We start from the raw sequence: 144,179 nt of genomic DNA, 5'->3' as shown, positions 1-144,179 counted from the left end.
AAATGACTTGGAGTCATAAGAGAGTCTTTCAGAGTCCCTGGACAGATCTGGGATTATGTCCCAGAAATGATAAGTTTTTATTATCTTCTTAGATCTTTTAAAAGCCGTACACACTCTAGACAGATTAGAATGGAAAGAGTTGAAAGCAAAGAGACAATAGGAGGGTTTTACAGTAATGCAGTGAGATCAGTGGACCTGAACTAGGGCTGTGAGGTAGAGATGGAGATTAGGAGACATTTAGGAAGTAAAACTGACATTACTTGGAGACTGTCTGTGAAGGTAAAAAGTGATTCTTTCTGGGAAGTGGTAGATGGTGTCAACATTCACTGAGTTAAGGGAGAAGACAATGATTTAATTGTAGACATTCTGAGTTTGAGGCACATATAGGCCCTCTGTTTAAACCCAGGAAAGATGTCTGGCATATAGATACAGTTTTGTGAGTCATTAACATGTAAACTGAATGTCCCCAAGTCCCCCAGCCTTCTTGTGACGTCCTTATCCTTAACATTCAAACGAAATGACCTGAATTTCAATCCCATGCATGCAAATGCAAGAAGTCTGGGCCCACCAAACATTCTTAGTACCCAGTGAGGAAAGAGGCTGGGACTCAGACCTCTGAGGGGAGGACATATCTGGCTGTGCTGATACCTCTGAGACGGAAAATGATGCTGATTCTGAGAGTGCTGGAAATCTGCAAGCTGGATTCAACCTCCACTATAGAAATGATAGAAATAAATGCTGCTGCCAGAGTGCTGTTGCCAGGGTGAAGGAGCATCATTGGTGTGATTCTCAAAAACAGGAAGCAAAACTGGAACAGAAAGGAACAAGTTCATTTTTATTCCTTCAACCTTGCTGTCACCCTCCACTGGCAGAGCCTAATGGCGGAATAGTTGGCAAAGGGGTAGAATGATTTGTAGAAACCCAGCATCACCAAGTAGAGTATAGAATGATGTGTTTGAAGTTGAGAGACAATTACATAATAACTGGCACACTCTGCCTGGGCAGAAGGGGTCATCTTATTGTTCTCTTCCTGTGGCTCTGATCAAGAATTGTTGTCCCAAGAAATGGTTGTGTTAAATTTTGCCTGGTGATCTTATGGAGCTGGTTGTGCTTTTGTAACCAAGCAGAACCCTATGGGGCCTTCCCGGGACAGACCCCCACCCCCATGTCCTCCGCCTGCCTTTTGTCTGTAGAAAAACTTTAGCCTCCTAGACTTTCCCCAGCTTCCAGAGTAAATGTAATCAGAGAAGTGAGAAAATGCAGAAAGAAAGGAAAACAGTCAAGCAAGACAAAATAATAATAAAGTCAAGGACCTCTAGTTCCTCCTCAAGGGCTATAGATAATATTCTGAGCCATGTCCTCTGAGCTGTTTTGCAGATACTGAAACCCCAGCAGGTGGAAAAAGTTAACTGTATGCTGCCCACAAGCACATAGACCTTAGACTAATTGGAACCAGACGGTTGATGTTGTTGACTACTAATTACCTCACCACCAACCAACCAGAAAAATGTCCATGAGCTGATCACATGCCCCACAATGCCCCTCCCTCACCATGTCTTTAAAAACCTTCCCCTGAAAGCCTTTGGGGAGTTAGGGCCTTTTAAGCACTAGCTACCTGGACTCCTTGTTTGGTGCCCTGCAATAAACACCCCACTTTCCTTCACCACCACCTTGTGTCAGTAGATTGGGCTTTACTGCACATGGGCAAGTGGACCCAGGTTTGGTTCAGTAAAACTTTCAGAAAAGAAGGCAGAATGTGACTTCTGTCATAGTGGCCCCTTCTCTTCTAGGGACAAGGTGAACTTTGTGCATTTGGGGATAGAAAGGGAGAGAGCACCCAAGCTAGGACAATTACTGAAAAGGTGTTGTCCAGTAAAAAATTTTAAGTGTGTTATTTAGCTCTTACATGTTTAAAATTAGCAAAATGAAACTCTTCATTCAGATATTATAGTCAGTCTGATGCATATTGAAATTCAGATGGTAGTCTCAGCATTGCATTTGTTTGCACCCATAGCAAGAAACACAGCCACAGGCTGCAGGGGACTTAGCAGCTCTGGCAATGTTAACCTGCAGAGTGAAGGCACCTGTTACAAGTTTGCCTCTTTGGAAAACAAAAGAGGGAAGCTCCTAACAAGGACAGAAGTGTAAGAAACAAGGCAGATGGAAGTAGAGAGTTGAGCACCTGCTCTTAAGGGGGTGGGGAGGCAGTTTTTACATGATAAGATATGCATGGTAACATGATAAGATATGCATGGTACGAAGCCATCAAAAACACTTGGGGGAAAATTCTTGGGAAAGAGAAAACCTTGACATGCTCTTGGAAAACAACTTGTTTATGAACTTACAGCTATGTGAAGGAAGGGGACTCAACAGTGCTGTCATTTTGAGCTACTTTTACAATTCTGCAGAACAGTAACAATACAGCACTTCTGTTGCTCTCTTCGTTGCTTCATCCTTACATTCTTTTTGCGCTTGACAAGACTAGAGTTTAAAACATTGCTTTCATCATGGAGCATCTCAGAATCGTAGGATGTCAGATCCAGATGGGACCTCAGAGCAAAAGAAATCATAAAGAGCCGAAAGGAATTCTGTAGCAATAAAAATTTTATAACTATAAACAAAGGCCTCTGGGGAGACAGAGTTATATGTAAGTGTCTGAAAACTAATATTAAGGAAGGAATGAGATTGTGTTATCGACTAGGGTTCTTGGCCTCCTTAATCAATAGAAATTGATAAGAAGCCAGACAAGAAATTCAGGCAAGGCTTTACTGAGGCCTCTGCTGCAGCACGAGGGAGTGAAAATAATTAACAGGTGCCCTTTCTCTCTCCCTGAGGGGATGTGAGTTGGTCCCTTATGTGGAGTGAGGGTAGAGGTGGGTCCAGGGGTCAGGCCAGAGGGGTGGCTTACGTGGTCTGCCCACCCCCTTGGTGGTGCTGTGTGCAGGGGGCATGTGCAGTACCCTGCTTTTGCTCCCAACACCCTGTTTTTGTTGGGCTTTTGGTCTTTTTGTATCTTGTTGTGCATAATTTGCCTCAACTGCACATGCACTCAGCTACTTTTAGTCCCTTATGGTTTCTTTGTATAGATATTCTGTTACTTGAGGAGATGTTTGTCCACGTGCAAGCCCTGCAGCAGGGGCTCCTGGGTCCCAGCCTGTCTTTTTCACCCCTGAGGGACTCTACACCCTTATTCTTAAGGGGTAAGGGGCTGAAGGTCTCTTCTGAAACTTCTTCCTGCTGGACAGGGGCCACAGACCTATCCTAGAGCCTATCCTAGAGGTGTAGAAGTCCCTCACCGGCTGTTCCAAGGACCTGTAGGGACCTGGGCCACCTTCTCTGGAATGGGTTGAATTCCTTGAGCCATCATGAGTCTTACCTGAAACTGTTGGAGCCTAGAAGACACAAACTTAACCAAAAGGTTAAACAAACAAGGGCCAAAAAGGAGAAAAACAGCAATAGCCACCAAAGGGCCTGGAAAGGAAAGGAACCAGGTTAACTTTGGGAGTGCTTCCTTAACTGTTGACCAGAAAGTAGAGGCAATATCGCCCCTGCCAAAATTGTTGCCAAAATTCTACCTGGGTGTATATTTCCTTAATATTAACCTCTACCTGTCCTGTTGCATTGATCCAGGTGCAGCAGGAAGTATTTGTTATTGCATGAACTCCACCTCGTTCTGCCAGAAAGTACTTAAGAGCTAGACGATTATCAAGAACTACATTAGCCAAAGAAACAAGGGAGGTCTTAAGTGCCATTAAGCCTTTTTCCGTCTGTTCCATCATAAACCAAGCTGTCTGGTGAGATTTCTCAGTGTTGCTTCATGATAGGTAAAGCCTCCCCATAGAGCGGCCAGCCCTGCCCCTGCTAAGATCATTCCTAGTGCTCTCCGGGTTTGGTGGTGAGCCTGAGTGGTGCTGTTACAGATGAAAATCGCCCTTATTCCTAGAGTCCCTAGAGTGCACACTTCTATGAAGTGGACATTATCAATGCATCTATAAGTCATAGCTTGGTTGGAAATAGAACAGGCCCTGACCATAATTCTGTAACATATGATGGTTTGGGTGTCTGTGGAGGAAAACAAAGCCTTCAGGGGTACAAACCTCATGTCTGTCTCACTGTTGTTAAGAGCAGACAGTCCTTGAAGGACATAACTGTTGTCAGTACTTAAACAATTAGGGGACAGCAGACCACTACGTTGATAATTAAACATATAAAGCTTTACAACATGTTTAACAAGATGCTTGTGTATGATCCTGCTGACCCCCTCAGACAGTCGTGCTCCATAGGCCAGATCACTGTTTGCCTGGAATCCCACAGGTGGCTTAAACTGGGTTGACCAGGTGAATGGGATGTTTCCTCCCCACTGCTCACATTCCGCTTCTGTGTTGTTTAAGGATATGGGACCATAATTTGAAACAGGGCATCAGTGGGTAAGGTTGTAGATATAGCTTATCCCTATATAAGAGGCAGGATATCTGGTGTAATTATGCCTCAGGGGGTTCTCGGGACATGTGAGACAAGTGCCATTAGTGCAGTTTAACATAGCATGCCCCATGCCTCGGGTCAAGTTGTATGGGGGAGTCAGATTAAAACATTGGATTAGCCCCCTGGAAGGTGCAAGTGTGACTACCAGTAGTCGAGGGAGTAGCAATTATTACCATTGGACCTGGCAGGTTCAGGGGAAATGCAAGAGCCAGTAGCCAGCTGGAGGTGTTGATGGCATATCCAGCATTCTTTTAAATGTTTCCCTTTGGATATGATTCTGGAAATGTTGATAATTGTATTTTTTTCCCATTGTCCCCTAGTTACAGGGACCAATAATGTGGACAGAGTCAATAGGAGGAGCATTTCTGTGGTGGAATGTTTCCCTTAAACCCTGCACAGACAAAGGAGCTCCTTCCCTGGCGGTGTGGCTGAGTAAACAGGTAGAATGCAGGCAAGCATACAATGGCAAGAATGGCACACAGGAGTCCAACCCACTGCATCATTTTACTTCTCTGTCGATGGGGCCTGTCTTCTGAATAGGTTTCTCAGATCTTCTGCTGGCTCACAGGTGTATTGTCCTTCTGTTGTGACCTGCAGGGTTTCTGGAGGTAAAAGCTTTAGTCTGCACAAATGTATCCAATTAGATACCCCTTGCAGTTTGACAGCAGTGGGGGTGCCTAAAATCACTCTATAGGGGCCCTTTCATTTTGGCAATAGTTGGTCTTCAGGAAACCCCTCTTTCCAGGTTTTGAGAAGAACTTGGTCCCCGGGGTTTATTTACGAAGGGAACTGCTCCTTCGTCTGTATTTTTACTGGGAGCTGGCAGTGCCTTGTGGGCCTAGTCCTGGATTGCCTTCTGAACTTGTCCTAGATTAATAATATATCTCAGGGCCTGGTTCACTTCCTCATCCAGTAGAATGTCAGTAGTAAGAAAAAGCCTCCCATAGGTCGTTACAAATGAGTCTCAGACCACTCCTTGGGGTACACGGACCCTGAGGAGTACAATAGAAAGCAAGCTGGTCCAGGGTTCGTGAGTTTCTTGGCAGAGTTTTGCTAAGGTTTTCTTTAAAGGATGGTTCATTTTCTCCACCTTCTTTGAAGACTGGGGGTGCCAAGATGTGTGTAGCTTGTAGTCTAGCCCTAGGGCCCTTGTGAGCCCCTGTGTGATTTTGGCTATAAAAGAGGGTCCATTATCGCTCTGGAGGGACTTTGGAAGAACAAACCGAGGAACTATTTCTTTTAAAAGGGACTTACAGACTTCATTATCCTTTTCAGATTGTGTGAGGAAGCCTTCAACCCATCCCGTGAAAGTATCAACAAACACAAGAAGGTATTTATATCCTGATGGTGGAGGCATTTGGGTGAAATCTAACTGCCAGTCTTCCCCGGGTAATGTCCCTCTGGCCTGAATAACAAAGGGGGGATTGGATGGGCCTGTGGGTTATTACAGGCACATAAATCACAGGCAAGCATTATTTGTTTTGCTGTTCTTTAAAGCCCCTTCCCTGAAAAAGCCTTTTGCATCAAGTCCCATAGTGTATCGCTCCCATAGTGGGTGGCATCATGTAAGCTCTTAGTGAGTTTCCATTGTTAGGCCTCAGGGATTAGAACCTTATCCTCCCTTTAATACCAACCTGTGCTTCCTTGCTCATAGCCCCATTTCTCAGCATTTTCTTGTTCCTGTGGGGAATACTGGAGGAGGCTAGGGGGTCCAGGGGGGCCAATCACTAGAGCCATAACTTGTTCAGGTTCCTGCAATCGAGCTGCCTATTTTGCAATTTGATCAGCTTTGCTGTTCCCTCGGCTCACAAAAGATCCCTCCCTCTGATGGCCCTACAGTGGATTACAGCTACCCGACTAGGGAGCTGCACTGTTTCTAAAAGAGCCAGAATCAAATCTTTGTTTTATGGGGGAATTTCTAGTGGATTCCTCTTTCTTTCCAAATGGCAGCATAAGCATGTAGCATGTGGAATCCATATTTAGAGTCTGTAAAAATATTTAATTTCTTATCCTTCCCTAATTATGAAGCTCTCATTAATGCGATTAGTTCAGCCTTCTGGACTGATGTCTGGGGTGTCAGGGTCTTGGCTTCTATGATGTCATCTAGACTAACTATGGCATACCCCAACTTTCGGGTTCCCATTTCTACAAAACTGCTCCCATCAGTAAACCATTCGACCTCAGGGCTGTCAAGAGGCTCATCAAGAAGATCAGGCCTGCTGGAGTAAGTTTGTTCTATGGTCTCTGTACACTGATGTAATAAGTCTCCACTCTCGACCGCCGGAAGCAGAGTTGCTGGGTTCAGGGTTTGGCACACCTTTAAGGTAATAGCAAGGGTGTCCATGAGAAGGGCCTGATATCTTGTCAACCTTCCTCCAGTCAACCAATGATGTCCTTTGACTTCCAGCACAGATTGTACCTGATGAGGGGTCGACACATCTAAGTGTTGTCCCAGGGTGAGCTTGGAAGCCTCATTAACCAACAAGGCTGTGGCTGCTACTGCCCGCAGGCAGCTTGGCCATCCCAGAGCCACTGAGTCCAGTTGTTTTCAAAAGTAAGCCACTGGTGTCTGATCTGGTCCCAGCTTTAGGGTCAGGACTCCTAGTGCTATGCCTGACATCTCGTGAATGTATAGGGTAAAAGGCTTGTCCAAACATGGAAGCCCCCATGCTGGTGCTCCACTCAACTCAGTCATTAGAGTCTCAAAGGCCTGCTGGTGGTCCTTATTGCATTGAAGGGGTTCCCTTTCCTCTCCCTTTAGAGCCTCATATAGGGGTTTTGTTATAAGGCTATAATTTGGAATCCAGATACAACAGAACACAGCCATCCCTCTTTGTGGTTGGAGATGGTAATGCACTAATTGCTGTTTTTTGATCTATGGCCAGGGCTTGTGCCCCTGGGGTCAAAACAAACCCTAAATATTGAACCCATTGCTGTGAGATCTGAGCCTTGGTTGGGAAAACTTTATATCCCCTTTTTACCAGAAAATTTAGGGCCCTAACAGTATTTTCATCTGAATTTTTTGGTCTCACTACTTATCAATAAATCATCAACATATTGTAGCAGAGTTCCCTTCTCAAGACTCAGTTCCTGGGACTTCCCTGGTTGCACAGTGGTTAAGAATCCACCTGCCAATGCAGGGGACACAGGTTCGAGCCCTGGCCCGTGAAGATCCCATATGCCGTGGAGCAACTAAGCCCATGCGCCACAATCACTGAGCCTGTGCTCTAGAGCCCGAGAGCCACAACTGCTGAGCCCGCGTGCCACAACTACTGAAGCCCGTGCACCTAGAGCCTGTGCTCCACAACAAGAGAAGCCATCTCAATGGGATGCCCACGCACCGCAAGGAAGAGTAGCCCCCACTTGCCACAAGTAGAAAAATCCCACACGTAGCAACGAAGACCCAATGCAGCCAATAAATAAATAAACAAATAAATAAAAAGACTCAGTTCTCTCTGTTCCCTTGCTAACACGTTTCCAAAATGATGGGGGCTGTTCTGAAAACCCTGCAGAAGCACTGTCCAGGTATATCGGGTAACCTCCAGGGTGTCAGGGTCCCTCCATTCAAAGGCAAAAAGGTATTGAGAGTCTGGATGGAGGGGAAGACAGAAAAATACATCTTTGAGGTCCAAAACAGAGAAATATTGAGTGCTTCCTGGCACTCGGGCAAGGAGGGCGTATGGGTTTGACACCAGTGGGTGAATAGGTATGACTGACTCATTCACTGCTCCTAAGTCTTGCATAAACCGATACTCCCCTTTAGGCTTCTGAACAGGGAGGATCGGGGTGTTGCAAGGGGATTGGCAGGGCCTAATGAGTCCATGTTTTAGGAATTTGGTGAGCAGCGGTTGGATCCCCCTCAGTGCCTCAGGCTTTAAAGGATATTGTCTTTTTCAGGGTATTTTTCCCCAGGCCTTAATCTTATTTCTATCGGGGGAACACGTTTTGCCCTTCCTGGCATTGAAGTATCCCAAACTGCAGGATCTACTTGTTCTTTCATTTCTTGGGGGATGTCTTGGGGAATATTTTAATGACCAGCAGGTGGGTCATCTGGGGCTACTAATAGATGCGTTCTCTGTTTGAATTCTCTACGTCCTTGGACTTCACACTGTCCTAAGAATATACTAGCTCCTAATTTATTTAGCAAATCTCTTCCAAGGAGGGGGACAGGGCGTTCTGGCATATACAAAAAGGAGTGAGAAATAATAATGGACCCGATTCCACAGGTAAATCGCCTTACCTTTGGCCATTGATCAGCTCCCGTCACGGTACAGTCTCGGTTGGAGAGGGGGCCAGCCGGCCAAGTCAGAGCAAAGCAGGTGGCTCCAGTGTCTACGAGAAATTCAGTTCTCCTACCTGCTACATCGAGGGTGACGTGAGGCTCCGCTGGAGTCATGAGGATGGATCAGGCGGGATCTGGAGCTGGGCAGGCACTCAAGCCTCTCAGTCGGTGTGTGGGAACCTCTCATCCAAGAGATTTGAGAGATTCGCAAGGAACTGGAGCGGGTCGGGGTTGCCCCTTGGGCGTCCCACAGGAGGGCGCTCAGGACATTCTCCCCCACTTCCAGTGCCCCCCTTTCCGACAAAAGGCACACTGGTTCGGGCCCAGGCAGCTTTTTGACTTTCTGTCCAGCCTTCTCAGCCCTCCAGGGTCCCCTTGAGGTGGTGGGTGAATCAGAGCAGCCAAAAGGTATTGGCCTCCTCTATTAAGTCTCGGTTGTTATAGACTTTGAAGGCCTCCTCTACCAAGGTCGACAGCAGGGTTTGGGGCCCAGCCTCAAGCTTTTGTAATTTTCTCCTGATAGCAGGAGTAGCTTGGGTGATAAAATGCATGGCTACTAATGTCCACCCCTCTGCAAGCTCAGGGTCTGTAATATTGGCGTACTTCCTGAATGCCTCTGCACCCGGTTCAGGAAGACAGCCGGTTTTCATCTTTTTCCTGCGTAACCTCTCTGACCTTATCATAATTTACAGGCTTCACCACACACCTTTCATTCCCTATGATAGACAAGTAATATAATGTCTCATCCTAGCCTGGCCTGCTTGATCTTCATAGTCCCAGTGTGGGTCATTTTCTGGGATTGTGTCCCCACCCACTTGGTAAATTTGGTGGTGCTGAGGTAGAAGATAGGCCCCTGGGCTGGACAGCTGGTGTTCGTCAAGTAGAGTAACACTGAAGCTTTGTTCTCACCTAGACACTCCAAGGACAAAGCTAGTGGCAGAAGCTCAGCTCTGCTGAAGTAAGGAGATAAGGTGCCCATTCCTGAGGTCAAGGAAAACTTCCCTGTCTGCACATGCACAGGAAGGCTCCTTGGGGGTCAAAAAGGGAGGGGGCCCCACCCCATAATAAGTGTGGACATGCACCCATAGACCTCTGCGGTGGAATCCATCTTAGCAAAAAGTTGCACATGCATGTTGGGGAGGGTCCTAGGACCAGTCAGGTGTGAAAAAAGAAACGAGATAGTTGGCCAAATGTAAACAAAGACCCGGAAGGACTGTCCTATATTAGTAATTTAAATCACCGCCTTACTGCTCTCCTCATTCAGGACGTCCGCACTTCCACTTCCCTCTGGGTGTGTATATCTGCCTAGTTTCTGACTTACTGCGCTCCTCCTCCTTAGAGAGGACGCCCATACACTTTTTCTCTGGGTATATATTTCTGCCTTCCTTCTGTCTTAAATAAATAAACTGTTTCTCTGTGTGCTCTCCCATACATTGTGCTGTGTCTCTAATAATAAACGTTGTACCTGTTTTTACAGTTTTTGCCTCATTGAAACATTCTTGCTTTCAAACGGGGGAAAGAGTTAGGGCCGCTTTGCTTCTAACCTCCAGCCCCTGGTGGACCAGCGGTTAGGATTCCTGGTTTTCATCCAGGCTGCCCAGGTCCAATTCCTGGTCAGGGAACTAAGATCTCTCCTTAGGACAGCTCACTGCTATCTCTCCGAGATCAGTGCAGATTGGTGGCCAATAGGCCATCTGCGTGTTCCCTGGCCTTTCTCAGTATACACCCCTTTTCATCCAGGGTGCAACAGTGGGCCAGAATAACCATGATGTCCTGCCAAGTGAGAGAAATGTCAACCCCAGCCTGATAAATTCATCCCTAACCTTGTCAGGGTTCTCTGAGAACCTGCCAAACCTCTTCTTAGATTCCTAAGTCTCCCACTGAGAAGGGTACGTGCACTCTAGTGATCCCTCTGTTCCCATCAGCTACTTCCTGGAGCAGGTAAAGGCCTTGTGGGGCAAAAGTGGGGGCTAACTTTGAACTTGATTGGAGCCCCATTGGGGAAAACACTGGGGCTCTGATTTGGGGGTTTCTGATTTGACAGGGTAAGGTGGGGATCTGGGAGCTGAAGAAGATGGTGAAGGGGAAGAAACGGGGGCCTGAGAAGGAGGCTTGGTGTGCCGATGACTAGTTGGCGGTTGAAAGAGGGGGTCTGTGAGAAGGTCTGGCTCCGAATCTTTTGGAGGCAGCACAGGAATAGAGCCTACACACATGACAGGAATCCCTCAGACTGGAGTCTTGATAAAATTTCATATAGACCTGCACATATGGGACCTCTCCCCAGTTTTGGGACTGCTTACAAAATAGATCTAGTTGTAAAATGCTGTTAAAGTTAAGGGATCCATTCTGTGGCCATTTCTCCTGGTCACCCAAGGCATACTGGGGCCAGGCTGTGTTGCAAAAGAAAATCAACTTATTTCTTTTTAAACTGTCTAATTTAAACTGTTTCCAGTTATTAAGAATGCAGCCCATAGGAGAATCTTGGGGGATTCTCTGGGCATTTCCCATGTTTACGTTAATCTGAAAGGTACTCTGGTGAGTTTCTTTTATATCTCTGAGAATGTATATAGTGCTCAATTTCCTTTAAGCCAATTAAATACAGCTCATTTACAAGTTAATTTTTACATAAAGACAGACAGAACCAGAGATTTCATAGTTTTCCTGCCTGAGTTTAAAAAGGCCTTTTTTTCTTTTTCCCTCAGTCTGGGGGACTACAGGCAGATCAGATAGTTCTGAGAACCCCGCAGAACAGTTATACTTTAAAGGCAGGGGAGAGAAATGCAAGCTCCTCTTTTTTTTTTCTTTCTGTTCTTCAAACTCATACTAAGAACCCAAGGCTGGAGTCTCAGGTAACGTGGGCCGTGTTTGCATTTCAAGGCTTCAGTGCTCCACCGTGCCCACAATTTCAGCAGAGACTTGCAGGAGCAGTTGGACAAACAAAGCTACATAAAACAAAGATCCTTTTAATTTCACTAAGACTCAACATGTACCAATAACAGAAACTTAAAGACACAAACAAGTAGTCTTCAGGAGAAGGGGATGGGAGTGTAGCGGTGAGGACCAAGGGAGAGGTAAAGGGAGGATGGACAGAAAAGACTGAAAAAGAGAAAGAGACAGAAAGAGATTGTCATTTCGACCTGTCCCCCGAGGGTGTCTATTCAGGCACCAACCTGTGTGCTTCCAGAAAGGCCAGTGAAAGAGGGAGCGCCCTGTCCACCGCCCACAGATCAAGCCTGGAAACGAGCCAGTTGTACATCGTCTGTGGGCCCCCAACCTACAGGTGGGACTCTCACCCACGCATACACCAGTATATAGAAATCTGCTGCTGTAGCCCGTTCCCAGTGGGACTTCTCTTGGCGGCAGGAAGATAAAGGTGAGAATATTGGATGTTTGGACTTCCAGCCACTACAGGATATGAGGTTTGAACCTCTATCACTCTCAGAAATCACCCATTAGGGAGAGCCCGCTAGACCAAGATCTGCACGGTATGAGGCAAGCCTCTCCCACCTCTTTGTCACCCGTCAAGGTGAGCCATTGCTGGCCAGAGGGAGCAGGTCTCACAAGCTGAGAGGAGTGATACTGTAGCTGCCCGACGTCCACTCTCTCGGAAGGATAGGACAGAGAGAGGAGAGGACAGAGAAGTAGAGAGATTTCAGGAGAGGGAAAGGGACAAAGGGGAAAGGGAAAGTGGTGAGGAAAAAAGGACAAATGGGAGGGGGAAAGTGTTGCCTGAATGAGGGTACTGAGGCCCCCAGGGGCCAGGAAGGCAGAACTACCAAACATGGTGACGCTGAAACAAGAGGTTCAGGTGCCTGCTTATCACCCACAGGGAAGCTACATTCGGTGACCCTGGAGGTGCCCAGGTCCTCTCCCAGGAAGGGGACAATGTCCCTTCATGGTCGCCACAAAGTATGTTACTGACCAGGGTTCTTGGCTTCCTTAATCCATAGAAATTGATAAGAGGCCAGACAAGAAATTCAAGCAAGGCTTTAAGAAATTCAAGCCAAGAGTTATGTTAAAGACCGGGAGTGCACAGACAGGAAAAGCACGAGGGAGCGAAAACAAGTAACAGGTGCCCTTTCTCACTCCCTGAGAAGATGTGAGTTGGTCCCTTATATGGGGTGAGTGTAGGGGTGGGTCCATGGGTCGGGCTGGAAGGGTGGCTTACATGGTCTGCCCACCCCCTTGGTGGTGCTGTGTGCAGGGTACATTGCAGTACCCTGCTTTTGCTCCCAACACCCTGTTTTTGTTGGGCTTTTGGTCTTTTTGTATCTTGTTGTCCATAATTTCCCCCAACTGTGCATGCACACAGCTATTTTTAGTCCCTTATAGTTTCTTTGTATTGATATTCTGTTACTTGAGGAGAGCTTTGTCCAGGTGAAAGCCCTGCAGCAGAGACTCCCAGGTCCCAACCCAGTCTCAATTGTTTGGGATAATTCAAGGAAATAACTCAAAAAAAAATTTTTTTTAAATAAAACAACTGTGAATGAGGATGAGAATTATATCAATATTTTAATGCTGAAGATAGAGAGTAATGGAGACTTTATTCATTTTGATTAAATTTTTTACACCATTAAGTAATACAGAGAACTTTCATCCAGGAAACTCAAGCATTATAAATAAACTCTGAGTAGGCAGTATTGTTCAGAACTTTATAGAGATGTGGGTCCTTACATGTAGGAAGATGAAACAGTTTAGGTAGAAACAGGCATTGTTCTGGTCATACTTCCTGAGCCCAAAAATGTGCTAAGATCTTCCAGGGCCTGTTTCCATCCTGAGGCAACTTGACCCATTGTTATAGACTGAATGTTTGTGTCCCCCCAAAATTCATACGTTGAAGGCCTAACCTCAAGATGTGGTCTCTAAGGAAGTAAATAAGTTTTGACAAGGTCAAAAAGGTGGGGCCCAAATCCAACAGGATTGGTGTCCTTTTAAGAAGAGACACAAGAGCACTCTCAATGTCTTTCCATCTTTGTGTGCACCCACGGAGGAAAGACCATGTGAGGACATAGTGAGAAGGTAGCTGTTTACAAGCCAGGAAGAATTTTTACCAGAAACCAGATTTGCTGTCACCTGGATCTTGGATTTCCCAGCCTGCAGATGTGTGAGTAACTTAATTTCTGTTGTTTAAACTACCCAGTCTGTGGTATTTTGTTATGGCAGCCCAAGCTGACTAAGATACACACCACATCATATACATTGTTATATAGTATACCGCTCATAGGTAAACCAGTGTATAAGTTCTCCAGTGATAATGGAGAATTATTGTTGGCTGACTATGTGCTAATATCTTTTGCAAAAGTTGTTTTATTTTTTATCTTTAAATGAGAACATTTTATGACATTGGCTTGATGTGCTGAGAAATGGAAGCATTAAGTAAACAGCTGTAATGGAGCTTGGTTTGAGCCAAGAGTTATGTTAAAGACCAGGAGTGCACAGACAGGAAAAGGTGACTGTCATTATTTGGAAGTACAGGCTCCATGTGTCATGGGGATAGAGAGGACCCTAGCCACATATCTGTTACTTTAACCACAGTAATCCAGACCTAAAATAGCTCACTAGTCACAGGACTTTAAACAAAAGGATGACAACATAAACATTGATTGGTGTGCTTTTCAGCTTAGTTCATTTTATAAGCACATATATTAGGACCTACTGTGCACCAGGCATTCTGCTTGGAGATGGAGGAGGATACAAAATAGCCAGGAAGGCAATACTGTGCAGTGGTTAAGAGTTTGGGATTTGGAGTGAAATAGAACTGTGTTGAAATTGTCAATTGGTCATTTACGTTCATGCTATGTTCCCTCAGGCAAGTAATTTTACTTCTTTGAGCCTTATTCCTACTTCAGGGTACTTATGAGATGGTGCAAGCAAAACTCACAACACAGTGTTTATGGCATAGTAAGTCATTAACAATCTGCTGTTAATAATGTCAAATATGAATAATTAATAATTTTAAATTTAATTATTTGACCTCTAGGAGCTTGCAATCTAGTTTGAAGCTAGAAGTTGACACACCTCTTTATAAAGGGAACATTGTTATAACAGAGGTTCAAATAAAATACAATGAGCTGGATTTGGCCCATACACCATGGTTTACTGAACTCTGTTTTACTTTAATGACAAGGCTTTTAATGTTTTGCCATTACTATGATTTTGGTTTTTGGTTTCTTTGTCATTTTAGGGAATACATCCTTCAATTATAAAAAAAAAAAAATACAATGAGAATGGACTTGAGGATATGGGGAGGGGGAAGGGTAAGATGGGACAAAGTGAGAGAGTGGCATGGACATATATACACTACCAAACGTAAAATAGATAGCTAGTGGGAAGCAACAGCATAGCACAGGGAGATCAGCTCTGTGCTTTGTGACCACCTAGAGGGGTGGGATAGGGAGGCTGGGAGGGAGGGAGATGCAAGAGGGAAGAGATATGGGAACATACGTATATGTATAACTGATTCACTTTGTTATAGCAGAAACTAACACACCATTGTAAAGCAATTATACTCCAATAAAGATGTTAAAAAAAAAAGAAACAAACAAAATACAATGGGAGATTATTTTTCTAGTAGGAGAAAGAAGAGATTGGGGAAAGTTTTATGAAGGATGTAACAACTAAACTATTAAGAAAAGTTAATTTCTAAGTAGAAGATTGTTTTCTAAGTACTCTATAAATCTGTACCTGTGATAATACAGAAATGGACAAATAGAGCATCTGAAAACAGATCCAAGTTATGGACTGAATTGTGTCCCCCTGCCTCACCCCCAGACCTGCCCAAATTCATATGTTAGAGTCCTAATCCCCTGTCCCTCAGAATGTGGCTGTACATGGAGATAAGTGCTTTGAAGTGGTAGTTAGGTTACAATGAGATCATTAGCACATGTACTAATCCAATAAAGACTGGGATCTTTATAAAAGAGGACATTTAGACACAGATCATGTATAGAGGGAAACCCATGTGAAGACAGGGTGAAGATGGCCATCTACAAGCCAAAGAGAAAGGGTTCAAAAAAACCAACCCTGCTGACATCTTGATCCCAAACTTCTAGCCTCCAGAGGTGTGAGAAAATACTTTTCTGTTAAGACACTCGGTCTGTGGTACTTTGTTATGGCAGACCTAGCAAACTAATACACAGGTATAAATTAGAACTGAATATAGTTGTCCCTCAGGATCCACAGGGGATATTTTCCAGGACCCTGCAGATACCAAAATCTGCAGATGCTCAAGTCCTTTATATAATATGGCATAGTATTTGCATATAACCTATGTATACCCTCCCATATACTTTAAATTATCTCTAGATTACTTATAATTCCTAATACAATATAAATGCTATGCAGATAGTTGCCAGTGCATGTCAAATTCAATTTTTGCTTTTTCAAACTTTCCAGAATTTTTTTTCCCAAATGTTTTCAATCCACGGTTGGTTGAATATGCAGGTGTGGAGTGCGTGGACACAGAGGGCTGACTATACTACACCATTGTATATAAGGGGCTTGGGCATCTACAAATTTTGGTATCTGGGAGGGATCCTGGAGCCAATCCCCCATGGATACCAAGGGACAAATGTACAAAAATAAAATTTAAATGGTATTAAGTATCTAAATGTAAAAAAAAATAAAACACATTAGAAAATATATAGAAATACTTTTACAACTTCAGGGCTAGGGAAGTCTTATTAAGCAAGTTAGAAAACCCAAAAGCCAAAATACTGACAGGTTTGACATGCATTAGAGGATGGTGGCAGGCCTGAGGTGGAGAGGATAACTTGAGCCAGGTGCTAAGGGCTTTGATGAATGGAGAACCATCAGGGGAAGATAAAGTTCTAAGCAACCACCTCGCCCAGAGAGAATGAGGACATCTCACAGCAGCACAGGCAAGAGAGAACTTTCCAGGCTTATTACTTCTCTTCCTACCCCCTGCCTTTGCACTGCAGATCCAGAAATCTCCGTTAGCAAGCTAGGGGATGAGGAGAAATGCTAGTCTGGGAAAGAGAGCAGGAGGACCACTCCTTGTTCTTCTATTGCAAGTGGTCAGAGCTTAGCAGGTCTCAGCTGGAGGGAAGGGAGAAGACTTACAGGTAAATCAGGTTAAAAACTTTTTTCTGAGACTAGGCAGTATCAAATTGAAACTGTGCTCATGAATTAAAGTTACTGTAGGATTTTCCAGTTCCTTTGAGCAACTAAAAAAGTCATGGGGAGTGCCCAAAAGTTTACTCCTATATAGAGGAAGGTGAGGGACACACACACACACACACACACACACACACACACACACACACACCATTTAAAGGGACAGTAAGCGTCTAAAATAATGCTTCTTTTTATGTCACCCTATGAGTTCCCTGTGTTCAATGAACCAGTTACACAAGAAAGGACTCAGCTAGCGAGAAAAAAAAGTCAGGGGGAACCTATTCTAGACAGAACCTATTTTAGATATTCTATGGAAACGCTCTCCAAGGAGGTGTTATTTAAGCTGAGACCTAAAGAATGAAAAAGGAGGCAGCTGCACACGGGGAGGATTCATCTTCGCTTCTGTGTCCTCTCAAATAAGAGTCAATGTATTTAAAAAAAAGGAGGAGGGGCACAAACCTAAAAGACCAAATGAACAAGAGAGAAGATAATCACCAATCTTCTGCAAGGACATTTTAGTCCCTTCCTTAATGGAGTCGGGAGGGATCTGGTCCAAATGCTTCTTAAAGCTTTTTAACTGACCTTCCTGTGTTCGCCCCCACTTCCAGAGTTACTTGCTCTGCCAATTCCTGAGCCTCTGGGGAATTCTGCAGGACACATTGGATTTCTTAGCTTTCTGTGCTGCTGCCTTAGGCCTCAGCTCCTCTGTTCTGCTGAGTCAGGTGCCACTTGTTCTCCTGTGCTCTGGCTTCCAATTCTGTTGCTGTTTGCTCTGGGTGTTAGGAATAAAATGATGAGTGATATGTGGGTGTGTTTCCTGTCCTCATGGAGCTTACATTCCAGGGGAGGAGACAATAGAAGAAACAAGTGAATAGAAAAATAGCAAATTGTGATGAACATTACGGGGGACACTCATGTGACAAGACATTAAAATTGAAGTTTCCACGGGAGCTCTGTGATACTGTTGATTTTGCATTCCAAAAGAGGTGCTGGACTCTTGCTAATCAGAGTGGAGTGCACGGAACATGAGCATTGCCCTGGAACTTGTCAGAAGTCTAGAACCTTGTGTCCACGCCAGACCTACCAGGTGATTTATAGGCACAAGAAAGACTGAGAAGCACTGTACTAGAATCATATAAGAAGGTTCAAAGGCGCTAACCTAAACATGTTTTACAGCCCTCTTGAGCCTCTTACCCATATTGTGTTAAAGAAAAAATTATTCATGACACTTGTTAAAGATGGTAAAGGAGACTTTATTCAAGAGGGACTACTTCAAGGGAGATCTGGCAGTGGGGGAGAGAGATTGTGCTGAACTCCGAAAATACCAAGGACAAGTGGAGATTGATCGCTGTATGGTAAGGCCACTGAAGATGGCTGTTCTCTTGCTCTCTGTACATGCCCTGCTTGACCAGTCCCTGCTTCACTCACATGACTATCCAATCCTCTTAATTATAGGGCTTATTAATCAGTAACTGCCTACATGCATGCCCCCTGCCCCAGCCTCTTGTTTCCCTGGTAACTGATGAGTCAACCTGACATCAATTGCCCCTACAAATGGTAGCCTCCTTCTCCCACAGGAGCAAAGATTGCTGTCATGTCTTGCCTCCCATCTGCCATAGACGGTGGGACATCACTCCAGGACCTTTTGTTTCAAACCTGTAAGATCCCCTATCCAATAAACTGTTGATGTCTCTGTCACTGTCTCTGAGCTGTTTCTTCAGTCTGGAGGCTGGGCAATTACAAGGCTTGTAGGCCTGTGGGGTGCAGCCCAACAACAGCCAAGGAGCAGGGTTGGGGGTCAATGGATGGAAAATTACTAAGAGGAAAGATCAAGGCTAGGGGAGTCTTACTAGACCAACTCCACAGGATTCTTGCTGAAGACAAGCCATGGTGATAAGATATCAAGGACGAAAGATTTAATCTAAACTGACCCAGCAGGACTTCTGCCAAAACTGGACTAAGCAGGCAAGGTTGGGACATAGTTAAAGTGAAAACTCAAAGGAGCTGACTCAAGTTTGGTCAAGGACTCAAGTCTTTGTCAATTGAGAAAAAGTCAAGCAAGTGGAAAAGCAGAGAAATTATTCTGTGAGATGTATTACTTTGCAGAGACCCTTATAGTGCTAATGGGTCTACACCTCAGCATGGGAGAAAGGGTCAGTGTGGCCCTCACTTTAAACTTTCATGGAAGCACTTGGAGATATTGACATGACTTGCACCTGAGAAAAAGGGAGGTGGTCCATGGCATCAAGCTGAAGACTATATCTAGCAAATAACTTGGTTCGCCTTTGGTGGCAGGTCATGGGTATTTAATTCCAGGACCCAGGTATGGAACCTGAGGTTGGAATATTGGTCTGGAGTCACTGTAAAGGGGATTCTGCCCAGAAGGGCTGTTGGTGAGGTGAGGAACCCACAGTAAGGGCTGTAAGCTGTGCTGAAGACAGAAGGGTGGGGAGGATTGAAAGGGGGTCCTGGGAGCTGCAGTTGAAGAGCCTTCCAAGAATGTATGAATAGGAGCACCCCTGGAAGGACAGCTCCTGACCGGCAATGTGCAGGGACAGAGAGCAGTGAGTTAAATGAGGAGACTGGAAGATGCTTTGGACGTCAAGAGCCTCAAGGCCTCACTGTGGGTACACAGGGACATACCAGGTGACAACAGCAGTGACATGTGAACAGGTTGGGGCACCAGAACAGGAACAGGGAACAGTGAATGCTACCTGGCAGCTGGCCAGGATTTGCCTGAAACTATATGAGAAACACATCCGAAAGCTCCCAGAAATAGTCGGGTGGCAGTTTGCAGCAACAGGAGGGCCTACGTGAACAGATGAAGACATGAGCCAGCGGGCTGTTACTCTTAACATAACCAGTCTGGATTCAGAGGCCAACAGGACCTGGGAAAACTCAAGGCAGCTCATACCCAAATGCTACATTACATGTACAATCAGTCATTCATCTTTAAACAAAACCCTATTGAGCCCTTGTGTTGTAACAATGGACAAGATACAGTCATTGGCCTGAAGGAGGTCAGTGAAGAAGTTCCCAGACAAGAGGCTACAGACAAGAAAGAGGCATCTTGGAGAGTTAAGTGGTGGAATCAAGTTATGTGTGGGGTGCAATGGACGTGCGTAGGAGTTCTGTGTTTATTCCTAGGTGGTGGTCTCAGACTTTCACATGCATACGAGTCACCTGGGGATCTTGTCAAAATTCAGATTCTGATTCAGGAGATCTAGGGTGGATCCTGAGATTCTGCATTCCTAACAAGCTTACAGGACCGGGTGATGCCAACAGTGCTGGTCTGTAGACCAAACAATTGGCAAATTTTTAAAAAACACTTAACAAGTCTCACAAAAATAAATAAATAAATAAATAATCCCATATACCTCCGACTTTGTTACCTAAGGTTTTAGCAATAAAGAAAAATTTACATTCTGGTCATAATCACCCGTTATACCCTATGTAGAGTCTGGGTTACACCAATATTAATGCTCTTTGGTGATCCGACTGAGGAAAGACACATATCATTTCCAGTGTGGAGGGTAATTGCCTTTTGTATTGATATTTTTAAAAATCAAGGGTAATAGTGTGGAAGAACAGGACTTTATATGCCTCACTGACAAGCAATTTCTCTACTCCAAATTGCATGCACATTATCTTTCTTTTAGAAGACATAGGCTGCCACCTCCTGAAGACCCCCTGACCAAATTGGGTGAGTTACCCAAACAAACACCTCAGGCCTGGGCCTTCCCACCAGAACCCAAGACAAGTTTGAGTACCATCTGAGATACCATGCTCTTCGGCCCCTTAGTTTTTTTCCCAGGCAATGGAGTCAGAGAAATGGGAAAACGGGGTTAGGCCCCTTCTTTATCCCAAGGGCCATCACCTGCCAACGGAGGCCTACCTCAATCATACATCTGCTTTCAGTTACATCCTTAATTTTCCAACCACCAGGCATTAGAGGGGAACACATTATCCTGCCCCACCCACCCATCCCTCCAGCCTCCTACTTAGCAGAACTATTTTACTTAAGGAAAACGTGTATTTTCCTTATTTCTAAAACCATATTATTAGCTTTATACACAATTATAAACTTATAATTGTGTATAAAACCACCAATTTGAAAGTTCCTCAGGGTTGACCCATCCCTGCTCTCCTCTTTCTTCTTCTCTTGGGTTGGTGCTCATCCTCTCAGAAGGAGCAAAGCATGGCGGCCAGGGGGAGGCTAGAAGGAAACCATGTCCTGAGGAGAAGGTGACACGGCCCCAGAGACCCGGCCCCAAACCCACCAGGAACAGTAAGCTTGCTGGGGATTTGTTATGTTTCTGACAAAAGAATGGTTTTCAGTTAAATCCTGAGAGAAAACTCAAGACTGGATGAGAGGAGACAGGGTTAGTGGAGGATCCATCCCCAAACAGAGTTGCACTGAAGACAGAGTTGGGGCGGGTTTGAGGAAGACTGAGATTTGGGAGGTTCTTGGTGGGATGGGCTCCTGATCCAAGTGAGATTCCTCCTTCCCCCGCTGTAATGGAACAAGGTGTCAGAGGCAGAAGAGGGAGGGAGGGAGTGTTGGGTAGAGCTGGCTGTGGTTTCTGGCCCTGGGCTTAGAGAGAGTTGATCTCTGAGCTGAGAATACTGTTAGTGCCCCCCGTGACTTGGTAAGAGGGTCTGAGAGAGAGTTTAAGAGAAACTGGACATCAAGTCAAGATATGACTGAGGAGACAGAACTTGGTGGGAGGCCCATTTGGAACTTGCCATGTGCAGGGGATCCCTCGTGGAAGAGTGGCTACAAGGAAAGAGATGGGTCCAGGGAAAACCACCACCACCAGGGGAGTGCATTGTAAGATGTGGATCTGATGGGAGCTCTCAAAGTGCTCCAGCAAACAGGGTATTTGTCCTTGAAACCACCTGAGAATCCCTCTGCAGCTGTGCCTACCTGACAGCACCCAAACCAATGGTTCTCAAGGTGAGGTCCCCAGACCAGCAGTATCAGCTTCACCAGGGAAGTTGTTACAGATGCAAACTCTTGCTCCTCACCCCAGACCTACCGTCTCAGAAACTCTGAGGGCGGGGCCAGCAATCTGGGCTTTCACATGCCCTCCAGGTGATTCTGAGGCATGTTCAAGTTTGTCCTAAACGATGCAGAAAAGAACTTTTTCTTTTTTTTTGGTGGAGGACAAGTGTCCCATGGGTGCTGTTATTGGTGTTTTTTTTTTGTTTGTTTTTTGGCTGAGCGCGTGGCGTGCAGGATCTTAGTTCCTCCGACCAGAGATTAAACCTGGGCCACAGCAGTGAAAGCATGGAGTCCTAACCACTGGACCACCAGGGGATTCCCAGTTATTGTTAAATCTGAGAAATCAATCCTTGAAACCGGGAAGCAGAAGGCATAAAAGTTGTGTAGCTCATAGAGCAGCTAGAAACATCAATGATGGTTGAACAGTGGTTATAATAGTAACATGGGTGGGGGGGTTGGACATGCATTCTGGGAAAGTAAAAATGCACCATACGCAAATATAGTTACCCTCTACATGGTGGGGGCACTGAGAAAATGTCATAGGAAGTAGCACAAGTGCTCTAATGGCACAAAAAAGCAGAATGTTGGTGCTGCGTGATCAGCGGTAAACGTCTCCCTCTCCTCTCTCCTGATTTCATTTAAAACTGTCCTTGGGGGATCAGGAGGCTGGGCCAGTTTCCACAGACCTAGTGGGAAGAGAATGATTTCTCAGTGAGATTCATAATGAAAAATGGTTTCTGTTTCCTGGGCTAGCTGCTTCTCCATCATCTTAATTGCCTGCCCTTCACTTGATATCTGGGCTGGATTAATTCTCGGAGAATGGAACCATTTTCTTGATGGAAACTCTCAGCTCTGGGAAAGAAAAAGAGAAGGGGATTAATGGGGTTTTAGTTTTTGTCCTGATGCAATTTGGAAACTCCGCCAACTTAAAGGTATCTTAGAGACAAGTTTTCTGTTTTCCTTTCCTTGTTCTCATCCTAAATTTGACACTTAGGTCCCATTCTTTCCTCTTTGCCTTTCCCCTTTAATAAATATACATTGGCATGCATTAATGAAATACCTACTGTGTGCAACGCATGGTGCTAGGTAGCTTCACAAGCCCACATTTTCATCCCATCTTCTCCAACATTTGCAAAGGAGTAAACTGTAAAATCTCTCTCTTCACCCCCTTGCAGCTATTTTTTCTGGCTTTGGTTTTGCCTCTTTATATTGCTCTTCAAGTGAAGAGATTGAGATTCGCTGTATTTTAAGCTACTTGTGAAAAAGCAGGTAATTCTTATATATCAAAGAGAACACATGAATATCCTTTCCCAGTGGGACCGCAGCCTCCATCAGTGGCTTTCCTGGGTTTGTGGTTTCTGCTGGTTATTTTTCTATTGAATAGAGGACAAGGGGTGGGAGGGAGTTGTACAAATAACAGGTCATCATTCCGTTCTTTACTGTGTACTTTGCAGGGGGCAGGATAAACCTCTTATTGCTTGAGGCAGCTACACTGAGCTCTTCTGGTCCTTGCAGACACACACTGTAGATACCAGCGCTCTGGCCGACTGCCTTTTGCCAAGGCAGCTGAGTCACAGTGGCAATCAACATGGCACCCCTCCAGGCGGGGGTGCAGAGGTGGCCACACTGTGAAAACAAAGGGATGATGACACTCGCCTGAGAAACCGGGTGTATAAAATCCCACATCATGTTTGTGTTAAATATTGAGAGAAATGGACCACTGCAACCTATGTCAAACAGAAACTGAGATTACAGCAGTTTTCCAAGTTTGGGAAGCAGAAAACCTATGTTTATGGATACAAACTCTTCAAGATCACTAGAATCATTTCATAAAGGAATCTTTAAGAGGTAAATAATGAGTATTAGCCTTATTTATAGAGAATCCAGGATAGGAAGTTGCATGATTTTTCGTGAAGATGCACCTGGCCTCTAACCTAATCATCTTGGTCTGTAAATTCCCATCATCAACATTTGTATTTTCTTTTAACAGGCCATATCCACACCTTTCCTTCTTCAGGTTAATCCTTAGCGGGGTCCTCAGGAATCCATTTCTGGATGTGGGCTGAGGGGCTGTGCATTGTACTGATCAGGAACCGAGACTCTGGGGTAGGGCTGTTTGGTTGGAATCCCTTCTCTGCTTTGTAGCTGTGTGACCTTGGCAAGTTGTTTACCCTCTCTGAGCCTCAGTTGCCCCAGAGGGTGCCATAGGATTACATGAGATAATACATGTAAGGAATCTAGCACAGTGCCTGGCCCAAAGGCCCAGTAAATATTAGATACGATTTGTATTTATTACCAACTAAACCCCGAAGGGAATTTTAGTTGCATTTGTTTCACCAGTTTTTCTTTTTATGCTTTTTATGCTAGTCAGGATAGAGTTTTTGGTTTAGGTTTTTTTTTTCCTCCCTTGTCATCTCTTTTCATCACTCTCCTCAACCCAGGAAAAGGTGACCGTGAAACAACGATTTGAAATGAGGTCTGCTTTGCACTGCTCCATTGGGAAGAGGCTTTGATCACCAGCTGTGCTGTTAGGGTTTGGCTCTGCCCATGATAACAGTCGGCTCTGAAGTTTTAGATATTTTCAAAAAGAGAATCAAAAGGGCAGCTTGTGGCTTCCTGGAGCGTGTGTATAAATGGATCTCTGCCTGTTCCCAATGCCCTGAGGACCACCCCTCTTCCCAGGGCCAGAGCCGGCAGGGAGGGCACAACACATGCCCTTAGCATTCTGGTGGCTTGAAAGCACGGTGCTTCTCTGGGACCCTCATTAGAGCTGGCTGTCCTCAGCCTACGGAGGAGCAAGCCTGCAAGGGCCTCTGTCAGTCAGCATGTGGCTGTGTGCCTGGAGAGGGGGCAGGAGGGCAGGGCCTCCTCTGAGGAGTCAGCCCCAGCAGCATTATGCAAAGTACTTCTCGGAATTTCCAGCCTGGCCCTGATGAGACTGGAAGATCACCTTGCAAGTGGGCTGACGCCAGCCTGACAGCTGGCCTGGGCTGCTCACAGCACAGCCCATGCTAGCTGATCAAGTGTGTTCCCTGAAGGCAAGTGGCCCAGCCAGGGTGTCAGGGAAGCTGTCCAGGCGGATGGCACAGGCTGCAACATTGGTTCCCCAAGCTCTGCTTGCCCCCTACACCCAAGCCTGCAGTGCTAGCTCTGAAGGGGAAAAGACCAGCTCCCCTTTTCCACTTGAAAGAAAATCTCTGGGCCTCATGATTTTTGGCTGATGTACACCTGGACTCTACATGACAGCCCCTCACAGAAGTGGCCAAATGTTTCATCAAATAAACCAGCTACTGCAAAGTTAAAAAGGGTAATAAAATAGCAAAGCCTACTTGGGGACTTTGTTCAGAAACCCTGTGACTTCTATGGAGTATTAAGAAAATATTGAACTTTCAAATTTTATGATTTCATGTCCTCTAAGACCACAGACCTCTTATCATGTTCTCTTTTTTAAGCATGAATCCTTTTTATAACAGTTAGAAAGTACACGTATAACATTTTTTCTTCCTTAAACTCAGAATAAAGCCTGGGGAAATTTAATATTCCTGGATTCAGCCTGTGACTTTGAGATAAGGATTCTTGGAGAGAAGCCTTTTAACTCAGAACAGAATCTGTTTGCAGCTATTGTTCAATTGACGTAAAGTATCTGGTTACTGGGCATGTTGCATAATGCATGACAGTGTAAACCGACCGTTTTAAGTGCTGACATTGAACTCCTTGGTAACAATGAAGAGTGAAGTAATTTGTTAATTTTTTTAGAAATCCCCTGAAACAATGCTTCTCAAGCCTGAATGATTCAACACTTTAGAGCTGAGATGCCGCTGAGGGTTGTCTGTGTGTGCTCATGCTGATAAGAATTCTGGAAGGAAACAGGAAAAAAACACATGTCATGTCCTCTTTAAGAGCTAGAAAAGCTGTCGGAAGAATTAGATTAAACCTCATGAGAGTCTGTGGGTGTGGAAAGTCACCAGCTACCTAATATTAACATAGCTTGCAACAGAATGCTGTTGCTAGAAATAGGACAGTCGCATCACTACCACTAAGCAATTTGCATTCGGCGGACCAGCCCCTGGATTCCTCCTGGCTCCTGCTGCCCTCTGGGCATTGCATTTCTGGATGCTTTTAGGGCGGCATTGGGACGTGGCTGTCTGCTTTCACCAAGAACTCTACCCAAAAGAGGAAGCAGCGCGGAGAAGGTCTGCTTTGTTTGCAGGAAAGTGGTCAAGCTACAAGCAAATCTCTAGGCATCTAAGGAATTGTGCAGCTTCTAGATTTCATGTGGTTTCTGACAGGGAGGGGCAAATAAGGCTCTTCGTGCTTTCCTCACCATGGATAATATGTTGCCTCAGTCAAGATTCTCTTATTTCAAAAAATATCCCCTCCATGCAATTAGAAAATATTTATCGATGCTGAGAAACCAAAGAGACGAAGAACAGGTACCATTTTGTTTACATTACCTTTAAGGTTAATGGGGGTTGGATTCTGGGTGTTGCCTTTATGTCACTTGGTGATTTATTTTCTGCTAGTGTACCTGTTTGTAGGCACAAGTCGGCACTTGCTTTCAGCTGTTCAGATTTGGCAGAGGAGCAAGCAGGCATGTGGGGGATTTATTTGAACTTGGAACATTTGGATCCTGAGATTAAGCTCAAATTCAGTTAAAAAAAAAAACAAGCCAAAAAAAACCAAAACAGCAACCTCTTGCTTTCCTTTCCTCTGAATAGCTGGACTAAACTATCAGAGTAAAACTGTGTGGATTCCTTGAAAATTTTCTCAGGCATCAAATACAAATTTTTAAACTATTAATATCTCGACAAAGAATAATAGCAGGCCCTAGAAATACACTTGTCTTTTTGTATATATTTATGGCTATGTTAATATCACCAGGATTTGCCAAACAAAAAAACATTGTGTAGACTGTAAGTGTGATAGCCTTAAACAGATCACTAATGAGCTGTGAAGATCTTTCAGAAGTAATTAGTCACTTTTTTTGGTGGAAGTTAGGGGATGGAGCACTGCTGATTTTAGTCTTTTTAGCCAATCAAAAGTTAGAATTTCTAGTAGTAGACTAGCAAGTGGGAGTTTAAATATTAAAAAACCTGCTAAAATGTTTGATCACTTCTTTTTAAAAACCATGCATTCATTTCATTGTTTTGAGATTTATATCATTCTATCCCTTACAATCTATGAAAAAAGCATTTCTAAAAACTGCTTTTCTGAATTGTACCAAATTGTAAGAAGAAGTAGCTGTATCTGATTCACTTAAATCTGGTGGTTCACTTAGGAAAAAGGATGGCAGTGGTAAAGGACAAATGTGTAGCTACATCGAAGACCCAAAGAGTCATAAATTGCGTGTGTATCATGCTTGTAACTAGAACTGCAAAACCTCATGGGAGACAGTAGCAGTGTCCTGTATTTGAACAAGATGCCCTACTTAATAAAACACTTATAAGATGTGAAAGCAAAGGTCAGCAGACAGAAAATCCTCTAATGAGAGGTTTCCCAAAAAGTTGATGCATAATTTGGAAAATGAGAATTAATATTACTGTTTGAGGGGAAACTGCTCTTACTCAGTGCTTTAATGATTTTACAAGTGATGGAAATTCAGACTGTGCTCACTAAGGGAGCTAGGCTGGTCCAGGTTATCTCTTACTTAGGCAAGGTGTCGAGATTACAAGGAGATCTCCTGGTTTCCAAGTCTCAGCGCGTGCTTGCTTTTGAGGTGGAAAGCCAGAGACCCAGGTGCTTGTTCTGGATTGGCCAGGCTGGCTAAGTCCATATCCACAGGCTCCTTCAGGCCTCATGATGGGGGGAGGGGAGGGAGTAACAGGGAGGGAGAAGAGGCTAAAATGATGGGGCTGGAACTGTGGAATATGGATTAAGTGATTTTTTCCCCCTTTTCTCGGTATTATAAATTTTCAGAGATGTGACTATATTGCCTGTACAGTTTATTTTTTTAAGTTTATTTTTTAAGTGTCACAAAATTCATACCAAAGACTATTAGAGTTTAACAGGATCCTCTGACTTGGACTGAATGGGTGGTCCCCTCCCCAGTTGACAACTAATGGACAAAATCAGAAAAATAACATATTCAATTCCTTTCTGAAACCGGTTAACAGCTCTGCAGCATAACGTCTCACAGAATTAGAGAAATGAGGTCAGAGTCAATCATGGCTAACCTTGGGAAGCTTGTTGGAAAGTTAGAAAGGAGGTTAGTAATGCCTATAGTTTTAGGACCTGCACTGGCTGTCTTTAATCCTTACATTCCCATGGGATGGATCCTCATTACAAAGGTACCGGGAAGGCAGACTTTGAGACTGTAAGAGGCCTTGCCCAAGGCCACCCAACCAGAAAGTACTGAAGGCAAATTTGAACTCCCGTCTGCCTGGCTTTAAACTGGACCCATTTTACCACGCTTGATCTCTTAACAATCTAGTGACAGCAACAGAGCTTATACTGCCCTGCTATGGCTTCATCAACTTAAATCTCTTCTTCCACGTGTCCCACAGATGAGGGATCAGAAAGTACAGGATGACTAATTAATAGACAAGAACTTGGGATGATCTGGTGCCTTGCTCTCTCTTGAATAGAAAACTTCTTTCTGAACAAGAAATAAGATCTAAGACCTGACCTGGCATGTCTTGCCTATTTAATGGTAAATCTGCTCAGAAGGAGGAGAGTGGTCTTGGGGGCCAGAGAGCACGTACAATAGCTATATATAAAGATATATTTTTGGAATTAGACCTTTGAACTAGTATAATGTCATCTTCCAACAAAATTAATACACATAATTTTTTTTACTATCTCTCCATATTCTTGTTATCTGAAAATGCAATCATGTCACCATTGATGTCCTTGTATATAAATATGGATACAAATGTTGACCTAGCTAGGACTGAATACTGCACTAACAGGGCTCTGCTTTGTCATCTTGTTTTGTGAAATTCCTTTGATGATTAAGCAAGTTTTTTGTGTGTATATTGTGTGTGGCGCATTTTTATAGGTGATGAAGATGTAAAAATGGATCAGGTGTAGTGTAACCCCTCTGTGATGCTTACAGTCTTAATTAGTAGAAAGAGCTGTACTCAAGTGTTTATAATATGAGGCAAAAACCATGCACTGCAGTCGTAGCAGGTATTTCTGGCTCAAGACCTGCCCTGATAGTTTAAAATGAGGAGAGTGGTCTTTGGGGGTCAGGGGTTATGTTTAGTAGCTATACTTTAATTAAGGATTAGAACCAGATTTTGTTTTGGAGGCTGTTCTAAAGTTTCCCTTCAATGGCTTAAGAAGAGTTTTCCAGTTCAAACAGGATCACTGAAGTTTTATTTCTTGCTTTGTTTCTTAGTGAATGCTAACCTCAGTGCTGGGTTGTTAAATACGTATTTGGATTTAATTTGAACCTTAGAAACTTAGTTCTTCATTTTGGCTCTTATACCTGCTCTGAATAAAAATTTAAAAGTTAAGGACTCCCCTCACACACCCCCAAAAAGCTATGTTGAGATTTGGAATATTGCATAGGGTGTTGGGTTGCTGTTGCAGGCTTTCCTCTTTAGGTAAAATGATAGAAATTTTACTACAGCTTGGTTAAAGAAATGTTGAGTTTTCAGCTCCTTAAAGTAAGTGTGTTGGTTATATCTTGAGAGTATACTGAAGTTATCCATTTTTAAAAGCCTCTAAAAAAAGTCATGAAATGCTCAAATGACATCTCAGGGGAAAACTAAAGGCCTTTGCCCTATGTGCTTGGGTAGAGAAAAAGCTTTATTTCTTTAGAAGCAGAAGGAAAAAGATGATCCTTGTATAATTTAAGATAGAAGAGATTCTACCCCATTTCTGTGGAGGAATTTGCGTGTTATATATAGGTAACACTGACAGTTAAATTGCTGTGGTAACACGAAGCTGAACCTTAATATTTGTGACCATTAAATATGATACAAAAGTTGAACTATTTTATCATGGTAAATGCAACGGTCTACTCTATCTGAAGGGAGAAATTAAAAAAACAAAAAAGCTATTTTTTCACCAAAAAAGGTCTCCAACAGCTTTCTTCATGCCTGAGTCTGTTCGGGCTGCTGTAACAAAATATCATAGACTGGGTGGCTTATAAACAACAGAAATTTATCTCTCACAGTTCTGGGGGCTGAAAGCCCAAGACCAAGGTGCCGGCAGATTTGATGCCTGGTGAGACCCACTTCCTGGTTTCAGATGCTGACTTCTAGGCTGTGTCCTCACATGGCAGAAGGGGAGGAGGGAGCTCTCCGGCTTCTCATTTACAAGGTCACTAATGCCACTCATGAGGGCTCTGTCCTCATGACCTGTCACCTACCAAAGGCCCCTCTCCTAATACCATCACACCGGGGATTAGGATATCAACATACGAACCTGGGGGACACAAACATTCAGTCTGCAGCACTCCATAGCCTGTAAATGCCCAAGGATTGTAACTGGTGGCTTTCATGAAGATGAATGGCTTTCTGGTCACAGCACCCACTCTTCATACTCATCCCCTCTCCCAAACCTCTTCTCTATCTGAGAAAGGGTTCAGATAGAACCCTTTTGCACCACCATCCATCCTGTAACTCGGGCAGAGAACTCGAGTCATCTTTGGCACTTTCTGCTCCCTCGGTCAATATCTAATTTATCAGCAAATCCTTTCAATTTTATCCCGAAATATGCCTCCAATCATTCAGTCTACTTCTCCCTCTTGCCACCCTAGCCCAATAGGCCATCTCCCTTCTTGTCCCAAGTACTGTGATAGCCTTCTCGTTGGTCTCTCTCCAGCCACTGCTGTCCTGTCTAATGGGTTCTTCACACTGCAGCCGGCGGGGCAGGGGGGTCTTCTAGAGACAAACCTGACCATGAAACTCCCCAGACCCAGGCTTCTGATCTTTCACTGGCTTCTACTTGTTTTTAGGATAAAGACAGAGTTCCCCATCACAAAGCGCTGTGCAGTGTGCAGTCCGGCCCGATGTGCTCTCCTGCTGCACACTTGCCTGGCCTCCCTCTGCTCTCTGCGCCCCAAATACAATACCCTTCTCCTCTCCCTGCTTCCCTGCCGCATCCTGGTCAGGGCCTTTGTCCCACTGCCCCCTCACTATCCTCCCCTAGTTAATACCTACTCTTCCTTCTGATCTTAATTCAGTATGAGGTCACTGAGGGCAGCCTTTTCTGACTTTCCCACCTTGGTCCTCTCTCTCAATGGTACTTTGGAGGCACCTTATGCCTCTCTGTTGCTGTACTTATCCCAGTAGCAATTGTGCACCTATTTGTGGGACTATTTGATTCCCAGAATGTCCTGGAGGATAAGCAAAGTACCTGTTGGATGGAAGGCACTGAGAACAAGTTTGTGGAGTTAGCTCTCAGGGGCCGGGTGCTGTAGGTGGCAGTGGCGAGGGGACTAGGGGGTAATGAATGTTATTCTGAGACAGAGGTGTTTGAAGGAATCCTGAATGTTAGGCTCTGTGAGGAAGAAATTTAAGGGGTGATTTTTTTGTGTATGCATTTGTTTTTTGTGTGTTTCACAAGACACACAGGGCTAATTTGTAGAGAAAAATGGAGGTGCATTTGGGAGGTTCCAGAGGAAATAACCATAACTAGTGGGCAGAACTGCAGGGGGAGGTTGTGATACAGTAATAAGGATGGACTTTCTAAAAAGGAGAGGTAAAGAGATGGGCCACCTTTTGCAGAGGGCGGGGTATGTGACCCTCCTCAGGGGATGTTGTAGTGACAGTTTCTGCGTCATGAAAGAGAAGACTGGATGACTCACAAGACCCCTTTCAGCCCCAAGATTCTGGTGCAGTGAGCAATAGAAAGATGGGCGATTCAGTCACCTTAGGAAAAAGAGCGGGCACAGTTGCAGCAGCAAGAGTTCACTTGTTTTATTCAGTTACTGGTAAATACTCCACAATCTGAGCATGTTGCTCTGGAATCTAAGGCCAAAGAAGACAGAATCAAACGTCTTTGGAGATTCAGGTAGCATATGTAATCCTCCATCAAGGAAGGGAAATACAGCTGCATCCAGAAAACACCTCAGGTGAAAAGCTTATGCACCAATGACTAGCTTTTCTGCTCCTGATCCACCACTGAACTACCTGTACCCATAGTTTTATAGGTTTTATAACCCTCTCCAGTATAAAGGTAAATAACTAAGTATACTTATGCAGTCATTGATGAACAGGTACACGGAGAAATTTCAGGTTATTTTGTGGCATTTTAATCGCTTTTTTCCCCTTAATATCAAAAACCTCTTTTACTTTCTTTTTTCCTGCATTTAGTGCTGACAACTAGTTGCTTATTACGGTCCCTTTTGAAGGTATTCCCCCGTTCTTGTCCATATTGTCACAGCTGTGAACTGTTAGACACTCCTGGGAGACACCTGGACCCTGAGTTAACTTCTGAGCTACCTCTAATCTTGTTATCTGCTTCTAAACTTTCCTAATCTACTGTGCTCAGATGTCTTTGAAACACAGGATGAATTGGATGAACACCAAAACCTTTGTCTCTGAAATAATTAACTACATTAACTCAAATGTAAAACCCTTTTTTGTGAACCATGGTGTAGCTTTTTATGCAGATTTCTAAATTTGCTATCCTATCCTATTTCTTACACAGTTTGTCTGTAACATTTTATTTGCTAACTTTTGTTCAGAATGGAAGATGACATATTTTCTCACCTTGTACAAATAGTTCCACGTCTTAACAGAAAAAGGAATGAACTTCCCACATATGTTGTGCTGCTCAAAATTTGCTGTGAAGAGAGCAGGAAAGATGCTGGAATTATCTCTTTCCTATTCATCCTAAAGGCAGCATATTAGTAAGGTTATTTCAAGTAATACAACTTGGATTATACATTCAAGAATAAGGAATTTAAAATTTTTACTAAATGTCTTGTATGTGCCAGGCACTTGGCAATGTCCTTTATATACATTGTCATTTAATCTTCATAATAACCTTACAAAATTGGTGGTATTATCTCCACTTCATGGATGAGAAAACTGAAGTCTCAAGATGTAAGGTAACTTGGTACATAGCTTATACGTGATGGCAGTAAGATTTTAGCTCCAGGTTTGCCTGTCTGACTCTACAGCCTGATTCATTGCCTCATACTGAGATATCTCCCATAGGTAGGGTCCCTTTCTCCCCTTCTTTCCCTTGCCTCCTCCCTTCTTTTCCTCCCTTTTTCCTTGGTGTGTTCTCATTAATTAAGGATAAAGGGGTTTTAAAAATAAAACCACCATAACTACTGTGCAGGAAAGACACCTTAAATCCTTTTAGGTGGAGATCCACGTTTTTGAAAGGTTTGAAGGTTATTCAATTTGGGGAAACTTCTTTTAAGAAAAAGAATGCAAAATTATAAATATTAAATTGGATACAAAGTGAAGACTTAGAATGAAATCACAATAAATTACAAATTTGGGTGACAAATACAATAAATATCACAAAATCTAAAAAAAAAATAAGCATTTTTACTAATTCACGGATGCATCCTAAGGTGTCTTGTTCCTACATTTTTGGACTTCAGAGTCTTTAATCACCACTTTATGTGAAAATGACTTTCTAATATTTTCTAAAGCGATAATTGAAAGATAATTCAGATACTCCTAGCATAGTTAATTTATACTGGGTTTTTATTAGCATCTAGAAAATTTCTATAGACTAGCTTCTGGCTGTTTCTCCTTTACCAGCCATACACTTCAGGTGCTGGGCACCACTGGACACATTTATATAAAGATTTCAGGCCTTGTGATTTAGTACAGTAGGTAGTGGGAATATTCCTGGATGTCCTTTCTCTACGAGGACAGCTAGCATTGACCTAACCATACACAGACATGACTACAAATCACCTTTATATATCACTAAATACAAATAAAATCTAAATGTATCCCCATCTCAACTTCCTTTAAGCCAGATCCAGAATTTTGCCCTTGGCTGTTCCAGTGCTACATAATAGGAGAAGTGTGAAGGGGGAAAAGTCAGCAAAAAAGAGTACTCTATAATCAACTGCAGTTAAAATATCTTTTGCAAATTTTACCAAACCATGAGACCATTGCTAGGGTCTCTTTTAGGACCTTAAAAGGGGCATCTGCAAGTGAGGGGCCCTGAAACTTAATTTTCCTTGGTTTCCAAGAAAATCCAGCTCTGGAAGAATGGTATAACAAACAAACAACAAACAAACAGAAAAGTGTTTTGCTACAATATGCAAGAGTCCATGCCATAGGGTGGCTTCCAAAGTAATGAATGAGATCCTGTTCTGAGCAGCTTGAGCTCCCAAACCCATTGAATGAAGCAGAGGATATTCTTTCAGTGTATTTTGTTCTATAGTAAATAGTACCATGGAGATGAAGATGTTCTGGTACTGCTAAAACTCAAAGGTCCGCCACCCCCATTCCCATTTATATTTACAAAAGACATTATTTGTAATGGGATTATTTGCAAATACAATAGATCTCAAAACTCCTATATTGGTCTAATTAATATTAAATACACCATTTACTATCCTTCCAAGCAGGCCAGTTAACACACAGAGAGAAAGAGCATGTTAATGCTGTTAAAGACTACACAGTAGAAAAATTATAGCAGCACTAAAGACTTTAAGATTTCATTGAGATGTAATCAAGCTTTTGTAAACTCATCTGTTATTAGCAATTATAACATAGTTACTATAACTTGTCTCTGGATAAAATCACCTTTATATTGGATTTCTTTACTGAATTGTTCTCACTGGTAATGTATTTGAATACCCAGATTTCTTGTGTACATTTTCCTTTTAGTGGAAACTCGTGATTCATCTTACTCGTCTTCCTTTGTTCTATGAGTAACTGTCCTTATAATTGTGTCCTGTACCGTTTACCCTACTATAATATTTACCACTAAACTGGACTATGGCCTATATGTACATCTCAAAATAAGTAAAGCATATTATAGAAGTATTTTGGTCTTATATAATGAGTGCGTAATCAAATTGTTTAAAGTGATTGATTAGTGTAAAATCCTATTTCACTAATGTTGAAATACTACCCTCTGCCCGACATATAATTTTTGTATAACGCACTTAAAATTTTTTTTATACCCTCTGAAACGTTACACAGCTTGTTGTTTTGTTTTTGAGGGATGAAACTGTTTCTCTGAGGAATACACTGTTTCAAGAGAATGGCAGTTTTTATTTATGAAGCTTCCCCCCCCCCCCCCTTCTTTCATCTAACTGGTGCTGCTAAAGCCTGATACACCTGGTCAAAGAAGCATTGTTCCAAAGGTCCTGAGCTGATATAGGAAAACAAAGGCTGACTTCATAGCTGGGAACATAACCATAGCTCCACTGCCACTGCACTGCACTTTTGTTCTCTTCTCTTCCAGCATGGCTATGTGGATGTGATGCTCAGAGTCACTTAAGAGGGGAGAAGTATGATCTCTTTATGGTCTTAATGCCCTTTCCCTGGGTCTTTTAAAATAACTGGTCTTAAGCCAACAGGTGACTACTCAAAGTTCAAAGCCCTTTATGATTTAAGAACGCTGGGAGCTTTAAAATTCTGATATACGTTCTCAGTCATTCTTCAGAATTGAGGACTATTAGCACAATCAAAATATTTTTACATGAAAGTTTTATGTTTCTTGTAGATCAGCGCTTAAACTTTAGCACCTGAAGTACGAAACTACAGAATGCAGGGCCCTACCCGCAGAGTTGCTAATTCAGTAGGTTTGAGGTGGAGCCCCAAATCTGCATTTCTAAAAAGTACCAAGGTGGCAGGGATCATAGTTTGAGAACTACTGATGAAGATCATTTGATGATGCATATTTTCAAAATCAAAGCTGACAGGGTTTGCTGTACCTTCTCAAGAATAGCGCATGTGCCCTTTAGAAGATGGAGAGTCGTTGCTAAAGCCAGGGGGATAGTGATGATGACTTACAGCTTCACAGGTCCTTATCGACCATTTCCTGCCCACAGCTGCCCCAGCCCTAGTAGCATGACACAATGCTTAGTAATGCAAGAAATCATTAAAGTGTCTTTGCTATAAGAATATAACTGAAAATGTTCTTATTTTTTTAGTTCTTTTGTAGCTGTTTACTGATTAAACTGATGCAGCAACTGACAATTTTAATTGTTGATTTAAATTATGGAATATAAAAAAGGTATAATAGTTGTTATGTCCTCCCTACTATCTAAAGCCATTATGAGGTCTTAACATTAAGACCTTAGTCGTCTTGTCTAAGAATTAAGAGTAGATGCCGTGGTCCCTAAGGAAATAAGTCAAGACTGTGCTGGGAATTACAGTTTTTGACTTTGTCAGGCATTGATATGCATGCTATCAAAATCCAAAGCACAAGCTCGGCTGAAATTTCCTACTTGCATAGAAGCAGCCACCTCAACATTGTTAACTTTTAATTTCAAATGGTTACCTGAGTTCAAAATCCAAGTCTGAAATTTCATCTGTTCTGGGCAGTGCTCAGTATTTAACACTTCTTGCAATGATTAGTACTTATTCCCGTTCAGATCGAGTTGTCCTAGCTAACCCCTTTGGAGATGTGAGTTCATTTTTAAACCTTTGAAAATCCCTTAATTTTTCTTTGCTTTATAGGAAAGTAGCAGCTCATATTTTAGTTTGATCATAGAAAGCAAGAAGCAAAGTTGGGATTATGTTTATTCATTCAACAACAGATTTTTTTTATGATGACCATTTTCCAGATTACACATTTATTCAATAGGTCTTATATATTTACTATAGACAAAATATTTTGGGACCAGAGATGAATTATGCCAATTTGGAAACTGGACAGAATAGCTTTTAAATGGGTTCATTTTTATCTCAAATCTTGGGGTATATGTAATATGGAATATTCTATGTCTATTTTCCATGGAAATAATGAAGTACAGAGTTGGCTCTTGGACATGAACTCACACTCACTTTTCCTCCTTCCCTTTCTTACCCTCGCTCACCTGAACCCCTGACCTGCCCACATCTCCAACCCAGAAGATTGGTAGTACTACATACCAAAGATCCCAAATATCACTGCATGCTCAGAACCCTTGAACGGGGAAACTGAGTCATACTTGGAATAAACTTCTTTAAAAATAAAAAGAATATACTTTAAATTTCCTAGTTTCTTCTGCTCATTTTTGAGCCCATCTGATTTTTATTCTTGCTTACAGTTTTTACTCTTCCACTACTGCTAAGACATAGAACCAAGAAGATGTATAGCAATTCTGGCAGGTGGTTGTTATGACACTCATTTCATAGGACACTTCTTGCAATAAGACTGTATTTCCCCAGACTTGACCCGTAGCAGGTCCCTTATCTTATAAGAAGAAAAATACTTTTGTTCTGTTGGAGTAGGTTGACTTACAAAATGAAGAATTGTCTTTATATGCTTTTAGAATATTCTACTTAAAATAGTCCACTTAAAATATGACAACTTTTTTTAGAATATTCCACTTAAAATATGACTTTTTTTCTTCTAGCAGCTATGTAAAATTCCTTAATTATTAACCTTTGGTACTTAAAACAATGTTAAAAGAGTCTTTAAGACATTGAGGAAAGATTTAAAATAACCTTTTCTAAGTTAATTTTTAAATCCTAAAGGCCACATATATCTTTATCATCCAGGTTTCTAAAAATGCCAGCTATCAAATTTGATATTAAAACAGGATGCCTCACAACTTTTGTGTAATAAGGCACAGTATAAATAAAATTAGAACATCACGTCTGTCCTTCCTTAATCTTCCCTATTTGTAATATTTCCCTAAGCAGAGATGCCTGACAAATTTCCCCTCTATTGCTCACGTGTGTCCACTTTTCGCATCAGATATATTTAATTTTGCAGGTTAAATATTCAGAACAAAATGGGAGTAAAGATTTTTAGAGCATTGATTTCTAAAGAATTAAGAGGAAACTTGAACATAATACATTTCGTTGCCATCAATCTCATTCTACCTCGTAATAGTCCATGCTTTTGCTTATTTCTCCGTATGATAATCTTACACTTTTATAGCACTTATAATTCACAACCTGTCTTCATTTTATCAGGTCCTCACAACGATCTTTTGAGGGAGAAAGGGTAGTTGTTATGCCCAGATCTATATATATTCTCATAATATATGTGTATGTATATATGTGAATGTGTGTACACACATATGTTTGTATGTGTATGTAATGCAGTGTACCTATATTTTAGTCCTCTTTCCCTGAGATGAGGAAGTGGAGATTGCTACACAAAAGTTTCATGGTGGGTCAGCTGGTCAGAGAAGGAAATGCTGGGAGAAGGAAGATTTCCGAAGCTTGTGGCCCAAGCATTCCTCACTGCTCTGGCTTGAATATTGTTAATAAATGCTGCCTTTCATATACATAGGAAGTCAAAGTTGGTGCTACTGATATTGGCTAGCTTGGTGGAGGAGCTAGCTTGGTACAGGCATAGAACAGAAGACCACTCTGCAGAGATATGTTGATGAAGCTTAAGGTTCAGCTAAGTGGTTGAAAGCTATCCTTTACGGGTTTTGCTGCTCCAGTGCCTTGGAATTTGTGAGATGACGCATGAAGTATGTAACAATTCTTCTTAACAAAGCTGGTGTTGTCCAGTTTCTTTTTTGGCTTGGCAATAGGAATAATGACTTTCACAATTTAGGCAACCAAAGAGTAAAATTCTAGTGTAAGTTACTTTAGATATAAGCAATGGAATGATAAATCTTGGGGGGTGGGTAATTAGGAATTCAGTGTCAATGCAGGAGTATTGCAGTTCACAACAGATAATTCTGAAAAGTTGCCAGAGATAAAATGTTTGAGCTCATTAAAGCAATCCAATAGAAAATTACCCTCTATTTTGTAAGATCATATGTTAATAACAAATAACGTCTATATCTATACATTTCCTACTTTAGATGCTTTCTTGTGTTTTTAATGTGATGCTGTGGTGGTGTCAAGGTCCAGTAAGTATAGTAATAATCATTACAAACTGATTACAACACTGAGCAAGAGATAGCACATTCACTGTTGTACCAATCATAGCCTTATGTGTGTCACCACTAAGTAGACAAAAATCATTAAGCATGAAAGCCAAAGGTGGTCATATACATAGTAACTCCGAGACTTGAAATGTTTCATCTTGATTTTTATGGTTTCACTTCTGAAATTTAAAAGTGACCTTGCCGAATAAAATCTCAATGTTTCTTCAATCAAGAAACCTGCCCAGGATTTTTGATCCTAGACTAGTTCCACTTAACCTGGGCCAAAGAGAACAGGTAACCCGGTCCGTTTGTTATCCTGTCCCCTGAGTTCTTTGCAGGATGCGCTGGAACTCAGCAGGTGTAGACCTGCCCTCTAGTGGATCTGGGTGCGCGACGACTTAGGTTCAACGACTGCTGTGTCTGGCTTGACAAGGATTATTAAACTCAATCGTCCATCAAAAGTGACCTGTTGGGGGTCTGGATTAGGTGCTGAGCAAGTGAAAAGTTCAAGTGGCAAAAGAGAACCTGCGGCTGAAGGTAATGCCCGTTCTTCAGCTTCCATCTGGGGACACGAGGCTTTCAATTGTTCCAGCCTCTCGGGTTGCACACTTGAACGGATGCGAAGCCCTCCCCTGAGCTCTCGGAGCTCTTGGCTCTCTTTGCACGCGGGCGCTGAGGCAAACCCCCATCGTGATGGAACTTTGGGAAGTGGCCCCGCGGGGCCCCGCCCCGCGGTCAGCGCAGAGCAGCCGTGACTGGCTTGCAAGTGAAGCCGCGGGGTCCCCGCGTCGCCTGCCCAGATTGTGACGGCCGCCCAGCGGGAGCGGCTTCCCACCGCATCGTCGGGGCGCTCAGACACCTCGGGGGCCCAGAACATGGCTGCGCCTGCCCGCTCGGTCCGGGCCAGCGGCTGCTTCCTGAGGGCGCGCGGCCGGCGCGGGGGAGCTGGCAGCTCTCCCACGCTTGCGCCCGGCGGGTGGGTAGAAACGCCGGTCACGTCTCCGGGGTGGCCAAGGGGCCGCCGTAAGGCAGGTGGGGCCGGGGCCAGCGCCCCCAGCCAGAGCACCTCGGGGCGGGTGGTCAGGTTCCGCTCATTTCCGCCGTCCGTGCCCGGGCGTGCATGTGCGCCTGCGCGCGCGCCCCTTGCGGCGGAAGTGGTGGCGACAAAGCTCGGTCCGCCTGGGCCCGGGAGTGCGGGGCGGGCCCGGGAGTGCGGGGCGGGCCCGGGAGTGCGGGGCGGGCCCGGGGTGCGGGGCGCGCCGGGGCGGCGGGCGGTGGGGAGGGCGGAGCCCAGGAGGCGGAGGCGGGAGCAGACCAGCACAGCCGCACCGAGCCGCCCGAGACCAGTCCCCTCACCTGCTGCCCTTCCCGCCCCGCCCGCCCTGCCCGCCCTCCCGGTTGCCGCCCCCACGCCGGGAGAGGCGCCCGTCTGGTGCCGCCGCTCGACGAGCCGCTCCCGCGAGCCCGCGGGTGAGTCCCCCGCAGCCCAGAAAATGGGTCTGGGGCTTTGGGGGGCGCCCGGATTACCTCTTGTCCCCCGTTTCTAGAAACTTCCAGGTCTTGGGGGCGTCCGGGATACCCGGCTGGGGGCGTCTCCGGGGCGCTGCCCCGCCCCACCGACGTGAGTCGGGGGATGCGGGCAGCCAGGGGGGCGGGCGCGGGGCCTGGGGGGCGGTGGGCGGCGGTCCTTCCCCGCACCCGTCAGCGCCGCTTCTCCGGTTTCTTTTGCAGATGCTGCTGCTAGGGGTGGTGGGCGCAGCCGCGGGTCGTGTGGCCGGGAGCGGGGGTGACGGCCTGGGATTCCGGGGGCCTCTCTTCTTGCCCTCCTCTCCTCTCTCTTCCCAGTGTGGCCGTGGCTGACACTAAAGACTTTGTAGCCATCAACCCAAGTGCAGTTTCGATGGAAGATGAAGGTAAAGGCCCCCGGCAGGCGGGTTGCAGCGCGGAGTTGAGGGTGTGGTGGTTGGCTTTTAAGTTGTCTGTCTTTCGCCACCTTTTTAATTCTCTGATTTTATTTTTTCCTTTGTGAAGTGTCCAAGGAATTGCTTTCCTAGGATATCTAGCTTTTATTTTGGTAACATAGGGCGTTTCGGAAATTAAGGTTCCGTAGGGTGACTGAGCTTGATTCTGCTTTCCCGAGGAACCTGCTTCGTTAGCTCGGGATGGAAGGGAAGTTTTCATTTCAGATGGCATCTCTGCGTGTTTCCATAGTCTCTGAGAGAGGAATCACTCCAGGGGAAGCGGAGATGGGGAGGGAAGGCTCTGCATTGCATCCCTGTATATTTGCATATCAAGCCTTGATTTGGTGTAACTGGATTCGTTTATAAGAAAGAAAACGATTTTTTATTAAATGCAGCTTTGGGGAAAAAAAATTCGTTGTTTTTCAGTTCACAAAAATCAATTCTGATTTTAACGAAATATTATGAGGTGATTTCCTTTCTTAAAGTTCCTCCTCATTTCAAAACATGCTTTGGGAGGTTGACAGTGGAACCTGTTTGTCCACTGTATGCTGCACGTGCACTGGATTATCATTCACATGTTACTTGATTCCTTTGGCCTTATCAAAAATTTAATGCTTTTCATACACTGATTATTTTTTAAAAGCATTGAACAACTCTGAATCAATGTTGTTGTTTTTCCCCTCCTGAAACAAGCACACTTATTCTTTGGACTGACTTCTGACTTGTGTGTGATAATCTTTTTTCATTTATTCTTTTTTTTTTTTTTTGAGTGGGGCTGTAAGTTGCTATGAAAGATATTTACAAATTACATTTTGTTTTCATGAATCTTTGGTTTTTAAAATCTATATCTGGTACAAAGGAGCTGCAGTTGGGCTTGCTGGCTGCTTTCTAATTTGTTTTTCTGTTGTTGAAAATGTAAGCTTGATTGTCCTAAGTAGGACTAGTTATTTTAAACTAGACTTTTCTTATATGCGATAATCTGTTTTGCTATCTGAGACCCCTGGGATATGAGGGAAATATGATGAGAGGCATGATTATCTTGCTTAATTTTACTCTGGATGGATAATTTGTGGAAGACATTTTCTGAAATACTCATGTATATAACTGCAGCGGACTTTTACTGTCTAACTGGATCTTTACAAACAGCATTCGAAAGCAATGATTTTTGTCTGGTGGTATGGAAAATCAGTTTTCTGAGGTTTTTTATACTTTGTCTTTTAGTTTATAGATTTAAGGAAGGCAGATCCTTTCTGTAAAAGAGACAAAGGATATTAAATGCCTTCATATACCTGTTTCTTGGTAGTTGAATCTTAAATAACATGTTAAACTTGAGCTTCGGATTTTAGAATGTTACCAGATTTAAGAGTGTAGCCTAAAGTCAGTGGATTGTTAGATGTTGCTTTTCTGTTTCTTGATCTTTTAGGAAAAGGAGCATGACTAATAAAGCTGACTGTCATTGTCTGTTCAGGTGGGAGGGAGTGGTTGTGAGATGGGAGCATGGTGCACGCTTATGTCTGAGTCTCTGTACTCTATGGCCAAATAATGATTTGGCCTCATAGTAAAAGATTATACAATTCTTAAAAACGAGTGGAGGTTTTCTGCCTCATAATGATCGAGGCCATTTTTGTCAGTTTCTCATTACCATAACACTTCTTTTTCTTTTCTTAAACATTTTTAAGAACTTGTATATAGCCTAGAAATTTTCAAAACCAATTGGCCATTTTGAAATACATAGATTACTGTCGCTTTCCTTTTTACAGTTAGTATTCTCTTTTATATGAGATATAGTAACATCTTAGGGGTGTGAAACAAAAACAGACTGGAATTACACCTTAACCACTAAAAGTTGTGTGATTTTAAGCAAATTAACCTTTCTAAGCCTCTGTTTCCTCATCTATAAATCGGGATTGATAATACTTAGCTTACATAGTTAGGAGGGTTAAATGAGAAACTGTATAAATTCTCTTGGGAGAGAAGATGGCTAGCATTTAAGAGCATGAACTGTGGAACCAGGCAACTTGATTTGAATGCTGGATCCCCACTTACCATCATTTGGCCTTGGGCACATTAGTAAAGCGTTTTGTGCTTCAGTTTCTTTATCTGTGAAATAAAGATACTGGTAGAACCCACCTTATTAGTAGCATTTAGGTTGTTAGCATTTAGAATAGTATCTGGCATATATAGTAGTGCTCAATAAATGTTAATTGTAAATAGCCTAGCCCAGTGTTTGCATACTAATATGCCACCTGCCATTAATGTTGTTATGACATTGAATGTTTTTTGTGGTTAATAAATTTATTTATTTATTTATTTAGGGCTGCATTGGGTCTTTGTTGCTGCGCGGGCTTTTCTCTAGTTGCAGTGAGTGGGGGCTGCTCTTCGTTGCGGTGCGTGGGCTTTCTAGTTGCAGTGAGTGGGGGCTGCTCTTCGTTGCGGTGCGTGGGCTTTTCGTTGCGGTGGCTTCTCTTGTTGCGGAGCACGGGCTCTAGGCGCACGGGCTTCAGTAGCTGTGGCTTGCGGGCTCTAGAGCGCAGGCTCACTAGTTGTGGTGCATGGGCTTAGTTGCTCCGTGGCATGTGGGATCTTCCCGGACCAGGGCTTGAAGCCATGTCTCCTGCATTGGGAGGTAGATTCTTAACCACTGCGCCACCAGGGAAGCCCATGACATTGAATGTTGAAAGGGGGTACAGTAGTGGCCAAAATGCTCTGTGTGAAGTTTTCATTATTAGTTAGGGAGTGGGTGGAGTTAAGTACAGAATTTTCTGTAGTGTAAGGCTTTAAGCCCATAGAGAAGTTGGGGCTCTACCAACAAACCAGAGGACAGTGTAGAAAGAGACAGGCTTGGATTTGAATCTGAATAGGTAATTTTTTTCCTCTCCTAAATATCTCATGAGTTACTATGTTTCTAAGCTTTTTTAGCTGCTGAGTTTTCCCATCTGGAAATGGGATAGTGGCCTCTTTTGGAGGGTGGGTGTGAGGAAAGAATGAAGCCTGGTATGTAAAGTGCTGAGAAGGATGGTTGATGCACAGTTAGCCTGCTGAGTGACTGAGTGATTGTTGCTGTTCCCCAGAAACAGAGACTCCTCCAGTAGGTGTGTAGGTAAGTTCCGCCTACCTCTAGGTGTGCATAGGATGGAATTGCTAGTGGCCCTGGGAGTGGGAGCCTGGAGGTCCTTAGGGAGTGTGCCGTGTCTACAACTTTGTCCATGTGGCTCCTTTCAGCCACGGTGCTTATTTCTTTTGGTGCTTCAGTTTCAGTTCTTCTGGACCTTTCTCCCATGGCCCATTTAAACTTTCTCGGCAAACCTTGATCAATTTTTAGCCTTAGCCTCCAGGATGCATCATGAATACTTAGAGTCAGTCACTAGAAGTATCTGAAGTATTAGTTTCCTGGAATTTCAGGGACTGGTTCTAGACTTCCATTCATGGGTTACGATTTTATCCACATCCTTTGGAACTCCTTTTTGCATGTTTATCACAGATCTAAACAGATACCATTTAGGAATTGGAGATGCACAAGTAAATGGCTCTTTTTCTGATTTTTAAAAAATTAATCATTTGTATGTTTAAAGGGATGGCTTATTAGAAAAGATATTTCTAGCTGGAGAAATTTGCAAATAATTTCTCCTTCCCAGTAATGGATTATTTTCTTTGGAATAAATTTGGTCTGTTTCATAGAAAAACCACTATAAATTTAATGTACATGAAACTATTTAACACAGCCTTAAATATAGAAATATAATAATCTTCAAGATTTTAGGACATGCTTAATTTAAGGTTAGAAGCATGGCTAATCCATCTAGAATAAATTCCCCTGATCTTTTTGGATAGCATTTGAAAATGATAGTATGTTTCTTTACACTTTACTTTTTAAAATAGTTTATTATTCAAGTTCAAATTGTTAGTCACTAGAAATATGTTAAGAAAAGATTATGTTAGGATAGTTGGAGAAACTGTAAGGAAAAAAGGATGGGAAACCATATTAATTGTATTTCTTTAACTAAGAATAAGAAACCCGGTTATAAAAATATTTTATATCTTTAGGTGTGGAAAATATTTATAATGTTTGCAGTTTTGTTGATAAAATAATATTCTTAATCAGTATTTCTGGAAAAGAGTTGAAACTAAAAGATTATGTGATAGCATTTGATAAACTGTAGTAATTTAACCCAGAGGAAGGATGCTGCAGAGAATATTTGTAAGTAGTAGTCTCCTGACAGTTGAGTCCTAAATACATGATTTGTCTTAATGTTTTTATTATTCATTTAATGTCAGTAGAACTCAACTCTGTTAACTGAAGCAGTATCAATCAGAATAGTCTCCTAGGGAACATTCCCCTTGGAGCTCAAGGCTGATTTTCTTTTGAGATCTTGGTTAACCTTAATCTGTTTATTAACAAGGTTAAATTTCATTTTAAAGCTGGAAAGAACACCTTAGCTTGATGGTAAAGTTAGCTGGGAAAATTTTAAATTACACCGTTGTTACATGTAACATCTTAAAGATCTCTTTGTAAGTTCAAAAGTTCCTCCCATGTTTACTTTGTTAAATAACAGGTTCTTTTTATAATGATTTCAGGCATCAGTTGTGACAAGATTATTTTTACAGTTTTCATATGGACAAGTGTTAGTAAAAGGCGGTAAAGTAAAAACTGGTTAGATGAACTCTGGGTTAATGCCATCATTTCATACAGGAAAGGATTTCTCAGAAAAAAAAAATGTCAGGCCATCAATGCAATTTCCTTTATATGGCTGGTATTTATATGCATTGGTTAATATGTTTTCAGTCTTCAAGGTTTTAAGTTAATATTGACAAAGGTATACATCTTAGAATTACAGTCATTCCTTAGTATCAGGGGATTGGTTCCAGGAACCCCACACATATCAAAATCTGAGGATGCTCAAGTCCCTTATACAGAATGGTGTAGTAATTTACATATGGCCTGTGCACATCCTCCCTTACACTTTAAATCATCCTTAGATTACTTATAATACCTAATGCAATCTAAATGCTATATAAATAGTTGTAAAAAACAATGTAAATAGTTGCTAGCATGCAACAAATTCAAGTTTTGCTTTTTGAAACTTTCTGGAATTTTCTTTTAGTGTTTTTGATCTGCAGTTGGTTGAATCTGCCACACAGAACCTGTGGATAAGGAGGGCCGAGTTACTCAAATTGTGATCAGTTAGATTAGTTTAGACTAAGCTTATTGGATACATTTAGAAAAAAATGGAATGAAATGTTACAAGGCTATCATAGGTTATGGACAGAGAAAGACAGTAATAGCAGGGGTCAGAAACATCATTTTAAGATGGTTGTAACTGGGCATCTAATTCAATTTCAATCTCTTTCTTCCTGCATCAGATGTTAGAGAATGTGTGAATTGGAATTATGTCTTTAATATTCCTGTTAATGATAATTTCTTGGTAAAGGGAGGTCTTTTGGCTTGACTTTTGATCATTTCATCAAGTTACTGACCTAAACTTGTGTCCCCCAAGAGGAAATAACAGAAATTTAGCACAACACATTCTTTTTTTAAAAATTATTTATTTATTTATTTATTTGACTGTGTTGGGTTTTCATTTCTGTGCGAGGGCTTTCTCTAGTTACGGCAAGCGGGGGCCACTCTTCATCGCGGTGCGCGGGCCTCTCACTATCGTGGCCTCTCTTGTTGCGGAGCACAGGCTCCAGACGTGCAGGCTCAGTAGTTGTGGCTCACGGGCCTAGTTGCTCCGCGGCATGTGGGATCTTCCCAGACCAGGGCTCGAACCTGTGTCCCCTGCATTGGCAGGCAGACTCCCAACCACTGCGCCACCAGGGAAGCCCGCACAACACATTCTTTATTCTTTCAGAAAACTCTGAGACGTTGAAGAATCCTTGTAGAAATTATTTTCATTTATTTATTTAGTTACATAAAACGAATAACCTGATAAAGTTGGAATAGCAGTAGGACCCTGACACTGAATATATTTGCTACTGTGTACTGGTGTTTGATTTCAGTTCTTTACAGGAAAACTCAGAAATAATAAGGTAGAAGTATTTAGGATGTTACCCATAATACTTTTCTTGATCATTATTTTTTTGAAACTGTGAAGTATAAATTAAAACTTTTGATTAGATTGTGAATTTCAGATAGTGGATTTACAGTTATTTTGATTGTGATGTCTTAAAGTCAAAAAGGACAAAGCATTTCCTAAGAACCATTAATATAATGAAGTTCTGTTCTCTGCCTAGGAGAGAGATCAACTTTATTTTTTTAAAAAAATATTTATTTATTTATTTGGCTGCGCTGGGATTTAGTTGCTGCACGTGTGATCTTCGTTGCTGTGTGCGGGATCTTTAGTTGTGGTGTGTGGGATTTTAGTTGCGGCATGCGGGATCTAATTCCTTGACCAGGGATTGAACCTGGGCCCCCTGCATTGGGAGTGTGTAGTCTTAACCTCTGGACCAGCAGGGAAGTCCCGAGAGATCAGTTTTAAAACAGATCCTGGATTTTTTTCTCATCTTAAAGCCTTTCATTTACAGTATAAATAAATTAACGTTTTTGTGCTGTATATTATGTTATGAATGTGTTGTATATATATGTAAATATATATGTTTGTGTGCAGTTATTTCACTAGATTTTGTTTGACCATCTGTTTTAGAGTTTCCCTAGTGGAATGTTTGCTGTACCTATCTCTGGGTCTAAACATTGGGAGGGGCAGAAATGCTAGTTGGTTCAAGCTTTCTTTGGGAATCTTACCTCACTTCCCTCTTGAGTGTCAGTTCTCCATTCCCTTGGAGCAGGCAAGAGTGGTGCATGGCACAAGTGCCAGAAATAGCATGTGAGCCACTTTTTAATGGCACGTGAACTAATCTCTCATGTGTCCTTTTCTTAATGCTTGTCAGGGCTGCTCCTTACTGCGAGTTAACATCTGAGTGAAAGTGTCTGCGATGGGACGGGAAATTTCAGTTTCCTTTCCCACTCCAGAAAAAGAGGATGTGGTCTTTGCCGACTACTCTTTGGTATCTGCCAGCCCCCTACCCTAGAGGTTGGTAGTTCAGTTATGATATCTTGATGTATTATTCATTATTAATTCATTTGAGGGACCAAGAGAGGTGAATTTCTTCTGATTTCTACGGGTAGTAGAAAAAAGGCAGGGAGTTGGCCTTGTGTCTACATTAGAATGATGGGAATGGAGGGTAAGGATGGATGAGAGAGACATTTTATGCCTAGGCAAAACTGGCGGAGCGTGGGCAGTATCTTGATGACAGGGAATGAAGGGGAGGGTTGAGTCAGAAGTGGCTGCAGGCTGTTGAGCCAGTGCAGACGGGTGAGTGGAGGTGCTGCTGACTGGCTGAAGGAGTGAGCTCACGTGGGCGCTGGCCAGAGGGAGGGTGTTGGAGGTCACACTGTCTGTGTGTGGAGAGAGGTTTGTTTTAAAATCAAACACCACTTGGGCTAGAAGACCAGGGTTCAAAGCAAGCTCTTGAGGACAGAGACCCTCAGTTGTCCCTAATTCAGTTTGAAAAGGGTCTGGCACGTAGCCCTTGTCCATTGAATGAAAATACTGCCTTCTTCACTCTAACTCAGTCGTTCTCAGCTGGGGACAGTTTTGCCCTCCATGAGGCATTTCCAGTGTCTAGAGAGGTTTTTGTTAATCACAACTGTGGGAGGATGCTTCTGCCATCCAGTGGGTAGGGGCCAGTGATTCTGGTAAACATCCTGTGATTGACAAGACAGTCCCCTGTCCTCACCAAAACAAAGAATTACCTGGCCAAATGTCAGTGGTGCTGAGATTGAGAAACATTGTTCTAGCCAAAGGCAAGGAAGTTAGCTCCTCTAAGCAATGATTTCCTCACTTATAAATAGATAATAATGACTCTACTTCAGGCTTTTTGGGATCAAATAGGGCAAGATGTGTAAGTGCCTGGCATGAAAAAGCTGCTCAGGAAATACTAATTTCCTTTACCTTGGTTGATGAATAGATTTGAGGAAATTATTTTTGTCATTGGTCTTTTAAACAACTTCTGATTTCAAGGCTTCACATATTTTTCTGAGATGCGTGGGACGCCTAGCAAAACTATAGTTGCGTTTATTATCTTAATGCTTTTCTCATGGTTTCATCAAATTATATTTTTGACTCTACTTTGGCTTGGGGTTTGAGTATTTCATGATTTGTTTCTATCAGTAGGCAAAAATGTTAAAATCTGGATTAAAAGTTTTTACCTACTAATCATGTAGGTTAAATTCATTATTTTACTCGCTTTCAGAACTTTTACTATTTGAAAGCAGTATTATTGTTCTTTGAAATTAAGACTGAAGTGTCCTGAGTTACTTGTTTTGGAAAATGCCAGACCTCGTATATCTGTGATGTCCTTTTCCTTTTTATCCATTTACAAAATTTCAAGTAGGCTCCTCTCAGAAGTCAGCACTTTCCTTCAGATTTACTTATTTAGGGTGTGGATAGGTGGCTTTCTTTTGCTTGTCAAGTACCTTTTTATTCTCTTTTGTGAAGTGTGGACATTACCACCGTCTGTTCCACTCATGTTAGGGACAGGACACATGTATTTTCAATTCTACTACAAGAGACCATTCCCTTGGAAATGCATTCTAATCATAGCCTCACTGTGTTTTAATGTTTATTTACATGTACGTAGTTGTGTGGCATTCTCATTTTTGAGGAGTCCTTTGCTGGTACTTTGAGGAGTCTTTCCTTTAGGAAAAAAATCAGTTCTGTCTCCCATGCATTAATTTTCCCATCTGTCACATGAGATTAATAAAGTAAAGCTGATTTTGTGGCAGCAAAGAAATTCTCATTCAACTTAAATCTATAGGATTCAAAGTGGTAGCTTTTGATGCCATTAAGTTGTATCTGACCACAAATTGCTGGAAGGGCTTACACAGCTCCCTGTTGTACCTGTAGCCCTCTAGGTCAGGTAAGTACAGGGTGTGAAGAAGGCCACAGTCATGTCTTTGATTTCATAAGGGGTTGGTTTGCCATAGCCTGTAAAGTTAAGTCCATCAGTTAACTGCTGCCTGAAATGAATGCCATTGGTGTAGGAGGTAGTAGGGGAAGGAATTAAGGAATCTACCATTTGTTTGTATGGTTGAATTACTGGCTAGTCCGTAGATTTCAAGGACAGTGATTCCTTTAACAAACGAGGACCACAGTCTTTTAAATTCTGGTATTACTGGTAAAATAATTGTTGCTAGCTGAAGGCTTTAAAAAACAGTAGTTGTATGTTTAATAATAAATGTAATTTTTCACTTGTAATAATTCATTTGTAATTAATACCTTCCTCTTGTGAGGAGGTACTTTGAAACTGCAAACATCCTGCACCTCATCATACTTTTTTTTTAAAAATAAATAAATAAATTAATTTATTTATCTTTGGCTGCGTTGGGTCCTCGTTGCTGTGCGCGGGCTTTCTCTAGTTGTGGCGAGTGGGGGCTATTCTTCGTTGTGTTGCGAGGGCTTCCCATCTTGGTGGCTTCTCTTGTCGCAGAGCACGGGCTCTAGGGCACGTGGACTTCAGTAGTTGTGGCATGCGGGCTTCAGTAGCCATGGCTCGTGGGCTCTAGAGCGCAGGCTCAGTAGTTGTGGTGCACAGGCTTAGTTGCTCCGTGGCATGTGGGATCTTCCCGGACCAGGGCTCAAACCTGTGTCACCTGCACTGGCAGGTGGATTCCTAACCACTGCACCACCAGGGAAGTCCCTCTATTGCCTTCAGCTTAAAATAATCCACATGCCAAAGTGGCACATCTTGGGGAGACCTGTTAGAACTCTTACACTCTCATTCCTTCTATATTTATTAATTGCAGTTCTACTGTTAAGGAAGAATTGTCCTTTTTCCTCCATTTACCAATGGTCCAATTATTTATTTACATGGATCTGTGGATATTTATTTTACCATATGGGTTAAAATCCAGTGCTTTGTTGCTCAAATTGTTCCAGCTTTGGTTATTGAGAACACATTCAAATTTGCCTGCTGTGTCCTTTCTACAGCGTACCCATCATTTTGTGAGAACTAATTCACTTCCTGGTACCACAGTGCGTTCCCCATGTGTCTCATGTTTTTCCTGTTTGCACCAGCCATGGAATCAACCATTTTTCCAAAGGAGGCAGATTCACTTTATTGGAGAATGGTATCTAGAAACCAAGATTTGGGTGCCAGGTGTGCTCACTACTGTTGGGGTGTTACTGTTTCTGAGTCTTCTTAGTAGACAGAACTAGCAAATACATGTATAGTAATACTCATTTGTAATTTACATAAAAATATATTTTTATTTCGTTATCTGTCCATCTACATGTAAATTAAAAACCATGAGTTCATACTGATGCTGCCAGTTCCAATCCCATACCTCAGGGTTCATTCCAGTTCCCCCCGCTCCAGCTTTTTCCCTTTCCTTTTCCTTTCTTCTCCAGAGGTAAGAAATCTGTTCTCATCCACAGTATATTTACTTATTTGTTCAATCTTTGTGCACACACACAAAAGTAGTTTCAGAATTGCTAACCTTTTCCCCTGTGAGAAACACATTAAAAACATTTTTTTTTCTAGTAAGATGAAGTAATTACCTATATAGTTTTCATCGTTTTTTTATGTGTTTTTGTTGTCTCAAATTAATTTTCCCTTTTTATGTTGAGTTTGTTACCAAATTGAAGTTGCTATAGTTATTTTTTCTACTTTTTTTCTCCCTTTAACCTTTATGCTATAATAAAGTGTTTAAGAACCTATTCTGGTAAAGAGTTGCAATTTTCTGAGTCTGTCACCTTACTGAAAGTTCTGTGTACTTCTGCCTTTTTGTTTCTGGTAGATGGCAGGTCTAGTGTTGATTAACTCCCTCAGCTTTTGTTTGTCTGGGAAAGTATTTGTCCTTCATATGTGAGTGATAAGTTTGCTGGCTAGAGTACTCTTGAGTGACAGTTTTTATCTTTCAGTGTTTTTTTTTTTTTTTAATTAATTAATTAATTAATTTATGGCTGTGTTGGGTCTTCGTTTCTGTGTGAGGGCTTTCTCCAGTTGCGGCGAGCGGGGGCCACTCTTCATCGCAGTGCGCGGGCCTCTCACTGTCGCAGACTCTCTTGTTGTGGAGCGCAGGCTCAGTAATTGTGGCTCACGGGCTTAGTTGCTCCGCGGCATGTGGGATCTTCCCAGACCAGGGCTCGAACCCGTGTCCCCTGCATTGGCAGGCAGATTCTCAACCACTGCGCCACCAGGGAAGCCCTCTTTCAGTGTTTTGAGAATGTCATTCCATTCCCTCCTGGTTGTAGAGTTTCTGTGGAGAAATCTGCTGGCAGCCTGAGTGGGGTCCCTTTCTAGGTTACCTTTAAAATTCTTTTTTTGTCATTGATTTTTGACAATTTTAGTATAATATGTCTTGGAGAAGGTCTTTTTGCATTGAGGTAATTAGGTGTTCTCTTAGCTTCATGGGCTTGTATATCTGGTTCCTTTCCCCAGGTCTGGGAATTTCTCAGTTATTATTTCTTTAAATAAACTCTCTATTTTCTTCTCCTTCTCTTCTCCTGGGATACCTGTTACCCTAATGTTGCCCTTCCTAAAAGAGTCTGATAGCTCTTGTAGAATTTCCTCATTTTTAAAGTATCTTATTTCTCTTTCCTCTTCTAGTTGTATCATTTCTAGATTTCTGTCTTTGAGACAGAAATTCTCTCTTCCATATGGTCTGCTCTATTTCCAGTGCTTTATAATTCATTCTTCATCTTGTTTGAGTTCTTCAGCTCCAGAATTTCTGTTTGGTTCCTTTTTAGAGTTTCAGTCTCTTTGGTAAAGTGTTCCTTCTGTTCATTAATTTTATTCCTGAGCTCATTGAAGTGCTTTGAGTTTTCCTGTAGCTCATTGAGTTTTTTCATGACAGCTATTTGGAATTCTCTACCAGATTGCAATATTCTGTGACTTTAATTTTGGTTTCTAGAGAATTGTCCTTTCCTTTTTTGTGGTACAGCGTTACTGTGGTTGTGCACGGTGCTTGATGAGTTGTTCCTCTGCCAGTGCATTTGAAGTGGTGACCGCCTTTCTGCTGGATTCTGAGCACTTTCCATCCTCCACCACCTCCATCGGAGGTGTGGCTCCAGTGCCCTCATTATTTCCTCCGGAGTTGTTGGTACCTTGCTTCTGCCAGTGTCACTGGTGTTACGGTGTTGCTACCTGGTGGTGTGCCCCAATGGTGGGCTCGTCGTTTGCATCCGGGATCCCCTGAGTTGCAGGCTACGCTGCTGTGGGAGGGGGAAGGAAGGGGGTGGGGGGAGTTAGGGTTGCACAGACGCCTCTGCTGTGTCGGGTGTTGTAAGGTGTGAGAGCTCAGCTACTGCAGGTAGGGTGTGGGGCGTGGAGATATGGGTGCTTCAGTGGCTGGAGGGGTGTCGTCTCAGGCCCCACAGCTGCTGCTGCCCAGTTAATCTGGGGACTGCTGAGGCTGGGAGGCTGGAATTGTATTGTGTGTACTGCCTCCCCTGCTACTACTGGCTTCTCTGGGGCTGAGGGCTCAGCTGCTGAGGTGGTAGAGAGGGCACTGCAGGCAGCACCTGCCCTGTGTGTTCCAGTCCACTCACCTTTATATGTACTAATGTGTGGAATTCTCTGGCGTCCTGCTGTGTTGGGCAGAGGCACCTTTTGTTGCGTTGTGGCTGTTTTACTGGTTGTAGATTGAAAGGGAGAGACAAAGGGAGCTTTTCACTCTGCCATGTTGCTGATGTCTGAGAAACATGTTTTTAAACTAGAATACAGTATTTGTCTTCAGCTTTACAGTACACAGTCTAAATCTGTTTTCCAAAGTTACTTAGGCTAGTTCTTTTCTTCCCGACCTACTTCTGTAAGGTTGTGTTACTCATTTGTAATAAAATTATGTTTATTAACTGTTTGTATTCTCTTTTAGTTTCTTTCCACATCCTGTTTGATTTTTAATTTTTTAAATCTTTTGAAGTAAATGGTGATCATATCCCTCCTCCATATCTGTAATGAATATACCTTCATAAAAGGGCTGGATTTGATTAAATTAGGTACAGCTGTAGTGTGCTTTGGCTCATAGCAGTTTACTTGAAAGGAACTGTACTCTGGGGATCATTCTCTTGGGCTTGCTCATCTGGTTCCTTAGTTACAGCTCTCATTTCTACATCTGCACTTGGAAAGTTGTTCTGTGTATGGTACCATGACTATAAGTGCTTGAAATCAGTCCCCCAATTAACCTTCTTTATTCTGGATGCATAGTTTTAGACCCAAAGTCACCTACAGACTGAATACTAATTCTTTTACTGCTGGGGTAAATCATGACTTAAATTATTTTGTGGATCCTGTCCTTTACTGTTTTTCTTTTTTAAGATACAATTCATGTACTGTAAAATCTGCATTTTAAAGTACACAGTTCAGTGTTTTTTAGTATATTCACAAGATTATGCATTCATCTAATTACAGAACATTCCCATCACCCCCGAAAGAAACCCCTTACCCATTAGCAATCACTTCCTGTTCTCTCCTTTCCCCAACCCTGGCAGCTACTAATCCACTTTTTGTTTCTGGATTTGCCTATTCTGAATATTTCATGTAAATGGATTCATACAATATGTGACCTTTTGTGTCTGACTCTTTTCATTTTAGCGTGTTTCCAATATTCAGCCATGTTATAGCATATATCATTTCATTCTATTTTTTTTTTTTTTTGGTTAAATAATATTCTATCGTATGGTTTATGCTACATTTTGTTTATACATTTATCAGTTGATGGACATTTGGGTTGTTTCTACTTTTTTGGCTAATATGAATAACAATGCTGTGAACATTCTTGTACAGGTTTTTGTGTGAATATGTTTTCAGTCTTTTGGGTGTATACTTGGGAGTGGAAGTGCTGGCTTATATGGTAATTCTATGTTTAATTTATCGAGGAACCCCTACAGAGGTTGTATCATTTTTTTCATTCCCACCAGCAGTGTGTTGAGGGCTCTGATTAATTTCTCCACATCCTCTCCAACACTTGTTATTTTCTTTCTTTTTTTAAAAAATTGCCATTCCATGGGGTATGAAATGGTATCATATTGTGGTTTTGATTTGTATTTCCTTAATGACTAATGGTATCAAGCATCCTTTCATGTGCTTTTTTGGCTATTTGCATACCTTTGGGGAAATGTTTATTCAAATCCTTTGCCCCTTTGATTTTGTTATTTGGTTTTTTATTGAGTTGTAAAGATTCTCTCTGTATTCTGGATCCTGCGTAACAGTATGTACTATACCTGGACTTGCACAGGCATACAAACAGGTTTGTGCAGAGGTGTTTACTGCAGCAGTTATAAGACCCTTATCAGACATAGGATTTGCAAATATTTCTCTCATTTTAGATTGTCTTTTCGCTTTCTTTTGTGTCTTGCAGCACAAACTTTTAAAATTTTGATGAAGTCCAATTTATCTATTTTCTTCTTTTGCTGTTTGTGCTTTAGATGTTACAGCTAAGAAACCACTGCCTGCTTCAAGGTGATAAAGATCTGTGTTTTCTTCTAGGAATTTTATAGTTTATAGCTTTCACTTGATTCATTTTGAGTTAATTTTCATGTATGGTGTTAGGTGAGGGTCCTACTTCATTCTTTTGCATGGAATATCCAGTTATCCCTGCACTATTTGTTGAAGACTGTTTTTTTCTCCATTGAATTGTCTTGGCACCCTTGTTAAAAATCAATTGACCATGAATGTATGGATCTATTTCTAGACTCTCAATCCTGTTGCATTGATCTATGTCTGTTTTGATGCCTGTACCACACTGTTTGGATTAGTGTAGCTTTTGTAGTAAGTTTTGAACGTAGGGATTATGAGTCTGCCAACTTTGTTCTTCTTTTTTAAAGATTGTTTTGTCTATTCTGAGCCCCTTGTATTTCCACATCAGTCGGCTTGTCCATTTCTATAAAAAAGGCAGTTGGAATTTTCATAGGCATTGCGCTGACTTACCCTTTACTTTAAAGATGTAATGTTCTTACATAGGTACAGACATGAGAAGATCTTCTTGAACATTTGGGTGTCATTTTATTCTAGGTAACTGTACAAAATGGCTTTAAAAGTTTGAGTTAGTAATGTTTTATTCCTCCGTTCTTTGCCCTCTTCTCCAGAGAATAACTTACTTAGTGGTTGGCAGGCAGGGTTGGGGGGAGCTGTATCAATCATTCAATAAGTGGTGGAGGAACAGTTAGCTAACTTCTGGTTAAAAAAAAAAAATGTAAAGCTGGAATGAGAAAGGCTTTTTATAAAAACTAAGCATGAGATGAAACCCCAAAACCATAATGCAAAACATTGATCTTATAAAATTTTAAAAAGAAAGAAAAAAAAATAAGTAGCTAAACTGTAAACCAGTGATAAAAACACTTGAAACAAATGACAAAAGTCTACTTCCTACAGAATGCTTTTTATATCTATAAGAAATAGCCAGTAACTTGTAGGGGCAGATGGCCCAAGGACATGAACAAATGTTTCACTGAAAAAGGTTGCAGAAGGCCAAAAGATATGAAAAGGTCCCCAACTTCAGTAATGAAGAAATGAGAATTAAAATAACATTTTCCACTCATCAGACTGGCAAAGATGAAAAAATGTGGTTATGCTTAATCTTGGCTAGATTGCAGGGAAAATAGAAGCTCCTGACAGATATTGGGAGTTCATTTGACACAATTCCTTTGGAGAGCATCTTAGTGATAGCTGTCAAAATAAAAAATAACATCCAACAATTCCACATTCAGGAATGTATCTTGTATCTGTACTTGGATAAGCATATAAAGAGATTTGTATAAAGATATAGTATATTTATAACATAAATATAATAGCAGCATTTATAATAGCAAAAATGGGAATAACCCAAATGTCTGTCATCAGGAGGACTGGGGCAGTCCCATATAATGAAATGCTTTGTGAGCCATTACACAAAAATGGGGCAGATCAGTATGTGTGGTGAAATAGAAAGAGGTCCAAGATGTACTGAGTGGAAAAAGCAAGTTGTGGTTATGTGGTTCCATTTGTAATTAAAACAGAACAAAACTTGTAACATATTGGCATAGAAATGCCTGGCAGTATACACAGAGTTAACAGAGGTTACTTACGGGCAGTAGAACTGGGGAGATGCACTTGTTATTTTAAACCCTTTCTTATTACTTGACTCTAAAAAACAATGAGCAGGTTTTTATTTTTTTTTAAAAAATCATTAAAAATGACTTAGTAATATAATTAAGAACTTATACTAGTTTAGGAGTAAAAGATTTGTCCTTTTCTCTCAAGTTGATTATTTTGTATATGATCCCTGTTGCTCTGCAGAGGTAAATGGATTTTTTTTTTGGTGTGTGATTTGTATTGCTTTACTGAAAATGGATTAGAATTAGCTCTTGGATACAAATATTTAATAGCATTTAGAACCTACTGTTTCATTCCCAAATATTCTAAGTATGGGAGAAAAATAGGATTTGCGATTGTGCTAGTTTTTATTTTGTCAAATGAAGAATATTTAAGTGTTGGTCTACATTGGAGCCTGATTGTGCCACTGTTCTTTGGGTCCATGTTCTGGAACTTAAAGTTCAGTGTGGAAGGTAGCCATTTCACAGTATCTTCCTTAACCGAGGTAGTAACCTCGGTTCATTGTCGGAAACCTTAGTACCACAGACGATAGGAGGCAGTGGTATCTCCCTGCACTTTTCCAAATTGTCGAATTTTAGAGTTCGGGGGTACCAACTTCCCACCCCATATAAAAATCACCAATATTCTCTCCTAGAAAGTTTTTGGTGATTGGAAACTCTACACTTTTGTCTGTTGACACTAGTTCTTTCCTTAATCTCAGCAGAATGTTGTATTTCATTTAACAGCCTTAAAATATTTGAAGGTGCCTGCCATATCCTTTATTTACTTAGAAACTTTTATTGAAGTCCAGTTAATGGTCATGCACTGCCCTTCATAATTCTCTTCTCTAGGCCAAATATTCCTAACTTATTCCACCAGTCTTCTTAAGACCTCACTTCCATAGTATGTCACCATAGTGTGCCACACTTTGGGGCAGACCCTAATGTTGCTCTGTACTGAATATAGAATCCTCAGGGTGTGGTTGGATCGGATAGAACTCTGGGGCTGTTACTCCCTTGGCTTAAAAGTTGTACTTCTCATAATGCTGTTTAAGATGTTATTTACCTTTTCAGCAGTATAGAGCCTTAGCATCTGGTGCTCTAGTAGTTGGTTTTTGAGTTTTGGTTTTTACATTTATCTTTAGTAAAGTATATATATGCTTTTGTAAATGTGAAGATAGTGGTATATGGTCTCTACCCATTGGTTTAGCCTGATAAGCTTGTTTGAGTTATGAGGCAAGGTGGCTGCCCCTCTCTGGCTTTTGAGTTGATGTCATCTTGGATAAGCATGTTATTTAGGTATTTGAGTTGTTGATAGACTATTAAACGGATAGAGCCTAAAATCTAGGGAAGCCCTAGGTTTTTTTAAAAACAGCTTTATTGAGCTGTAAATTCAGATACAAATTCACCCACTTAAAATATACAAGTCGGGCTTCTCTGGTGGCACAGTGGTTGAGAATCCGCCTGCCAATGCAGGGGACACGGGTTCGATCCTTGGTCTGGGAAGCTCCCACATGCAGCAGAGCAACTAAGTCGCATGCTCTACAACTACTGAGCCTGTGCTCTGGAGCCCGTGAGCCACAAGTACTGAGCCCACGTGTTGCAACTACTGGAGCCCGTGTGCCTAGAGCGTGTGCTCCGCGACAAGAGAGGCCACCAGCATGAGAAGCCTGCGCACTGCAATGAAGAGTAGCCCCACTCGCGGCAACTAGAGAAAGTCCATGTGCAGCAATGAAGACCCAACACAACCAAAAATAAAGAAATAAAATAAATTTATAAAAAGAAAATGTACAAGTCAATGGTTTTTGGTATTATTACATTATTTCTTTTAAATTGTAAGGTAAGTAATAACAAAATTTGCTATTTTAACCATTTTAAGTGTGCAGTTCAGTGGCATTAAGTACATTCACAGTGTTGTGCAGCCATCACCACTATTTCCAAAACTTTTTCATCACCCCAGCCTGAAACTCTGTACCCTTTAAATAGTAACTCCCTATTCCCCCCTCCTTCCAGCCACTGGTAACCTGTACTTTTTGTCACTATGAATTTGTTTATTTTAGGTACATCATATAAGTGGAGTCATGTATTGTGACTGGCTTACTCCACTTAGCATAACATCTTCAGAGTTTGTCTGTATTGTAGCATAGTTCAGAACTTCCTTCCTTTTTAAGGCTGACTGATGAGGGACTTCTGTTATTTTCCTATGTGTTTTCTGTATGCCGTATAGCTTTTCTGTCCCTTATTATTTCCTGCACTATTGCCTGTGTTTAGTTGATTTTTTTGTAGTGAAACATTGAAATTCCTGATTCTTGTGTATATTTTTAGCTATTTTCTTTGTGGTTATTGTGAGCGTTACATAATTGTAAAGTTAAAACACTGTTATTTGGATTTATACCAGTGTAATTTCAATAACATATACAAACTCTGCTCCTCTACATCTCCACCCTCACTCCTTTCAGTTGTTGATGTACCCAAATTACATTTTTATACATTGTGTGTCCAAAAACCTAATGAAAAAATACGTTAGTGTTTTTCACTATAAAACTCTTAGAGGAAAACATAGGAAGAACACTCCTTGACATAAATCACAGCAAGATCTTTTTTGATCCACCTCCTAGAGTAATGGAAATAAAAACAAAAATAAACAAATGCGACCTAATGAAACTTCAAAGCTTTTGCACAACAAAGGAAACCATAAACAAGATGAAAAGACAACCCTCAGAGAAAATATTTGCAAACGAATCAACAGACAAAGGATTAATCTCCAAAATATATAAACAGCTCATTCAGCTCAATATTAAAGAAACAAACAACCCAATCCAAAAATGGGCAGAAGACCTAAATAGACATTTCTCCAAAGAAGACATACAGATGGCCAAGAAGCACATGAAAAGATGCTCACCATCGCTAATTATTAGAGAAATGTAAATCAAAACTACAATGAGGTATCACCTCACACCAGTTAGAATGGGCATCATCAGAAAATCTACAAACAACAAATGCTGGAGAGGGTGTGGAGAAAAGGGAACCCTCTTGCACTGTTGGTGGGAATGTAAATTGATACAGCCACTATGGAGAACAGTATGGAGGTTCCTTAAAAAACTAAAAGTAGATTTACCATATGATCCAGCAATCCCACTACTGGGCGTATACCCAGAGAAAACCGTAATTCAAAAAGACACATGCACCCCAATGTTCACTGTAGCTCTATTTACAATAGCCAGGTCATGGAAGCAACCTAGATGCCCATCGACAGACGAATGGATAAAGAAGTTGTGGTACATGTATACAATGGAATATTACTCAGCCATAAAAAGGAACGGAATTGAGTCATTTGTTGAGACGTGGATGGATCTAGAGACGGTCATACAGAGTGAAGTAAGTCAGAAAGAGAAAAACAAATATCGTATATTAACGCATATATGTGGAACCTAGAAATAATGGTACAGATGAGCCGGTTTGCAGGGCAGAAGTTGAGACACAGACGTAGAGAACAGACATATGGACACCAAGGGGGAAAAGCTGTGGTGGGGTGGGGATGGTGGTGTGCTGAATTGGGCGATTGGGATTGATATGTATACACTGATGTGTATAAAATTGATGACTAATAAGAACCTGCAGTATAAAAAAACAAACAAAACAACTAATACTAAAGTTTCATTGGGTTATTTGTATGGAAATATGTTAATATAAATGTTTCAGACATTACATGAAATTTCTAAAAATCTTATATGTTCTGGCATAATGTTATAAGTCATAATTCTAGTTATTACTTTAAAATGTATATCTCAGAAATACTAAATTTCCTTGTCAATTGCATTATTATGAACTTTCATCAAATCTTTAACCGTGGTCATTTTTAAGTCTTTTGTCATTTACAGACAGTTCTGGATGTACCCTGATGCTTTTGCAAATATGTTCTTATAAAAGGGTTTCATCTTCAAGGAATTCATGGAAAAGACTCTGACAAGTACAGGTTTCTGGTAACTGTACTGCTGAACTGAATGAATAAGCATTTTCAGAACTCTAATGAAAAACTGATGAACTCATAAAAATGCTAACAAAAGATCAAGATGAAAAAAAAAATTAATTACGTGGGACTGAGTGAACTGATGAGGAGGATTATAATTTTTGTGACTTTCTGTTTCAATTAAAAAAAAAAATCCCACAAGGACTCAGAGGCAAAGAATATACAAATCAATTTTCACTGCAAAGTAAGGGAGCTGTTACAGTGGAGGATTACTGGACTGAATGTCAATATTATGACATAGTATGAGTGTGTTTCATGTTTGGTAATTGCAATCATTGTTGCTTTTGTTGTGGTCATCCATTTACAATGCTTGGTGTCAGTCTATCTCTTGTAAAAATAAAATACAGTGTGTGTGTGTGTGTGTGTGTGTGTGAAAAAAAAAAGTTAGTGTTTTAAATCATGTAGAAAACAAAATGTGGAGTTACAAACCAAAGTTTCAACAATACTAGGGTTTATAATTTTCTGTGTATTTACCTTTACTGAAATCTTTATTTCTTCATATGACTTCAAGTTACTGTCATGTGTCATTTTATTTCAATCTGCAGGACTCTCTTTAGCGTTTCTTGTAGGGCAAGTCTAGTGGTAATGAACTCGCTCAACTTTTGTTTATCTAGGAGTGTCTTAATTTCTTCCTCACTTTGAAGGACAGTTTTTCCAGATACAGAATTCTTAGTTTAGTTTTTTTCTTTAACACTTTAAATATATCAGTCTGCCTTCTTCTGGTCTGCATAGTTTGTGATGAGAAATCTGTTTATATCATTAATGATCCCTTGTATGTAATGAATCACTTCTGTCTTGCTGATTTCAAGATTCTTTGTCTTATCTTTTGATTATAATGTGTCTTGGTGTGTGTCCCTTTGGGTTCATTCTACTTGGAGGTTGTTGAGCTTCTTGGATGTTTATCTTGACATGTTTCATCAAATTCGGGAAGTTTTTGACCATTATATCTTCAGATATTTTCTCTGCTCTTTCTCTCTGTCTTTTCCTTCTTATTGGTGTCCTACAGGTCCTTAATGCTCTGTTCACTTCGATCTTTTTTCTTTCTGTTCCTCAAATTCTAAATTTCCATTGTCATATCTTCAAGTTTGCTGGTTCCTTCTGCCAGTTCAAATCAGCTTTTGAGTCCCCTTAATGAATTTTTAATTTCAATTATTGTACTTTTGAGCTCCAGGATTACCTTTTGGTTTCTTTCTATGTTTTGTATCACCTTACTCTTACTACTACTAGCTCTTTTTCTGTTATATCTCTTCCAACTACTACTGTGATAACATTTATAAACTATTATACTGAATCAGGAATTTTAGACTTTTTTAAACTCAAAACTTCAAAATAATAAAAACAGCGTATTTCTTGTGGATCTTTTAAGGACAAATAATTCATCTTTTAACGTGAAAGTGCATTGCGAAAGTCTCGTAACTGGAGATTTTTGTTCTTTATAATTTAGGGCTAAAGCCATTAGGTTTACAACTAAAAATTCATTCAAATTACTTTCTGAAGTTACTTTCTGCCACTTTGGGTTCAGTGGTATCATTTTGGAGTGTCTTTGAGTATACCTTAATAAAAGAATGAAAATTGAAGCAAGGAATTAAAAACATACATGTGAGTTACTGATGAATTTATAAAAGGTTTATGCAAGGAGATGCTGAGGAACTTAAGAGAATTTTGATTCTTCTTGTATCTTTCACCTTTCTTCTCCAGGGCATATTTTTAGCATGGGAACATGAATTTCAATAGAAGGAAGCCCAGTTATACATAAACAAATGTAAAAACCATCTAAATATTCTGCAGCTATTTATAATACGGAACAAATAGAGCATTGACACTTAAGTGAAAGCAGTTAGATCACTGAATCTTCCTTTGACTCATTAGTTACTTTGGATGACAAGAGGGTTTCCCCCCAGTATAGATCAGGAAAGAGAAAGTTTAAGTATGAACTTAAAGGGATTAATTAATTCTTAATTATAGGAGTGTCCAGTTTTTGTTTAGGGACATAGTGTTAGTTGAAATGGTTAGGAAAGAAGTCTGTTAATTTTTCATTTGTCCTTTTAACAGTTACTGAGAACCAGGTATGTGCCAGGCATGGCCAACACTGGTTTGTGTGGCCTGCAGTTCTTGAAGCCATTGGATTTACATTGTAGTGGAGGGATAAAGACATTTGGAGGAGCTGTGGTAGCTAAGTAGGATACTAGGGGGTGAGTAATTTAGTTCAGTGTTGTGAGGAGTTGTCACAAAAAGTCTCATGGAATGAATGGGGTCTGAAGCTTAGTGGGGTGTCGAGCATGCAGGCTGGACCTGGTTCCTCTTGTCTGTAGAGATATGCTGCAAGTATCTCAGGCAGGGGGACTAAGTGGTAGACTTCTTGGCCTACGTAGGCCACTTACAGAGGTGTGGGTTTGGACTTTTTATTTAGCCATCTCTGAGGCTTTCTGAGTCAGTCCAAATTCATTTGTCACTAAATGTATCAGTTATATATCTTACTAATAATAGAGGATACACCATTCTTGTATCCTCTGTTAGGCAGCGTTATTAGGGCATGTAAAGCAAACTTAATTGTGTCAAGCAATGAAATATTTAAGTATAGCCAATAGGATTCTTATGGTCTCCTATTGGGTAACATTCCTTTTAGAGATACTCATGGGTTGTGAGTGTTTAAAGTGAGGTAGGAACTTTGATTTCCTTGGGGGTTGGGCTTAGAATGTGATTGTTTAATGGAGTTAGTCAAAGCTTAGACTTGTATTATTATTATTATTATTTTTGTTTTTCAAAACTACTGTACATTACTACAGTACCAGTTTCTTTTGGCTTGGAAAAGAAACAGCTGATAACAGTGCAGAAATCAAGTTGTCTGGCTAATGAAGTGGGAGACTGAATCTATGATGTCTTAGCTTTTCTGTGTAACTTGATCCCCCAGTTCTCTTTATCTTTTATTATCCATATACAAAAGTGGTGTTTTCTTGCCTGCTCTTCTCGTTCATGTTGGGGATTGGTTTTTCAAAACATGGCTGTTGTTAGTGTGTACTGATTAGGAATTCATTCCCCTAATTGTGTCCTTGGAAGCAGCTACCATCATGGTTAGCAGAAGCAAAGTATTGAGTAGTAGATTTTACAAAACAAAAAAAACCTAACTAGGTAAGAGGGCTTTTTTTTTTTTTTTTGGAGACAACATATTAAAAATGTGAGCTCTTTTTTTGGATTGGTTCATTTTATGTAAGACTTTAGTCTCTGTTGGATTACAGATGGTTTACAACAGTATTCAACAGACAACAGTTGGGAATGAATGCCAGAGTCTATTTCTGAATCTTGCTTAAAGAGTTCTTTGTGCTGACAGGGAGAGCAGCGCAGTGCTTTGTGACCACCTAGAGGGGTAGGATAAGGAGGGTGGGAGGGAGACGCAAGAGGGAGGGGATATGGGGATATACATATGCATATAGCTGATTCACTTACTTATACAGCAGAAACTAACACAACACTGTAAACCAATTATACTCCAATAAAGATGTTAAAAAAAACAAAACAACTTTTATGGCATGGAAAACAACTGCATATTTATAAGACGTGCATGCATTATTTTACTGCTGAAATTTTTATTATGAATATGAAAAATATTTTTAAAAATAATGATCCAATGCTAAATCTTAAGAGAACTAAATAGCCTACCTAAGTGGTGAAAAAGCAGTGGAAAGGGGAGTGTATCTACCTACACCGTCTGAAAGAGCTTTTAATCCTTTATCCTGTTTTTTGGTTTTTTTTTTTCCTTTTTGCTTCTTTTTTGAGAAGGGTTTGAGAATTAGATAACTGAGATGGAAACAGGCGAGTATATGGCTCTAAGGTGAATTAGTTCTCAGTAGCAAGACAAAAGCTTGAGTCTTCTCACTTCTCTTTTGCTATCTAAAATCTATGTATACCACATAGTTGGGTTTTTTTTTCTTGAATTCACGTTCCTTTTAATTTTTTTAAATTAATTTTTATTGGAGTATAGTTGCTTTTATACCACATAGTTTTGAAGGCAAGAATTTTTGATTATTAAATGGACAGGGCCAGAAAAATATTTCTGTGTGTATTGAACCCAGTTTGAACTTATAAACAGTAAATTATTTCTATAGTCTCTCTCCTACAACAGGATAACTTTGTTATATAGAATAGTACAGCATATTCATTGTTGTTTATTTGTATTATGATTATGTCAAATACGATACTAAAGAAAAAAAAGAGTTCTGTGTGCTGAAAATTAAAATGAAACATTTCTTTTATTTTACTTGGACACTTAAAAAAAGTCTACTAAAACTTGGGATCAGATGGATGAAAGTTGGCAGGAGAATCTGTATGATTTTTTTTTTTAACGGCATTGTTGCAGGAAAAAAGCTACAAATATGCGTTATAAAGCACTTTAAGACGCACTTTTGTTCAAAGAAGTGTACATTTTGGAGGTTTTTTTTAACTTGGAGGTAATATGGCTAATACAGGTAAACTTGAAAAGGGTCAGTGATCCTGTTCTTTACCGCTGTGTGTCATTATGGGATAAGAAATATCTGTCAAAGAAAGGAGGAAAGAACCAAGAAGAATTCTGTCTCGTGGGTTAGAGGAATTGCCAGAGGGCTGCCAGCATTAATACCAGAGTTAAACATTGACTAAATGGCTTAGAAAAAAGTACAGTTGCCACCATGTAAAACATTATTGAATGTATAATGAACTAGATATATAGAAAGGGAGGTTGGTGGGATTGTAGCTGTCATATTCTTTACTATTTTTACATTTTTTATTTTAAGAAAGTACGTAGCCATCTGGTAACGATGAATTAGTAGATAAGCATGGCAATGAAAATGTCTCCCTTGGAAGAGGGAGAAAGTTGTAATATGTGAGGCAAAAACTGAGATTGAGTGGATAGATTTAAATTATCAATAAAACACTTAATTGGAAAGAATAGAACTAGGGGAGGAAATACCAGGACTTTGATGGAAACCACTGTTTCAGATTGTGCTTTCATTTTGAACAGCCTTCACCTTTGCATTTTGACTCAGGTCTTAGGAATGCATGAAGAACAAACCTTTACCTTTAGGCTCTTAGGTATTTGAGGATGTTACAGTGACCATGGTGTGTGTAGTCTGCATTGCAGGTTTCAGCTACAGGGAGTTGACCAAACCATCAACGTTCTCTGTTGCTTGCATACATTTGTAGTAATGTGTGCCAGAGTAATAAACTAGATTCACTTGGTTAATTTGTAAATGTCATAACCTAGTTCTTTAGATTCGAAGGGATGGTAACATCATTGGAATATTTTTATGTGCGAAGCATTTTTTAAATTGTGAAATATATTTAATATAAAGTTTGGTATTTTAACCATTTTTAAGTCTACAATTCAGTGGCATTAATTACATTCACAGCGTTTTACAGTCATCACCACTGTGTATTTCCAAAACTTTTTCCTCACCTTAGACAGAAACTCTTGTACCTATTAAATAATAACTTCCCATTTTCTCTTTTTTCCTACCCCTGGTTACCACTAATCTACTTTCTGCCTCTATGAATTTGCCTATTCTAGATATTTCACGTAAGTGGACTCATACAGTATTTGTACTTTTGTTTCTGGCTTATTTCACTTAGCATATTTTCAAGTTTTATCCATGTTGTATATGTATCAGAATTTCATTTCTTTTTGTGGCTGAATAGTAATCCATTGTATGTATATACCTCATTTTGTTTATCTGTTTATCTGTGGATGGATACTGGGGTTGTTTCCACCTTTTGGCTGTTGTGAATAATATTGCGTTAGACATTGGTCTACAAATATGAGTCTCTGTTTTTAATTATATATTGGGTTTATACCTGAGAGTAGAATTGCTGGGTCATATGATTTTTCTATGTTTAGCTTTTTGAGAAACCATCAAACTGTTTTCCACATTAACTGCACCATTTTACAGTCCCATCAGCAATAAACAAGAGTTTCAGTTTCTCTGCATCCTCACCAGCACTTCTCATTTTCCTTTTTTTTTAAATTAAGAAAAAAATTCTGGCCACCATACTATATATGAAGTAGTATGTCATTATGATTTTGATTTGCATTCCATTATGATTAATGATGTTGAACATCTTTTCATGTGCTTATTGGCCATTTATACATACACAAATGGAGAAATGTCTATTCAGGTCCTTTGACCATTTTCTAATTGGGTTTTTGTATTTTTGTTGTTTAGTTTCAGGAGTTCTTTATATATTCTGGATATTAAACCCTTATTGATAAATAATCTGTAATAACTTCCCCTATTCTATAGGTTGTCTTTTCATTTTTTTGATAATGTCTTGATACACAAAAGTTTTAAAATTTGATGAAGTCCAGTTTATCTATTTTTTCTCTTTTTGTTACTTGTGCTTTTGGTGTCTTATTTAAGAGTCCATTGTCAAGAATCCAAGGTCATGAAGATTGATCCTCTGTTTTCTTCTGAGAGTTTTATGGCTTTTAGTACTTATATTTAGGTAGCTGATCCATTTTGATCTAATATTTGTATATTGTGTGAGGTAGATCATTGAATTTTATAATTATGACCAAGACATACTGTTTTTTTTTTCTTTAAAGATTCTGTATTGTTAAGTTTGGCAGTTACTTTCTAAGTTCTACCTCGTGTAATATTTAGTCATTATGCCCTTAGTTATTGAGTACCAGATAGTTCATGGAACTGGGCATTTTAGCTCTTAAAATATGTTCTTAATATTGAGTCTTCAAGAATGACTCAGGATACAAAGAAAGTAAGAGACAGGATTGATAAATTTTATTACATTAAAATGAAATTTTTTTTGCATGGCAAAAAACATATAGTGAAGATAGCTGATAGATTAGAAGAAAATATCTGCACTATATCAAGATAAAGGGCTGAGATCTCTAATATATAAATAAGTCTTAAAAATTGAGAGAATATACTACAGTAACCTGATAGAAAAATGATCAAAATACGTTAAGGATAATCCTCCCCCGCCCCAGCATATGAAAATGGCCCCTAACATATGAAATGATTTTAAATTCATAATTAGAGAAATGCAAATTTAAGTGCACTGAGATACCATGTTTTAGCTGTCAGATTGACAAAAATTAAAGTATAACAGTCCATCCTATTGGCAGGGGTATGAGGAAACAGACACATATTGTACATTCCTGATAAGGCAAACTGGTACAACTCTCTTTGAGAATTTGGCAATATGCAACAAAGCCCTACATATGCATTTGCCTTTTGACCTGTCAGTTTCAACTGTAGGAATTTTCCCTGAAGGTACAACTCCAAAGATATGAAATTCCATATGCAGGGTTATTTATGGGTCATTGTGTGCAATCTCCTTTGTAGGAGAGTGGTTGAATAAACTATGGTGTATGTAGTGTGTGTGTGTGTGTGTGTGTGTGTGTGTGTGTAAAACAGAGTGTTACGCAGCTATGGGAAGAATGAGGAAGATATCTGAACTGAACTCTGACTGATAAATTGATCTCCAGGATATACTGTTAAGTGAAAGAGAGAATATCTATATAGGTTATGTTACTCTAAGCAAAAGAAGAGGAAATAAGAAAATATACACACACATGCTCATTTGAACAGAAGGAAACATAGGAAAGATACACTAGAAATGAGATTGGTTTCATAAAGAGGGTGGGGTACAGAGAGATTGAAAGGATGGAGAGGGCTTGACACTTCACTGATTTTACCTGTTTTGGGTAGTTTTAACTGTTAGAACTAAACTAATGTTTTATATACTCAAATAAACAAGATTAACAAGGATTGGGGAGAGGATGGGAAAAAAATACGCCCCAAATCCCAAATGGAATAATACAAACAGAAACAAATGAACCTAACTATATTTCAAATGAATAACATAACCACACTGAAGGGTGGGCATGGGAAGAACTAACCTAAGTAATTTAGGAATACAGGGTTTTGACTCTATAAGGCTGTTGACAAAAGAACTATAAACAAACTTGAGACTAAAGACAGAACTGTACACAAATACTGTACTTGAGTTAGATTTTTTTTTTTTTACAGTGATATGGTTAGAACTCCAAAACTACTCTGTGTATTCTAGAGTAGAGCAAGTAAATATATATAATGGTGATAATGAAATAATGAAAGTCAGGTTTTTCACTGTAAGAGAAAAGTGTTCCAGATAAGGAAAGGGAAAAGGCTGTAATGAACTTCTGTAGAGTTAGATTGGCATTGGCAGCTTCAGTATGGACTCATGGTTTTTAACATATTTACAGATAAACATAAAAATTGATATAGATATGTGTTTGTGCATATATGTATATATTCCTTAACTCAGCCTGTGGTGAAGGCCTTAAAGCCATGACACTTCCGAATAATGTTTGTCAATGAAAGGAACTAAGGCTCCCTGGAGGAGGGACTGATTCTAATGTAGGGGCAAGGAAGATGCAAAGATAAGCTTGAACATCTTTTGGTGCCAGAAAGTTAGGAAGTACTCAAAAATACCACAGACTAGGTGGCTTAACAGAAATTCATTTTCTCACAGTTCTAGAGACTGGAAGTCTAAAATCAAGGTGTTGGCAGGATTGGTTTCTGGTGAGGCCTCCTGGCGGCAGGCAGCTGCCTTCTCACCTCGTGTGGCCCTTCCTCTGTGTGTGCCTGCTTCTGGTCTTCCTTTTCTTACAAAGACACCAGTCCTCTTGGATTAGGGCCCCACTCTTACCACTTTATTTAACCTTAATTACCTCCTTAAAGGCCCTGTCTCAAATATAGTCACATCGTCGGGGTTAGGGCTTCAACATATGAATTCTGGGGAGACAAATCTATAATAAATGTCAACTGAAAATTATTCACAGCCTAAAAGTTGAGGGTTATGTTTTATTCAGTGGGAATTTTTAGGACTTCAAGCCCGGGAGGCAGCATCTCAAGTAACCCTGAGAGAACTGCTCCGAGGAGGAGGAGGGGGGATCCAGGATATATAGGAGTTTTGCAACAAAGGGCAGGTAGTCTGGACATCAAAAGATTATTATTAATTAAAGAAAACCAGATATCCCAAATTAAGGAATTTAACGCCTTTCTTTGTATGGGAAGATATGAGTCTGGGCGCACTGAAATCATTCCTTTGATACGCACCTCAGCTATCTGGGGCCAGTATCCTGTGCTTTCATAGCTGGAGTTTCCTCAGTGCTCACCAGCTCACCGTAGGCTGGTGGCTGCAATCAATGATGACTGTGAAATCCTTTGTTTACTGATATGGCAGTATTCCATTTCTCACAAACATCATATGCCTCTTGATAATGATGCTTTGAGGAGGATACAACATTACTTCTGTGGTGTTTCCCTTTCCCCCAAAATGCATCACTTGCACCCATTTAGAAAAATCAAACCCAAGTTGTAGTTTGTAGAATATCACTACAGTACTCCCTGCTTGTACTTTTCCAAAGTGTCAAGGTCATGAAAGACAAAAAGAGTGAGGAACTGTTCCAGATTTAAGGAAAGAGATAAAACAGTTAAATGCAACTGTGATCTCGGATTGATTTTTTTTTTCCCCTAAGTTTATTTATTCGAATCAAGATTGAAATACAGCCCACACACTGTAATTGGGCCGTAAATATCTCTTAAATATCTCTTAGTCTAAAAATGTTCCTTCTTTTCTTTTCCTTGTAGTTTGTTTACAAAATCAGGTTGTTCTGTAGAATTTCCCACAGCCTGGAATTTGCTGAGTACATTCTTTTGAGGTAATTTAATGTGCTTCTCTATCTCCTGTATTTCTTGTAAATTGATGGATGGGTTAAGAGCACTTACTGTATGTTATCACTTCGGGAGTTTTTTTAAAAAAGAACTATCCCTGGTACCCACCCATCCTTGGGACGCACCGTTCCTGTGGATTCTGATTTAATTGGTCTGGAGTTCTTGCTGTTGTAGGAATTTTTAAAAGCTCCCCAGGTGATTTTAACATACAGTTGGGGTTGAGAACCATTGTTCTAGACCTAGTTACCACTGGTCAGGGTGCAACTTTAATTTTTTTGCCAAGAATACTTACAGAACCTGTATTCTTGATAAACACCTCACTTATTAATAAGACTTGCCCACTACGAGACACTTGCCAGCTTCTGCTCTGCTCCATGCCAGCAGTCTGATCCTTGGAGAGCTTCATCAGGGACAGGCTGACTTTTCCTGCTTGCATGGCTGCTACATTTGCCAATAAAATAGTGTCTGGCAATTGGAAACCTTAATCTCAACACTTTCAAAGGTGAAATACATGGACTTGCTAGTCCTTGTAGAAGATAGTAGACTAAATTTGTGGATGATTACATACACTCTTTCTGATCAGTCCTGTCACCTTTTTGTACTTTCAGTGAAAGATCATTTAAGAGGCATAGGTATGTCTCAGGGTAACACTATTCTATTGCTGTGTAATTGTCCATTAAGAAAAATCCCAGTATTTTCTTTTTTTTCAAATAGTACTTCTGATGCTGGATATTGTTAAGAGCTTCGCAGAGGGTACCAAGATGACAAAAGCCATGTCATACTCATGTGAAGATCTAGAGTGGGGGCGAGACAGATGCATAAATGTTACATCACTAGTGTTAACCTTAGGGGAAGGGAACCACACGCTAGGCACCATGCTACACACTTTTATAAATGGTGTTTCTTTTAGCTCTTGTTGAAATGAAAATAGGTAATATTTCGATTTTCCACTGAGAAAAAAAGACACGGAGAAGTTAGTAACTTGTTCTCGGACACAGAGATGGCAAGACATAGAATTGGGATTATAAATTGGGATCTAGTCAAGTCTGACCTTGACCAGAGCAGTGGTCCCTGGACCAGCATCATCAACATTCCCTGAGAACTTGTTAGAAATGTACTTTCTGGACCTACCCAAGACCAGCTGATTCAGAAACTCGGGCTGGGGCCCAGTGACCTGTGTTTTAACAAGCCCTCCAGGTGATTCTGAGGTTCACTAGTAATCTTTCTGATTACTAGTGTCTTTCTGTTTACTTGCAAGTGAACCTTGAAAAATTTTTATTGTCAAGAGTTGACCTGAAACTAGTAAGTTTGAAAAATCACTATACTAGAGTGTTTCACCCCCTCTCCCAACCCCCCCCCTTTAAAGCTGTAAAACTCTTTGTTTAAATACTATTTTTCCCCCAAAGCTAAAACATAAAATACATAAAAACAAAACTATTGTTTGAAGTTGGAGTGGGCATGGGACCTTGTCCTGTCTTCCCATTCTGAAGGGGATGTTTGGTTTGATACCTGCTGTACTCTACTGTTATCCGCCCCCCACCCCCGCCAGCTGAGTGTGGTATGGTGTGGGTATGAACACTTATACAGGGTTACAGAAAAATATTGGCCGCCTTGTTCTCAACCAGAAGGTCAGTTAAAGAAACGTGGAGTCATTTGGTCAATACCTTTGGGACCAAAATTCACTACTATTTCTAATGATAGTGCCATGGGCCTTTCTTACAATTATGACTTGCAGGTACCAAAAGTCCAAATTCTCCCTTCTACCTGGAGTGTGTTTTATGCACGTAAGCTTCTCTGTGTTACTAATTACAACCACATCTAGGTGGGATTGTTTAGTGTCATTCACTTTTGGCTTTAATCAGCAAGCAGTTGAGCAGGTCTACTTGATTTCTGTAAATCACTGTGAACCTGCAGTTCTTGGAACTGCTGTCCTCAGTGTTGTTGGAACTGCTTTGTCACTGTTGTTTTCTTCTGCCTGTGTATGCCTTCTTCACATTTTTATAATAGCATTGTATGGTTTGGCCTTTAGAGTTCCCAGGATAGCCCTGCTTTCCTATGCTATAGTTATTAAACAACTGTGGAGAGGTGCCTGGTTCGTTCAAGTTCAATGCCTGGTAGACTTGATTTTCTTGGGCGTTAGAGGTCTTTCTGATTACTTGCAAGTGAAACTTGGAAAACTTACTGTCAAAGAGTTGACCTGAAAAATTTTAATAACTCTGTTTAATAACTCCCCAACTTGGCAGGGATGAAGTATTTTCAGTTTTCCCCCATGGCTTGACTTCTTTTGGGTAATTTGGGCTACCTTTGCTGACTTTCTTTTAAAAATCAGATTTCTGCTCATGTGCTGAGTGAAGTAACAGAATTTGTAAAACTAATTTTTCCTCAGGGATAGTGTATAAACTTCTGGTGGTAGCTCATTTTAGAAGGTATTTACCTTTTAAAAATAAAATATTATAATGTTCATATTTAATCTAACCGTGCCTTTCAGCCCCATTGTCTAGGCCAGTGATTATCAACATTGGCTGCACATTAGACCTGCCCTGGGGAGCTTTTAAAAATAAATGTCTTGGCTTCACCCCAGACCTAATAATTCACACTCTCTAGGATGGGGCCTGGACACTTGGATTAAAACAGAAACAGAAGACCCCTGTCTTAGTCTGCTCTGACTGCTATCATAGACTGGGTGGCTTAAACAACAGACATTTATTGCTCATTGTTCTGGAGGCTGGGAGTCGAAGATCAGGGTGCTGGTGAGGGTCCTCTCCTGGCCTGCAGCTGGTCATCTTTTTGTTGTGTCCTCACATGGTGGGAGCGGGGCAGGGTGGGGATCGAGGGGAGAGCCTGCCTGCCTGCCCCGCTCATGCACATGCAGGCTCTCTCTGGTGTTTGTTTTAAGGGCCCTGATCCTATCATGAGGGTTCCACCCTTATAACCTAATTATCTCCCAGAGGCCCCATGTCTGAATACCATTACATTGCGGGGTTAGGATTTCAACTTATGAATAGAGAGGAACACAGTTCAGTCTGTAGCAACCCTCATGTAATTCTGATGTGTATAAGAATTGGAAACTGATGGATAATGGTGCTTAGACTCAAAAATATGAGTGAAACACCTGGGAATCCTGGTAAAATGGACATATGCGTTCAGTAGGTCTGTTATGGGGCCTATGTATATAGGACCCATATTTGACTGAATTATAACATCCTAAAGATCTGAAAGTTTCTGCAGTTTTTAAATGCATCCAATTAAAAACTTATAGCTTGTCTTACTGTCTGGGTAGATCTGAGTCATTTAGTAGAGGTAGAGGTACATAATAAAACAGTTCTTTCATTTTAGCCAGATTGGCCTACTTACATATTAAATTTCTATTGCTGTGACTTTTAGTAGTGTTCATCTCTTGTTTGGAATACTTCCTTGGCATATTTTAGCTATTCTCTGCTGTCCGTTCTTCATGGCTTAGCTCAGGGAAGTTTTCCCTGAAACCTGAATCTGTAGACAGTGAACTTCTAAATAACATGTGAAAGACACATTATCTCTTAAAATGGTTTATTTCAGGTGGTTAAGATGGTTACCTTCAACTTAACTTCTGTGAACTTACTTGTATTTTATAATTCTCAAAATTGAAGCATTACTAAATCACTTAGAGATTGTTTTTAAGCTGAAATGTTTGCATAATAGCATAATAATACGTAATAGCTGCCAAACTTTTCCATAGTGGTTGCACCTTTTAACAGTTCACCAACAGCATATGAGGGCTCCAGTTTCTCTGCATTCTCTCCAACACTTCTTATTGGCAGTCTTTTTAAGTTTAGCCATCCTAGTGGGTGTGAGGTATTATCTCATTGTGGTTTTAATATGTATTTGCCTCATGACTAATGATGTTGAGGAGCTTCTCTTGTGCTTATTGCTCATTTGTATATCTTCTTTGTAGGAATATATGTTCAGATCTTTTACTCATTTTTAATTGGGTTATTGGTCCTTTTTTCTTTTATTGTTGAATTGTAAGAGTTTATATATTGTAGATATAAGCCCCTTATCAGATAAATGACTTGCAGATATTTTTTCCCATTCCATGGGTTATCTTTTTAATTTTCTTGATAGTGTCCTTTGCAGCACAAAATTTTAAAATTTTGATGATGTGCAGTCTTTTTCTTTTGTTTCTTGTACTTTTGGCATTATGTCTAGGATGCCATGGTCAAGAAGATTTAAGCCCGTGTCTTGTAAGAGTTCTATAGTTTCAGCTCTTACATTTAGGTCTTTGATCCATTTTGAATTAATTTTTATATATGGTGTGAGGGAGGGGTATAGCTTTAATCTTTTCTGTGTGGTTATACAGTTGTCCCAGCACCATTTGTTGAAAAGAGTCTCCAAGTATTCTTTACCAGGGTGAATAGTGTTACTATTTAGCATACAAGACAAGCTAGAAATCTAGTTCATCATCATGTCCTGTCATTTTTACCTCTACTTCTACTATTTCTGCACCTTATCACCCTGTCCAAGCTACATTTAGCTGTTGTTTAGACTTATGTAATAGGTTCCAGACTGGTCATATTCTCACCACTCTTACTCTCCACTCCTTTTATTTTCCAACTTGTAGCCTTTATTTATTATTATTATTTTTCAGACCACAGTTCAAGGTCTTCCTTTTGCTCTTAAGATCAATATAGAAATTCTACAGTATGGCCCATAGGACCCTGTAGGATCCCCACCCACTTCTTCAGCCTGTTTTTGCTTTGTATGTTGTCTTGATTTCTTCAATCCAGTTACTTCTCAGAGGAGTGTTTCAATATGCTCCCTCCACCATAGCTACCAATGTGCCTGCATCCTACTTGTGTTACTCTGCCTTCCCATCTGTAGCTGAATGAACTGTCCATCCCTTTATCTAAGACCAGCCCTATTCAAAATTGGCCAGATTCCACCCCTCTCATTTAGTCCAGAACATTGCTTTATCAGTTTTCCTGTCTCTCTTCTGTGTTGTCAGTTATCATTCTAATCAACATACAAACATGATGTTATTTCTTCCATCTTAAAAAAAAAAAAAACCCAACAATGACCCTACATTTCATTCTGTCTATGATCCCATTTCCCTGCTCCTCTTTTGCATCAGAATGGGAATTACTTATACTTGCTGTCTCTTAACTTCTCTCCTGCTGTTTCTGCTGAACCCACTCCTGATTTTTGGGTCCCACTATACTACACTGAACTCATTTATTTATCTCCTTGTCACCAAGTCCTGTGGTCAGCTCTCAGTTCTTATCTTAACTTTTCAGTAACATTTGGCCCAGCCCGTTACACTGTCCTTGAAATACTTGCTTCTCTCTTGGTTCTCCTTTTACCTCACTGGTTGCTCCTTCTTGGTCTTTTCTCTTGGTCACAGCTCATCTTGGATTTCTGTCTGTTGGGAGGATGCCCTAGGGTCAGCCTGCAGATCTCTTCCCTTTCTTCTGTGCTGGTGTGTATGTTTATCCTCAGATTTAATACCATTTATATGCTCATGACGACACGTGCTTGGTTCAGCCTGGACCTCTCCTAGGTGCACACGTACCCACCTTCCTCCTGGACGTTTCTACCTAGATGTCTAATAGCTGGTTCCCTTGCTTCTTTCAGGTCTCTGCCCAAATGTCACCTTACTGGAGAGGTCCTCCTTGTGGTGCCCACCACCCCCCACCATATAAAATGAAGTAACTCCTCCCTTGCTTATCCTTTTCTTAATTGTTTTCTAGAGCATTTATCGTGTATTATTTATGGTCTTTTGCTTCCTGTTGGTATGTAGCTCCATGAGGATAGAGTTCTTACCTGTTTGGTCACTTTTGTGTCCCCAGTACCAAGAATAATAAGCATCGATTATGTGTCAAAGGACTGAGTGAGTGAGTGGATGAATGTTGGCCATCTTTAGTGCTTCACTCTCGCCGTGCTCCCCCTTCCTCACACATTCAGTTCCTTCTGTTCTTCCATCCCCTCCCTCAGGCAGCTTCTTGCCTCTCACTTCCATCAGCATCACTTCCTCATCAGACCTTTCCTGTCCTGATTGTAGTCTCTGATTGCAGGCGCCCTTAGCCGTGGACTCCTTCATAGTAGTGATCATTTCAGTTTCCATTCATTTGTGCTGTCCTTTGTTAATACCTGTCTTCTGTTTCCCTCCACTTGCCCTCCCCCTTATTTTGCTCTCTCTTAAATTCTAAGGGCCTAGCACAGAGTCAGATTCTCAATAAATGGCAGGTGTTTGTTAAAAGAGTAAATGAACAAATCAAAATATTCTTATGATTTATATAACTCACAACCCATTTGAGTTGGTAAATCTCTGTAACATTTGCTTAAAAAGAAAATAGGATTAAAATTTAATGATTTCATAATTTTAAGTTGATACAGAGTCTAGTAAGCATAAATACAGTTAACATCACTGCCTTTGGCCAAGAATTTACTGGGATGTGGCCTCCCTCTGTTGTGGAAACCGGTCCTTATCGTGGATGGCCATCCAGCCTCTGCCACCACCCCCAGCATCTGGCACTCTTCATTCTAAGTCCTGAAGTTGGTCTGCTGTAAACTCACCCTTTGGGTTTGGGGTTGCCCTCTTGCCCTTCATATATGTAGAGAGTTATCTTATCCTTTATTAAATCAAATATAGTCTCACTTCATTCTGTTGAGATTTTTGAGCTCTTTTGGGCCCATGTAATGCTCCTGAGGGATTTTATCTAAAGTGTGTTCCAACATAGACCCTATTTATATACCAACTACCAAAGGGTAACTTTTAAAAAAGACTTTTGTGAGTAAGGCTCTTGTACCGGAGGGGGCAGTTTCCAATATATTAATGATATGTTTAATAGAAGTATGTCTAATAGAAGAATTACTGCAAATCTAGCATTACTAACCTTAATAATTTATTGAGCTCATTATATTATTGAGTATGTGCGTATAAATATTAAATAGTTTTGGGAGAAAATAGCTATTTCAGTGTTTATTACTAGTGGGTCAAATACTGTATTAATGGATGTAATCCTCAAACAACCTTAGGCACTATCCTCATATTATATATGAAGAAACTGATGTATGTGAATCTTAGAAATAGAAGATTTTCTTAATCTCATTGTTACTGCAGGCAGTGTAAACATATTTGATCCTTCTTAATGATCTCAGAAGGTAAAATAACCATGTCAAGAAAGGTAATCTGTTTCCAATTTCCTCAGAATTTTTGGTCACTAGTATCTTCTCATTAAAAGAAAAATACTTTATGCTCTTTTCTTTAAAATACTTAAATATTTAACAATGCCTTTGTAATAGATGAGATTAGAAAATGTGTATATGATTGTTCCAGAACTTGGATACATTGGGAAATACTTTTCTTTTTTCCATAGCTATTTACTGTTTTTTTGGAGTAAGTACAAAGTTTTTTTTTTTTTTTAATGGATACAGGTCTCTATAATAATACTTTAATAATAATAGAAACTTAAATTATTATTTTTTTGACCTTATTTGTTGTCTTAAAGAAGTGCTGCCTCAAAAACAATTTTTAGGGAAATATTTTATCCTAAATATGTTGATTATCCAAGGTTGAAAACATTTCACCTGGAAGCTTAAAGATTTGTATCTTGGCAATAAGATGATCACTTCAGTTTCAGTATTGTTTAAATCAGTGGATGTGTGGCAGCTGAAATGTTTTCTTCTCTAGAGTTTCAGCGTGGAGCTTTTGTCTCCCTTTCTCATACTTTTTCAAAACTTTTTGTCTATAAAGATTCAAGTCTGGATTGGGGATTTATTTCTAGAAGTGTGTTAAACACTTTTCTGTAGATATTTGCTTATGAAGCTGCATCAAGTAGGTGCCATGGTTACCATCATCTCTGTGACTCTGCTTGTTCACAGCCCCTTCACTCACCTGTGTGTCCTCTGCTTGTCTGGTTTCTCTGCTTTCTGTTTCCCCTCGTTTGAGAATGGGTTTGTAAGTCTGATGTTCTGTCATGGTGCTTTGGTAGAGTAGCCCGGTGTCCTTTCTGTATAGTTAAGAAATGAGCTGGTCAACAGGAGTAGTTAAAATGGAGCAAGCTTAGCTGTTCCTTGTCCCTCGTGTTAAACGTAATGAGTTTAGAGGATTATGACTCCATGTAATCATTGGGATCTGCTAGACAGGACATCTGTTTTACTTTTTACTCATTACACTGGTGTATAAATAGCATCTTTTTTTTTTTTTTAATGTGAAAATTATTTTGTGTTCTAGCTAGCACTGGTGACTTAATTTTTGAAATGTGCTTTCTGGAATAGCACATGATTAGTATAAAATTATCTTAATAGGACTGGAAACTCATTATTAGTCTGAAAATATTTGTTTTCTAACTGTGAAAAAAGGTTTCTGGGAACGTTTGAATTTTCATTTATTCTAGACCGCATTAGAATTGTTTAGTATATTCAAATATTTTTCCTTTGGTTTTATTTCCTAGGTTGCACGTTTTCAAAAAATTCCTAATGCTGAAAATGAGACAATGATTCCTGTATTGACATCAAAAAAAGCAAGTGAATTACCAGTCACTGAAGTTGCAAGCATTCTCCAAGTAAGTGCTTGGTGGGGAGGAAGGGAGTGGATAGTAGAATGAGTCACTTAGACTCTATAGATAAGTGCTATCTGGTAGAATTTTCTGTGATGACAGAAATATTCTGTTCTGCACTGTCCAGTGCAGTAGCCACTAGTTAAACATGACAGTTGAGGATTTAAAGTACGGATAGTTTAGGGGAGGAACTGAAATTAATTTAATTTAGTTTTTATTCATTGAAATTTAAATAGGTTCATGAGGCTAGTGATCACCTGATTGGACGGTGCAGCTCTAGATCATTAGTATTGCTAGGGACTATTTGTGCTGTGTGAGGATTAGTTGGATTAGGAAAATAATTTAATTATTAACATAAGTAGAGTTAGGAGTTTATCTTTTTTTTATGTGTTTTCTAATGTAAAAGCTAAGTACAAGTTCAGAACTGCAAATAAACTTTGCTTATGTAATTTAATCTCTTCCTAGTTTTAAAAAGCACAATCTAATGAAACATGAGGAAAAGAATATTTAAAATTCTACCTTCAGAATTCACATATTTTAACAATGGCATTAAAAACATCGGGTATCCTTTTTTTGAGGTTTTTTTTGGGGGGCGAGTTGTATTTATACTCTGTTTTAAAACTACTTACTCTAAATATATTTGTGTCGCAAGACTCTATTAGTGAACTCTATTATAAAGCTTTTGGCCAGAGAAACTTAATTATTTTAGAGATGCAAGTAATTTATTCTTTAATGATAGTTAAAGTAATAAATCATGAGAGGCAGTGACTGAAGAATGTAGGTGGTGTTCATAGGGCATAAAATGTCCCAAGAACCAGTTCATGTTAACTTCATTATTTTGAGTAATTTAGGAACCACAGATTTTCTGCTTGGAATAAATATTCAGTCCAAGAACAAAAAGTAACACCAATCTCAGAATTTTGATAGGCTCAGAGAACAAGAAAGATGCGTGATCTTTTGGAGAAACTAATTTTAGAAAACAACAAGACAACAGTGAAAATGAAGAAAACTAGTTAAAATGTACTGGTATTTTGCTTTCTGTACATCCTGACTGGTTTGTGTTATTTCTCTTTCTCCAAAGAAAATCATAATTTTTTTGTTTATTAAACTCTATCTTGTTGCTTACATTAAAAATTTTTTTATTGAGGTATAATTTATATAAAATACAGTGTACTCATATTAAATGTACAGTTTGCATTTTGACAGATGTAACCATCACCACAATTAAGATGGAGAAAATTTTCATCACTCTGAAAAGCTTCCACATGTTTTTTGCAGCTAATCCCTCCCAGTGCTCTGGCCCCAGGCAACCACTTGATATGCTTTCTGTCCCCATAGATTAGTTTTGACTGTCATAGAAGTTCCTGTAAGTGTGATCATATGTATGTACTTTTTTTGTGTTTTCTTTTTTTTCTCTGCTAATATTCTCAATGACTTTTATGGGTAAAATCTCATAGGCTGATCTTCAGAACGGTCTAAACAAATGTGAAGTAAGTCATCGGAGAGCCTTCCATGGCTGGAATGAATTTGATATCAGTGAAGATGAGCCACTATGGAAGAAGTATATTTCTCAGGTGAGATATTTTTATTTTCTCCTGTTGTGTAACTTACATGTATTTTTTGTAAATGTAGTTGTTTACTTTTGTGAAGTGATTTTTGGAGAAAGGAAATAATTTTTTTAAGTGTTTTTTACCTAAATTTTGTCATTTGTTAGAGTTTATTGTTACATTGGAATTTCTATGATTTTAGTGTGCAAATCTTTAAGGACTTATATTACATGGAGGTGATACTATTAACAGTAGTTTCCTTTGCAGGTGTCTTAACTTAAATATTTTTTATTGTAGAAATGCTAATTTTTTTTTTAAAGTAATATGGCTAGCTTAGAAAATTAGTAAAAGTTAGGTCATTGGACTGCCTGGGTACAAGTTCCTCCTTTATTTCTTACTAGCTGTGTGCTCTTTATTATCTTCTGAGCCTTATCTGTAAAATGGGGATAATAATCTTAGGAGTTAGTAAGCTATCAATAGATGATAGCTATTTTTAATTATATTTTATTAATGTCCTAATCTTTTCAGAAAAATTTACTGTAAGATTTTTCTTATCTTTATGACAAGTATATTAGTGAAAAGCTAAAAAACTCCTATGGCCAGTTTTCAAGTAGTAGGATTAGTTTGCCAAACAAATAAATTCTTTTTAGTGAAGAAACTTTCTAATGCCTTCTAACCTGCAGGTTCTTTTTAAAAAAAATCTTTAACTTTTCTAAAGGGCCTTGCCTGTTAATGAACCAAAATCTATCTGTTTTAACTTATTTAAATTAATTTGTCTAAAGTAGGAAAACTGAATTTTTAGAGAAGAACCTTGTATCTGTCTTGTTTTTATTGGAATATTTTTTATATGTATATTTGTATTCTCACATTTACCACATTTCCACATTACCTAAAACTTCAGAGGTTTACTCTGGATTTATAAATTACAGTGATTTGACTTATCACTAGGCAATATGATTTTTAATGTTTTGCTTTCTTGATCCTGTTTCAAAGCTAGAGAACCTGCATCATGAGATTGCTGTGAGAATGAAATGAAATAGTGCCTGTAATGTAGTTAAGTGCAAGCAGTAATTAACAGTAAATATCAATTGTTAATCATAAAGCACTGGACGACTCCTCACTCCTCTACAGAGAACACTGAATTTGTTGTTCTGCAAACATTTGGAGCCTGCCATCTGTCAGGTGGTTTCCTTAGTACCATGGCACAGCTGTTTTAGGGTGAAATAGAATGATCATGGGCCTTGCTCTCAAAGTGTGGTGATAGCAGCTAATGTTTGAGGGGTTTGTAGTTTACACAGTGATTTAATATACATTCTTGGTTAATCCTTACCACAGTTTTTGGTACAAGGTAGGGAAGCACCCCCGGGGCTTAAAAAATTAAGGTCACACAAAAATTGGAGCTGGATTCAAACCCAGGTACTCTGGCTCAGTTTGTGTGTAGTTTGTCAACCCTGAACCACATTGCAGTTGTACTTTTATTTTGCTGGAGCAGTGATTTTCAATCCTCTGTGCATTAGAATCACTTGGGGAGTGCTTTAAAAATGCTGAAGCCTGTGCCCTGTGCCCAGAGATTCTGATTTGATTGCTCTGGTGTGAACCTGGGCATTTGTTGGAAACTCTTCACGTGATTCTGATGTGAAGCAGGGTTGCAACCACTGTGCCAAGGAACGGAGCCATAAAGGGAGTGGGAGGTGGTGGCATCTAACTTCAGAGTTATGATATCCAGGGGCTGAGGCTCTCTGCTGGGATGGATTCTTTGCAAAGTTACTTTGCAACTTTGATGGCGATTGGCACTGTTTCATCATAGGAAGGCACTCTGGCAGCAGAGCTCTTGACGTTTAACTAGGATGTCCAACTGGAAGAATTTGGGGTGGCTCTGGTGCTTGGTCATTTAAGAGCTGCCCAATTGAGTTGGTGCTGTGGTTTGTTTCTTTAGATACTTTTGTCTCTGCTAGCTAGATGTTAGGAAAACCAGTGTTGGGAAAATCTTCAGCTTCTTCTGTGGTGAGGATCTTACTGTCTGCTCTTAGCTGCCCTGCCCCTCCCCTGGTGGGGGATGGTTATTCCTTTGGTGGGTGGGTCAACCACAGAATTGTAATCTACACCCATTTACTTACAGTATAGGAATGCTGAGGAATGTTTGGAATTTATAATTTAGGTGTTCTACCCAGTGCTTAATGTAAACCTTTAGCTTAAAAGTTATTTTCCATTCTAGCCCTGGTAGAAATTCAGAACAGCTTATAGCATACTAAAAATACATGTGTACTATAAGGAATTGGTAAATTCTTAGTTTTAAGCAATAATGCCCTGATAGTTTTTTTTTTTAGGCTTTTGCTGTGCTGGTACACAACTGTCTTTCATACAAAACTGTTGAATTGCTGTTTTTTTTTTCACTTTCAGTTTAAAAATCCCCTTATTATGCTGCTTCTGGCTTCTGCAGTCATCAGTGTTTTAATGCATCAGTTTGATGATGCTGTCAGTATCACTGTGGTAAGAAAAAATATATATTTTTAAAAATTGTTAATCATATAAATTAGGATTGGCTTTTATTTTAGAAAATGAATTGAGACATGCCTTAATGCTTCTTCAGGTTTTTTTGTTAAAATCCAAATTCTGGTTTTAGTTGCAGTGATCTCAAGTAATGTTCAAGGGTCTATGATTGGCACCCTAGAATTATTTAACAATCCGATAATTTAACAGATATGAAATATTTTATAATAATTTTCCAGTTAAATATTTATTTTACTTTCCAATTGAGAATACGTTTCAGTAATCGTGAACTGAAGCCTGACATTTTAAAAATTAAAAGTATTATTTAACAGTGTACTCTGTATTTTTATTCTTTCCAGTTAGGTTATTCTGGCTTTCATCTTTTTTTTTTTTTTTCTTGCCCCTCTGTTTCATTGTAGTATAAAAATTTATAGTAAGTATAAGCATTGATTAAAGCAAGTGTGTTAGGCTTAAGAACACAGTAGAAATGAACGTAGAGCTGTGATTCACCAGCTCTTGCTTGTGGACTCCCAGGAGTCTCTGAGATTCTTTTAAGGGAGCATATGAGGTCAAAACTACTTTCATAAAACTAAAAACATTATTTGTCTTTTTGCTATAGACATTTGCATCAGTGGTGCAAAAGTGATGGTGGGTAAAACTGTTAGAGCTTTGGCTTGAATCAAAATAATGGCAACAAACTGTCTAGTAGTCATTGTTTTCTTTCACTGTTTCTCTTAGCAGTGTTTTTGATAAAACAGTAAAACTTAATTTGATTAAGTCTTGATCCTTAAGTATATACCTTTTTAATGTTCTGTGTGAGGAAATGGGAAGTACGCATTGAAGTATGATGGTTGTCTCAAGGAAAGGCTGTGTGCTGAGCTGAACTAGCCTTTTACTCGAAAGAATGACTGAGACAAACTATGGTTATTAAGACTTGGATAACTGGCATACTTTTTTTGAAAGTGAGTGACATGAACCTATCACTACAAGAAAAACAACTGACAGAATTTGTTGCCAATGGTAAAATTCAAGCTTTCAGTGATAATTAGAATTTTTCAAAAATTTTATGCATTATTTTATGGTGGACAGCTTCCCAGTATTTAAGACCTTATTCTAATGAGATCAGTAGTGATTTTAGTGAATGTGATTTTTTTTTTTAAACTATTATGAAATGTGTCAACACTTGAAAGATTTGAATAACCAAGTGAATCAGTCTTTTCTAAATGACCAGTGCATGACGATATAAAATACTCGGTGACAAAAGAGCCATTCAACATGCAAAAGAGATCAATAGATTTTAATATAACAGATTATGAAAAGTTCATTGATATAGTTTTAGGTTCTATATTGCAAATTACTTTTAAAGTAACAGTTGTCTAATTTCGGTGTAGTAGCTAAGAATAATATCCACAATCATCTGAAAAGGCTTTTAAAATACTCCTCCCTTTTTCAACAATATCTGAATGAGGCTGAATTTTGTTCATATACTTCAGCCTAATCAACATATATCAATAGATTGAATGCAGAAGCAGATACGAGAATCTGGCTTTGTATTAAAGGAGACATTAAAGATAGAAAAATTGAAAGCACTGCCACTTTTCCCACAATTTTTGGGGGGGAATATATTTTTCATAAAAAATGTTGTATGTGTTAACATGTAATGGGCTTACTTTTTTTTAGATACTAAGTAGAAATTAAAGCTGAGTGATTGAAAAAGTATTTAATATGGTAAATATCAATAGCTGGAAGTCACATAAACAAAAGCTGGTCCTCCGTTTGTAAGAGCATAAAGGGATCCTGAGATCAAAGAGTTTGAGAAGCCTTCCTGGGGAGGCAGGTCCCTGTCAGCTGTCCGTTTTTCCCCACAGGCCTCAAGGCGGAGTTGTGATTCCTTCCCTGACTGTTTTGTGCTTATTGTCTGGTGTCTTGGGGCTGCAGATAGAGTCAGAAAAATAAGATATGATTAACAGTTATTTCAGAAGTTACAATGTCTTATTTAAAAAGGTTGTTTGTTTTGTTTAGGCAATACTTATCGTCGTTACAGTCGCCTTTGTTCAGGTGAGTAAGTAGCCTATTTTGACAACATAAAAATAGTATTTTAGTTAATTGCTTAAAAAAATCAAGGTGGCTTATGTTAAAATGTATAGTTAATGGGTATGTTGGTCAGAACAATTTATTCTTTGTTTTTGAAATAATTTCAAAAACAATAACTCTCCAAGGAAGTTTGTGGAACCAACTTGACTGCTTTGGTTTAGGCAGTGGCATGAAGAAAATCTAGTTTTTTATTTGATGATGTTAAAGGTAACTGAAGCAGATGGAAACAAAAACTACAGTAATAGAAATAAAATCCAGCAGTAGGCTTTTAAATTTTTTCCAGTTAAAAAATTGGGCCAGAGTTCAAATTCCTCATTCCTCCATGGAAGGGATGTTCTGATCTGGATCGAACTCCCTGTTCAGCATAGACATTGAAACAGTAAAGAAAATATATGAAAAGGAACCCCCTTTAAAAAATTAATGTGAATAATGTGGAGATAATGTCTGGACTTCTGTTGACAAGTATAGATATAAATAAAAACATGGGCTTAGTTTTATATTTATTTAAATATCTGATAACTTCCTCAGGTTTTAGAACAGTGTTGGCAGGTGTCATTTGATTAGCTAAAAGTTTTAAAGCATGGTTAATAAGACTAGAAGAATTATTCTAGTTTAGGGAAAAATTAATATGTCATTTGAAATTCATGTTATTTTGAATCATAAGACTATATTTTAAGTGGCTGTGGTTATTTTCACATCTATGATTTATTCCTTGGGTATTTCCTGTCATGATCCAGTTTTCCTGTGGTAATCTCTAATTTAGTAATTTGTTTTATAGTCACCCAGTGTAGAAAAGCCGGTTTTAATCAGATTATCTGCAGCAAGTTTGTGAGTTGCGTTAGTACACCATCAGGGATCCTGTATCTAGGGAATCCTTTTGCTTAGAACAGATAAAAGTTGCCTTAGGGCAGGTGGCGGGCTTAGTTTAGCAGAGGTTATTCCAGGCTGAGCCTCATTGGACACAGCTATTCATTTGGTCATGTGGGTGGCATGACCCACTGGACCAGTAACTGGAACCCTTTTGCATCTTTAATAATGCTACAGATGTATGGAGTGGCTTGCTTCAGAAGTATTCTTACAGTATTATCACTTTGTATGGAAGAACGTCAGTAGCTTGGTAATAGCCCCTACTCTCAAAAAAATCCCACAAAATTTGTATTTTAACATACTCAGTGTGGACTTTTACACAAAGATAGTGTGTTACACACCTTAAATGTAGTGGCTGAAACCATCTGCCAAATATCTTTATGATAGGTTCATTTGATAGGTTCATTATTTATATTTGTGTTTTTACCTGTGTTTTAGGAGGAGAATGCTTTTTATAGTCTTTTATTATTTACATCTGCCTTCCCCCCTTTCTAATCTCAGTTTCCCATCTTCATTGTACACCCTTGCAGTCATAAAAATAGCTAATTGTTTTGTATAGTCATATATTGAGGCCACCTTACAATAAATTTAAAATTTAACTTTTAAGTGTTCATTTGAGACGGCTGTCAAGTTTTTTGTGGTGTGTTGAAGGATCATCTTGATATAGAGGTATCTTTGTAGTTGTAGGGAGTAAAGGCTAAGAAGTCTGAAGAGGGAGGTGAAGATTGGGCAGCTTCTGTGTCATTTATTAGTAGGATCTAGGAGTAGTGAGTGTTTTCTAGTCTTTTATGGAATTTTTGGGTAAAACTTCCAAATTCCTTAATATCCTTGGTATGATTGGGGGAGGTATGTCTTTGTAATTTTTTTTTAAATTGAGGTATAGTTGAGGTGCAGTATTGTTTCAGGTGCACTATACAGTGATTTGATATTTGCATGCCTTATGAAATGATCACCATAAGCCTAGTAACCGTCTGTCCCCATACAGAATTATTATAATGTTCCTTATACTGTATATTACACTGGGTGTCTTGTGAGTTTTATATTTACAGATTTACCTTACTCTCACGTTTGTTCCTCTTGCCTAAGTAGTAAAGACAGATTTAATTCTAAGTTATTCATATACAGCTTTGCATTTTCTATTTGAAAACGTTTGTGATGGGTATGCAGTTTTGATTAGTGCTAGCACTGCAGTCATTTCAGAACACCCCCCGACTTTCACTCCCACTACTCTCCCTACCCCTTCTTCTCCTTTTTAACCTTAGATCAAAAGATTGGTGTACTTAGTGCAGACATGAGACAAAAATAGCAGTGATGTTTGTGTGAAGCAAGACAGCCCATGTTAGTGAGGTGAAGGGTGTCTCTGACTCTCAGCTGTGATTGTATGGTTGGAGGAAGGCTGGAGCCTCACAGAGTTAGGGCCCCTGAGAATTTCTCCTTCCAGGTAATTCAGTCATGGGAAAGGTGTCTGTCAGGGTAGGGCAGCCACATCTCTCTCCTTGTTTAACGTATGTTCTTCCCAGGCAGATTTGTTTCACAAACCTTTACAGTTGCCTTGGGCTTTAATCCTCAACGCCAGTGTTGTTTGCAGTTAATTGTCTTTGACTTCCTTGGTCATTAAACATTAAAAGTAAAGTTATCTTAATTATGAGGCTCAATGGTCTTAACTTTTAATGACTGAAAACTCTATACTCTTTGGACACACAAATCAGTTTTCTTCACTTTCTTATAAGTAACTTGACCTTAGGTTTGCACATTGAATATTGAAATATAAAATTGAGGGACTTCCCTGGCGGCCCAGTGGTTAAGACTCGCACTTGCAATGCAGGGGACGTGGGTTCGATCCCTGGTTGGGGAACTAAGATCCCACATACTGCGTGGTGCGACCCCCCCCCCCCAAAAATATAAATATATATATATATAAAAAATTGAGAATACTTAATTATCAAAAATTGGTCACTATAATTTAACATAAGGGACAAGCTTTTATGGGTAGGAATATAAATGCAAGTAAAGAAAAAGATAAAAATTGGGAGAAATGTTAAAATAATGATTGGGGTCAATATTTAGTTAAGTCTAACATAATATATGTTCTTAAGAATGTACATATTTGCATTTCTTTATAAATATTTTTTCTTAATTTTTTTTTTTAATAGGAATATCGTTCAGAAAAATCTCTTGAAGAACTGAGTAAACTTATGCCACCAGAATGCCATTGGTATGATCCTTGTTTCTGATATGGATTTCTACTCTTAAAAGTACAAATTAAATGTGACTAGTACAGTGTACATTGTGGCCCAATATTTGTTTAAACATAAGGTAGAAACCATTAATCTGACATGAAAAATTCATGCCCTATTCAGTATAGCAAGTAGTACTATTAAAACTTTTGTTACTTCTAATTTTGAGATTCTTGAGACATGGATTTATTCAACAGATACTTTCTGTGTGTGACTGCGTGCCAAGCACTGTTGTGGGTGCAGTGATGTATAATCAGACCCTGGTGATTGAGAAGGTTGCTACAGTTCTCACATTTTACATTTGAGCAACTGGTCCGCTTTTCCAGTGCTTTGTTTTTTTTCTTTTAATTCATCTGAGCATCTTAATTACCAAGAGCACAAGAGTAAGTCTTTTCTTGGTTTCTGTATTTGACTTATCTCCTTAGAAGTGGTGATAATGCAATATATTTTCCCCCAGGCAAGCCCCCTGGAAGGAATTTTTTTTTTTTTTTTAAACTAAGATTCAGACCTTGTTTTTTGATTTTTTGTTTTTTTTTTTTAATTAATTAATTAATTATTATTATTTTTTTTTGGCTGTGTTGGGTCTTCATTTCCGTGCGAGGGCTTCCTCCAGTTGCGACAAGTGGGGGCCACTCTTCATCGCGGTGTGCGGGCCTCTCACTATTGCGGCCTCTCGTGTTGCGGAGCACAGGCTCCAGACGCGCAGGCTCAGTAGTTGTGGCTCACGGGCCCAGTCGCTCCGCGGCATGTGGGATCCTCCCAGACCAGGGCTTGAACCCGTGTCCCCTGCATTAGCAGGCAGATTCTCAACCACTGCGCCACCAGGGAAGCCCCAGGAATTTCTTAAAATAAGTGGCCTGGCTTGCTTTCTTCAGCCGTGGTTGTTTCTGTTTCATGTTACAGTGTGCGTGAAGGAAAATTGGAACATACACTTGCACGAGACTTGGTTCCAGGTGATACAGTTTGCCTTTCTGTTGGGGACAGAGTTCCTGCTGACTTGCGCTTGTTTGAGGTGAGTTTGATGTCTTAGTCTGTTTGAGCAGCTGTAACAAAATAACACATAAATGTACTTCTCACAGTCCCAGTGGCTCGAAGTCCAGGATCAAGGCACCAGCATGGTCGCATCCTGGTGAGGACCCTTTTTCTGGTTCATAGCTGGTGTCTTCTTGCTATGTCCTCACATGGTGGAAGGGGCTGGAGAATATATCGAGACAAAACTCTTAATTCAAAAAGTTACATGCACCTCTATGTTCATAGCAGCACTATTCACAATAGCCAAGACATAGAAACAACCTAAATGACCACTGACAGAGGAATGGCTAAAGAAGATGTGGTACATATATACAGTGGAATATTACTCAGCCATAAAGAGAATGAAATAATGCCATTTGCAGCAATGGACCTAGAGATTATCATGCTAAGTGAGTAAGTCAGAAAGAAAAAGACAAATATTATATGATATCACTTATATGTGGAATCTAAAATAGGACACAAATGAACTTATCTACACAACAGAAACAGACTCACAGACATAGAGAAAAGGCTTGTGGTTGCCAAGGTAGGGGTGGGTGGGGGAGGGATGGACTGGGAGTTTGGGGTTAGAAGACACAAACTATTACATATAGCAATGGATAAACAACAGGGTCCTGTATAGCACAGAGAACTATATTCAGTATCCTGTAATAAACTATAATGGAAAACAATTTGGCAAAATAATGTATATATGTGTATAACTGAATTGCTTTGTTGTACAGCAGAAATTAACACAACATTGTAAATCAGCTATACTTCAATAAAAATAAAAAAGTTAATAGTAACAGATGTATAACTAATTTAATAAAGGAAACAACTTTTCTAATCTAAAAGAAGGCAAAAAATAAGAAAAGAACAGAAATAGGAACATAGAATAAATAGATGGGTCAATTAGAGAACAAATAGTAGGAAGAGCTATAGAACCCCACTGTATTAGTGCTTATTTTAATTGTAAATGGATTAAATATTCACTTAAAACACTGAGATTATCAAAGTGATATAAAAAGCAAATGCAATTTAAAACAGTGACATATCTAAACATTTTTTTTTTTTCCCTTAAAATATATCTGTTTTTCCCATAGAGTCTTTTGAGGTATCCATGTAGTAAATCAGCAGATCTTTATGGAAATGAGTGTTAGGCATTGTGGGAGACACAAAGATGATGTGATAGAGTTCTTGCCCTCAGGGAGCAGACTGTTGGTATACACAAATCACCATAAGATAAGCTAGAACTGGGTAAGTGCAAGAGAACTACAAAGAATGGAGTAGAAAATTTAGAGAAGGGAGAGGTTACTTCCCATTTGAGTGAAATGAGAATGCCTCAGACAGCATTGCTCTGGTGGTCGTAATCGAAGGGTAGTACTGAACCGAGATGGAGCAGCAGCGGTATTTAGATCCCCGTGAGTGTTCTGGTGTGTGATTAGAGCTGCAGTATGTTAAAGGTAGAAAATGCGTGGTAGAATCAGGGGGCCTTGGATGTGAAACTCCACTTCAGATTTTATTGGTTGGGATTTAGCTTTGAAGGTCATACCTAGCTGGCAATGATGTTACGTTTAATCCTGCCACCGTGTGTAGAATATGTTGAAGGGATGGAGTAAGGCACCTAGTATAAGAAGCCCTCATAGCCCATGAGAACGCCAGTCTCATCTGTTATTGGAATTGACATGTACAGAGCTGTCATTCTTTGAATACCTGGTATGTCCCAAAACATGAGCGTTCTCATGTGGAGGTTATGGAAAGCCTGAAGAACATTTGGAATTATAAGTACAAGCTTCATTTAATCTTGAAATAAAGAAAGGTCTTTCTTCCAAATACTTAAAATTTATCCTTAGAAAGATATCAGATTGCTTTAATTGTTGAGTGCAAATAATACAATACAGCAAGTATTGGGAATGTTAATTTTACTTTATTACCTTCTTTCTCCCCTTAGTAGGTCTTTTTATATCTTTTTTACTCATTTCTTGTCCCTTCCTCCTATCCCTAATATTTGGTTCATGACAAGACCTTGAATTATTCTTCCTTAGAGATGCAGTAGGCCTGTCACTTGATATAAATCATCTTCCCCTCCCCCAGAGAACTCTAATTTGAATCCATGAAGTTTTTGTCACTATTTATTCTGGAGTGCTTCTCTTCTAATTCAGAAGCAGACCTCCTCAGTGGGATAGTTAGAAGATGATTTTCCCATTGTTTGAACAATTTGAGCAGCATAACGACGTAGAAACTTCAAAACACCATTTGACTTGGTAAAGTGTTTAAGGGTTTCATTTAAACAAGGGTTAATTGAGAATTATCTCAGATAATTAATAAAATTAATTTTCTCGTATAGAAAAATACTTGTCAGAATATGGATTAGTACATATTTTATCCATTCAGCAAATATATATCGAAGACTTACTGTGAGTTTAATAAGAGGGATTTTTGACATTTTAAAGCTTGATGCTGTAAAAATTAGAAGTGTATGCTTTGTGGAGTAATTGATTAGCTGTGATTGTTTTCCCCCTACTTGTTAACTTTTCAGACACTTCATCAGCACGTTTTATTTGGCAGTGCTGTGCTTAGGTTGATTTTGTTCCAGTTAATCCACTTTACATATATAGTTGAACGTCTTTAATTCCTTCTGTCACTTCTCTCCCCTACCTGGTACCAGAGGCACGTTTTTGCAACTACTTTAATAGTAGATTGAGACAACATTCCTAAAAGAATTGAGCCTTTCCTGCTGCTTCTAGATTTAAATGTACTGACCGAAGACGTAAGAAAGCTGATAGGTGAAATTCTCTTCTGGACACAGGTTACTAACTTTTTGTAATTAAATTGGCTTATTGGAGTGTTGTTTGCTGAATTTGGTTGTGGTGAATGATTATGTAAGGCTAGCTGGTTATTCGATGTTCCTACATGAAACAAGCTCTTTGTTAGAGTATAAAGGAAACAGAAGACTCCTCAGTTATCCTTGGGATGTTATTAATTTTTCACAAATAAAGCACATGGATTTCACTTTGGAAAAAGCAAGCGTAGGACTTTTGCAGTATAGTTCTTTTCGTGTGGACATGGCCCATGGCCAAGGTTGCCACTTCGGCATTGTCATTGCTGCAACTCTAGGGTTCCTGTCATAATTTCAGTGGTTCAGACTTTGGCTGTAATTCTTGCATGGGCCTGTAGTAGCATCTTGTCAGCAAGTTCAGTGACTCACTGCTATATAACTTTTTTTTTTTAAATTTTATTTATTTATTTATTTATTTATTTTTGGCCGTGTTGGGTCTTCGTTTCTGTGCGAGGGCTTTCTCTAGTTGTGGCAAGCGGGGGCCACTCTTCATCGCGGCGCGCGGGCCTCTCACTGTCGCGGCCTCTCTTGTTGCAGAGCACAGGCTCCAGACGCGCAGGCTCAGTAGTTGTGGCTCATGGGCCTAGTTGCTCCGCGGCATGTGGGATCTTCCCAGACCAGGGCTCGAACCTGTGTCCCCTGCATTGGCAGGCAGATTCTCAACCACTGCACCACCAGGGAAGCCCCTGCTATATAACTTTTATCTGGTATTTTCTGGCTGTGTCTTAAGTCAATTCAGGCTGCTGTAATAAAATACAATAGACTGGGTGGCTTAAACAACAGATGTTTGTATCTTACGGTTCTGGGTGCTGGGAAGTCCACAATCAGGGTCTGGCGGAATTGGGTTGTTGGTGAGGGCACTCTTTTGTCTTGCAGTCTTTTTGCTATGTCTTCATATGGTAGAGAGAGTGATCTCTCTTCCTCTTACAAAGCCACTGATCCCATTATGTGGGCCTCACCCACATTACCTTCTGTAACTCTGATTACCTCCCAAGACCCTGTCTCCAGTTATCATCACATTGCATTGGAGTTTAGGGCTTCAGCATGAATTTTGGGGGGACAGAATTCAGTCCATAGCAGGCTGAGTCTATCTTTTGTAAAACCCTTTTTAAAGAAGATTAATGTTGATAACTTAAGGATTTCTGTGTTTGGTTTTCTTGCCTGAGTCAGTTTTACATGGCCAAGGAATGAGTGAATATGTGTTGGTGGCAGTAACCTTACCAGCATAGGAACCTTAGAATTATTTGTGGAGCTGGGATAGTAAAACTTAGAGGAATTGAGCTATGGGCATGTTCTCCAATTTTTTCCCTTAGGATTTTTATTTTAATTTTTTAGTAGTAGTTGAGAAGAGATACCTCTGGCTAGTTAATCGGGGGCAGCCAGGGGATTGGTCAGACAGTGACTTTAGATGAAGCAATCTTATAGACTATACATATCTGCATAACAGTACATTTTGCCTTTTTGGAAACATAACATATTTTCCATAATGTTCCAGGTAAAGTCTATATCAAAATTTGAACAAAGAATTCTTTGTAAGAGAAAACAATGTAAGAGTCAGAGGAAAAGAGGATTTCTTTTGGCTGTTGAAAATATTTTACCTCTTAGCTACAAGTTTTTAACTAAACCCAAAATATTGCCTGAAATGTAGCACGATTTTCCTTCACCTGGAGTACTGAATGATTAATTCTATTAACACTTTTTTTTGTGGCTCATGTGTTAGGGTTATTAGCCCATATCATTCTTCGAAACTGTCTTCAAGATCTACACACAGGGTACAGTTGCCACTTTTTTTTTCAAACCCAGTTTTTGTTTAAATGGGAATGTCTTAATTTTTCATTTTTGAAAGATAGTTTTGCTGGATATAGAATTCTCTTTGATTTTTTTTTTAAGCACTTTAAATATGTTATTCTACTGGTTCTAGCTGCCATGGTTTCTGATAAGAAATGGGATGCTAATCTTATTGAGAATCCCTTGTACATGATAAGTTGCTTTGCTCTTGCTGTTTTCAAGATTCTGTCTTTGTCTTTCAGCAGTTTGGTTATAATATCTCTCAGTGTAGATGTTTATGAGTTTATCCTGTTTGGAGTGTATTTGTCTTCTTTGATGTATAGATTCCTGTCTTTCATTAAATTTGGGAAGTTTTCATCCAATATTTCTTCAAATATTCTTTCTGCCCATTTCTAGTTTTTTTTTTCTAGGACACTTATAATGCTTAAATTGGTATGCATTTTACACTTCGTCTTCCCTGGTACATGTGGTAGCCCTTCCAAGCGTTTATTTCTTCAAAAACTTCCACCTTAGTCTCTTCCTTTTCAGTCTTTTGGTTGTGTCTGCTGCTTGCCCTGTTCTGTGCTTTGCCTGCTAGTATATGTCTTTAATCTTTTGGCAGATACCTGGAAAGCTACTCTAGCTGGAGTTGGGATGTGAAGTAAAGGTCAGCCTCTGCACCAGTCCTTCAGAGAACTGCCAGACAGGTCAAAACACACAACTATAGTATTTTAGGAGCAGGGTCCAGGAACAGAAGCTTCCATCCCCACAGCTATTGCTGCTTCTCTTGGGAATGGGGAATAGCAGACAGGCAAATAAAAATGCCTTTTTCTTCTCAAGCATTTCCCTGGTTGCTTTTTTATTCCAGAGTTTATTCTGTCAGTTTTTGCCAGCTTATGATTTTTTAGTGGAGGGACCAGTTGTTTGAGTGCTGTGCTCCACTATTTTCTGTGATGTTACTCCTGAGTTGTAAGTTTTTATATAGACTTAAGTGTATTTTTTTGGCAGGTAAATTTGATAAATTGATTTATAGTATGTTGCTCTCTCCTTATTGTGATTTATCACTGAAACTTCGCTTTTAAATTTCTGAATTATTAAACTTATATACATACTTGTAAAAAAGCAATTTACAAACATCTTAGGAAGTAGAGATTTTAAATTAGCTGTCAAAAGAAATTGACTAGAATGTTGGAAAAGGTGTATGTTGTATTTGTGGAATGTGGAAACATTCATATTCACTAAAAGCTATTTGATATAATCACTTGTGTTTGACTTTGGAAAAGATGTATTTTTCTTTAATAGTATCATACAACTGAGAAAACCATTCCATACTTAGAGCAATAGGAGTGTTAATTCTCTAAGACTGTATAAGCTGGAGCTCTGCTTAGTGTTTTGTTGTCTGATTTTTATAGTTCAGTGGTTAAAAACTGTTGTGAGCTGAGAAATGCTATTCATTTTAAAATGCTGAAGGGAAAGAACTCATTTTTTCCTCAGTAAGTCACTAGAATTTAAAAAGACAATATGGGTGGGTTAGAAGTGAGACTTAGTGTCTTTGTTTTAAGAGTATCATTTTACATTGGTAGGAAAGGACTGTTGCAAAAATAGGTCCCCTTTTGAAATTTTGTTCCTTTTAATAGTCTTACTGAAATATCTTATAAATCATTGTTAACCGAATTTAAATTATTGTCTTTAAATTATTGACAACTTGATCAAGTTCAACCTGTACTCTTTTTTTTTTTTTTTTAAATAAGAACCACTGAATGTACACTTTGTGTTGATGCACGTGGGCTTTCTCTAGTTGCGGTGAGTGGGGGCTACTCTTTGTGTGCGCGGGCTTCTCATTGCAGTGGCTTCTCTTGTTGTGGAGCACGGGCTCTAGGCGCACGGGCTTCAGTAGTTGTGGCACACGGGCTCAGTAGTTGTGGCTCGGGGGCTGTAGAGTGCAGGCGCAGTAGTTGTGGCGCATGGGCTTAGTTGCTCCACGGCATGTGGGATCTTCTTGGACCAGGGATCGAACCCGTGTCCCCTGCATTGGCAGGCAGATTCGTAACCCCTGCACCACCAGGGAAGTCCCTGAATCCATACTCTTAAGTCAAGTTTGCAAGCATTTACCATGGGATAAAATTCATTTCAGGTAACACTGGTTGGTTGGGCTTTGATTAATAAGCTAGAGCTCATGAAGAATTTTTAATTATATTTTCCTTCATTTGAATAAACAGTAAGAGGAATCTTAATTTTTGAGAGCATAAGTAAGAAATTTTATCATGATCAGGCAGTTGCAGATGAATATTTTGGAAGACTCATTTCTGGGGAAAGAAATCTATTTCTGATTTGCTTTTAATTCTGGACTAGAGGTGATTAACCTAGCAGCATACAGGATACTAAGATGTTCTTTAGTTTATGAACTTATTTTTAGTTACCAGTTGTACCATATTAACTGTAATTTTTTTAAGCAGTCACTTTTTGCTTTCCAGGAAACCTTTGTGACTTTGGCATTTACCTTATTTCTGCCTAATGTTTTATAGGAATAATCCTGTGAATTATTTTCAACCATTTAAATTCTGTAGGTGTTAAATATTCAGATTGTGGGATTATGTATGCATCTTGATTCTTATTTACATTCTGCTTTTGAACTGTGTTGTGTCTTACTTAACACCTCCACCATAGTGCCTGAGGAAGAATGAAGAGAAAGTGGAACATAATCAGTTTCCTTATTAACAGCTTTTCTGAAGGTTTTATGTTTAAACTTGGCTGGAAGGCATGGAGCTGGCTGATTCTTTGACTTCATTTTATCCTAACCTTTCTCTCTTTCATGAATGCAATGGATAAATGACTCTAATGTCTTTCTTCTCAGGTGAATTAAATTGTGACTTTGTTAAAGTGTAATAGTTAGGCTTGCCTACTTTATTAAAGTACCACCCTTCTTAGAAATGACTTCCTTCCCCTTACTCTCTCAAAACTGCTTCCTGCGAAAACTTGCAGTCACCATTAAGAGAAACTAACTTGTCACTTAGAAAATACTCTTGTTCAACGGACAGTTGAGAGCTATGCTACATTGTATGATTTAGACAAATTTCATTAATAATGTATTGTTAATTTTAACAGATTTATAATTATATAGGAAAAAAGATAAGGACCCAAAGCTCCCTTTCCTTCCAAATTAGTTTGTATACTAACACAGGGCTGATTGTTGTTGTACAAAAAATTACATGCGTCTTTTCTGTAGAAACACCTGATTTGAACAAAAATTCTTATTCCCTTAAATGGTTGTTGCACTGCTGAGGCTGACACTGAAGAGCTGGGTCCCTGACAGAGTCAAGAAAAGCCATGCTTCCCCCCTCTTTTTAAAAAGTCAGATTATATTTGTATTCCTTGACAACCACCTAGTGTTAGTATTTATCCTTGTTTAAGATTTACATTTGAAGTAAAAATTCTTCAGTGGGAAAACATAAATTTCAACTTTGTCACAGAGAAAGGAGTTCTATAGCTTGTATACAAGTATTTGTTTGTTTTTAAATATTAGCAGATTTTTCTTATTAAGAGCTTAGAAAATTACAAGCAGTTCTGATTTTTGTAACAAGCATTAAAGAGGAACTTGCTAAACAAAATAAACTATTTGTTGACTTTTGTAATTTAGAAGAATAAGAGTTAATTTGTCAACGTTTGGGTTTCATCTCCATGCCTTATAAGCTGTGTGATGTTGGGTGAGGCACTTAATCCTTCAGTATGTCTGTAAAATAGGGATAATACTACTAGTGCCTCATTGGAGTTGCTAGTAGCTAAGTAGCTGTTAGTAGATAACTTAGTATAGGTGTGTAGCATGGTGCCTAGCAGATAGTGAGCAAGGAAGTGTCAACTGTTTTTAGTATTAGCATCATCTTTGAAGAAAGATCTAACTTTTTTCTTACTTGGTAATAAATGTGTTAGTGTGAAAAATTATATAGACCTAAGATTAATTTGGGAAGAAGAGTCAAATGTGTTCTTTTAATAAAAAAAAAAATCATTGCTTTTGAACATGGCAGGTGTTTTTTTTGAATCTGTAGATGTGGTGAAGTAATGAACCCAAATTTACCTGGCTTGTCTTTGCATACATAATTATATAAAATGGGAAGCCTTTTAAAGACTAAAGGACTGTCAGATCTGTGTTTTAAGGAATACTTTTTATAAGCCTATTTTGATACTAAAATCTATCACATTTACATGGTACTAAACTTTCAGGAAATGCTACCACAGTTTGGTCTCTCTGGAGTTGTATGATATAATTTATTTTTATTCTGAACATTCTTAAACTTTATGATCTAATGTTATAAACTTTTGATTATATTTGCAGTGTTATATGCCTGCCTAGCACAGGAACGCACCTAGCATGTTCCTGCCCCTACAGGCTTTGTACTTTGTGCTCCTTTTCCCTAGAACCCTTCCTCCCTCATTATGGCCCAACCTTGGGGCCCTCACGCCAGTCAGGGCTCTGCAAAAGGGTCATCTGCTTTTGAGAGATGTTCTCTCTCTATCACTTATGTCACTCTCCATTCTTACCATGTTTTTTCCCCCACTATCAAGCATTATATTATCCACTCTTGTTTATTTTTTCAAATCAATTTCCCATTAGAATAAAAGCTGAGGGCAGCAGTAAACTTTGTTTACTGCTGATTCTCTGTGTGATACATTACAGGGCCTGGCATATTATAAGTATTAATAAATACTTTTTAAGTGAATGTGAATCAATGGCGTTGATCAAATCAAAAGTTTTATTATGTAGATGGGGAGAAAGAATTCATGAACTCAATTTTTAATAATTATTTTCTGTGAGATTTTTTTAAGGTATTTATGGTCATAACAAAATAATCATTTAAATAGATGAGATTTATTCCCCTTCCCCACCCCACAAAAAAGAAAAAACAGGATTTAAATTTAGAGTATTTGGTACATAGTAGGAATTGTCAATCAGGAGGCCCAATTCAGAACACCAGCTCAGTTTATAATAGCAGTGAGACTGCACATTTAACTGCTCTGGGATCATTTTCTTATCTTGTTTTCTTTCTAGGATCTAACCCAGTGCCTGGTACATAGTTAAGGTAGTCAGTAAATGTTGCTTAGGTGAGTGAATGAACCTATAAAATGAGTAAAATCATGAACTAGTTTCTAGTTTCCCGAAGAACCTCCTAATGATCCTTGAATTAGAGCTTCTGGAATAAAATGGGTCCAAGATGTTTGGAAAACACTCTTCTGTTGATTCTGAAACCTGAGTGCAACATCAGAATTACCTGGAGGGCTTGAAAATGCAGTCTGTTAGGTTCACTCTCCCCACCTCCTTGTTTGCGGTAGGGCAGTGAATTCCTTCACAAGCTCTGACGTGTTAGAGGTGATGCTGGTTCTGCTAAGACCACACTTCCACAACCCCTGCTGTATCTGTATTCCTGTTGAGGTGCCTCACACCAGTGCATTGTAAGTTTTGAGAAGCACTATGGTAGGGGAAGCTGTTTAATTCTTAACACAGTGTTTCTAAAACTTCCTTGACCAGCGTACTCCTCCCTTGTATGTGTGTGTATATATGTGTGTGTCGGTTTATCAATGATCATCCATCTATAACACTATACACAATGCTTATTAACATCCTTGGAACTGTTGTTCTGTGGGCCATACTTAGAAACAGAGCCAGGTCACATCTGCAGTATTTTCCACGTATAAAATTATGATTTTTTTTTTTCATGCTTGGGTAGGTGAATTCTTAATTGTGTTAGGAGTGCAGCCTTCAGTATTGAACCCCATTGCAGAGTTGGATGGTGATGTGATATTCATGATCTGCATGGAAACATTTATATACATTTTTGATTCTTGCTGACATAAATTTAGAATAAATGTAGGGATGTATAGCAAGAACAATTTCATGAAAATTAAACCCAAAATGATGAAATTATTTATTTCTCAGTATCTTTTATATCTTTCAGTCGTATTTCTCTTCTGTTATAGTTGGTTTAAATCTGTCAAACCCATTTTCAGGACTTTAGGATAGGGCAAAATTAGGAAATAATTTTAGAAAACTCATGAGAGTCGAGTTTTCTCTAAATAAAGATTGTCTCAGCTAGTGTCTCCTTTTCCCTAGTTGTATTTGGAAGTTTAGGCTAATTTTGTCTCATGGTTCTGTCTACTTTGCATGTAGATTTTGTTGACTTAGCTTCTTTTTTTTTTTTTTTTTTTCTTTTTTTGGCTGCATTGGGTCTTCGTTGCTGCCTGCGGGCTTTCTCTAGTTGTAGTGAGGGGGAGGGGGGTTACTCTTCCTTGCGGTGCACAGGCTTCTCTTGTTGTGGAGCACAGGCTCTAGGCGCATGGGCTTCAGTAGTTGTGGCACACGGGCCTAGTTGCTCCGCGGCATGTGAGATCTTCCCGGACCAGGGCTTGAACCCATGTCCCCTGCACTGTCAGGCACTTAACCACTTAACCACTGCACCACCAGGGAAGTCCCTAGCTTCGTTTTTAAATATGGTTGTACCTATTCTAGCCTACTGTCTTAAAGTGATGGATATGATAAAAGATTTGGTTAATTTATAGAAGGGAGGATATTTGTGGAAGGAGTGATGGTTACAAACTCCTTAGATGTTAAGTTTAGCAGAGAGAGTCTTCAAACTTGAACTTAGTGGAGTGCTTTATGTTCCCCAAGGCTGTGGATCTTTCCATTGATGAGTCCAGCTTGACAGGAGAGACAACACCTTGTTCTAAGGTGACAGCTCCCCAGCCGGCTGCCACTAATGGAGATCTTGCATCAAGAAGTAACATTGCCTTCATGGGAACACTGGTCAGATGTGGCAAAGCAAAGGTAAGTTTTCTTTCTCGTTTTCAAGATAGCAGTTCCTTTGTTTTCAACCATTTCCTCAGTTCTTTTTTGGCTAGTTTTATGTGGAGCTTTTAAAAATATATGACGAAGAAATGGCAGAATTGAACCTAATCCTTGGCAGATATTTGTGAGACTAAGGAGAAGCCGTGTCCCTGAGGTATAATACATCCATAGTTCTGCCATTTACCAGGTCATGGATCCTGTAAAAGCATAGTCCTCAGTACATGTTCTTTTTTTTTAGATAGAAACAGTGGCTTGTGGATATGTTCACCATTGGTTAAATAAAATTTCAATTTAGTTGATACGATACTGGCTATAATATTCGGACTACATATCACTCTCCTACTGATTGATTTCAAATATTTTATTTCCTGGATTTTAATATTACACAAATATAAAAGGCATCATTCAATAGCATTTGAGAGGGAAACTACATTAAATGTCTCTACTGAGTATAAGAAAGGTTCAAATTTCAGAAATATTAATATAGACAAAAAAATGGGCCACAGAATTGAGTCAGTAATAAGTTTAATGAGATGTTTGTTTTCTAGGATCTATAGTAACATCAAAAGTAAATTTGCTGAGGGAACCTTGGATACGTATGTCAGGCATCTTGACTGTGGGTGGCTTTGGACAAAGGGAATGAAGGGGTTTTGTTTTTTGGTTGAGAGAGGTGATTCCATCTGAATGTAAATATGTTTTCTTGTTTTTCCCTTTAGGGTATTGTCATTGGAACAGGAGAAAATTCTGAATTTGGAGAGGTTTTTAAAATGATGCAAGCAGAGGAAGTGAGTAACAAACTTAGTTTGTTAATGATGTTTTAGTTTGAAATCCGAAATATCTTCCATTGTAAGTAGAGAAAAAGAGAATATTGGAGGATTATTTTGTTAATTTTGGAAGTAATATTTTATTCAGAATATCACTCAGTTGTCTGTGCTTAAAATCATAAGTGGAAAGCCTGTAATTGGAAGGGTTTGAATTAACACTTAATATTCTGAAATATTCTGATGTTTATTCATTGTTCATAGGAGAAGAAGGTTTAGCCAGTTATTTATAAGGTTTATTATTTTTAGAAATTAGCTTTATCATATTAAATTTAAAGATTACTAAATAGTATATTTGTACTTTAGAACATGTCTTCTACCAAAATTCCCAACTTTACATAATTCCAAGTATCTGGAGAAAAAAAGATTGCAAAGTGAAATAACTTGGAAGATACCCTTGTTGAAGGATATTGAAGATTAGTTCTCTCATTTAAAATATCTTCTTATATTTAAAAAAGAAGTTGCATTCTACAAATATCATTTTCTTCTCAAATTATCTGGATTTCTCAGGTAGCCTGCCAAGACTCCCATATGTGATGCAGTGTGTAAAACCGTCCCAAGCTTGGGGGTGAAGGGATCGCCAGAGATCAGGGAGCCAACAGGGTGAAAAGACTTGGGTTACAAGCATCTCTGTAACGAGAAAGAGTAGAAAAATGAGGGGCAGCTGATGATAATGAAGTCCTGGGGAAGCTGCTAGGGGGAGTAGATTTTTCCTCAAAGAGGCATAGAGGGCATGAACGTTTTCAAATAAACGGGTTTTTAACAGTATAGGCCTCACAGTTTTCTCAGTGAAGGAGCTAAAACTTACCTCAAGGGAGAGTTGTGTATGTCATGGGTGTGTTAAGCATGAGCATGTATGTGTCAAACACTTAAGAGTCCCTGGCACCTAGTAAAGCTCACTAAATTTAGGTAATTGGGTAATTGTGGTGACACTCTTCTCCTATTTGTCAAGGCACCAAAAACCCCTCTGCAGAAGAGCATGGACCTCTTAGGAAAACAACTTTCCTTTTACTCCTTTGGTATAATAGGTAAGAGAAGAGTGAGTATGTATATCTCCTATATTTACTTAGGTTTATTTTTTGAGTGGGAAGGGGGAGTTAGATACATACATAGAAAAATTCCATTCATGTATTCATTTATTCGGCTACTATTACTTTTTTTGAACTATAAAACTAATCCCCAGCTGTTGTCCTTTTCTACAGAGATAAAATAGAACTCTGTAATTCCTGTAATCAAAGAGCATTTCTATAAACATTTTAGTATTTGTCTTTCTAGTCTTCAATAAAATACGATAGTATTGTGTTATGACTACTTTTCTTTTTTTGTTTTATGTATCCCATCATAAACATCTTGTCATTAAATAGATAGTCATCTAAAACAAATTTAAAGGTTGTATAGTATTCCATTGTGTGAATATGTGTGTGTATACATATATAAAAAGCCAGTGCTCTTTTAGACATTTGTGTAGGTTTTTAAAGTTTTAAAGAATTGTGTAAGTGATTCTTCAGTGCAGGTATCTTATTATAAACACCTCTCATTTCCTTAGGATAAATCCCTGAAAGTGAAATTATTGGGTCAAAGAGTATCTGTGTGATTTTAAAATTTTTGGCATCTTTTTAAAGGCTTTTGTTTCATATTGCCAAATAATATCCTCCATCAACAAGATAAAAGTCTCTCTTCCAGCACCCTTGCCAGCTTTTTTGTCATTAACTTAATAGGTGAAGAAAAGTCTTCTCATTATTTTATTTCAAAATTCATTATTTGAGAAACTGAACACTTTGTCATATGTGTGTTAGTCCTTTTTATTTTATGACCTGCCAGTTTATTTCTTTTGTCCCTCTTCTCTTGTGGTATAAGTCTTAGATTGGTAACAGCTCTTTGTATAATTAGGATATTAATCCTTTTGTTGTTTAAGTTACAAGTATTTTTTTCTCCTGATTTTTAAATTGCTTTTGAGGGCTGTATAATAAACTTGGTAGGGAGGGGAGAGATGTGTGTAATGGAACAGTCTCTTGCCTGAGATTCTTATCACCCTCCTGTTGATAATTAGTGCAGTTAAGTTTCTGTCTGTGTTCTATTCATAAAGGCTCTCCCAACCCCATGTGGGAGAATGTTTTTTGTTTATAGTTATTTAAACATCACTATACTATTTTAGTTTTTACTTTTGACACTTAATTTTACTATTTTATTTAGAATTTATTTTAGTATAAGACTTAAGGTAGAATTATTACTTTTTTACTTAAAAGTTAATTATCCTAGTACCATCAATTCCATAGTCCATTCTTAATTCACTGAGTTGAAACAACATCTTTATCATAACATTAAACACATCAATTTTGGAGTCTTTTCTCTGTTTCTTTCTTTCTTTCTTTTTTTAAAGAGAAAAGTAAAATGTTTATTGGAAAAGCAGAGCACATGCGGAAAGATGCATGGATGAACTCTGCGAGAGAGTCCTTCTCTGTTTAATTCTTCCATGATGTTATTTTAATTTCTCTTGCTAGCTTTTAAGATAACAGTGAAATTTTAAGACAACATTTCTGCTGTACAGTTTCAGTGAAATAACTTCTTAAATATTAATCCTGTTGATCCATTTCTCAGTATCATAAACATAAAGTAGAAGCTGGGAAGGTATTTCATTCTTTTTGTTTAAATGGTGTGTATGTTCTCATAGCTCCCTTCATTTGGTTATTGCTGTTTATTTTTTAGAATTTATAGTGAATTTGGTAAATTGAAGGGCAGTTTAACCAATTAAATCTTTCCAGTTTATATTAACACTGTACCATTAAACCACATCAAATTTAGTGATAAAAAATTTTCAACTTTATGGTTACCTGGTTTTAAATGCATTGGACATAATTTTTCTTGTTAGGATAGTATATGGAATAGGAGAAGGATCAAGATCAAAATCAAGGGTCAGCAGACATTTTGGTAAAGTGCCAGATAGTAACTGTTTTAGCCTTTGATTCGTACGTTCTGTGTTGGAAATACTCAACTTTGCCATCAGCACAAAAGCAACCACAGACAATTTACAAACAATGGGTGTGGCTGTGTTCCAACAAACGATTTACAAAAACACGTAAGAGGGCCATAGATTGTATAGTTTGCTGGACTCTGGTATAATTCACTGGACAAAATTTCTTTTATCAGGATAGTATTTGGGATGGGATCTGGATCATTATTTTGTAGTTGCAGAAAGATGAAGAAGACCTTGTTTTCAATGTCCATATTGATCTAGAATACAGTCTCGAAGTTATTTTATTAAAACTCTGATACGGTGTTTTTCCTCACAAAACCAGTGGTACATCCCTTGTGCCCCACCCCCCCCCCCCGCCCTTCTTTTCAAAGATAAAGATTAAAGAAGAGAGTAAAGAATCAGCTGTTTGGTTTATGTTAATTCGTTTTTAACTTTTAGACGCTGTAAAGGTAGTAATTTTTAAATGTTAATTGCAGTTTTGGCTGTCTTACAATGTCTTATATCATTCTTTGAGCCAAGTCCTAAGTACTCCTTGGTTTGTAGTACAAACTTAATGTGCAGTGTCTGGATATTGAGTTATGAGAAGTAAAGTTCCAGGGTTTATTTTTGCAAACCTCATAGTTGAGAGAAAACCTATATGTATATGCTGCCTTCTTTTTTTTCCCCCATTGTATGAAAATACTGTCCTCTTACATTGGGAACTCTCAGATATTATTACTTTAAGGGATGGGGGGCAACAGTGGCAACAAAAGGTAAAACTGTAGGTGTGTGCATGCATACACAGTTTTAACCTTAAGATTAATTTAATCTCACCTGCTTAATGGATTTTTGTAAAATCTTATAATTGTGATCTGATAAACTTTCCCTTTTATATCAAGGGACTTTTGCTGCCCTCAGCTTTCTGTTCTATCCCTTCCATGCCCAGGTGATTTTATATAAAAGGGAAAAATAGCTGTTTGATTCTGTTACAGGTATCATCATGTTGGTTGGCTGGTTACTAGGAAAAGATATCCTGGAAATGTTTACTATTAGTGTAAGGTAAGTTCTGATAGTTTGTTTATAATTTGAAGTCTCTTTTGGCTCTCTTATTTCTTTATTAGTCATAGCTTATGTTCCATTATGGAGGTATTGTACGAGCACATTAGAGTATATTAACTCTACTTAAATAGTTCAGAATTCATATGTTGAAATGAGCTCCAGGAAAATGAAAACCTATGTATATGCAATGGAGAAACCCCACACTAGATGGCTGGTGTTATCAACCCAATATTGCATTTTTATACTTAAATAGACAATTAAGGATTGCCAAACTGAAAACTAGGAGCATGAGAGAGAAAGACCACAATATAGAAATTGAATAATCCATCTCAGAGGAAAACCAAATATGCAAGAATTGACAAAAAATTAAAAATAGAAAGCATTAGTATTTTCAGAGATTTGTGAAGAAACTGCATTCATGATAGACAGACAGATTGCTGTAGAAAAGGATCACAGAACCAAAATATATTTTTTTAAGATATTAAGGTTATGATTGCTGAAATTAAAGATTCAGTTTAAAGGCTATAATATAAAGTCGAAGTGGTCTCCCCAAAAATAGAATAAAAAGTCTAAAACAGAGAATGAGATAAAAGTGACAAAGGATAATTCAATAAATGCCATATCTAAGTAACAGAAGATTTAAAAAGAGATAAGAAGAAATTATATAAGAAATGAAGCAAGACATGAATCTTTATAGATTGAAAGGATTCTCCAAATGCCAAGCAGGATGAAAAAAACTCCAACCCAGATACATCATTGTGAAACTAAAGAAAACAGGTCAGGTCATCTGTACAGGAAGGAAAATTAGACTGGTATCATACTTCTCATTAGCAACTACAATTTCCACCGCAGGGTCTTTTTAGGCTCTACTAAGATTTTCAACTCACGAGACTTTCATAGGTCATACTTGGTACCTGTGTCCTGAACACCACAGGGCAACGTCCTCTTCTGAGAGAGTTCCTACAGCAGTCCCTGTAGCAGTTCAGCTTAGGTACAGGCAGATGAGATGACCATGTAAAGGCAGGAGCTGTCCTGGGTTAAAATGCCTCATAATCCGCAGGAGCCAGCATCTCTGGAAACGTACACTTTCCAAGATGCCTGCAAGAAACATGCCCAGTTATGAGAGTCACCACACTGAGGAAACCCAAAGCTGTAGCTTCCTGTAAGATAATTATAATTCTCCCAGTCCATGGGTAATTTATCGGTCAGGAGATCCTTTTATCATAAGCAGTGTTGCCTAGCAACATAGTTGCTATACTGTCGTCACTAAGAGAACAGAGCTGGAGATTTATTTAACCAAATACAGAAGGGAAAAAGGATTTTATTAAACCTTCATCCACAGCAACATTAGATTAAATTAGAAGACAGTGGGGCAGTACAATTAAAGTATGGGGGGAAATGATTTTAAATCTATAAATCTAGGTCTAGCCAAAGTATCAATTTAGGTAATTACAAATGGATAAGCAAGTAATCAGGAAAGTTATCCCTTACCTCTTCTTGTATGAATTCCAGCAAAACAAAGGTGAAAGAAAGGAAGATGATGTTGTGTAGGGTGTAAGAAAAAGTGGAACTCACCTAGTCCTCTAAGGAAGAGAAATCCTGGATGACAGCTCTGTAATAGGCCTAGCAAGTAATAGTTCAAGTTTCAGAATAAAAACCAATGGATTAAAAAAAAGTCAAGTGGAGTACAAGGAATAAGTAGGATGAATAAGAAGTTAAAAGATATTTGAGATATAGTGAAGGACTATAGTTTTTCCTTGGAGGAGCAAAAATACAACTTGAAACTCTTGGCTTAAATATGTGTAAAGGAGCCTTGGGTTAAATATGAAATGAATTTAAAATGGGGCATGAATTTTATTAACCATTGGCATATTATTATCTATTGGACTCATGTTTTTGAGTATTTTTTTTGGAGCAGTTCTGACTATTTGTGAAGATTAATACCTCATGACTTTTATTCCTACCTCAGGATCTTCCAAAGGACCAAACATTTAAGAATTTTTTAATAAAATAAAACTCATTCTATTTTGCAGTAACCATGTGGGTCTACTGTACATTTATATGTGCTAAAATACATGTGGGATCTTTAGTGAACTTATTTTTCCTGCGTGTTGAAACATCTTGGCTATTTTATTCCCCTAGCAAGTATTTTAACAATTATTTCCAACTGTGCTAAAAATGAGTAAAACAATGAGAAAGCAGAAGGATAAGTAGCTTATAAGGCTACTGTAATAATAAATAAATCATTATTATTCTGTTATCCTTTAATTTTCTTATTATGTTGCCCAAAGCATTACATTATCATTTAAAAAGGTATAAAAAAAAGTCTGGAGACAAAATCTTGGTAGTTTTTCTTTTTTTTTTTTTTTTTTGCATTCATTAAACAAAATTGAGAAATTGAGAATTTTTAATTTTTTTTACCATAATGGCAAAGAAGAATTGACAGAAGAATTTTCATAATTATTAGACAAACCAGAAGATGAATGCAAAGAGACAACCACTGTAGGCTCTAATGATGAAGGTGAAATTGAATCATATAAGTGTAATCTCAACACTGAATCCTTGGATGATGGTACTCCAGATTTTCTCAAACTCCTGAATTTTAATGAGTGAACTGGGTTTTTTCTTTTATTTTTTTTACCTGTGCTGCGTGGCTTGTGGGATCTTAGTTCCCTGACCAGGGATTGAACCCGGGCCTTTGGCAGTGAAAGCGCCGAGTCCTAACCATTGGACCACCAGGGAATACCCTGAACTGTTTATTTTTAAGGATGAAAGGGGAAGGACAGGCATTCTCTTATAGTTAGTCATTCTACAGCAAGGAATTCATCATGCAGTATTGTATTACTGAGAAGATGACTGTCCTAAAAATTATGGACCATTAACATTTTTAGAAGTGTTGCATTTTGAAGAGACAAATGCAAAAAGAAGAACCAGAATTGATAAACCTAAAACCTGTTAGAAATGGTTTTTGAATTTGAAATCACTGTTTTAAAAGGTGAATATGTTCCAGGTTTATTCATGACAGTTGAGCAGTTGCATTCGAAGGACGTTGTCCATTTCAGATATATATACTTTCATATCCGGGAATATAGTTTGGGGTTAAAATTCAAATGAAAATTTCTATTGAAGTTTTTCACAATCCATTTTATTCCTCTGTAAATTATTTATAAAATGATTTAAATGTAAAGGAATGAAAAGGTCCATTGGATCTAGATTATATTGTAGAAACTGGGCAGTAGAGGGAGTTCAGGGAGCATTGTTAGAATGAAGGATAGGCATGCACCTGTCCTTATCTGTAGCAGAATCAGGAGATATGGAATGGGACAAAAGTAGAGATTTAATTTGAGGTGGTTTTTCTTTTTTAGTATTACGAAGGGAAATAGTAAAGTAATTAATTTTTTGTTGTGATAAAATGCACATACCATAAAATTTTCCATTTTAAAATATACAGTTCAGTGGAGTTAAATACATTCATAATGTTACCACCATCACCACCATCTAGTGTCAGAACTTTTTCATCACCCCCGAAAGAAAACCCTGTGCCCATTTCACAGTCATTCCCCATTCTTCCCTCTCCCTACCAGCTGACGACCACTAAACTGCTTTCTGTCTCTTTGGATCTGCTTATTCTTGATATCTCATATAAGTGAAATCATGCAACATGTGTCCTGCTGCTTTCAGTTAGCATGATGTTTTCAAGGCTTTTTCATTTGTAGCATGAATCAGTACTTCATTCTTTTTAATGGCTGAATAGTACTCCCTTGTATGGGCACACCACAGTTTCCCATTCATCAGTTGATGAACATTTGGGCTCTTTCCATCTTTTGGCTATTGTGAATAATGCTGCTGTGAACATTCACGTACAAGTTTTTGTCTGAACACCTGTTATTATCTATATTTATAGATGAGAAACTAAACTACAGAGGTGGAGGCATAATAGCTTGAGGTCACACAGGTGAAAATTGAAGCTGGGGGTACAAATCTAGGCAGTCTGATGTCAGAACTTATATTCTTTAACCACTGTGCTTAACCTGGTAGCTAGTAGGTGGCCAATAAATGTTAATCAGTTTTCCCTCATTTTGAGGCCTTTTTTGGGTTTGACAGCAACAATTTTACATTTTTAACCTCTACTTTAAGTAACAGCCAATTGAAATTATTGCTATGGGTACTACTGAATTTATACTTCAGTACTATATCTTTACTGGTTACAGTTTGGCTGTAGCAGCAATTCCTGAAGGTCTTCCCATTGTGGTCACAGTGACTCTAGCCCTTGGTGTTATGAGAATGGTGAAGAAAAGGGCCATTGTGAAAAAGCTACCTATTGTTGAAACTCTGGGTAAGTCTCTGGTTAGAGCATGCTTATCCATTGACATGATAGTTTACATCAACAGGGGTCTTTGGGTTTTACAGATTTTGTCTTAGAGCAGTCCCCAGCCTTTTTGGCACCAGAGACCAGTTTCATGGAAGTTTTTCCACAGACGGGGGGAGGGTGGTGGTGGTTCAGGCGGTAACGCGAGTGATGGGGAGCAATGGGGAGCAACAGGCAAAGCTTCGCTTGTTCACCCGCCGCTCACCTCCTGTTGTGCGGCCCCGTTCTTAACAGGCCGCAGGCCGGTACTGGTCTGCGGCCCGGGGGTTGGGGACCCCTGTCTTAGAGGTTTACATGGTGGTGTTTGGCTTGTAGCAATGTTGAGTATGGTTTTAACAACCAAAAAAGGTCATTAAAAATTCATATTACTCACGTCAGGGAGCTTTAAATCTTTCTGCATCATGGACTGTTCTAATGCTTAAATCATGGTAAAAAAAAAAAAAAAGTAACAAATGAAACCATAGAGTGACAGAGAAATGTTTTCTTTTGACATCTCAAGGAAGATAACTGATAATTATAGATCCTAAAATGTTATTCTTGAGTTGAATTTATTAAGAACAGTAAGCATACAGTAGTTACATTGCTGTAACATAATTTTATGTGTGATATGAAAACTGTGGTAACTTTATGTATGTTATGAAACTTCTTTTTATTTAGGAATTCAAAAATGTTGAATTTAACTTCTAGTTTGCATTTTAATATTGAGAAGGCAAAAATTCCTTAAAATAATGACTGAAAAAATTATATGGGTTTATAGTAAGGTAACCTTGAAACTTTCTAGAAAATGTATTATATAAAGTCACTATATAAAGCTAATATCAAGTAGCTTTGTAGAAATTCAACTGGAAATAAAGAAAAAGTCAACATTTATCAGTATCTAATTAATTTTAATTCTAGAAACTGTTCATACCTTATGATGAAGTAAGCACAGGAGAGAAAACAACCTAAAATTATCCATGAGCTTGATTTGTACAAAATTCAGAGAAGCAGAGCAGGCTTCCAGAGTCTTTGATTTGTTTTTAATGTGAACTTGCATTTTTCCCTGACTTTTGGTGACTTGTAGCAATTTATTCTTTAGGGTGCTGTAATGTGATTTGTTCAGATAAAACTGGAACCCTGACGAAGAATGAAATGACTGTTACCCACGTATTTACTTCGGATGGCCTGCGTGCTGAGGTACTCTATAGATTTTTTTTTTTTAACAGAATTCCTTTTCAGAAGTTTTGGTGTTTAGTGTTGCTAACCATTCTAGTGTCTTTAGAAGGGCTGCAAGTTAGCAGCTGAGCATTTTCTGTCCCTTGTGGTTCTCCCAAGTCTTGATCCCGCTCCAGTTGTGCAGTCCAGAAACGTTGATCCCCCTCGACACCTCTCTTTCAGTCTCCCCTACATCCATCTGTTACCAGACTCTGGATGCCTAAATGAAGATGTTTCAGTGCCTTCCCATTGTGACCAGGGTCCTGAAATGGGGCTGCTCACAGCCCTACGTGTTCTGTCCCTTGTTTCCTTCCTCAGCCTGTATCTCTCCTTTGCTCTCCATACACCAAATACATTGACTTTATGGTTCTTTCAGTGTGACAAAATCCGTCTTACTGAAGGACCTTTGCTGCTGTTGTCACTACTTAGGACAGTCTAATGCCTCTTCAACCTTTGCACCTCATTTCCAACCCATTTCTTCAGAAAAGCTTTGCTGACCACCCAGAACTTGCCCTGTGTTACATGTTTTCCTAGTTCCATACCTCTTAGTTCAGGTGAAATCCTCTGTCCCTCTTCCCATGATACTCTAAGTATTGGGTTGGCCAAAAAGTGCCTTCGGTTATTAAGTAAAAATAAAAGACATATTTTTCATTTTCACCAAGAACTTTATTGAACAGCGTGTTTGCCCTGTTGCTCCACTACCTTCTGCCATTTTTCAGGCAACTTCGTAATTCCACCTGCCCAAAACTTTTTATCTTTTTGAGCAAAGAACTGTTCCAGGTGCCTTTTACAGTCTTCCAGGGAATTGAGATTTTTTTCCATTAAGATAATTTTGTAAAGACCTTAATCAATGGAAATCTGAAGGTGCAATGTCTGGTGAATATGGCGGATGAATCAGAACTTCCCAGCCAAGCTGTAACAGTTTTTGCCTGGTCATCAAAGAAACATGAGGTCTTGCATTATCCTGATGGAAGATAATGCATTTTCTGTTGACTAATTCTGGACGCTTTTCGTCGAGTGCTGCTTTCAGTTGGTCTAATTGGGAGCAGTACTTGTTGAAATTAATCGTTTGGTTTTCCGGAAGGAGCTCATGGTAGAGGATTCCCTTCCATTCCCACCATATATACAACATCACCTTCTTTGGATGAAGTGGCCTTTGGTGTGGTTGGTGGTGGTTCATTTCACTTGCCCCACAATCTTTTCCATTCCACAGTATTGTACAGTATCCACTTTTCATTGCCCATCACAGTTTGTTTTAAAAATGGAACGTTTTCATTATAAGTAGAGAATCACCTGTGAAAATACGTTCAAGAAGGTTTTTTTCGCTTAACCCGTGTGGAACCCAAACATCAAAGCAATTAACATAACCAAGCTGGTGCAAATGATTTTCAGTACTCGATTTGGATATTTTGAGTATGTCAGCTATCTCCTGCGTGGTATAATGTTGATTGTTCTCAGTTAATGTCTCGATTTGATCGCTATCAACTTCAACTGGTCTACCTGACCGTGGAGCATCGTCCAGCGAAAAATCTCCAGCACAAAACTTTGCAAACCACTTTTGACATGTTCGATCAGTCACAGCACCTTCTCCATACACTGCACAAATCTGTTTTTGCATTTCGGTTGCGTTTTTACCTTTCTTGAAATAATAAAGCATGATATACTGAAAATGTTGCTTTTTTCCTTCAATCTTCAGTATTAAAATGGCTACACAAAAATTCACCAATTTTGATAAGCCTTATTTTAAATGCACGCTGATATAACAGCTGTCACATACAATCTAACAAATGAAGTTAAAGACAACTAAGTGCTACTAGAGCCATCTTAGGGAAAAAACTGAACGAACCTTTTGGCCAACCCCATATAATAGAGCAGGAACTCTGTTGCCCAGCACAGGGTCTGCCTCATACTAGTAAATACTTGTTGAAAGAATAAATGAATGGATGAATTAATCTACTTTAAAAATTATATATTGGCAGCCCCTGAAGTGCATGTCAGTGTACGTGCATTGGTTAATTTTGAAGCTGTGTGAGGACACGTTCCAATCTCTGGATTGGGATTGGACCTTGTGGGATTTCTGGCTGGAATTTTCATTAACACTATTCATGATGGGAACAGTATTTTAAAATGTATTTATAGCCAGTTCTCTGAGCAAAGGAAGTATTTCACAAATTGACGGAAGTTGTACTTAGGTCTATTTAATTCCATTTTACTAGGTCTTAAAATGAGACTATTGATATTTAGGGTGTTAGATTTGGTTAAGGATACCCAGTGCTATGTTGAATGTGCCTTTTCTGGATGACTCAGAAGGGTCATTGGGGTTACATGTGCTTATATTATATGGTCCAGGTATGAAAGGTAAGATACAGGTTTCTCTTTTGTTTTAAGCCCATAATTTTATATGTCAAGCATTAACTGTTTGTTAATTCCTCTAAACTGTCCTATTTTTATTGTGATATATAACTTTTATTTGGCTTGGTTTGTTCTAGCTGTATAGGATAAGTATCTGACTTGTCTCTGATTTTAAAAATTTGCATGTAATATATACTATGTTAAAGTAGTTTGTAAGTGCTAGGGTAAATCACTTGTCTCTGAGCCTGCATATTTGCAAAAAGAATTCTACTTTTGTCTAGGTCACAGGTTTGTCATGAATGTTAGATGTGGTAATAGATTTGAATTCTTTGCAAATTGTAGTGTTACATAAATGTAGTGTTATATAAATTTAAGCTCACTTATATATAGAGATTTTCATGGTTTATTTATCCTTTTTATAGTATATTGTAAGTAGAAGCAATATAAGATTATATTAATTATATTAACAATTACATTATTTCTATTTACAATATACTATGCATTATAATTATTAATTAGCATAATTAGTAGTTAATTATTAGTATAATTAACTGTAGGTTTACCATTGTGGTGAAAATTACTATCTATATTCTTTTATTAAGTGTTGTTTTAGACAAATTTAAATGCTTTTCTAGGTGTATGCACTAACAGTGTCATGATGTATAAAATGAAATGAACGCAACTCATAGTTTTTGGTTTTCATAAGTATTGTCACTGTCTGCTGGTATTATTGACTCTACTTTATGTTCCTTAGGTTACTGGAGTTGGCTACAATCCATTTGGGGAAGTGATTGTTGATGGTGATGTTGTTCATGGATTCTATAACCCATCTGTTAGCAGAATTGTCGAGGTAAATACTGCATTCTCTAAGAAAGTGGCTCTCTTCATAATGACTTAGGATGCAGTGATGGGTTCATAGTTTATGTGTATTTCTCTTAGGCGGGCTGTGTGTGCAATGATGCTGTAATTAGAAACAACACTCTAATGGGGAAACCAACAGAAGGAGCCTTAATTGCTCTTGCAATGAAGGTATGTGCCTGGTCTCTCTTCTTTGACATGTGAAAATATCACCCTCACAAGAGAATGTGAAGCCATAAATTTCAGTATTACTGGCTTTTAGGTGTAGAGTGAAGAAGATTCACATTAGAGTGAAGAAGATTCACATTATTTCATAGTTTTTATTGCCTTTTGGGAACCAGTTTTATTCTTCCTGGAAATACAGAGCATAGAGGTTTTTCACTATAACTTTATATCTCCTACATGCAGCATACAAACGAATGACCAGTGACGGATTTGTTCTTATGAAGTAATGTTCTTGTCTTCCATAATACTCAGAGTGTAGTGTGAAAAGCTGTATAAATGTGTGTAATTGCTGATAAATGCCAATTTTCAAATGCGTAAGAGGCAACATTCTTTAGTATTTCCACATGAAGGTATTAAGGCCAGCATGAGAAGTCAGCTTTTCTTTTTCCAGTCTTCCATTTCCTTTCCTTCCCCATCCTCATTATCAATTTCTTACAATGAGTGTAGAGTTAGAGTTTGTGTTGGGGAGAAGGAGTGCTGCTCTCAGTGACCCTTTTATCTGTCCCAGTTGATCTCCTCTTCTAAGTCCTACAGTTGATTAAATGAGAAACCTAAAAGTCCAACCTGGCATTCCCATAACAAAAATAAAACTACTTTTAAGAGCAGTCATAGGAAACTTCGAGACTTACATAAAACAGGATGCCTCTAAATGAGGTTGCTTGAATTGAGATTCAGTATAGAAATGTAGGTTGTTGTAACATTTAATTTGATAAAGTAAAATTGGTATTTCTATAATATATACATTATTTCTGTTTCCTTAACAGAAAGTCACATTCCTTTATCATCTGTTCGCCTTGTAACTAAAACAGCATAGTATAGCTTTTTAAAAGGTATTCAAAAGTTAAATAACTTAAGTATTTATTGTGTTATATTTAACTTTCTCTCTTTGAGAAATAAAGTGTTTGAAACCACCTCTTTATGGGTGGGGACCTCACAATTTAGGTAGGGAGTTAATAATGACGTGCTTGGAACAAATAAAAGGCAGACCAAGGTAGTAGACAGTCTTAACATCGAGCCGTATGTAAGAAGAGTGCACATTTGGACTTGGGACCTGGACTTTGAAGGGGAGGAAGGACTTAGATGGGGGTGGGGGGATAAGCTAGGGAAAGAGCAAGAATAAAAGCACAGAGAAATAAAAAAGCATGGACTGGATTGTGGCTTATGAGTTGGTTAACCTGGATGAAATGAACAGTTTGAGTGGCTCCGAGGGTGGTTAAGTAGGCTGTGTGGTGGGTTACTGGAGGATTTTTGAAAGCTAGGAAGGCGAGTCTGAACACGTTTCAGTAGACAGTAAAAAGCAATAAGCCAGGTTTTTGAATAGTTTAAAGAATATTTTTGAATATTTGGTGGGAAATGCAAAGGGTAAGGAAGGAGAAGAGCGACATGGCATTGGTAGTAGTCGGCATGTCAAGGGGTGGGGTGAAAGGGAGTAGCATGGCAGCAGCAGGCAGGGTAAATTCGAATCCCTGAGAAGCGAGGAGTTGAATCTGAAGCTTCTGTTGATTATAAAGTATGTATTGGCTGGGCACCTTTATTTGTTATCCTGCTTCGTTCCAGAGTTTGAGCCAGTTGAGATTTTAATATAGTCAGTGTTGAAGTTTTGCTCTGTATGTAGTTCAATAGCATGCCCTAGACTTTATCAAACACCTAGGCTTTCATGTTGAACATGTGTGCTGCTGTTCAGAGAAATACGGTAGGTATAGATGAAGCACAGCTGTTTGAAAAATAATCCAGGTATCTCTAGCCACCCTCCCTACAAGTTGTGACCCTTGTTTCTTTGTTAAAGGAAAAAGTAGTCACGTGTTGGTGAGAATTAACTTTCCTTTTGTGCCATATAGATGGGTCTTGATGGACTTCAACAGGATTATATCAGAAAAGCTGAATACCCTTTTAGCTCTGAGCAGAAGTGGATGGCTGTTAAGTGTGTGCACCGAACACAGCAGGTATCCTTCCATTTATAGAAAACTTACTCTGTATTGTTTAACTAGATTACTGTTTTTCATTTATTATTCACCTTTAGATTTAAGCAGTCAGTGAGCATAACACAGACCAGCTCTGAAGTGTGTGTGATTCATAGTACACTCATCCCTGGTTGTTTTCATGTTCTCTTTGAATTTATGCATAGACATGTCAGTTTTGCTGCGTGAGCAAACAACTCAAATGAGCTGGAGCCTGCTCTCAGTCTCCTGGAGCTTGTGACACCAGTCTTTCGACATCTTTTTTGTTCTTGATGACAGGTTTCTGCTGTCTGTTGTCTGTGTTTTTCCACTGAAGAATGTCTTGTCTTCAGACTGAACAAAAACTACATTATTTTGTGGAAACGTGGTTACCAAATGTGTATAATTCATGTTAGTTGATCCAGCTAACAAACTGGCAAACAAAATGCATTGATATTTCAAGCTACTACCTTATCTCTGGGTGCTTTAGAATTTTTACACAGTGCAGTAAGAGTTATGTACAATAGTTATCTACAGTATATAATCATATCACTCATAGTTGCTATTACCAGCTTGATGCTTACACTTACTTTGGCCTTAAAAATATATAGCTGTTTTTACATTTTCTTTATTAGGAATTAATAAACGGTTATGTGTTTTTACCTGTGAGCAAACATTAGAAACCAGTTACATCTCTGTAGATGAGAATTAGTGAGAGGATTCCCCCTTGCCCATAATAAGTAGGAAACATTGGTTTTAAATTGCTCTACATTGAACTTGTGCCAGGAACTCTGATGATGAGGGGAAAAAAGATTTCTGTTTAGTCTTTAAAGGAACTTTTATAAACTTCAGGGAAAGGAGACAGTTGGAAACAAAACTATAAAAATAAAATGCCTGTTACTTTAAACCTTGTAATGTAAAGCTTTCAAAAATTGCATCAGAGTTAGGTAATTTTTATCTGATGTCCCTTGTCTATATAGTTACATAGCAAGAATATGTATATGAGTTTATTTGGAAGGTGTATTTCTTTACATTTTATATATGGTCACACACTACTTCAAGATAATGTGGCTCATGTAAGTTTGAAGATTTGACTTCAGCAGTTTTGAATCTAACCTCACCATAGTTGTACATTGACTCTTTTCAGTTGGGGGTAGGGGTAGGGAGTGGCGGGATATAAGTATAGAAAGGGCGTGATTATTCTTTCCATTTGCTGACTTGAAGAGTTTCTCTTAGAAAACAAAATCAACCGATGTAACTAACAAAACCCAAACCCGCTGACCTGACTCAGGATCTAGAAGAGGTCAGCCTGGCACAGATATGAAAAATGTACCAATTTAAATACAGCCCCACGGGACTTCCCTGGTGGCACAGTGGTTAAGAATCCACTTGCTAACGCAGGGGACAGGGGTTTGAGCCCTGGTCCAGGAAGATCCCACATGCCGTGGAACAGCTAAGGCCGTGCGCCACAACTGCTGAGCCTGCGTGCTGCAACTGCTGAAGCCCGTGTGCCTAGAGCCCTGCTCTGCAATGAGAAGCCACCGCAACGAGAAGCCTGCACACTGCAAAGAAGAGTAGCCCTGCTCGCCGCAACTAGAGAAAGCCCGCGCGCAGCAACGAAGACCCAACGCAGCCATAAACAAACAAACAAACAAAAAACAGCCCCAGGCTCAAATAGTTTGTCTTTAGAGGACTTTCATTTGAACATGACAATCTGCATTCATCTCTGCTCTCTCCCTGGAACCTACCAAAATGACAACCAACGAATAAAAGATAAACTAAAAAAGAGAAAGTATGGGAAAGACTTAGGGGTACAGGTATCTTTGAAGGTGGGGCCTAAGGCATGGGGCTAAAAAGAGGAGATCAGGTTAAAATTCTGATAAGGAACCACTAGAACTCCCCCACTTACTTTTCTGTTTCTTGAGGCCAGACCAGAAATGTCATCCTGGGGACAAGAGTGGAAGGCAGAATTAAGGTTTAAGACTAAACACAGGGTGATTAAGGGCAAGCCGTTGTCCTAGGTCCTAACTCCACTTTCTCAGAATGCTTGCAGGTAGGTATCCCCATATCCTCATTCTCCAAGTCAGAAGATCCAAGAGTTTTAGAGAAGCTGACTGGTCCCAGGGAGATCCCTACAGTATGGAGTAGTCCTAACTAAGCTAGCTCTTCGTTCATTGGTAGAGTTTACCTGCTCCTGGCCTTCGTCTTGTCACTCTACTGTGAGGGCCACCAGTTGATAAACCCTGCAGTGCCCATGGAGTTTCTAGACCTTTATTTGCTTTGGTCTTGAATGTAAATGGACAGACAGGGATTGTGAGATACTTGGGGAAAGCCTTCAGTATGAAAGACACAGACCAAGCCAACAGAGAAAAGGGTCTCAGAGAAACAAAGATAGTGCTGGATGCTGAAGAAAATTTCCAAAGACCGTAAAAAATGACAACAGGATACTTTAAATAGAATGTTTTTCAAATAAAGTCAAGGAATCTATCAGAAAGTAGAAAAGTCAAAGAGGTGGACAATATAAAAGGTAAGGTGTAAAAATCAGAAAATTGATGTAGGAGATCCAATATCCACCTAATAATGTTGACAGAAAATGGGAAGATTTTAGCAAATAACATCAGGAAATTTTCTAGAGGAAGAACTTCAGCTTCTAGGATAAAATTGCCCGCCAGCTGCTCAGCACAATATGTATGTTAAAGAGGGGTGGGGGTGAGAGAATAAACACACCAAGGCCCACGATCAAGTAATTTGAGGGCACTTAGCACTCTGAAAGCTTCCAGAGATTGTGGGGTGGGAGGAAGGGCAAGGAGCGGGGAGCTCCTACACCAAAGTTTAGGACTTTCCAAATGCGGCACTGCACACTGGAGGCTGGAAGATGATAGAGGAAAGCCTTCAACTGAGAGGAGATCTCTTCCCAGCTGAGCTTACATATGTGGGGGCAAAATAAAAATGTTTCCACACAAGCCTCAAAGTGTATAGCCCACGCAGCTTTTCTTAGATACTGATGGATGTGTTATTCCAAGGTAAGAGTATAAATCAAGGAACAGGGAGACTTAGAACCTCGTGAGTTCTAACCAGCAGAGGGGTGAAGGGAAGCTCCTGGATGCCAGTCATGCAGCAAGCCTGGAGATGAGCCAGCTCACACTAGAAAAGGAAAGGAGAGCACAGCCCGAGGAGGGAGGTCTCAGTCCTAATATGGGAGTAATGGCTTACCTGCTTATTGGATCATGTGAAAAATACATTGAGAAGGGCTTTATATGACATAGAGGAGCTTGGGAATAATGAGTAATAGGTGTAAAGAAAACTAAGCAAATAAAAAATGACAGTTATTAACTTTATGAAAGATAAAACTTGAACAGGAAGAAATATATTGGGCTTCTGTAGGCCATGGAAACAACATCGTACCTTTCTGCTGCCTATTTCCCCGTAACATCTGGTTACTGCTCATCACTTGGGGACCACAGAGATGGACACTCCTCTCAATGTGAGCTCACACTGTCATACCAAGGCAGAGGAGGATCACGTTATGCACTGGTTCCTAAATTGCCATTTGGAAGTAACACAAGTACTGCTCACGTTTATTGGCCAAAGCAAATCACATCTGACTTCAGAGTGGTAAGAGGTGCAGGGAAATACATTTCTACCGTGTGCCTCCAAGGAGAGCTGGGATGTTTGTGAACTGCTCTGGTGGCCACTTGGCTCAGCAGTGAGGAGTTAGAAAGTGAGCAGAATACTGGTGAGTTTTGCTCTGCATGTATTATAACACTGAGGAGAAGGAATAGATAGTGGGGGTGGCCAGACGATCACCTGTCACAGTAGACAGAGTATAAAATTGGTACATGAACAAGTAGCAATAAAAACATAATTAAGGGCTTCCCTGGTGATGCAGTGGTTAAGAACCTGCCTGCCAGTGCAGGGGACACGGGTTCGAGCCCTGGTCCGGGAAGATCCCACATGCCGTGGAGCAACTAAGCCTGTGCACCACAACTACTGAGCCTGCGTGCAGCAACAAAGACCCAATGCAGCCAGAAATAAATAAATTATATATTAAAAAAATTAAAAACATGAAGATAAATACCAAAGAAAACAACCAAGAGAGTTAAAATTGGTTTGCCTCGGACTTCTGTGGTGGCACAGTGGTTAAGAATCCGCCTGCCAATGCAAGGGACATGGGTTCAAGACCCCTGGTCCAGGAAGATCCCACATGCCGCAGAGCAGCTAAGCCCATGTGCCACAACTACTGAAGCCCGCACGCCTAGAGCCCGTGCTCCGCAACAAGAGAAGCCACCACAATGAGAAACCCATGCACCGCAACGAAGAGTAGCCCCTGCTTGCTGCAACTAGAGAAAGCCCATGCGCAGCAACGAAGACCCAACCCAGCCAAAAAATAAATAAAATAAATAAATAAATTTATAAAAAAATAAAATAAAATTGGTTTGCCTCTGTGGAGTAGGACTGGAGGTGAGGAGGTTTGGGCAGGGGACTGTGGGTTTTCATTGTAATTTTTTGTTTATTACTTTACTAGGGTAAAAAATAAAAAAAAGTCTGATAATACCCATAATTGCAAGGTGGTTGTAAGAATTAAATGGGGTCACATGTATACATATAATAGCAGTAGTAGAAAGCCTGAACCATTGCTTGTGGACTGACGTTAGATCTTTTTCCCTTTCCTGTTACATCGTGAGCTCAGAGTGCCTAGTGCGGAGCTGAGTGTAGCCTTGCCTTCAGTGTGGGGCTGAGGGTGTGGAGTAGATGCTGTGTTCTAAAGAGGATGCAGAAAACTCCCATGTGAGCTTTTAATCTTCAGAGTTCAAGTGCTGTTCAAAGCCTTAGGCTTGAGTAACTTCCCTGGGGATTATGGGAATGCATGCCACTTGTTTTTGATTCCAATGGCAGATATATACAAATTGAAATTAACTTGAATTTATTTGCTGTGTTTTTTCTTCTTAGGACAGACCAGAGATTTGTTTTATGAAGGGTGCTTATGAACAGGTGATTAAGTATTGTACTACATATCACAGCAAAGGGCAGACCTTGACACTCACCCAGCAGCAGAGAGATCTGTACCAACAAGAGAAGGCCCAGATGGGCTCTGCAGGGCTCAGAGGTAAGGCCATTTCAGCACAGTCCCCTAGGTGGAGAGGTAATGCCTTCTTTTAATTGCAGATGAATTCATGCTTCACATCTGAGCTGCACAGCTCTATTCCAGGGTTCGTAGAAGCCTGCCATTTCTGAAGTGTTAGGTTTTAGTTGGCTAATTGTTTCTATGTTCCCAAAACATAAAAAGTTGGGAATGTAGCAAAATATGAAATCTCTAGTTCTTACAGACCTGCAGTGGTCTCTGAGCAGGTGATAGAAATTTTATTTTAGATACGTTTATCTTGTGGGAAGGGTGATAGATAGAAGTAAGGTGATGTTACTCCTTCCTTATGTTATCACTGGGTCTTGTTTGTTAATCTAAAATACTTTCCTAAATATTAAAAGACTTAGGCCTCTAACTCTTTAAACCGAGGTGGTTACTTACTTGTTCCTCATCTGCTGACTCCTTCCCTTGCCGATCACCAGCGAGGAAAGAGGTGCCCAGACTCTGCCTTGTGAAATGCTGCTGACTGGACGGTGACAGGGAAAGGGGGCCTGCTGTGCAAACACACATCGGCCGCTTCTTCTAGGGACATCGTGTGTACGTAGGGTTGAAGAGCAGGGCTTGGGGCCGTACCTGGTTTTTACCTTCTGGCTTGTGGGGAATACACACACACACCCACCCGTGCACTTATGTAGTCTTTCTCAAGGAAATTGGAAGAGTTGGCTTCCTTAATTTTATTGTTATTTACAAAATGGAAGTCAAGCACCACAGTTCCTGGGAGCAGGAAACAAGTATATAAAAAGTATTCTTCTTATTCATGGTTCACTTAAGCAATAGCTTTCTGTGGGATAGAACTTTTGGATAGATTTACAGGACTTCTGCTCTTATAATAAGATAGGTTTAGAAAGGTATTCTTGTGGCTTCATTTGAGGGCAGTGTTTTGTTATTCTTAGCAGCTCACAGCAAAAGGGTTTCAAAGTTGGCTTGCATTTAGAGAGTCTTAAAGGTCTGGTATGTGCTCCCTGTTTTCCTTAATTTTTGTAACAGAGGTTTCACACATTTTTTTTTTTTTTTTTTGACTAATTCTCTTCATCTGAAAGATTGTGGAGCTTTGTGTATGTGTGGTTTGGTGTGGTAACATTGTGAAATAGACAAGACTTGGTGGAGGAGAACATCTTTGTTTCACAGGGCTTTGGGAAACGTTCTGGGCATTTGTCCCTTGCTTCACATCTTTTCCTCTTCTCTGCTTATGCTCCATTTTCCTCCTCCCGCTCAAGTTACCATAATGAAGAGTAAAGAATAAATGAATAAAGATTTTAAGTTTAACTTGATATGAACTTATTTTATACTTTATAAAACTCAAGTTTCTTAAAATACATGTTAATTTTAAAATTGGAGTACGTTTCGTTTTTATGTTTTAAATATAAAGGAGGAAGTTGGGGACCCTCCACACAGAAAAGGTCTACATAACTTTGTCCCAAACAGTAACAATAGATCTTCATTTGTGCTAAAGAAGCAAACAAATAAATACAGGATACTGCCGTCTGGGCTAATACCACCCCTTCACTGAGAGTGCCAGGAGCTGGTGTCCCTTTCTTAGGATTTGCTGACACACAGATTGATACTCAGTGCCCCCCTTCTGTTGCCATCTGCCTCTGTTCCAACACCAGGGACTGTCAAGTGGCTCATTCTCTCCAGAGTGAAAGCGTTTGGGGCTCACATCTACGTAAATAGTTAGGTATGACTCATACATTGGACAAATAGAAGCCATTTGCCTCTAACCATGGTTTTCCAAATGTATCTCATCCTTCATACCTTCTGTTTGAATAAGAATGGATACTTCCCGTGATCTCTCTGGGACTTTTCAGTTTCCCTGTGAGATACATATGTTTAGTTTGTGTGCTTTTTTTGGTGTGTTTTCTTTGGTAACTTGTTCAGTCTTATAATTTCCCGGATGGAGACACATCCCTCTGGCTCATAAGGTAGCTACCAGAGGTTCCAGAATTCTGAGAAAAAGCTAAATGGTATTTGGAAATGAATGGTGCTTTGTGCTGTATCTTAAGTTCCCAAGGATGACAGGAAACTAACTATAAATGATGGTATGGTGGTATTATTTATATAGTTTTAAGAGAATCAAAGTAACAAATAAGAAAATCCTATTAATGTTACAGAAAGAGTGAAAGAATATAAACTATTGTTGGTATTAGTGGTTTTACAATCACTTTACAAATTAACTTTACCTCCCAGGGTTTCTTGGGTACAAAATTATTACATGTTGTATATAATTAACATAGCCTTCTCTTCAAGCTATTGAATTGTTCTGGAGGCCTATAAGATGGAAAGATGAAAATACATTAGGAGAAGCCACCTTCAAAGGTGTCTGTTTAAAATTGACTTTAAAGCTCAACAAACTGGGGCTTCCCTGGTGGCGCAGTGGTTAAGAATCTGCCTGCCAATGCAGGGGACACAGGTTCGAGCCCTGGTCCGGGGAGATCCCACATGCCGCGGAGTACCTAAGCCCGTGCGCCACAACTACTGAAGCCCGTGCACCTGGAGCCTGTGCTCCGCAACAAGAGAAGCCACCGCAGTGAGAAGCCCTCGGCAACTAAGCCCGTGCACAGCCACGGAAGACCCAACGCGGCCAAAAAATAAATAAATAAATAAAACAAATCTATTTTTTAAAAAATTTAAAAAAAAGCTCAGCAAACCTATAGTTTTCCAAATAATTAATTGTATTTTTCTTAAGAGTCAGTAGTTTCTGCTGAAAGGAGCTGCATGTGTTTGCTATGTGAAAACATTTCTCATTTGCTCCTCGCTTGCCTTCTCTGCTTAACAGTTCTTTAGTCGTATTCTTTTTAATTTTTAATAAGTTAAAGCAACCCCATATTGAGAACCATTAAACTAGAATATCTTTGCATGTAGTAATTTTGATTTTTAGAGTTTCTGTAATTACCACAATGACATTGTAGTCTTAAGTCATTTACCTGAGAAGTGTTATGGTCTCCAGCTTTCGTAAAGTAAATTCTAATGGTTTTGTGATTCACATTTTCTTTTTCGGATTTTATTATTATTTCCCAAGTTCTTGCTTTGGCTTCTGGTCCTGAATTGGGACAACTGACGTTCCTTGGCCTGGTGGGAATCATTGATCCTCCTAGAACTGGTGTGAAAGAAGCAGTTACAACACTCATTGCCTCGGGAGTGTCAATAAAAATGATTACTGGAGACTCACAGGAGACTGCAATTGCAATCGGTATAACTAGGCTGCTTCCTTTGTTTTCCATAGTTTTTCTTAAATTACTGCAGTGCATAGTTCTGTGAATCATTTGACATGAAGTGTGTTTACTTAATACTGAGTTATATGGTTAAAATTGATGCTTTTGTTTGCTCATACTCTATAAAATTGTGGGCAAAATTTTATTTTAGTTAAAAAAAATAATACTATTAGTCGAAAATAACTAAAGCTTGTGAAATCACATTTTATTTACAAAAGAATAGTTGATTATTTTTAACCTCATAGTCCACTATGCTGACAGATAAAAGCACTAGATCATGAATGTGAAAGAAAATATGAAATTTAGTTTTTTCTTTCAACTTGAGTATAATTTTTTAAAAGCTGACTTTGTACCTAATTTGAAAGAAAATAACTTGTGTCTGTATTTCTGTTGTCTCATACATATATGCCTATGTTGTTTGAATGCTGTTTAAGATTACTTAACAAGTATAAGGAAATAAAATGGACATGGAAGTTAATCTCCCAGAACCTGTAAACTATAATTCATACTTATAAATTTAAAATTTGCTAAAGTTCATTAATTCTTATCTTATTAATATGGAAAGAGACTGAGACAGGAATTTCACACTTTATGTGATCTAAGAAAAATATGTCACTGGAAACATAATATTGTTGGGAAGATTGTTTCTAGAGAAACTTCTCAACATTTATTTTCATTTACATACAACTACATGATGCCACAGATGAGCCACCATTTTGCCTGGCTTTGTTTACTTTATTTAAAATGCACTCTGATCTTCATTAAAATTGAGCTCCCAAGCAGAACCTGCTTGGCCTTGTTCCAGTTCTTAGGTGTGGTGGGTTAAATTGTGAAAACTCTTTATTCTTAAATTTAAACAAAAATCAAGAAGTCAAACAGAAAACCCCACACTTTTTACTAATTCAGTTCTGTTTGTCTTATCGTAGTCTGTCTTGTGATCCCTTGATACAAAGACATTTTATACTTAAAGAGAAAGTGAGTTGATAACAAATCATATTAAGTGAGCATTATGTTGACTAGCCTATCAAGCAAAACCAATTTGGTTAATTATGTTTTCTTTCCCATTTCACTTCAGCTAGTCGTCTGGGATTATATTCCAAAACCTCCCAGTCAGTCTCAGGAGAAGAAATAGATGCAATGGATGTCCAGCAGCTTTCGCAGATGGTACCAAAGGTAGGCCTAAACCAGAGCCTTTCAGACTGAAAGGCCTTATTCTAGGTGTTAGACCACTTCTGCTGCTGTGTTAATGAAGCTGTTTGAAACATTTGAAAACAGTTGGGACATGACCCCCAGATTCGTTGGTCCAAATCATGAGATGAAATCTTATCATTGAAATCGGTCTTATCATTGAGAGTATTTATGATGTGATTGTTAGGAATATCAGTACTTTAGCAAGAGCCAAGTTTCCTCTGAGGAAGGTACTGTGGAAATTAACAGTGATGTTTTGTATTTATAAAGTACAGAGTGGAGAGAGACCATCACTTCATACTTCTTACCCTTGTGTTCTATTTTAATTGAATGCATATATAATGCTTTTAAAAAAATTGAGGTATCATTTGCAAACAGTAAACGTCTTCCTTTTTAATGTGCAGCCCTAAGTTTTGACAAATGTGTGTGGTCCTCGTAACCACCACACAGTCGGGTACAGGTTCCTCCCACCCCACATCCTCTTGTTGTGGTCCGCTCCTCCCTCTGCTTCCACTGCTTGTCAACCGTCGATTTGTTTTCTGTCCCTACAGTTTTGCCTTTTCCAGAATGCTCTAAAAATGGAGGCATATAGTATGAGGGCTTTGAATCTGCTTTTTTGACTTAGCATAATGCATTTTTAATTGCTGAGTAGTATTCCACTGTATTGGGTGTGTGTTACCTGTGCACCAGTTTAAAGGTATTTGGATTATTTTCAGTTATTGCTGATTATGATTACAACTACTCTAAACATTTGTATATAGGTTTTGTATGAAAATAAATATTCATTTCTCTTAGATAAATACCTAAGATTAATTGCTGAGTCATATGGTTATGTATGTTTAACTTTGTAAGAAAGTGCCAAATTGTTTTACAAGGTGGTTTTATTGTTTTGCATTCCCACCAGCAATGTTTGAAAGGTCTAATTGCTCATATCCTCACCAGCACATGGCATTGTCAGTTTCCCCATTCCCATTCTAATAGGTGTATCATGGTATCTTATTGTGGTTTTAATTTGCATTTCCCTCACAACTAATGATTTTGTGTATCCTTTTCATGTGCTTATTTGCCATTCATATATTTTGTTTAGTGAACAGTCTACCCTGCCTATTTTTAAAAAATGTTTTATTTTTGAATTTTGAAAGTTACTTATATATTATGGATAAAAGTCCTTTATCAGATATTTGATTGGAAAATATTTTTTCCCAGTCTGTGGTTTTATTTTTTTATTCTATTAACATTGTCTTTTAAAGAACAGAAGTTTTAAATTTTGGTGAAGTCCAGTTTATCGTTTTTTTCTTTTATGGATCATGCTTTTGATATGTTATCTAAGGACTCTTTGCCTAACCCAAGGTCACAAAGATTTTTTCCTGTTTTTGTTTTTTGTTTTTTTTTTTTAATAGAAGTCTCATACTTTTAGGTTTTACCTAACATCTGTGATCCATTTTGAATTATTTTTGTCAATGTGTGAGAAGTGGGTTAAGGTTCATTTGTTTTATGTATGGGTGTTCAGTTGTTCCAGTGCTGGTTGTTGAAAAGACTGTCCTTTTTTTTTCATTGAAATGCCCTTTCAGAGCATCTGAGAGCAGTGTGGGTGTCTGATTTGTTTTAGATTTAGTGGGGTAGGTGTTTCCATATTTGAACAGGACTCTGTGTGTGTGTGTGTGTGTGTGTGTGTGTGTGTGTGTGTGTGTGTCCGTCCTACCCTGATAGTTTCTTCCTGACATTTATTTCTGAAAGAATAATTCCTGTATTAAGTTCCCTGGGGGTATTGAGACAGAATGTACATTTAGTAAACATTTTCCCATTAACCTTTGTTGAACCTTTTCTTCCAAACCTTTTCCCAGAGATGCTAACAAGTAGTGACATTGGACAGATTTGAAATTTCATTTTATTTGCTTTCTTCAGTTCACTCTCCAGCTCTCTGATAAAAATGCTAATGAACTCTGAAAACCAATGTAAAGGCAGTTAGGGAAGGAAGAAGTAAGTTACAAATTGCATCATCAGCCCGGACAAATTACATCATTGGTCATTTTCAAATAAGAGTTTTTGTGCATCAATTATGGCAGATGCTCTGATGCTGTTCAAAGAGGAAAGAAAGCTCATTGAATTGCTTAGAGTCATCCTGCTCTGAGGAGGAATTCCATAAATACCAGCACTTTTTTCAGGTTTATCATGTCTTTTGAAAACCCAAGTCTTTTCTTTCCTTTAGGTCCTTTAGTCCCCCCAACCCCTACTTTGTCTTTTTTCCTATTTTTATCTTGTGTTCATGTAACTCTTAAATCTTGGTCTTATTGCTTTTACTTCAGATCATTTTGAAAAGTTTTTCTTTTATTAGTGTTTGAACAAAACAAAACTTTCCTTCTAAATTGCCAGCTCACTGAGGTTTTCCCACATGTATTAAAAATCATATTAATGAATTCTGTTCCTCATTAAAACTTTTTTGGCTTTCCTGTTTCCATAATTCTGTCACACATTCCAAATCCCTCAACATTTCTCTGTCCTTTTGACCTAGAGCCAGTTAGAAAGTAGTATGGAAACTGAATTTTGCTTAATTATTTATAAAGTCCATCTGGGAATTCTCAGTGTTTTTTGTTTATGATTTCTTGAGTGTGTTCTACATTTCCTGTTGATAAAAATGGACATTCTCTTTTCTTGTTTGTTTTTTATAGCACTGCCTCCATTTTTGTTTTTACCAAACCTATTAACCAAGTCCCTATAATAAAATCCCAATTCGTGTGCTGTTTAATTTTTGGTATGTTGTCAATACTTATTTCAATGCATCAGATATCTTTTAATCTGTTCTGGAAGATTTGGGGACCTTTGGGAGGTTATTTTAATGCCAGGAATAATTTTTTTCCATTAGCCTCTCCTTTTCATATTTACCTACTTTCTTCTCTTCATAACTTACTTTCTGTTAATGTTGATCAAAAGAACCGTGAGTGCTGACCACAAATATGACACTGAAAAGATGGACCCATGAGAAGAGAAAATTCCTCTTTCAGGTTCCTTCTGAAAATACACAGCCTTTCTCCCTTTCCCTCCATAATATTCCCTGAACTCTCTCTTTGCTGACAGAGTTCTACTTCTTTCCCATTGTCCTTTTACCATCCTGTTGTCCTCATTCTGTCTTCTCCCCTCCTGCTCCCATACTACACTGATTATATTGTGTGCTTATCTTAAATCAGTATATTCCCCCACCTTTTAGGTAGAGAGACAGACGTAAAGGTGAGAAGATCATTAATAGAGGAATTTCAGTTACCCCCAAGTTTAATCCTAGCTCTGTGATAAAATGATATAGTTCAGTTTTTAGTCACTTTTCTCTGTGTTTTTTTTTTTTTTTAATACCTTATTTCTTCAGGCCATAATTTTGTGTCACTAAATTTCAATATTTTTTCTCAACCAAAAAGATTGCTAGTCCTGATGCTTTAAGGAGAATTTTTACTCCGTGCAATATTATATTCTACATGATTCTTCAGCTTTGCATTGAGATCTGCTTAGTCTCAAAGAAACTGCTTTTATTTTTGAGTTGCCATCAAAGCTTTGAAATGCTGAAATCTATATCAAGTAATAGGTATACTGGATGCATGCCAAAGTAATTTGTTACTATACAAAAGAGGTATGTTTTCAGCCCAACAGTTGGTTTGTTATCCTTACTGCCATTGTCAGTGATAAGCTGCATTGGCTGCAAAGGAGTGATTTGCAGTGGTTTGAATGATTTGTAGTGGAACAAAGGCAAAATTTTACTCTGTACAACCTGAGTATTTGTAATTAGTAATTAGCCGTTTATTTAAAAATTCTGTAAAATCCACACTCTTCGCTAGATGCTCTTGTAAAAAATTCTGTAAAATCCACAGTCTTTGCTAGATGCTCAGTGCTGTGTGCTACAGGATTAATTTCTGCAGTAATGTAGAATTTTCACTTAGAAGGTAACCAGTACATTTTAAATATGTATGCAGCTTAGTCCTTTTTATTTTATTTAAAAAATTTTGTTTAATTCAAGTGTAGTTGATTTACAATGTTGTTTGTTTCAGGTGTATAGCAAAGTGATTCATTTATACATACATGTATATCTTTTTTAAGTGAACACTTTTTTATTTATTTATTTATTTTTGGCTGTGTCAGGTCTTAGTTGCAGCCCATGGGATCTTTCGTTGCGGCGCATGAGCTCTTTGTTGCAGTGTGCGGGCTCCTCTCTAGTTGCAGCGCATGGGCTCCAGAGCGTGTGGGCTCTGTAGTTGCAGCATGTGGGCTTAGTTGCCCTGCGGCATGTGGGATCTTAGTTCCCTGACCAGGGATCAAACCTGCGTCCCCTGCATTGGAAGGTGGATTCTTAACCACTGGACCACCAGGGAAGTCCCTATATATATCTTTTTTTTCAGATTATTTTCCCTTATAGGTTATTACAAAATATTGAGTATAGTTACCTGTGTTATCAATATATAGTAGGTCCTTGTTGCTTATCTATTTTATATATAGTAGTGTGTATTTGTTAATCCCAAACTCCTAATTTACCCTCCCCCTCTTTCCCCTTTGGTAACCATAAGTTTGGTTTTTATGTCAGTGGGTCTATTTCTGTTTTGCATATAAGTTCTTTTCTATATAAGTTCATTTGTATCACTTTGATGGTTTTTTTTGTTTGTTTTTTAGATTCCACATATAAGCAATATCATGTGATATTTGTCTTCCTCTGCCTGATTTCACTTAGTATGATAATCTCTAGGTCCATCCATGTGGCTGCAAATGGCATGATTTCATTCTTTCTTATGGTTGATAATGTTCCATTATATATATATACCGCATCTTCTTTATCCATTCATTTGTCACTGGACATTTAGGTTGCTTCCATGCCTTGGCTATTACGAATAGTGCTGCAGTGAACATTAGGGTACATGTATCTTTCCGAATTACAGTCTTCTCTGGATACGTGCCCAGGAGTGGGATTACAGGATCATATGGTAGCTCTGTTTTTAGTTTTTTAAGGAATCTTCATACTGTTCTCCATAGTGGCTGCACCGATTTACATTCCCCCCAACAGTGTAGGAGGGTTCCTTTCTCTCCACACCCTCTCTGGCATTTATTATTTGTAGACTTCCTAATGATGGCCATCCTGACTGGTGTGAGATGATACCTCGTTGTAGTTTTGATTTGCATTTCTCTAATAATTAGCAATGTTGAGCATCTTTTCATGTGCCTTTTGACCATCTGTATGTTTAGTGCTTTTTAAAGACACGCTAAAGAGTTTCCAAATGGAGTTTGAACCTTTTTAAAGGAAGAATGCTTTCCACATATGAGTTATGTGGTACCTAGAGGAACTAAGGGTAATCGGTAATGTGATAGTACAGTTAAACTGAATTTTTTTACCTAAGAAAATAATCCTCTTTTGTTTTAGACCTCTATTAAAATTGGGAGAGAACCTGGGAATAGTCTTTATGATGGTCCTAAGATTCAGTCATTTATTCATTCATTTTACATGTGTTTATAGAGCACTGGAGGTACAGGGCCAAAATCTCTGCCTCATGGTGCTTATAGTCTAAGATAAGACTCATGTGGAGTATGACATTGCACAGAGTAAAAATTCTACTTAAAGCACCAGGATTAGCAGGTCATTCTTTTTGGTTGAGTAAAAATATTGAAATTTAGTGACACAAAATTATGGCCTGAAGAAATTAGGTATTAGAAAAAAACACAGAAGTGTCTAAAAATTGAACTATATCATTTTATCACAGAGCTGGGACTAAACTTGGGGGTAACTGAAAATTCCTCTGTTAATAATCTTTTCATCTTTATGTCTTTCTCCACCTAAAAAGGGGGGAATATACTGGTTTAAGATAAGCACACAATACAATCACTGTAGTATGGGAGCAGGAGGGGAGAGCACTGACAAAAGCAGGGAAGAGAGAGGATGAGATCTTTAGACAGCATGCCTAGGAAAGGCATCACTGAGAAGGTCCTGTGTGATGAAAGGGGCAGGCTGTGTAATATCCGAGGGAACACAAGGGCAGAGGCCTCAAGGGAAGTGTGCTTGGCATGTTTCAGGAACTGTGAGGCGGCCAGTGTAGTGCAGGGGGGAGAGAAGACTAACCGGGGAGCATGCACTTCATGTGGGGCTTGGTGGACAGTAAAAGACTTGGGCACCATTCAGTTGTCCTGAGAGGGACAGGAGGTTTTTGGAGGGCTTTCAGCAGAGGACAGTGTGGTTTGACTTATGTTTTTAACCCAGCGTGTTGGCAGTGGGTTTCGATATTTGAGTAAGGAGGTTGAAGTGTGGATATATTTGAGGATGGGGCCAAACTGCGTGTGGCATGTGGGAGAAGAGGAGGAATCAGGGTGGCTCCCCAGATTTAGAGCCTGAGCCATTGCAAGAGTGCACTTGCCATTGGCAGAGGATGTGAGGGAGCATGTGTTTGGGGAAGTAACAGGGGTTCTGTTTGGGATGTTTAAGTCTGAGATGGGATGTCCAAGAGCAAATGTGGAGTAGGTAGGTGGATTAGTTTTATCAATCTGGATTTCAGAAGAGACAAAAAGGCATATAAATAAAAGCCAGATTTCTAAGGTGGGATGAGATCCCCTAGGGAGAGACCTCTTATATTATAAAGAGCCCAAGAACTGAGTTCTAGAACACTCCAACGTGTAGACTTCAGGGAGGCCTGGGGGAACCTGCACAAGAGGAGCCGCTGGAGAGGTAGGAGGAGGAGCAGGAGAGTGTAGGGTGGTCCTGAAGCCAGGAGAAGAGGGCGCCTCAGGAGGAGGGAGTAATCGGCTGCGTGCGGGATTAAGTCACATGAGAGATGGCACTGGTGTCAGCAATGCGGGGAGTCTTTGGTGCTCTTGATTAGAGCTTTCAGTGCAGGGGTGGGGGTAGCAGCCTAATTAGGAGGGATTCAGGAGAGAGTGGAAGAGAGAGATGGGAGACAGCAGTACAGGCAGCTCCCTAGAGGAGTTTCGCTTATAAAGAGAAGGGGAAAGGAGGGTAGCAGCTGAGATAGGAAGGGAAGTTTTTGGTTTTGTTTTTCTTTAAATGGAAGGAATAACAACATGTTTGTATAATGATGGTAAAGGTGCAGCAGCAAGGGAAAAATTTTGATACAAGGGGGGTAAAATTTCTGATTGGTAAGAAGGTGGGATATTTGACCTGCACTAGAAACATACTCACCTTGTTCATTTGTAGTAAAAGGAGAGAAGGAGGGATACTGTCTGGATACAGCTATTGGATGGTGGGAGTTGTGGAAGTTTTCTCCTGACTCCGTTTTCTTTGAAGCAGAAAACAAGGTTGTCAGCTGAGAGTGAGGCTGGGGAAGGGGATAAATTGGAAGCATGAGGAGAGAAAACTAGTGTGGACCCGTCCTCTAGGAGAGTAGGAAAGAGAACGGTGGGTTACGTGGGTATTAAGGTCACCTGGCTCGGGGGTGTTGGAAAGACTGATGGGAGGCAGTGGTTACAGATTCCTGTGAAACATGGAGGGTGGCCTCGGGAGCAGTGACTGACCACAGGGAGTGAAGGTACAGTCTTCTGTGACATTCAGAACCGAGGATGTGTGACTGAAGAAGGGAATGGAGGGCACCTGCCCCCTCTGTGCTCTGCTGGTGGTGCTATTGGAGAGGACTGTGGGAACAGTCCCTGTCTTGTGGATAAATTAGGTTAGAGCAGTGTGGGTAAGAGTGGAGGGCCAGGGGATTTGTCGATGACTGGGGCACAGTGGGAGGGTTTCAGGAGACCAGGAGATGGGATCAGGAAAAGGGATTAAATATATTCTTTGGAGAGAGAAGATGGTATAAGCAGGTGGAGACACAGTGGAGGAGAGAGAGCCTGATGGATTAACCTGAGTAGAAGAGCATGCGCAGACACTTCATAGTGCTTAACAAAAAAAGGCTCGAGGGACGTTGAGAAGCAGCTGTTCTTTAAATCTCCTGAAGACAGGACAAAGGGAAGAGGCCATTTTAGTTGTGTCAGTGTCGAGGAAGCCGATGCAGGAGAGTTTTTCCTTTGTCTGTCTCTGAACGTTTCAAGAATAAGGCTGTTTTCTCTTCAGAGCTTAAACATAATGGGATAAACTGGGTAAATTGTTTAGATTGTGTATTTCTTATAGTACCTAAAAATTTGAAATGACCCTGTCAAATGAGTGTCCTAACAAATGTATGGCATATTCTTAAGTTTGATCTCTGTGGCAAGATACAGACAGTTTAAATTGATAATTTAAAAAATATTCTTAGTTATAAGTGCATAGGTTATTCTGATATTTCTTAATGTTGAAGATTTTTAGTGTGTCCCGTGTTTTAACAGGTTGCAGTATTTTACAGAGCTAGTCCAAGGCACAAGATGAAAATTATTAAGGTGGGTGTCTAAGAATCACACTGTTTTATCTCTGTATCCAAAATGCTACTGCTTGTCTTTCATTATGTTTGCATTACTACTGCAAATATTGATAGAGCATTAAAGTCAGAAGTATTGTGAAGCAAAACAGGTGGTTTTTTAAAGCCTGAGATGGAAACATTAATAGAGAATTTAGTTTGCAAAGGAAGATGTAGAAGAAAACTTTAAGGAAATATCTGCAAATACAACCTTCTTTAAACATTTGAATAATGTAGAAATATGTTCTGACAGGAGGCTATAGCCAAATCATCCCGGTGTGAATAGGAATAATTACTTAGAAACTGAATAAACACAGCAAGAAAAAAATGTTTTGAGAGTGTGAACAGTGTTTAAAGGGCTGTGATTATTTATATTAGTCAAATACATACAAAGCAGCTGACATGGTACCATCAGTTCATGGACTTACTCATCACAGTAGTGCTCCATGGTACTGAGGTCACGGTTTCCCGGCCTTGGCACTGAGACACTGTGGGCTGGATAATTCTTCGTTGTGAGGGGCTGTCCTGTGTGTTGTAAGTTTAGCATCATCCCCGGCTCCTGTCCTTTAGATGCCAGTAGCGTCCCTGAAGTCATGACAATCAGAAATGTCTCCAGACATTGCCAGATGTCCCCTGGGAGACAAAATTTCCCTGAGAACAACTGTGTAATTGACTCTTCATCAGGCTTTACACACAGAATTTTCACACATGGAAATATTAATGGCAGCTTTTTCTAAGCTTTATCTTAAGACCTCCATATATTTATTGAAGTTTATTGAAAAAGTGATTGTTTTATTTCCAGTCTTTAATTATGTGAGAAAGAAAAAGAGAGAGGATTTGTTTATCCCCTTATCTGTGTGGAAGCAACATTTTAATCAGAACTCCTCCCTCCCGCTTCTCCCCTCCCGCCCCCAGTCTCTGCAGAAGAACGGGTCGGTTGTGGCCATGACAGGAGATGGAGTAAATGATGCAGTCGCTCTGAAGGCTGCAGACATTGGAGTTGCAATGGGTCAGACTGGCACAGATGTTTGCAAAGAGGCAGCAGACATGATCCTGGTGGATGATGATTTCCAAACCATCATGTAAGTTTTCCTTCAGTGAATGCACATCACAGAGTCTCCTCCCATCCTTTCTTGCACGCCATTCATAGAAAAGAGTTTAGCAGTTTTAGACATTGGATAAACTAAACTTTTTTACTAGATTAATTAATCTTATTTTGTGTACTAGTGTGTAGTTTGGGGGAAAATTATTTGTATGGAATGGACATAATAAATGGCAGGGCTATTCATTTAAGAAATATTACTGAGTACCAGCCAAGTGTCACATTTCCTGGCCACTAGTGTTGTGACAAATACAGCAGTGAACCTTCATGTGGCCTTTATTCTAGTTAAATTCAGGCTCACAGGAATAAGCATGTGCCTGGCCTTACAGTAAGTATTATAAATAAAGATCCCATCCATATCTGTTTCCTTATGTCAGGAATTGTTCATGTTACTAATGATGCAATTTATCATTTGAATAGATTTGTTTCATCCACAGTTTCTAATTGCTTTAAGATTCTTCTGCAGTACCTGCTGGTTGTTTCACAGTGTTCAGGTGGAGGTCACTTGATAATCACCTCTTGAATGATCTAAGTCTTAGTTCAGTGATGCCCTGTGTGCCTCATTAACCCATTGTGGCCTCAAGTGGAGCATGTGGGCCCTCAGGACCCAGAATTGCTAGGTTCTTAAAAAGATATAAGATACTTAATTTCCATTCTTAGAATTGTATAAAAATCTTGGAAGATAGGGCAATATGTTTATAAAACACATATTTTCCTAGGTTGAGCAAAATGAATGAGAGAATTTACATGAATCTTTGTAAACCATATTCTTTTTATAATTCTGGTACAACATGTATCTAATTGTGTGTAGGAGCAACAGATGGCTTAAATTCTATAAGTTTTATATGTCTCATTGCCATTTAATTTCTGACCTACATTAAATTAACCCCTTACCATGCATGCATCTTGTATCTTGAAGAAAAATAAACTTGGAGGGGTAAAGAAGATCATTATTTTAGTATTATAAATGTGTATTATTGTCTCTTGTGTAGAAACACAAGATGTGATTTTAATGTTGAAATGCCTTTTTAAGAATAAAAATTACTGTGTTGTGAAATTCGTTCGGGTAGAGTGTAGCAGGCCAGACTTCAATTCCTTGCCACAGTAGTGTTTCCTTTTTTTTTTCTAGTTTTAATTATGTGAAGAAAATAATAGATTCTCTTATTGATGTATGTGTTTTATCAGTTGGAAATTTGTTTTCAAAATTAGTTCCACAGTATTGATGTATCCTCATTTTTCTGTGATAATATTTTCTCACCTAATTTTATTTTTAACTTTCAGGTCTGCAATTGAGGAGGGTAAAGGGATTTATAATAACATTAAAAATTTTGTTAGATTCCAGCTGAGCACGTAAGTTGTAAGAAGTTGTGACAAACTTATGGGTCTTACAGATAAATTATTTGCAAAGTAGAATTCAAGCAGAATGCCTACAGACTTCTGGGCTCTATTTCTGAGGGTTGTTCATATGTAAAAGTTTTCCAGTGTGAAAATTGAATTCTGTCCTAAATCTAAAAATGGCATGATAAAGTGGTTCTAAATGTGATAATTATTTGTCTGTATCATCATCAAAATATATAAACCTTTGTGGCTTATTTAATAGCCCTGAAATAACTAAGAAACGGGTGTCAAATTTTAATGTTTCTTCTTGGTATATTTTTCCAAAAGTAGAAGGGCTTTTCTGTAGTCAAAAAACAGTTACAAAAATATCATTGAAACTGTTAACTGTTATCTGAACTCAATTTAAAAAAATTCTTCCTCTATTTGGAAGTCCTTTATTAAAATGCTGTAGATCATAAGGGTTAACTCTTAGCTTCAAAATATTCACACTAATGAAGCAGTAGATTACTTGGAAATACGGGCTTCCTTTAAAAGAACAGTAGTAACATGAGAGTTTTAAATGCTAAGAAAGTGATTTCATAAAATTAGCAAGAACTATATACTATGCTGACACATTTTTTAAAATGACTCTTTCTTTCGATAGGAGTATAGCAGCGTTAACTTTAATCTCACTGGCTACATTAATGAACTTTCCCAATCCTCTCAATGCCATGCAGATTTTGTGGATCAATATTATTATGGATGGACCTCCAGCTCAGAGGTGAGAGTTTTCTCATGTAAATTAGAAAGACAAGGATGGCATGCTATCCTGATAATTAAGCTCTAAGACTTCATCACGGATAGCGTTGGAAATCTCTGCAGCATTGTGTTTGTTATAAATTGTGTGATGTGAGCATATCATTTATTCTCTTGGAGTGCTCATTCATGCATTATGATCTGAGCTTTTAGGCTGTTAGATGCCCAGCCTTAAGTTGAGAACAGAGGAGGGAACAGTTGCAGTCCCCGTCCTCGAAGTAAGCTTTTTGTTTCTTAGAATAGGTTGTAATGGAGAAATCTCTGGCTTTAGTGCTGTTACCAAGGTTCTGTTGTCAGTCTTAGAGACTTTGGGAAAGTATTGAAGGACCTAAGCATCTAAGTATCTTCTTGTATAATAATGGGGCCCTAGATGTTGCTTTCCCAACACAGAGTGATACATGTCAGTGACCATTACAACAAATTATCCTAGTTGAAACTTCCTTGCATGAAAGATAGTTCAAAGTCCAGTTGGTAGGTCATATATTTCAGGCCATATTTGGAATAAGTAAAGCTATATGTAAATGAAATTGGGCAATTTTTTGAATTTGATTATCAGTCCCCTCCCAAACTGTGCCAAATAAACAAAAAAGGAAAGAGTGATAAAATCTTTGGTTATTTTCAAGTGATCATAGCCAAGGTTTTCTTCATGATTCAACATTCTGTTTCCAAAAGAAGACATTTCGTTTCCGGGATAATTGAGGTCAATGAAGTTGTGAATGTAATAAATCCAAATCTTACTTAAAACTTTAATTCACTTTTCTGTTTGTTTTGAAGCCTTGGAGTAGAACCAGTGGATAAAGATGTCATTCGTAAACCTCCACGCAACTGGAAGGACAGCATTTTGACCAAAAACCTGATACTTAAAATACTTGTTTCCTCAATAATCATTGTTTGTGGGACTTTGTTTGTCTTCTGGCGGGAGGTATACTCACTGGATAAGCTGCTTTATTAATATTCATTCTGTACAGTAGGACTCGGTTATTTTTGTGTATTAAGCAGAAGGCTGGAAGTTAGGAGAGCTCTTTCAAAAATAGAATAAAAACATTTAAAAATAGCTTGATTTCAGTATTTATGGGTTAATAGAATTCCTGATTTATATATTAGAGTTATTTAAATCTGCAGAGAAGTATCAGATACAATAAAAATTAACATGAAAATTTGGGAAGAAGGTAGAAAATCTGAGTCTTTAATATAGCTACTTTCATGTCATCAAAAAAAGTTCTTTTAATATCCAGTTTATGGTTTGGGAAAAGACTTTTTACTTTATGTAGACTACAGCTATTTATTAGGTGACTTATTTAAATGGTGTATGGGAAATTTAGGTTGCTTATATGTTTTATATCTTAAACTAAAGCTATTTCATTCTGAGAGGAAGAAAATATTAACCCTTTAAAAGCATGTAGTATTTGTTCATTAAATTCAGCCAGCTGAAAATCTTCTTTCCTCTCGATAGCTGCGAGACAATGTGATAACACCTCGGGATACAACAATGACCTTCACATGCTTTGTGTTTTTTGACATGTTCAATGCGCTAAGTTCCAGATCCCAGGTATGCTTAGGTGATCTTAGCTGACTAATCCAATTGGGTTAGGGTACTCTCTAATTGTAAGTGGGCAGGGTTTTTAGCTTTGCTTGCTTTTGTAGCCATGGTTACAGCCCCGGATATAGCCTTCCTACAAACATGTGCCTCCAAAATGTGTCCTAAGAGGGATGGGGCATTTGGGGAAATAAGCCTTAACTTTGGCTAGGACATCAAAGTAAATCACAGGTGTCATCACCTGATTTTTCTTCTTTTCATTTTCTTATTATCTGTAGCTATGATAGGTTCAAGTTAACATTATCTGAGGATAGGACAAAGCTCATGGCTTCTGCTAAGATGTTATTAGCCTCATTATAGAAGCAAGTATTGTTAGAAGTCCAGGAACAGTTTTGTGCATATTAACTTTTTCTCATTATTTCCATCAGTGTGTCAAAGCTTAGGACATTTAAAATTTTCTTTTCTTCCCATGCTTTATCTTAAGGTGGATTGCCTTCTCTCTCTTTTTTTAAAAAAATTTATTTATTTATCGTTGGCTGAGTTGGGTCTCCGTTGCTGCGCGTGGGCTTTCTCTAGTTGCGGCGAGTCGGGGCTACTCTCGGTTATGGTGCGCGGGCTTCTCACTGCGGTGGCTTCTCCCGTTGCGGAGCACAGGCTCTAGGCACGCGGGCTCAGTAGTTGTGGCACACGGGCTCTAGAGCGCAGGCTCAGTAGTTGCGCATGGGCCTAGTTGCTCCGTGGCATGTGGGAACCTCCTAGACCAGGGCTCAAACCCGTGTCCCCTGCGTTGGCAGGAGGATTCTTAACCACTGCGCCACCAGGGAAGCCCTGGATTACCTTCTCTTGATTGAAATGCTTTGTTAGAAAATAATGGGCTAGAACCTAATGGTACTTTTTCAGAGCATGTTGTTCTTGGAAACTAGCTACATTTGAGGCCTGACTGTTCATTTCAATTTAAGAGCACCATATAAATCCTTAACTATATCTATTACCATTCACCATGCTAGAACTTTCCAAGTACAGTGAATTGTCATTAACTTAGACTAATTTTTGAAGAAGCTTTAGTATTTGGTTTTTGTTTTATGAAAGGCATTTTTACTTTGTCACTACACACGTAACTAAGTCCATTCTTGGAGAAAGGTTTTTAGATTATGTACCTTAATGAATGATAGAAATGATTTAGCAAAATTATCATATACAAATAAAGTTTCTTATGCTTTGGAGGACTAACGGAAGTTTCTGTGGTCTTTATTTTTTTAATAGCATCACCCTTAAAGCCCTTGATGAAGAGAAGCTGCTTTAAAATTTACCCTATTCCATCTAAATTATTCCAAAATAATAGTTAAAATTTAGAGATTTCATGGTACTACTATTGTAGAATTCAGTCCAGCTTACTAAAAACTGGAGGTGAGTGTAATAATAAAGAAGTTGTTTCTGTGACCAAGGAGTAATAACTGAACTCTGTGCTCTGCCAACAGACCAAATCTGTGTTTGAGATTGGACTCTGCAGTAATAAAATGTTTTGCTACGCAGTTCTTGGATCCATCATGGGACAGTTATTAGTTATTTACTTTCCTCCACTTCAGAAAGTTTTTCAGACCGAGAGCCTAAGTATACTGGGTAAGGGAAATGTTATCTTTATAATTTACATATTATAAATGAGTTGTACTTTCTCATGCATTTGTTCTAAGAAGAATTTTCTTTTAAAAAGTGAAATAAGTGGCTTGCTTTGAAAAATGTGTGTGCTCTGTTTTCTCATTTGGAAATGTTTAGGGGAGTCACTCTCCCAACTCTAGGTTTTAAACTTTTTTTGTAATTTTTTTCTTGTTAATTTTTTGTAGGTTGTCACTTGTCAAAATCATATTTGGTGATTCTGAAAGATAGCAAATCAAAACGTGTTACAGAGTAATTGTAGTTTATAACTTTTTAATCTTGTATGAAGAAAAAACTAGATTTAAGCTCACTGAAAACCAAATGGCTCTTCTTTAAAATTACCATTTTGATTGTTAAACTAACATTTTCCTATTCTTATTTGCTAATTTGCACATTATTTTATGAAATAACAGCCCTAAGAGTTTTATTAAGCTGATGTGAAGACAGTCATTATTCTTTCACAGACTGTGCATTAAATGCATCACCATACAGTACATTTAAAAGTTAATCTTCCTATGTAAGTGTGAGAACGGACGCATTTTATGATAATGCTAGTTCTAATTCTTGGGTTTTTAAAGGTAATTTGGATATTTATGAATCACTGTATTTTTTTGCTGTAAGTTAAAGTTTACCTTAGAGTTGAACTAGTTTAATTTCAAGATTTTAATTTCAGGCCGATTGTGGCTACTTTGTGGAATGGTTGAGAAATAATGTATTTTAAAAGCTGTGGTAAAATGCTAGAAAAACATAAGTTATTACGCTCTGCAACTGTAAGTTTAAAGAATTGTAAAACCCAACTTACTTTCTCTTGCAGATTTGCTGTTTCTTCTGGGTCTCACCTCGTCAGTGTGCATAGTGGCAGAAATTATCAAGAAGGTTGAAAGGAGCAGGGAGAAGATCCAGAAGCCTGTTAGCTCGACATCGTCGTCTTTTCTTGAAGTATGATGCATATTGCATTCTTTTATTTGCAAACTAGGAATTGCAGTCTGAGGATCATTTAGAAGGGCAAGTTCAAGAGGATAATGAAGATTTGAGAACTTTTGAACTTTTTATTGACTAAAAATGAGTGTTGAAGACTTGATTTGAGACTTTAACCTGCTGACAGTCCCAAATGAAATTATGCAACTTTGATAACATATTCCTTGATTGAAATTGGCTTTTGCGATTGAGTGGAACTTCGTAAAGTGTATGGGCAGTTATTTAATTTAAAAAACAAGCAAAACCTGAACCACCTTCTGCACTTAAAGAGGTCTAACAGTTCAAATATACAATCTATCCTAGATAAATATGATTTTTTTTTTAATTTTTAAATATTGTACTATTTATGGTGGTGGGGCTTTCTTACTAATACACAAATAAATTTAATCATTTCAAAGGCATTCTGTTTGGTTTAGAAGTTGATTCCCAGGAGTGCCATATTTCAGCTACTGTATTTCCTTTTCCTGCAGTGTAAGCAGCTCAGCTACCTTGTGTTACCATTTTTGTATCTCAAGTTTTTTGCACAGGATGTGACCACTGTCAGATCACTGTTCTTTTCTTTCTTTTTGTGATTGAAGAGCCTATACTGCAATTTGAAGTAAATGTTTGCTTTTCTTAGTAAGTGTAAATGGTTGCCTTTTTCTTCTTCTTTTGTTTTTGGTATGAGTCTTTGGTCTAGCACAATTAATACAGGGCTGTGGAGTGGCATTCTAGGTAGGGTAGCCATGTCTGTAATTAACACTTAGTCATGGAGTCAAAAAAATTTAAGACTGGTTGGGCTGATATTTATAGCAGATTATGTTAATGTGTTATGCCTTCTTTTAGAGTTAAATATCAATACATACTTTGTCAAGTATCGCCTTGACAAAGTCATCTCCTAAATATAAATCTAAGTACCTCACCTGAATATCTGAATTTTATTACTTCTTAATGTCTTTTTATGTGTACTTTAAAAAAATCTTTCTTATGAAGTATAGAGTGGTAAACTTAAAGAATAAAAAAGCCCCAAACCTAAACAGATGGTTTATGAAGCAGAGTATAAGTGGAAGATTCTGTGCTGACCTTTACTCTTCGTGTATCTGCAGCTTTGGGGCCTAGGTTGCAGCACAGCCCGGAGCCTGCCTCTCTCCTGCTTCCACCATTGTCCTCTGCCTTGTTCTGCTTCACTGGGCGTGCTAGAGAAATAGATAGATTTTCTCCTGGAATGCCATCAGTTTTTGTAATAGCTGGATGAGGTATATATAGGTAATTTGTTTTGAGTGTGTGGCAAATTTGGGCCAGAAATTCAAAATTAGAAATACATTTTCCTGTTGAATATTTCTCTCTGAAACAGAAACGGGTCTCAAATTCCTACATGTTTAATTCTTCCTGAAGTCACTGAATTTTGCATTTTATAATTATTCTTAATTTTTTAAACTGTGAGGATAAATCGCTCTCTAGTTTTTATCAGCAATATTAAACTGCACTGTTAGCACTGCAGTACTGTTGTGAACGATAGGAAAGATACCTATTCTTTGAGTCTTGTTACTGAAACAGTTTAATATAAGGACCTGAGATATCTGCAGTGTATTCTGCTTTACTCTTTAAGGCTAGTCAAATGTACATGGAAACCATTGTCTAATCAACTTTATCTTTAATGATGGTGATGTATCATATCTAAGTTTTGTAATGAGTTTTCTTCTCTGTTACAAGGACTTGAAATATGAAGTGCACGTCAATCTTTTGCTTTGCATTTTACGTTCAGAGTATGACTCATATGAAATAAATGTGCCTATCTTATTGTTCAGATTTTAAACCTTCCCCCAGAATGATTTATTTTCATAAGTTAATGTTCTTCCAGTTGGGACTGTTAACATTAAAATCATATGGATGTTGAAGATAACAGAAATTAGGCAGTACTCACAGTACATTGAATCTGTGATTTAAAAAGAAGTGAAATGTACGATTCAGATATACTACATCTGTATAACAGATTTCCCATAGTAAAACAACAAATTAGGGTCTGTGTATGTATTTTACATAGCATATTATCAGAATTAGCATGGATAATTCAAATGCACTAGTATCTAAATTTTAAACTTCTCCCCATTTCCTGGCCCTGGGACTTGCTAGAGTCCCTAACAATACTAACTTATGTGATTTTTCCCTGTTAGACTACCTCATGAAGTTTTTTGACTTCAAAGTGATTAAATATCAGGGAAGAAAAGGAGCTTTAATTCACCAACTAGGTAGATAACCCTCAAATGATTCAAACTGGCGGCAGAGGAACAAGGCTTAGCATGTTCTCTCAGATTTTTGCTGG

The 144,179-nt window shown here is 39.0% G+C and overlaps 1 protein-coding gene across 7 annotated transcripts; it reads left to right on the top strand.

Annotated features, from left to right (window-relative positions):
* Positions 1–26,055: 26,055 nt before the first annotated feature.
* ATP2C1 (ATPase secretory pathway Ca2+ transporting 1) lies at positions 26,056–142,499 on the top strand. Of its 7 annotated transcripts, none has more exons than XM_059920342.1 (29): positions 40,283–40,299; positions 40,377–40,450; positions 40,561–40,742; positions 79,024–79,134; positions 80,586–80,702; positions 83,076–83,165; positions 85,188–85,223; positions 88,280–88,341; positions 89,267–89,375; positions 100,639–100,794; positions 101,532–101,600; positions 102,589–102,664; positions 105,582–105,648; positions 109,860–109,984; positions 111,096–111,193; positions 114,318–114,413; positions 114,503–114,592; positions 116,485–116,589; positions 121,534–121,690; positions 124,746–124,916; positions 126,014–126,111; positions 134,407–134,457; positions 135,390–135,556; positions 136,858–136,926; positions 137,558–137,674; positions 138,484–138,631; positions 139,163–139,258; positions 140,725–140,866; positions 141,714–142,499. In XM_059920342.1, exons 3-29 carry the CDS (start codon positions 40,737–40,739, stop codon positions 141,842–141,844), a joined length of 2,760 nt encoding a protein of 919 aa, XP_059776325.1. In that variant the 5' UTR covers positions 40,283–40,299; positions 40,377–40,450; positions 40,561–40,736; the 3' UTR covers positions 141,845–142,499. The 7 variants fall into 7 exon arrangements, with proteins under 7 accessions (XP_059776323.1, XP_059776326.1, XP_059776329.1 ...); XM_059920344.1 differs by having other exon boundaries at positions 40,285–40,299; positions 40,675–40,742; XM_059920343.1 differs by lacking the exons at positions 40,283–40,299; positions 40,377–40,450 and adding an exon at positions 39,652–39,805.
* Positions 142,500–144,179: the final 1,680 nt, after the last annotated feature.

The sequence above is a fragment of the Balaenoptera ricei genome, chromosome 4 (assembly GCF_028023285.1).
Source record: "Balaenoptera ricei isolate mBalRic1 chromosome 4, mBalRic1.hap2, whole genome shotgun sequence".
Lineage (NCBI taxonomy): Eukaryota > Metazoa > Chordata > Mammalia > Artiodactyla > Balaenopteridae > Balaenoptera > Balaenoptera ricei.
Note: the sequence above shows the minus strand (reverse complement) of the source record. Positions and strands in the feature narration are given on the sequence as shown.

What these genes read in the sequence shown, in the direction of transcription:
- ATP2C1 (XM_059920340.1), top strand. Translation starts at nt 26,231, where the DNA reads ATGGATAATATGTTGCCTCAGTCAAGATTCTCTTATTTCAAAAAATAT. An exon ending in CGGATGGCCTGCGTGCTGAG is followed by an intron (nt 111,194 to 114,317) that starts GTACTCTATAGA and finishes TATGTTCCTTAG; the next exon opens with GTTACTGGAGTTGGCTACAA. An exon ending in GATGGACCTCCAGCTCAGAG is followed by an intron (nt 137,675 to 138,483) that starts GTGAGAGTTTTC and finishes TTTGTTTTGAAG; the next exon opens with CCTTGGAGTAGAACCAGTGG.